At 40.9% G+C, this 120,699-nt stretch overlaps 8 protein-coding genes and 1 long non-coding RNA gene across 12 annotated transcripts in view; 7 read left to right on the forward strand and 2 right to left on the reverse strand.

Annotated features, from left to right (window-relative positions):
- The first annotated feature begins 7,413 nt into the window (after positions 1 to 7,413).
- p4hb (prolyl 4-hydroxylase, beta polypeptide) lies at positions 7,414 to 22,715 on the forward strand. The gene is made up of 11 exons (XM_040033416.1): positions 7,414 to 7,709; positions 10,192 to 10,398; positions 14,081 to 14,214; positions 14,390 to 14,527; positions 17,069 to 17,173; positions 17,277 to 17,402; positions 18,023 to 18,223; positions 18,493 to 18,613; positions 19,733 to 19,914; positions 21,189 to 21,302; positions 22,243 to 22,715. Exons 1-11 carry the CDS (start codon positions 7,571 to 7,573, stop codon positions 22,312 to 22,314), a joined length of 1,539 nt encoding a protein of 512 aa, XP_039889350.1. The 5' UTR covers positions 7,414 to 7,570; the 3' UTR covers positions 22,315 to 22,715.
- A 1,184-nt stretch (positions 22,716 to 23,899) lies between these two features.
- ppp1r27b (protein phosphatase 1, regulatory subunit 27b) lies at positions 23,900 to 27,688 on the forward strand. Its single transcript, XM_040033418.1, has 3 exons — positions 23,900 to 26,601; positions 26,704 to 26,854; positions 27,069 to 27,688. The coding sequence occupies exons 1-3, from the start codon at positions 26,376 to 26,378 to the stop codon at positions 27,190 to 27,192; spliced, it is 501 nt and encodes a 166-aa protein (XP_039889352.1). The 5' UTR covers positions 23,900 to 26,375; the 3' UTR covers positions 27,193 to 27,688.
- Positions 27,689 to 29,287: 1,599 nt separating this feature from the next.
- Positions 29,288 to 29,548, forward strand: LOC120734566. Its single transcript, XR_005696040.1, has 2 exons — positions 29,288 to 29,318; positions 29,394 to 29,548. It is a non-coding gene; the product is annotated as an uncharacterized LOC120734566 (long non-coding RNA).
- A 108-nt stretch (positions 29,549 to 29,656) lies between these two features.
- On the reverse strand, positions 29,657 to 33,567 carry LOC120734561 (excitatory amino acid transporter 3-like). The gene is made up of 6 exons (XM_040033417.1): positions 33,223 to 33,567; positions 32,082 to 32,198; positions 31,546 to 31,740; positions 31,325 to 31,459; positions 30,680 to 30,787; positions 29,657 to 29,883 (listed from the first exon to the last, which is right to left on the reverse strand). The coding sequence occupies exons 1-6, from the start codon at positions 33,282 to 33,284 to the stop codon at positions 29,853 to 29,855; spliced, it is 648 nt and encodes a 215-aa protein (XP_039889351.1). The 5' UTR covers positions 33,285 to 33,567; the 3' UTR covers positions 29,657 to 29,852.
- Positions 33,568 to 38,605: 5,038 nt separating this feature from the next.
- Positions 38,606 to 41,242, forward strand: LOC120734567 (THO complex subunit 4-like). Its single transcript, XM_040033419.1, has 6 exons — positions 38,606 to 38,916; positions 39,667 to 39,840; positions 39,921 to 40,068; positions 40,183 to 40,249; positions 40,531 to 40,714; positions 40,817 to 41,242. Exons 1-6 carry the CDS (start codon positions 38,719 to 38,721, stop codon positions 40,835 to 40,837), a joined length of 792 nt encoding a protein of 263 aa, XP_039889353.1. The 5' UTR covers positions 38,606 to 38,718; the 3' UTR covers positions 40,838 to 41,242.
- A 1,791-nt stretch (positions 41,243 to 43,033) lies between these two features.
- LOC120734569 (rho GDP-dissociation inhibitor 1-like) lies at positions 43,034 to 62,111 on the forward strand. The gene is made up of 6 exons (XM_040033423.1): positions 43,034 to 43,147; positions 51,271 to 51,459; positions 52,198 to 52,281; positions 57,460 to 57,536; positions 58,564 to 58,627; positions 60,229 to 62,111. The coding sequence occupies exons 2-6, from the start codon at positions 51,273 to 51,275 to the stop codon at positions 60,426 to 60,428; spliced, it is 612 nt and encodes a 203-aa protein (XP_039889357.1). The 5' UTR covers positions 43,034 to 43,147; positions 51,271 to 51,272; the 3' UTR covers positions 60,429 to 62,111.
- A 1,837-nt stretch (positions 62,112 to 63,948) lies between these two features.
- ppp1r12c (protein phosphatase 1, regulatory subunit 12C) lies at positions 63,949 to 78,978 on the reverse strand. 2 transcript variants are annotated; one of them, XM_040033421.1, is made up of 20 exons: positions 78,618 to 78,978; positions 76,708 to 76,882; positions 76,486 to 76,616; positions 76,033 to 76,151; positions 74,776 to 74,935; positions 74,490 to 74,634; positions 74,331 to 74,405; positions 74,172 to 74,245; positions 73,952 to 74,064; positions 73,794 to 73,858; positions 73,233 to 73,363; positions 73,067 to 73,154; positions 72,696 to 72,813; positions 70,305 to 70,423; positions 69,620 to 69,663; positions 68,149 to 68,185; positions 67,855 to 67,968; positions 67,488 to 67,538; positions 66,601 to 66,651; positions 63,949 to 65,214 (listed from the first exon to the last, which is right to left on the reverse strand). In XM_040033421.1, the coding sequence occupies exons 1-20, from the start codon at positions 78,806 to 78,808 to the stop codon at positions 65,128 to 65,130; spliced, it is 2,088 nt and encodes a 695-aa protein (XP_039889355.1). In that variant the 5' UTR covers positions 78,809 to 78,978; the 3' UTR covers positions 63,949 to 65,127. The 2 variants fall into 2 exon arrangements, with proteins under 2 accessions (XP_039889355.1, XP_039889356.1); XM_040033422.1 differs by having other exon boundaries at positions 67,864 to 67,968; positions 78,618 to 78,976.
- Positions 78,979 to 88,564: 9,586 nt separating this feature from the next.
- LOC120734570 (nicotinate-nucleotide pyrophosphorylase [carboxylating]-like) lies at positions 88,565 to 98,047 on the forward strand. Of its 2 annotated transcripts, none has more exons than XM_040033425.1 (5): positions 88,565 to 88,674; positions 93,002 to 93,258; positions 95,868 to 96,178; positions 97,606 to 97,737; positions 97,819 to 98,047. In XM_040033425.1, exons 2-5 carry the CDS (start codon positions 93,003 to 93,005, stop codon positions 98,044 to 98,046), a joined length of 927 nt encoding a protein of 308 aa, XP_039889359.1. In that variant the 5' UTR covers positions 88,565 to 88,674; position 93,002; the 3' UTR covers position 98,047. The 2 variants fall into 2 exon arrangements, with proteins under 2 accessions (XP_039889359.1, XP_039889358.1); XM_040033424.1 differs by lacking the exon at positions 88,565 to 88,674 and adding an exon at positions 89,726 to 89,823.
- Positions 98,048 to 100,822: 2,775 nt separating this feature from the next.
- Positions 100,823 to 120,699, forward strand: part of LOC120734572 (integrin alpha-L-like) — a 24,587-nt gene continuing 4,710 nt past the window's right edge. The window contains exons 1-22 of one of the 2 annotated variants that reach the window (XM_040033428.1): positions 100,823 to 101,054; positions 105,250 to 105,376; positions 106,287 to 106,369; positions 106,456 to 106,541; positions 106,628 to 106,742; positions 106,862 to 106,992; positions 107,106 to 107,248; positions 107,336 to 107,486; positions 107,658 to 107,793; positions 107,885 to 107,958; positions 108,844 to 108,961; positions 109,153 to 109,295; positions 110,196 to 110,342; positions 110,429 to 110,626; positions 115,449 to 115,579; positions 116,007 to 116,161; positions 116,249 to 116,415; positions 116,513 to 116,629; positions 117,034 to 117,104; positions 117,187 to 117,328; positions 120,324 to 120,419; positions 120,586 to 120,665. In XM_040033428.1, coding sequence (XP_039889362.1) covers positions 101,006 to 101,054; positions 105,250 to 105,376; positions 106,287 to 106,369; positions 106,456 to 106,541; positions 106,628 to 106,742; positions 106,862 to 106,992; positions 107,106 to 107,248; positions 107,336 to 107,486; positions 107,658 to 107,793; positions 107,885 to 107,958; positions 108,844 to 108,961; positions 109,153 to 109,295; positions 110,196 to 110,342; positions 110,429 to 110,626; positions 115,449 to 115,579; positions 116,007 to 116,161; positions 116,249 to 116,415; positions 116,513 to 116,629; positions 117,034 to 117,104; positions 117,187 to 117,328; positions 120,324 to 120,419; positions 120,586 to 120,665 — 2,660 coding nt within the window. In that variant the 5' untranslated portion in view covers positions 100,823 to 101,005. The remainder of the gene's footprint in view (positions 101,055 to 105,249; positions 105,377 to 106,286; positions 106,370 to 106,455; positions 106,542 to 106,627; positions 106,743 to 106,861; positions 106,993 to 107,105; positions 107,249 to 107,335; positions 107,487 to 107,657; positions 107,794 to 107,884; positions 107,959 to 108,843; positions 108,962 to 109,152; positions 109,296 to 110,195; positions 110,343 to 110,428; positions 110,627 to 115,448; positions 115,580 to 116,006; positions 116,162 to 116,248; positions 116,416 to 116,512; positions 116,630 to 117,033; positions 117,105 to 117,186; positions 117,329 to 120,323; positions 120,420 to 120,585; positions 120,666 to 120,699) is intronic. The other variant, XM_040033427.1, reaches the window with a different exon arrangement.

Genomic DNA, 120,699 nt, shown 5'->3' on the forward strand with positions numbered 1-120,699 from the left:
GTTGTTAGCAGTATTGCCACAATACCAGAAAGTAATGGACTGGTTCTTATATTGCACTGTTCTACTCTACTTAAGCTCTCAAAGTGCTTCCCACAACTTGCTTCATTCACCCACTCATTCCTAGAGGCCCTTTTTTCTATGCCAAAGTGTTTTCTCTCTAACCTTCCTACCTTAATGAATGCATCATCAAATTAAGGTTCATCTTGCCCAAGGACACTTTGGCATTGAGATTGGAGCCGACGAGCAAATCACAGAGCTCCCTATTAGTAGAAGGTTGCTCTACCTACCTGCTGAGCTACAGCCACACTAGTGACATTAGTAATATCAGTGATATACCAAACAAATCAAACTCCCCCGAATCAGCCATCTGAATCAGACCAACTGCAGCTGAGTGTTGGCATCCTCTGCTGTGCTCTGGCCCAGTAATGGTTCACATGGTTTTGGATCTGTGGGTCCAGGCAGTTAGTTGTGTTTAAAACCAACTGACTCTCACATGACTTGAGTTTGTTTAACCATCTGCTGTAACGCTGGAGTACTTCAGCACATTCTGGGGTGTCTTTCATACCTTTTTTTTAATGGCCAAGTAAACACACACACACTCAAACACACACATATTTGCTCTGCCACACAGTACCCCATAACCTTCATCTTATTACATGAATATTTGCTCCACTGTGTGCTTGTATCTAATGTTGAAGTGACCGTTGAATGTTTTAACCTTCGAAGACTTCTATCTTTTCTTTGCCAACCTTATAGTTACATGAAACCCACACTATTTATAAATATGCATGCAGACATGCGATTTTATTTGAATCTTCCATGAATTGCTGTGATTATCATATAAAGCAGACTATTCAGGGCCGTCTGGCCTGATCACATAAAAGTTAAACATATGATAAAGAAAAGTAAATTAAGTTTAGAGCGCTAACAGTCAGTGAGGGCAGTATTTGCCTTTAAAAAACTGACCTTGATAAAATAAACTGATTGCCCCTCCATGAAAGCTAGCTGCACACGAGGTGGAAACTAACAGTTATAGTCATGTGAGAGACATAATAAAGAAATCATGTACACCTGAGCAGGTCCTAAAAGTCAGGAAACATAGCATTTTACACCACGTCATCATTTATTTAGCAAAAGCTGAGCCAAAAAATAGAAGCAGTGTGTGAACATTTATGTCCTTACTGCTTCCATAGGAATCAAGAGGGAAAGCAGCAGCTGATAATCAAATACACTTGATTAAGTTATCAAAGCAGACGTTCTTGGTAGATTGGCGTCTGGACCTTTCTGCCAAAGAGGAATACCAGGAATCACCAGAATCAAGGTGCTGCAATGACCCGGTTAAAGTGCAGACATCACACTGACTGAAATGCTGTGCGTGAATGAATACCCACAAACTTCAATGAACTGAAACAAGAGTGGGACCAAATTCCTCCACGCTGATTATTTCAAATGGTGTTACAAGCTAAAGTATTGTACTTATATGTGAAACTTAGGAACTGATGGAGTGTTTTTTTTTTCCACATGACTGTAGATGTAAGAGTAACAGAAATATCAACAAACACTAACTCTCCAGAGTTGGAATGTAACCTTTATTTGTCAACTGATATTTTTATTAACAGAACCTCTGTATGGTTTCATTACATCGTGTAGTAAAGCTGTGAGGAAGTTCATCCTAACTTGGCATAAAGATGTTTTGGTGTCTCTGATGTGACAGATTTCAGGATGTGGCCAAACCAAGTGTGAACGTGACAAACTGTCACGCTGCTTCAGCCCGCCAGCTCGAGCTCAGGACACGTGTGGACTGAAGTTGAAGTTGAAAGCCGTTATCATCATTATACACAAATAAAAAAAATACACAATACCGGAGTGACACATACAGACAGTTTGAGCACCGACAATTTAAACACGGACATGAGTTCATGCTAAAGTCCAAGGAGCAGCGTAATGAGCAGTAGGGGTAGTAGTAGGCTACAGTGTGCCACAGAACCAGTTTCTCAAAACACTTACTGATGACAGGGGTTAGTGCAATTGAGTGGAAGTCATTGAGACTGGTTATGGGTGACTTTTTGGGGGATGGGGATGATTATGGCAGATTTCAAGCACGATGGGATAACGGCTTGTTCCAGAGACAGGTTGAAGACCTGTGCTGGCTGCGAGGCACATTCCTTGAGCACCTTCCCAGGTACTCCACCTGCAGCCTTCCTGGGGTTCACTGCACAGAGGTGTGCTCTGTGCAGTGACATCACATCCTGTGTCTCAAGAATAAGTGGGGAGTTATTAGAGGCTGGTGTGTGTTGGGGTGGTCACTGGGGTGGTGTGGCTGACTGCTGTGTTTGAGACTCAAAGCGGGCAAAAAAGCTGTTCAGCTGTTCAGTGATTGTATTTAGAATGAACAGGAAAGCCTCTTTTTCCTTATAGGAAACAAAATTTAAAGGTGAGAGGTTAGACACTGAAAAGCTTTGTGTATTCAGTATTTGTTTAACCAGTATCACTGCTTTAGCACACACTGAATCTTTTATCCTCCTGAAATATTGACCGGACAGTCCACTGTTTCCTGCAGTCACTTCCTCGTATACAAATACTGTGGGTTAACATAATCCATAAATTGTGGGTGTCACTTTATAATTGCGTGATAATTGAGATGCATGGATGAATGAAGAGGGTTATGGATGAATATGCTCAAACATTACTGCTCTAGTCAGAAAGGCTTGTTGCCAGGAAACTGAATCGAGTTTATTTATATAGCACCAAATCACAACAACAGTAACCTCAAAGTGCTTTATACTGTACAGGATTCTGGAGAAAACCTCAGGTATCAAATGAACCCCTATGAGTAACCATTTTGCGACAGAGGGAATGAAAAATTCACTTTTAATAGGAAGAAACTTCCAGCAGAGCCAGGCTCAGCGAGGGGCAGCCATCTGCAGTGACCAGTAAGGTGTAGAGAAATGTATCAACATCTGAGGAATCGAAAGAGGTGAGTGAAGAAGTGCTCAGTGCATCATGGGAAGTTCTGCAGAAACTAAGAGACAGTTCAGGGTCACCTGATTCAACACTAACATCAGCTTTAATAAAAAGGAAAGTTTAAAGCCTGATCCTAAAAGTAAAGAGTGCGTCTGTTTCCTGAATCCTGACTGGGAGCTGGTTCCCGAGTAGAGGGGCCTGATCCCTGAAGGCTCTGCCTCCCATTCTACTTTTAGAAACTAGAAAAACATGAGCGGTCACTAACAGAAGGGAACTAATCCCACGTTCATCGGTTATCAGATAGAGAGCTCTGAGGAAACTAAGAGGCGTTAACAGCGATTACGTAAGCATGTCAGAAAATAAAACTGCGAAAGTGACTTTTCTGAAAGCTCTGATAGAGCTGAATATTATGGCATAAAGAGGCTCCTCACATCAGCCAGTCTGGATAATGTTCTGACTTTTGCCTTGGTCATCATGAGTCATCTTATTATGTGTAGTCCTGTAAGTTGTTTCTAATGCAATTTTTATTTGACATGACTCTTTAACAGTAAAAAATGAAGCTATCAAGGTTTATTATAAGTCTTTTAGAATCTAATATTTTTGGATCTAGGTCCATATATAGACTATAGTCTGTCAGCTTATATCAGCTTGTGTTGTTTTGACTGTTTCCACACTGGAGGTGCAGTATCAGGTCATATCTGTTATCAAAAGTCAACCTGCCACCCTGTTTCGAAGGTTCCAGAGTGTGGCATGATTATTGCTCCTGCTTATATTACTGTGACTAAATGAGTGCAGAGTTGTTGTGCTGCTTCTACTTCTTTTTTTAGAAACGGTTTAGGACCAGTGGCATGTGTCAGTATCACTGAATCACCGTTAGAACCATTACATCTACTGTCAAACATACACTTCTGTTTAGTTAGAATTAAATTTATTTTTGCAGCAGTTTTAAAACTCTCACTCGAACGCAGCGATGGGGACAAGATTACTTATTTTAATCTCAAACTTCTGCCAAAGTTGATTATTAGGAACTTACTGCTGAGGCCCTGTCACAGAACAAATGTGGGAGTGTTCTTAATGTGAACATTTGAAAAATTCAGGGTGTTTATGGGGTTAAACACCAGTCTCTTTGTGTTTTTGAGTCCCCAGACATTAAATACTTCTGGATCACGTCTTTTTTCGACAACACTGATACTTCCTAATGAAATCCTTTACCGGTGGAAGCTATGAAGTTGTGAGTGGTTTACCAATTTACTCTTCTCTATCAGAGACCAGTCTGAGCTATGAAAGACCCTATAATTTAGATATAATGTTCCACATTGTTACATTTTATGTGCTTACTCACCACCAGATGTTCATTTATTCTGCATTTGAATGGGTTATGTATTTCAGTTTGGCCTCAAATAAGTACCAGCTTTGTATAAAATAAATGTGTGCCTGTAGCTACTGTGATAGATGATGTGACAGTTATGTCATTGCTTTAGCAATCTGGGAGTCTAACCAAGCGAGTGGTGACCTATAATAAGAAAACTACACATGCTGCCTGTTTGATTGTGTGCACATATTTATCTCTCCTAATCTTTAACTGTTTGCGTTATGGTTTTAGCAGAATTGGCTGCACCCTCTTTTTAAAATATTTTCTTAACCTCCACCAGTCGAACCTGCCCCGCTGTGTTTCCAAACATAAGCACTGACTACACCTGCTGAACTGCTTTTCTCGTTCCTCACTGATGATTTCATATATTATACTGCACAGACACCTGCAACATACAGTATATCCAAAAAACCCTGTGGTGCCATGAACAGATCTGTTTATATAAAATTTTCGAAGTGACCTGCAGATGAAGTTCGCTCTCTGCGATAAAAACATGCCACAGTGTCCTGCGTATATTCTTGAACTTTTTAACTTTCTCTTTGTCCTCAGCAGCATTTGTTCTTTGTGCCTCAAGCTGCAGTAACACAGTTTTTCAGTGGCTTTCTCAAGTAAAGGTCTAAATTCTGCCAGTTAACCAAGCATCGTCTCTTTGTTTAAAAAAGCACCAAGTTGAAATGATAGTTTAAAAATAATCCTATTAATGCCAATATTTAAAATATGGTTATTAATTACTGATACTAGCAAATTCAACACTGTTTCCAAAAAAGTTGGGACACTTTAAGTTTAAGCTTTGTGACATGGTGTGTTATCCTGCTGGAAGCAATCATCAGAAGATGAATACACTGTGGTGATGCAGCGATGGACATGGTGAGCAACAATACTCAGGGACAATGTTGAGTTTAAATGATACTCAGCCTTAACTATTGATACAAGGCAGAATGGATCCCTCCTTTTATGTTGTTTACATCAAACTCTGGCCCTACCATCCAAATCACGAGTCAGCAGATCAAGCAAAGTCTTTTCAGTCTGGCAATTTTGTTGAGCCCATGTGAATTTTAGCCTCAGTTTCTTGTTCTTAGCTAACATGAGTGGCAGCTGGTGTGGTCTACTGCTGCTGTAGCCCATCAAGGTTTGGTTGTAACCAGCGGTTATTGGTTTTAACTGTTGAAGTAACCGTCAGCTTGAAGCAGTCTGGCCATTATATTCTTTTACGAATCCCCAAAATGTCTGCTTGGAGTGCATAAAGATGAATGTCTGGAGCAGATGTTTCCTCCTAGTGAACTCATCTGTGCTGCTAAGACAAAAATCATGTAACTCCAATGTTGACTACCAACAGGGAGCACTTACAAAAACTTCAGGAAAAGGTTTGTAATGTCAATTTCACCAGTTTATTGTGGCAATTTCGTATAGATTCCCTGTTAACTTTTCTAACTGGCCATGATGTTCAGGCCCTCAGCCAGAACTGCACTGAAAACACACTTTATTCTGCGGTGGAAATCGTAGCAGTGTTTCAGGAATACTCATTTAAAATTACAAAATTAATACTTAAAAAAAAGTGAACACAAATTTCTACAATCTTTAGGCTTTTATTTTTATGTCATTTTCTTTTTTTTTTCTATTTTTTACCTACTTCCCCTTTTCAATGGTGCATGCTTTACCCTCTGAGCCAGTTTTGTTTTGTCACAATAATTATATTAATATTTTATTCTACAGTAGGTTGTTTTTAATGCTCATGTCAGCTCATCTATATATATAGTATATATATAGATGAGCTGACATATATATATATAGTAACAAGCTGGATAGTTTATCCAGCTTGTTACTAGCACACAGTTTAACAACCAGTATCTGTGACTGCGGGTGCATTAGTACACGTGGCACTAAATCTGCTGAACAATACATACAGGTTTTGCAACCACATATAATGGCATTCATCTAGATGACACCTTTTCAGGAAGACAATGCAAAACTTCATTCTGCACATATTCAATAAAAGAGAGTGTCTGGGTTCTAAACTGCATGCTTGCAACTATAGAGCAATAAATATGAATTAAGATGCACTGAAAAATGTGAAAACATTTGGCTTCGAATCTCCAGGAACTGATGTCCATCCGTTCCTGAACGCAGTGATGCAACACAGTGGCAAACATGCCTCATAACATATTTAAAATGTTTTGTTGGAATTTTTTTTTTAAAATAGCATGATTTTTGAAAAAAAGAACACTTCTCACTTTAAACATTGTCTTTCATCTGGTTTGACTCAACTAAAGGGCTTTTGATAATTTACAGATAATCACATTGCACTTTTCTTGACATTTTACAGTGTGTCCTGACTTCTTAGTAAAGAAGGTTGTAAAACATACACTAAAATTTTCTCAAATGACTGCTTTTCACAAGTAATGTTCTCATGTATGCCTGTATCTCACCATCGCAGCAGTTTTGGTTTTATTTGGTTTAAAATATGTGTATTGCAAAGATTTCTGTAGCACCATCCCACTAGATTTCCCTTTCACCAACTATTGACACAGCGTTCTGGGAATTATCCAGAGTACAGAAAGTTCCGTTTATTTGTTCAGTTCTGTTGTCAAACCAGGCTGCATGGAGGTGTTAATGTAAAAATCAGTGTGGCAGATAAGCGTTAGTCATTCAGACTTTGCTCTGTCCTCTTTGCAAATACCCAGTTTCCAACCCCCAGCTGGTTGCATCAGTTTACACTCATATTCACCCCACAGCCAAGAGCCGAAAAAAAGAAAAGGGATTCAGTGAATTCCGATGTTTCACTATACTGTATTTCACATATTGTACTCGTGGTTCGTGCGCTGTAATGTGCTCTAATAAAGTAAATCTATAAAATATGATTACATAGTTGAGTTTGTTTCCCTGTTTAAAAAGTGTGGGCAGTTAAAAGCTTCCCATCCAGTTTTCCTGCTCTCGGCGGACTGATGTGTGCAGGGAGCGCCTCTCTTTCACTTCCAGGTGCAGCCCGCTGCGATCCAGTCACAATTCAACACGAACTGCTTTCTGCCTCATAAAGGCGCATGCGCACTACGCCTGACCCTCCGGTTTCTGCGTGCACTGCCACGTTAGTAGCGGTAGACACAAAATACCAGCTACTCTCCCAACCTTAAACGAGGGGAAACGGACCTGAAACTAACACCTGTTCCTCCACCACAGCCGTAGCCGAGCTCGTCTGAACCTTTCGTCTATTTTAGGGAAGAAAACTCGACGGCGACGATGTTGAAGTTTCTGATTTTCTGCACACTGGCTGTGGCCATCAACGCTGAGATAGCCGAGGAAGAAGATGTCCTGGTGCTGAAGAAGAGTAACTTCGACGAGGCTCTCCAGGCTCACCCCAACATCCTGGTTGAGTTCTGTAAGTGGTTCTGACTGCTTTTAAAAGGTCTCCAGCTCAAGCTAAGCCTCCCGCTGCGGTCTCAGCTCGTGCAGAGCTAAGCTAGCCGAGTTAAGCCTGACATAATGTTAGCATTAAACTTTGACACTTGAGATAAGTTGCTGCTGGTTAGCTAACTCACCGACGTTGGGTTTGGTTTTGCGTTCATGCGTGATTATAATTCACCGAGCTACAGAGCTGCTGTAGTTATTCCTTTAATGAAACAGAGAGCCTTGATCATCGGGCTGTTTTCTCGCTGTGATGGTAAAAGTAGTCAAGCTAACACCGAAGTGTAACGGGACTCTGCCGCGGAGGCAAAACTTGGCTGTGACCCTCAGATTTATTTTCTGCAAACCTCAACCAGTTTGTAACATCTGTGCGAATATAGTATTTCCTTAAATTAGCTTTATCTCTGGTGAATTGTATAGAAATTGTGCAGTGCCGTACTTAAGATACATCTGTTGCTTTAAGAGCATTATTAAGGCCACAAAGGGGTTTTTTGCACGCCTCAAATTGGGCCTTTGGGGGTGTCTGAGGAAGTTGCTGTGCACAAAGCAAAAGGCAGTGAGTCTTCTCTGAAGTTAGAGAAGTCTGTGTTAGTTCTGAGTATTTAGCGTATCGTATAATCGGGGAAATATAGCGAGTTTTTTAATAAGGTGTTTTTTTATTATTACAAAATTTCCCCCTAATTTGAGTCGCCAAATTGTGAAATGCAGGGAAGCTGGGATGGTGGAGAGCAGATAAATGGGTCAAGATAGGTTTCGATCGGCTGTTGCGGTTTCATGCGGTAGCTTTCGTTTTTCTTGCACCTCCTGATAATTCATTTCCCGATTGAATTGGCTTATTAAACTGGTTAGTTTGGGCTTTGCAGGCCCGTCCCGCTTCACTTTTGTCTGATTGTTGACCTCTTTCACAAAGTGTGTGACAGCTGATTGGACTAGTCTGCTCTCGGGATGGGAGGGATGAAGGGCTTTGTTTGCCCACGTCCTCCTCAGCTGGGCGGGATCTCTGCGTGCATGGAGCTAGGTTGACGTGTACTTCACAAAAGTTCAACTGTATGTGTTTGTAATGACCCGAGTGGTACAAGGAAGTTTAGTTCTTTGTCAATACGTTTTAAAAAAATGAGGTCATTAGTTGACGTGGCCTTTCTGATAAGCAGGTTTATCGGTTCCAAGTGTATAAGTACACTTCGCGACTGAACGTGAAACAAGACGAGAGAGGCACACACAAGGTTTTGTTCTTCAGCAAAATTGTCTCTATAATCTAAGATTATCTGATCTTAGTCTTCAAGTTATTATTATTATTATTATTATTATTATTATTATTATTTTAATCCTGGAAACATTTAAATGTGCAACTTTAATATTGGAAAAGGTTTTTCTCTTGCAATACCCCCCCCCTCCACACACACACACACACACACCTCCCAGTTTCATAATTTTTTTTTTATTTTGGTAAATTAGTGATATTTCAATGGTGCCTTCTAATTGGGCATTCAAAGTATTTTTTACTATGAGCCACACTAAGTCAGGCACTCTCACACCGTCTTAACTCTGATTTCTGTATCTTGTCTAAGGATGTTTAATATACAGACTGAAGGAGTCAGGGATTGAACCACCAACCTACCCTCCTCATCTACATACAGATATATTATGGATCCTTAAGGGAATCATTAAAAGTACAAGCATCCTTTAAGAAAGCTGCTAATTTCACTTTAAGTTGCTTTAAAACATTCAGATATTTTCACTATAGAAAAACAGGACACTATATTGGCCATGTTTTTTTTTTTTTTTGTTTGTTTAAATTATGATAAACAGAATTGATTGTTTAGGAAAACCTCTTATTATCCCTTTGTGCCAAGCGAAGAGAGACTCAAATACTTTAATCCCACTCACACACCATCCTTGAGCAAAAATCAAATTGTACAAATTTGTGAAGCTGGATCCAAGAGATGAAATGGGGATGGAAATTCTGAACCACTTTGGAGTGTCCTATCAATCAGGATCGAATGCCTCCAGGCACTCGAGCACTTTCATCAGTGCTGCTGTCGTTTTCTGACAGCAACAATTTTGCAAAAAGGCATCAGGCTCATTGCAGTTGAGCTTTTGAAAATCCAAGTCCTATTTCAATAGACTTTCTACAGTCTCTACATAGTTTTCATCACAGAAGCACTGAGGCAAAAAATAAAACTAAGCTCCACAGAAAAGATCTGGCGTCAGTGAAATATTCTCTAAAGAACTGAACCTATAATCAGAACTGACAAATTAAATCAATCATCCCCAAGGACAGAAGGTGATGCGGAAATGGCCGATGGATAGTTTGGATGAATGTAGCTTTTTAATTTGCTGATTAATACAAATTCTCATGTGGTCTTTTGTTCTTTGTCACATTTTTGTTTTCCACCATTATGATCTGATATCATTCTCAGTAGCAATACAAACCTTTCTCTGTGTGGTTTCCTCAGATGCCCCATGGTGCGGTCACTGCAAGGCCCTGGCTCCAGAGTATGCCAAGGCTGCTGGCATGCTGAAGGCAGAGAGTTCAGACATCCGCCTGGCTAAAGTGGACGCCACAGAGGAAACCGAACTCGCCCAAGAGTACGGCGTCCGGGGATACCCCACCATCAAGTTCTTCAAGGGTGGAGACAAGGAATCTCCCAAAGAGTACTCAGGTGAGTGGGGATGGATGCGTTTCATTCATAAGTTTTAGTTTAAAAATTGGGGTGGACCATAGTTGTTCCTGGCTGCTGATTTCAAAGTAATTAAAATAGGAGTGAGGGGAGGGGGTGGAAGCATTTAAACGGTTAACACTGAGTTATTCACATACACACGCTGTCAAGCTACCGTTTCAGCTGGTCGTGGCACTCTTGACCTTTGTAACTTGGCATTTTGTGCCGCTGCTGCTGGATTAAAGACAGAGGTGATTGTGTCCATTTTTAAATTATATCTGTACTAAAGTTCAGAGATTCAGACTATACAAAGGGACATATTACCTTGGGGGTGACACGTGTCATTAAGGAGCATACTGCAGCGGCTACTCGCACTATAACAGCGAGCATAAATGATTATTAAAACGAGAAAGCATCTCGTTTCCTTCAACAGTGAGTCTGTACTCGATGACCGTCATGAATCTGCTTTGGTTATCAGTGTCTGTACTGCCTCTGTTCTAGCAGGATGACAAACATAAAGGAACAGAAGCTCCAGCATTGGGACTTTTTCAGAGGTCAAAGCCAATTAAGTTATAAGTGACTGTTTCTGGGGGTTTACAGGTATTCTTGTTTGTGGCCCCCATGCTAAATGTAGCCTATCCTTGTTTTCAGACGTGATAACATCAGAAGAACATTATTTCTAAAAGTCAAACCAAAACATAGACACAAGGAAGGCTCAGATCTTTTGTACAGGAGTAGAAATGTTGCATAAACAAGCTAATAAAAGCCAAAATTTGTTAAATAATTAGGAAGTTTCATTGCCGTGAACAGGTGTCGCATACACACACGAGCAGGATTCCTGCCAAATCAAAATACGCAAACGGCCTAATATAAAACAGAACGGTGGATTAAAACATTTCTGGAGTAGGATCACCAGAGCCCTCGTAGAAAGAAGTCTACATCCATGCTGTTTATAAAACAAGAATAATTTAAATGTAGTGAGTGCATTAACGTTTAGTCATCTAGTCAACTACTTGCATAGGTCCCCGTCAGCTCGGGGAAGGATGGACTTATGGAAAGATGACAAACTTCCACGTCAGCTTCCTGATCGAGTCTTATCAGTTACACAATTTCCTTCCTGATTCATCCATCACATGATCATTTTTCATATTTAAGCAGAAACATCAGCTTTGATTAACAGTAGCTGATTCATAAAGGATGGCAAGCTGCAGGAATCACAGGCCTTATTATCTGTACCAGCGGACTCTTAAAGTAAATTTTAATCATCCTGTGGTTAAACCAGATGGTCGTATCATAGTTTCATGTGGAGAGATTTATTATTTCAATTGTTTTTAGTTTTTCTGAAGTGTCAACAACCAGGAAAAAAACATAAATATATAATTTAACACTTTAATTAAATGTGAAGAAGATAAATTGGTATACACAAAACTGTATGAAGATTTGGTTCATTCCACAGACCCGTTTTACGTGCAGTATAATAGAAACAGCACAACACAAACTGATATCCTAAATGTTCATACTTTAGTTTAATTTCTGTCTCATGATGAAATTTATATGAACTACACACTTTGGGGAATAACTGATGAGAAATCTGAAGTTTATCCTTTGTTACACATCTACAGTACTTGTCTTTGTAGTATTGGGAGGAGACACCAATCCCCTGGGGGTTGCTTCAGGAAGGGCACCGGTGTAAAAATCTGTCAAACGTGCAGAGTTACCCGCTGTGACGATCTCCTGTGAATAAGGGAGCACCTGAAAGTAGCTTGCAGTGGTTTTAGAAACTGTTGACTTTCACTTTATTTATTTTTTAGCTTTAGCAAGAATCACATCTACACATCTACTTTTATAGTATTTATTTAGCATCATTCATCATGTTTCTCAGCTGGTGCTAAAATACTGAGCTGATGGTGCATTGCTGCTTTGACTTTTCTCCTTCAATGCTCTTTGATGAATTGGTCTTGCCTCTGAAATGATGCAATCTTAAGTAAGTTCTGTCTCAGCGTAGTGACTGACTATTATGTCATAAAAATGATGTTATTACAGGGTTAGGGGTTTAGATTAAATTGCTGAAGCCGGGCCCGAGTGACTCCTAAGTAATATGATCTGCACAGCAGCCTAAACATGAGCCAGCCAATCGGCTGCATTAGACGGGCAGTGGGCGGGCCTTGCTCCGCACGTTCCCCTCACGCTGCCTCTGGGACGTGGTCGAGGTATGTGCATTTCTTCACGTCTCCTCTGCTGGCCTGACTCAGTTTTCAGCTGGAGGAGAAGAGAGCAGGTTGGGAAGTGAAACGACTACTCTGCCTTAAAAAAAAAAAAAAAAAAGCCGCCTCCCGTCTCCCACGCACTGCCTGAAACCTCAGTGCTGCATAAAGACTACGTGCTGAATCGCCTCATCGTTTTCATAGTGAAACTGCTGTTGCATCACAGGTCCAGCCTCTTTTAAGTCCAGTTTAAGTAAAACCCACAGAAAGTAAACATGTTTTAACGGCCTCACAAATGTGGCGTACAGTTTTATATTTTTCAATCATTGTGTGGTGATTAAACTGCTGAGGTACTTGAATATGAAAGGGGAAACGACTGAGCCTGAGTTGAAGTTGTAAAGAGCAGTTAGGTTTCAGAAATTGCAGAAGTGCAAAAATTTTAACTGGCAAAGGCGCTTAAATGTTCACACACATAAAGTGAGTCGGTTGCCTCCGTGTGTTACGTGTGACCACAGGAAGTGCTGTGCAAATTCACTTCAATCTCACGCCCCCCAAAAAATTTCAAGGTCTGCCTGATCCATTGGTGCTTTTTAAATAGTTTTGTACTTAAAACTAATTGGTGCACTGAACTTTTAGGCATAGTGTTACTAAAGTTTTTGGGGATACAAAGAGGTGATTGTGAGAATAAACTCTTTAAAAATGTGATTGTCCCTGTTCAGCATGCAGATCGCACCTTTCTTAAAACTCCTGATGACGTGAGTGGTTTGCTGTAACGAAAACAAATTCAGGCCAAAAAGGACAAATTAAATAAAATATGCACGTGTTTTTATACACAGACTGTAGGGTATGTCCTCAGTACAAAAACATGCATGCATGCAATGTAAAGAATGAAGTTGGTATTTTGTTTGCCGGTATATTATTTTTATTTATAATCATGCTTGGTTGAGATGGTAGAGTGCCACGTAATCAGCTGATGCTAGTGTTCATTGTTGACAAGCTGCCTTCATAAAAACGTACAGGTGCGCTGCACAGACACAGATCCCAGGTAATTTGTGTCATGTAAGATTTATGAAAATGTAAATTTCTGAAACTTTACTGACGGGCCTTTTTTGTGTATTGTGAAGCTGGACGTTTATGGGAATTAATGGAGCCTTTAATGGCCAGTCGAGGAACTGGTGGTATTTAGCACTGGTGTTGGCTTCATTTTGTTTAAGACTGTTGCTGGTTAAAGTTAGACTGTTTGGGTAACGGTTTGGCTCTTACAAAACTGCTTTCAACAATATTCTAACAGCTCATCTAAATGTAATGAAATTTAGCAGTGCTCTGACTCATAGCTCGGGTTCAACTAGGTGGGCAAAGAAGAGGCAGGCATATAGATGTTTTTCAAATTAATATTCATGTACCCATTTTCCCCCCCCCTCAAGATCAGCTATTTCTATTGAAATCCAAACTAAAGAGCCTGAATTACTGTTTTGTTTCAGCTGGCAGGCAGGCAGATGACATCGTCAACTGGCTGAAGAAGCGCACAGGGCCTGCCGTCGCCACCCTGAATGAGGTCACCGACGCAGAGTCTCTGATCGCTGATAATGAGGTGGCAGTCATCGGATTCTTCAAGGTGCGATTCGGATCTCTATAACTGAAATGTGTTTACGGTATCATCTCTAAAAGCAGAAGATTAGTCCTAATTCCTGCCTTTCCTTTAAAAATATACATATATTGTCGTGTTGCAATCAAAGCAGAGGTTGAAGCCACTGCAAGTTTCAGTCAGAGGATTGCTGTTTGTCTTTTAGGATGCAGAGTCTGCTGGTGCCCAGGCCTATGAAAAAGCAGCTCAGGCCATAGATGACATTCCCTTCGCCAAGACCTCCAGCGATGCCGTTTTCTCCAAGTTTGAAGTGTCCAAGGACAGCGTTGTCCTCTTCAAGAAGGTGACTCTCAAATATTCTCTTGCGTCTGTTTGTACACAAACATGTGGACAAACTGTGTTCACAGGACATCAGGAAGACATAGTTCTCTTACTGACTTCATCTAAAGCTGTTACTCAGTCTGAGGTGTAATCGGAATACATTGTAAATATGTTGTTTGTGCCTGTGAAACACACTTCCATGTGTGAGTATTTACAGTGGAGCTGCAGAAGACGCCACAGCTGTGTCTCTGATCCACACCTCTGTAATTTGATGCTGTTGAACCCACAGTATCCGCTCTCCGGTGCTAAACTTGGCTCGTTTGAGCTACTTGAACGTATAAGACGTGCACTTTGCTCGCCCTCACTGGCGTGCATGTTGTTAGGTTACTGTCTGTCCTCCAAGCAGCTCCCGTTGGCTAAAGGCAGAGGATGAATGCATGTAATTTGAATGCCTTCCTATAAGCCTGTATAGGTAATAAAACTCATTATAATTTACACAAGAGGTCATTAACTACAGCCATCTCATGTGCAGTTGGTCAGAGATCAGTTTGTTATCTGCAGTACAGTCAGCCTGTTGATTCATCAGATTGAGTCAAAGTCCAGAGGATCTTTCAGAAGTGGTGCGTTGGCAACCATGTAACACGAGGAACCTACGGAAATGAAAACCGCTGAAAATTTACAATATCAATTACAATGCAAATATCAGTTACGAAAAGTCTGTGGATGTTTTATTGGCAGAGTGTGTTCACATGATGTCAATGTTAACCTCAAAATACGTCGGTTACATAAGAAATTCAAAAGAGCTCAAATTTAAAGAACATGTAAAAACAATGGCAGATTACTTGATTTAAAAAATGGGTTTGAAAACATTTTCACTAAAATAAAAACAAACTAGAGTTTAGAAAAAACTGAAACAGTAATATGTACCTAAAGCTAAAATACTGTAGTTCATATCATTTTAGTTTTAGTGGTTGTCAGTTTGGTAAAATGTGCCAGCACCTCCTGCTTGGTCACTTTGTTGAACGTGTTTATTCAGATGTTTGGTGTCTACATGAGTTTTTCCCCTGAGCAATGATCAACCGTGAAACTCAAGAAACCGAAACATTTTCACACAGCAAAATCTGAACAATGAGCAAATCCTGGAAACTCGACTCAAATTTAAAAGCTGCTGTGATGCCTTGCGGTTGCTGCCATGTTAGTTTTTTTGGAGCCAAAGGCGGCTGAAATGACAAACAGCTGACACTAGGAAGCTCTGTTAGATAGCTGCATCTGTAAATTGTGATGGTACAACACACGTGCACAGATGCCTGCTAACAAGTGCCGAATGTAACAGAGAAGAAGTAAAGCATAAACTTAAACTGCTGCAGCACAGCAAACAATGTTAACACAAACAAGGTGCCGAGATCCGGTTTGATGACAGAATAATCGAGTTGAGGTCGAGCAGGCAGCTTAACCACACCGGTTAATCGTAGTGATCGCACCCAAAACTTTAAACCGCATCAAGGGTGATTATTTTTAAGAAGTGTACCACTCTGTGTTTTTTTTTTTTGTTTTTTTTTGTTTTTTTTAATGGCATAAAGGGGGGGGGGATTTGGCTGGTGTCGAACATTTTGCCCTGCGAGTGCTGCCAGTTTGTCAGTATTTAGAGCCACCTCTAAAAAAAAATATGAACACTCGGAGAAAAGTGTTACTAATTGACTAGAACGCTTCAGTTTTAATGTTGTTGGAAACATTATCTGAAGCTTCAGGTTTCTAAACCAATGGCATGTTGAGTTTTTCATAGCTTTATGCTGTCAGCAGAGACAGGAAAGCTTTAAGCTTTATCTCTTGATAGATGGAAAGTAATCTTGCAAACACAATAACTGTATTTTCAAACCTAACCTTAAACTGTGACACTGCACGTGTGTGTCCACGCACTGCAGGACAGCTACTGGCCTATTTCTGACATCGGTGTGTATTTAATAAATTAATAACAGACAGCTCTGTCCTTGTGTTTGATAGTTGGGCAGGTGATCTGTAATTAAAAAAAACTATTTCGTGCAGTCCTTGTTGCTGCAGCATGAAGCAACTTCGCAGCATAAGTGTTCGGCCCTTAGGGTGTTGGGTGATCTGGCACATGTACAAGTGCTTAGTCCTCCTCGTGCCATTTTCTGGCCTCTGAAACCTGTTGGTAACTTCATACTGGCACAAACATCGCTGACATGTGTGCAGCTCTTAAGCAAACGCTCCCAAAGCAGGGGCTCAGTTTTAATAAACAGCTGGGAGTCTTTCACTTGTTTATTTGACCGAGGATTTTGGAGCTTAAGTTTCAGTGCCATTCAGGCTGGCAGTATGCAACAGGCCAAATTTCCTCTCTGCTATTGTGCCAGTAAGAGCTGCCTGGCACAGCTGCACCACTGCTATTCTTAACAACCGATAAAAGTCTCTTCGGTCTGCTGGGGGTTACCGGGCGACTTTAAAGTGCTCCGTCTGGGAAATCTATGTCCGGTGTTCACAGGCAGACTAGATGTGACACCAGGTGGGTAATATTTGCAACTATAATGTTTCTATGTTTCCTTTGCAGTTTGATGAGGGACGCAATACCTTCGATGGTGAGCTGACCAAAGAAGCGCTTCTGTCCTTTGTCAAGGCCAACCAGCTGCCCCTGGTCATTGAGTTCACCGAGCAGGTAATCGATGGGGCTGCTCACAGCGTTTAGATCCCTTTTTCTCACACCATAATGCTGTGCGCACTCCAGATGTTTTCCTCACGTGTCAAACTGTTTTCTCCAGACTGCCCCTAAAATCTTCGGCGGAGACATCAAGTCCCACATCCTCATGTTCCTGCCCAAAGCTGCCTCAGACTTCCAGGACAAAATGGACCAGTTTAAGAAGGCCGCAGAGGGATTCAAGGGTCAGGTACGGCAAAGCTGTCACTGTAAAGTGCAAAATTGTACCATCAAGAGAGCAGTGTGGTTTTTCTTTTGGGATTGAGATGCGGGGTTTTCCAGAAAGTCTGCAGTTATTGCCCATAAAGGACATTATAGGTGTTTACAAATGTCAATAGGTGGCTGGCTATATTAGCCAACCTAGAGGTTAGAGGTTATCTCTAATCACGTGGACAAGCAATTTTGAGAGTTGGTACACATCACTCAATCGGAAGAGTGGGTATTCTCCATCATGCTAGAAAATGAGGTGCAGCACTCAGTGTCCAGCAGAAGGGAGCCAGCCATCAGTGACCTGCAATGAAGGAACGTGTTATTTGGGTGTTTTTTTTTAATATGGAGACCTCAAGGAAAACGCTTTATTGAAAATGTATTTTTAGCCAAGCAGACACATGTGTTGTTGGTAAAGATGGTGAAAAACGTTTCTTTTTGAAGGTGTTTTTTGTTTTTTCTCCAGTAAACATCCAAAGTTGGCAAACATTTAATCACACTTCTTAAACTTTGCTCTTTGTACCTGTATACACCCTGACGCACGCATCAGGAGGGCTATTTTGAGTAAAATCATTCACTGACTCCGCCCTCTCTTCTGTCCAGATCCTGTTCATCTTCATCGACAGTGACATTGACGACAACCAGCGAATCCTGGAGTTCTTCGGCCTGAAGAAAGAAGAGTGCCCTGCCATCCGCCTCATCACTCTGGAGGACGAGATGACCAAGTACAAGCCAGAGAGCGACGCCATCACTGCAGAAAGCATCACGGAGTTCTGCAAACTGTTCACTGAGGGCAAACTCAAGGTGAGGGACACCGCTATACATAGACTTTATTCTGGCCACAAGAAATGTTAATTTTGGACTTTATAGTCTCCATAAATCACATAGTGAAGGCGATTGCACGACCACATCCAGAGTGCAAACATCTTTTTGGAATCTTACAAGCAATTACAGCCTTAATCCGCTTAATGCCATAAAGTATCTGTGTGATCCTTGCCTGTAGGAATGTGCTTTAAATACTCTCTCCAAACCACAGTTCGCTTTTTAAAGAAGTGATTGTCTGTTTCTCACAGCCCCACCTCATGAGCCAGGACATCCCTAAAGACTGGGACAAAAACCCTGTCAAGGTTTTGGTCGGCAAAAACTTTGAGGAGGTCGCCTTCAATCCCTTGAAGAACGTCTTTGTGGAATTCTGTAAGAGCTTTCCCTTCTTTCTGCATTTCAACCTTTTTATTTTATGGTGCAGCGTGTTTATCTCCCATATCCTTAAATCAGAAGTGGGGCAAGCAGGTCGGGGGGGGTTCACCTGTTGGGGCGATGGGGTATTTTTGCAGTCACTCTCTTGGGTGCGAGATTTGGCAAAGCCCCTTGTCTGAAACTCAAATCGTCTTGCTTTGCCCAAGCTAAGCCAGATACCTGCTCATTCTCAAGGCTCACTCATGCACGCTCTCTGCAAATTAAGTTGCTACCAGACACTTGATGCTGAAAAGCTCTGGTTAAATTTAGCTGTAGGATTGTTTGTTAGTGATCCTTGTCCAGATTTGCACTATTTTTGGAGCATTTTTTCCATATCTGGTTTATGTTGAGGTATGAACATCAGGAAAGGCCCCATATTCCCTGACAGGTGATGCGTTTTCTAGCCAGCCAAAGGATAGAGCCAGGTCATGAAGCCGAGGCTGCACATGGCATGCACACTCTGTGGTTACTTGTTTCTAGCTTTATACTGTAAAGCGTTTCAAACTGAATTTTACTCACTGAGATAAAAAGAAAAACATTCCATGCATATTGAGTAAAAAGTTTCTTTCTGCAGTATAGAATTACATTTTGAGGTTTCAAATAAATGCTAAACAAATAAGTGCAAACATGTCTGCTAGTGTCTGAGCAGTTTACACCTTTTAACAAAATTAAACCTCCCTTGACTCTTTGGTGAAAGGCCTTAAAATCAGTCCACAGGCTGGTAGAGGTAACCTCAGGGCCTTTTCTGCTCCCAGTGAACAACACTAGCTAAAGTTAGCTTAGATATTGAATCCACTATTGACGGGCTTCCAGCACATAGCTGCAGACACGCAAACCCAACTCAAACACAACCTGCGGTGGCTTCAGAAAGGATTTTGTCAGCTGCTACTTTATATCCACCGTAGCTGGTAAGCATCAGTGTGCTGATGCTGTTTACTCCATCCTGGGGTGTCATTTTTAACCCATTTTGTAAAAGTTACATTGTTTTCCCCGAGCTGATGGCTGTTACTGTTTTTATCAAAAATTATTCACCATTAAAATTCTGGTTTTCTTTTAATAATCTTTGTGGTGATTTAGATGCACCATGGTGTGGACACTGCAAACAGCTGGCTCCAATCTGGGAGAAGCTGGGAGAGAAGTACAAGGACAGCGCCGACACTATTGTAGCCAAAATGGACTCCACAGCCAATGAGATTGAGGCTGTCAAAGTCCACAGTTTCCCCACTTTGAAGTTCTTCCCTGCAGGAGAAGAGCACAAGGTGAGTGCTGACGGCTTTAACAGACTGTATGTAAAAGATGGAGATGGCTGACGTGGACGTTCTGAGTTTAGAGAAGGAAATGAAACCTGGCCTTCCTTGATCTGTGACCTCAGTAAAACTGGTCAGGACAGCTACTGGCCTATTTGTCGGTCAATAGTTTCAGAGTACAGAACAATGTTGAATTTGGATTTGTTCACATTTGGGTTATTTAAAAAAAAAAAAAAAAAAAAAGGCCAGGAGGCGGGATTACTGCATCTCCACATCTTCATGTCTCGTCTGTCCAGTAGATCCAAACACCACTTTTTAATAGGTCACTGTAAAAGTTATTTTGTTTTTCACAGAAAATGAGCCAAAGCTGATGAATCCAAGTTAAAAACAAATAACTACTAATACTGATACTTTTTAATAAACATTAGAAAATGATTCCCACGGGCCCGAACGCCACACCAGTTTTAATAACGGTTGGCATGTTACGACTGAAACTCCCTTGTCTGATCACTGAGCCGGAGAGAAGCCATTTCCACCCTCACACTAATCTTATTTATGTCTTTGCTGAGTTCTTGGAATCTGAAATCATTGCTATTGGGGTCACCTCAGTGCTATTACTGCCTCCTGATTTAGCAGCGTTAACCTTGTGCAGAAACATGAGCCCACTCCTGAAAGTTTCTGCAGCATTTTGTTGGTGTGCGGTTCTGGAGCATTCCTGCTCGATGGCTTCACTCACTTTAAGATGGCCTGCACATGCCTTGCGCTTTATTGGCCAGGCATGCTCGTGCCACTTTCTCTCAGGAATCTTAAACGAATGCTATATACCAGGGTCACCCCATAATAAGTCCGCAGATTAGCCTGTGACACTGATTAGTGGAAGCATGCAGAGGAGTCTGGAGGTGGCTGCAATGACAGACATGATTATGTCTGATTTAAAATGCTAAAATTAAATTTGCTGGTTTTCTAAAAGTTGACCGTCTGTCTTCTTTACTTTTGTCCTGCATATAGAGCAGCTTTGGACATTATAAAATAATAAAGCAAATCTACTCAGTGTTTGCAATTAAATGCTTTGTGTGCATTTCTCAGAAACAAATATGGAAAAGTTTTTAACTTTGAACAGATTTATATCAAATTTATGTTTTCAGTGCACAAGATTTTATTTCCAATTTTATTTGTAGTGTTTTCCAAAAGGAAATAAGTCTTTTGGATGAGGATTAGTATGCACATCAGTCAGAGGAGACTCTTCCTTTCTTGGTTTTCTTTCTGAAATGACGTCTCATCTGCAGGTGATCGACTACAACGGGGAGAGAACACTTGAGGGCTTCACCAAGTTCCTGGAGAGTGGCGGCAAAGAAGGCGGTGCCCCCGCAGGAGATGATGACGATGACCTGGAACCTGAGGTGAGATCCTCTGAACCGAGGTGCTCTGAAGTGCACAGACGGCACTCTTGCAGTCACCGTTGAACCTCATCGATTAGATGCTCGCCGGTATCGCATTTGAGCTTTCACGGATGTAGATGTCCAAATAATCTGATGTCTGGGTGCAGGTTTGAGGCAAAGCTGTTTTCTTGCCCAGATGTAAGCAGCTGATCAAAATGTATGTTTAAATTTTCTGGATAAAAGCCAGAATTACAACATCTATGGATTCAAATACTTGAAGAAAATAAAGACTTTGGTGAAGTTTCTGAAACTCGATGTATGCAGAGATACTCTACCGTACTTCCCTGTGTCACTCTGGCGTGCACGTTAGCATGGGAGACTTTCTCCTGACACCTTCCCACTCCACTGTTGCCACCACGCCCCCCCCCCCCCCTTCACACAAGTCTAATTGCAGCCCAGTCCTCTAATGCCTCCTGCAGCTGTTGTCGCTGTTCACTGGGCTTCGCCTGGAGACCTGAGCCTCCAGGAAAAAAGCAGCACGTGCAGCGTAGCAGTCACCATTAGCATCTTCACATATCCCACACCTCTCCTCACCACACCTGTCCTCAGAATAGACAGAAGAAATGCCCTGTAAAGCAGAGATGTCATCAAAATGGCGAGCTGTGTGTCTGATGGTGTTGACTCAAGGTCTTGTTTAGTGATGAAGGGATTCAGGGTGACATCGGGGGTTATTTTCGGTAGTTTGTCGCAGCCGCAGCAGGATTTGTTGAGTTGTCTCAATAAGCAAAGTCTTACTTTAACTCTGACTGTATCAGTAGATATCAGCATTTTTCAATTAAAGCGTTCCTTTAATGTCATTGAGTGGTTTATGTTGACAGTTTATATTTAACCTATAAACCCTCTGTGGTACAGAGTAAATTGGACTTTGTTGAATCTCTAACCCTTGTTCTCTGCTCTGCAGGACTTGGAAGACGTGGAGGACGACTCCGATAGTGAGGACGGCACTGACGACGACGGACACGATGAGTTGTAAACGTCGGCAGAAACGGAGAGAGAGGAGAGTCCCGCCCTAACCCTCCCAAACAGTCACCATCACCACCTTCACTTCTTTGTGGACCTTCCCTGTCCTGTGAACATTCATTATTCCCCTTTAACTGCCTCTCAGTCAGTCAGTAAGCTGGCCTGATAACAGCCTGCCAGCTAGTCAGTCCACCACTGGTATGGCAGGGCTTTTTTTTTTTTTCTTCTTTCTTTTTTTAACCTCCCCCCCCTTGCCTGTCACATCTGCAACCTCTGGCTCAGACTGGTCTTGTCCCACCTGGCGGGACCCTGTGGAACAGTGCACCATTTCCTGTGGGAGACCTCAATGCCTTGTCTGCAAAGCTCCACATCAGCTGTCTGCCTTGTATATTTTGAACCAAATGTAAGAAAGAAAAAAAAAAAAAATGGCATTGAGATCCAAGTTTTCAAAATGTTTGTTTTTCCACACGCCCCCCTCCTTTTAAAGAGTCGTTGCTGTTCATTTGTTCAGTGTGGGTATCAGCAAATCGAGCGTTGTAACCTATGTTTGTATGTAAGGGGGGGCGGGCTGCTGCCAGTGTTCTTCTCCCTCTGATAGGACCACAGGTTTGTGTGACGGTTTTGTAAGGACTGATCTCTCAGGGGAAAAGGGGCCATCCTGTAGATGTTTTCACTAAAATAACCCCCATGGTGTAGCACAAAGAGCCCCCCATCTGTAGCCGAGACCAATTATTTTCTTTCTTTCAGTGGGGGGGGGGGTCTGTCATTTCTTCATTCCCAAATCTTTCGGTTCTGTCTCCTCGTTTCAGCGCGGCTACTGACTCTATTCTGAAAGGAACAAAGTTAACTTTTTGGGGAAATCGTATTTTATTTAATTGCTCTCACTTTGAGTTTTTTTTTTTTTTTTATTATTATTTAGGACTTGTCATCTTTTCTTTTTTTTAAATAATGTACCATTGTGCCCAGCTGTTGCCAGTTTGGCCCGGTTGGGGCAGAGTTGGCCCGTGTGGACGCTCTCAGACCTGGTGGGTGGGAGTATGGGGGATTCTGATGGGTTGCACTGCATTCATGCCTAATCAGAGATTCATGTGTTTACTACAGCAAACAGAGATTGGTTAAGTTTACTGGTCGGGTCGGTCTGAGAGACGTGTCTGATATCTGAAGCGGGGAGGGAACAGTTGGAACAGCCCCACCCCCTCACCCATACTGTACCTCCTGCATCCCTTTTGGCTCTACGCAGCCCCCTTACTTTGCCTCAGTGTGTTTGTGTGTGTGTGTGTGTGTGTGCGCGTGTGTGCGTGAGTGTGGGGCAGGGAGGGGAAGCTTGAGTAGAGCGAGGTGATGTCAGCTGAACAGCGATGGTGGTGTGGGAGGGGGAATCCTAACGAAGCATTCCATCATATCCAAATTAATGTGGAAAACGTGAAATGGTGGCCAATAAATAAATTTAAAAAAAGTGTAAAAATGAAATGCCTCATGCTTTTGTTTTGTTTTTTCCCTTATTTATTTATTTTTTTTGTGTATTTTATTTGTTACTGAAACTACACACTACTGATTTATTTCAAACATGATCTAAATGAGAGCTACTCCCCCAACTGTATACGGTACATAATGTTCAATCCGGAAAAAAGTAGTCAAAAGTAAATGATTATAAATTTAAGCCCATATGGAGTATTCAAAATCAAAATGGGATTTATTAAAAATGAAATGAAGCAAAAATAAAGACCTGGAAGACAGAAGGATCTATAATAAATGTAGTTATATTAATAAGTGCAGAAAATGACCAAAAATTCCTTTTTGTTGAATCTATAGGTTACAACTGTAGATTTAGCTTTTACAGATTTGTGTTTTCAGTCTTTTATGTCACAGGTTTAAAACATGAATTATTAAAGGAGGCAGAGTCCTGATAAAGCCACAGTCTCAAAGCCAACACTCAAAAATGTCAGTGTCCTCAAAGACTAAAACTATAACACTTTTTCAACCTCTTATAGTAGTATAAATGTACCTTCTTTTTTTTGTTTTGTTTTTTGTTTTTTTCTCTGTTTCAGGTATTACTGAAGTAACTTTGGACCAAACTGGGATGCTGGAATCTCATCAATAGCACAGACAGACGTGTAGTTCATTGAAATGCTGTAATAAATAAAAACTACCCTACATATATTGTTTATGGTATTTAAAGTTGAAATTAAATCCCAGCAAAGTCGAAATGCATCGTGTGCGCACGTCTTCAGCTGTTGTGTGTTCACAGATCAGCTGAACATGCAGTACAGCCTCACAGGGCTGCTAATGTGCCCGTTGACTGGTGTTTGTGCCGCTTTCCGGCACGTAGCCAGCATACTGGAGGTCAGCAGTGGGGTCAACAGTCCAAGCCCTTTGCCCCTCCCAGTGCAGCCTTTCAGTCAGCAAACTGAGGCCTGCGAAACTGGAGCGAGGAGTTTCTCAGTCCTAAAATGTGGCTCGGTTAATTATTCTCCAGAGGCTGGGTTGTCTTCTGGTTTGTCTTATTCCACCGTGAAGGTCTCAAAGCTCCATACTAAGTGGTTAAACAAATAACTAGTCAATAAAAAAAAACCCCAGTGTGTGATTTTTCCCTCCTCGGTGAGAGCCGCAGACCTGTTCATCGATGTTCAGTTTCTAAACTTTTTAAATGACTGATTAAACTATACTGTGGACACAGGATGGTGCATGTTTAGCTGATGTAAAGTCCCCAGCATGAATTTTTGTGGTTAAAAATGATCAGGCACGCAGTCACTCAGAGTCTCATTCTCACCATCTGATGATGAATCACTGAATCCTGTAACACGCCCATGAGTCAGTCAGAGAGCGAGGGCCAGACAGGAAAAAAGGCTCACATCAGACTTTTCTTTATTGCAGAAAGCCTTTTTTTAATTCTGCTTTATTTCTCCATGCATTCACTTTTCATCCACGCCATCATTTATTCAAGTCACAGGGGAGGCTGTCTAAGCAGAGATGCTTACATCATCTTATTTATTATTACTTACTTTGCCCATATTAGCTTCTCTTCATTGGCTTCTTGTTAAAACCAGAACTTAAAATCTTTCTCTTCGCATGCAAGGTCTTAAATAATCAGTGTATCACCTTCAGTTTTCAGGCTGTACTTTTAAGATTTGGCTTAAAACTTTCCTTTTTCACCAAGCTTGTAGTTAAGGCTGTATCAGGTGACCATCCCTTAGTTGTTCTACAATAGGTAAAGGCTGCTGGGGCTTTCCCATAATGCACCGAGTGTTTCCCTGTCACTCTACATGATACCAGGAGCCGCCACAGGCTCAATACCAAACTTGATGAGAAATTTTTTTTTTAAAACAAATTTAAAAGAGGCGGAGTCAGAGGACTTCACAAATGTGTTTACATTTTTCATCTGGAGATTATCATTGAACAAAACTTCAAGGCAATTCATCCATCTGTATTTTAGCATCGCACAGCTCGAAAGACAAAAACGGCTTAAAGTGAAATGAAGAAAATCTTCACATTTAAGGAGTCTGAGGAAGACGGTGCTGCCTTACTGATAAAGAGGATGATGCAAACCCCAGTAATCTGGAAGTTACCCATCCTGTGTTACACATAATGATGACCATGATGACAGTCGTCCTTTCTTGACTGTTTGTGTCAGGCAGTTACTGGTCAACAGCCTCCACATGCCAGCAAGCTTACCCCTCTGTGACCCCCCCACCAACACCGCCTGGTGTTTACTAGAAGCCTCCATCTTCTCCCACCCCCTCCCAGCTGGCAAGATGTCACCGCTATCTTTAAGTGAACAGCATCTGGGCATGTGGGGGTGACAGCAGCGGTAAGGGTTACTGGCTGTAATGTCTGGAGACGTGAAGCTTGTGACAGGCCAGTGGGAAGGCCTGCCAGAGGGACTACTCATCTTCCAAATCTCGCCACTGGATCTGTGAGGTGTTGCATCCTAAAATAGCCCGACAGAGTATAAAAAGACCCACGGGGAGGCCGGGCCTTCAGAGGAACTCTTCACTAGAAAGCAAGAGAGCCACACTGAGAACAGACCGACTGATCTTTTTCTAGTTGCTGCATTTGAAAACTTCTGCAGAGACCATGATGAAATACTATCACTGCCCTGCATCCCAGACCTTGGGAATCAAACCTTGCATCCAGGACATCCCAATCACCTGCAGAGGCGCTGCTTCTCTGAAGCCAATCCGAAGTGTCCACTTCCCCAATGACATCCTTTTCCAGGACTATGTGCGACAGGGCGAGCTAGAAAGGATTGGACGCTTCATCCGAGCCCAGAGAGTGACGCTCGACACCATTTACCACTCCGGTGAGAGCCACGCGAATGAAAGGCTCAGTTACACTAGTAGAAATGTTTCTTCTCAGACTTTATTCAGTGCGCTAACTGTGTCCTGCTTTCCTCTCTGAGCAGGCATGGCTGCAATCCACGAGGCCGTCCTGTCTGGGAACCTGGAGTGTGTGAAGCTCCTGGTCCAGTATGGAGCAGATATCCACCAGAGAGACGAGGAGGGATGGACCCCTCTGCACATGGCCTGCAGTGATGGCTTCCCAGACATCGCACGGTGAGCCTCGAGACTTTCTCCTTTATAGTTAAAAAGTTTAGCTTAAGGGAAGATTGTGTGCAATGCAAATCCAAGGAAGCCACACGAATCGCAGTGAGCCAGCTGGAGGAGGCTGACATCATGTTTACAGTGGCTCCACAGATGTAGAAGGTCACCTCCCTGACACTGAAGCATGGTGATCTTTTTCACTGACGACGGTTTATCTTTCTTTCAGCTTTCTTCTCTCCCTGGGTGCCGACCCCGAGCTGGAGAACGACTGCGGGGAGAAGCCGGCTGATCTCATCGATGAGGACAACAAGGAGCTGCTGGAGCTTTTCGGGCTAGCTGCCAACGACTGAGACTCCCTGAAGCAGCCTTTAAACCCTGAAAATCGTCTGCTCTGCAGGAATGGTTAGGCAAAGCCACGTCGGTCCAGGATCCTGACTCTGTGAGGTGCCTCAACTTTGATCCAGGACTGCGGAGGACTGGTGGAAGGAGCGCTGACAGAGCTGGTCTGGATGCCCTCTGAGTGGAGTCGATGTTCGCTGGAAGGAGGACTCCACCTAAAACTCCAGCAGCACAGATTTGTTGTTTCCTGTCAGGGCTTCAGATCTTTTTTTTTTAAATGCTGTGAACGAAATGAATCTTTGGATTTTGTTTGGTAGGAACTTTACGACTTCTGCCTGTTGAAAGCTTTGAACTAACAAAACCAAACAGGCTGCAGTGTGTGCAGTGTGCAGCTTATCAAGTTGGTTACTTGTGCCTTTTGATTATTGTGAGTTAAATGTTCTCTTTATAGTCTTTTGTATGACTTTTTATACTTATTTTTTAAATAAAGTTTATCAGTTTGTCTGACTTTGCCGTCATTTCCCTGCTTAACGTGAAAAAACCTCTGTCTCATGTTTCACATGAAGATATGTCAATGCTGCATTTGCATCTTTAAAATGACATCAAACTAATCGATCACAGAGGAAAACCGCAAAAAGCCATCATAGCCTCTTGTGCCAAAAACTGCAGTACCTCCAGTGACCACTTGAGGCTGGCTCCAGTCCATCCCATTTTAAAGCGTCGAGATGAGCATTTTGCTTCCCCACGTTGGTATGAATATTAAAAATATAAGGTTAATTCATAATAAATCAAAATGAATGACTGAGCCCACAAAACTTATCTCAGCACTGTTTACAGAGGTCAGAGGTGAAGGATCATTTGCATAGGAAACTTATGGCCAACTATGGAAGCACATCCTGGGAGCGTTTCAGCCACAGCAGCCTCAGGTCAGCTAACTGGTGGGACAAAATGAAAAAGGTATTCTGGACGTATGCCCTCAACACTGCCACTTTTAATGAGGACTTACTGTAGATCTATTTCTTACAGTCAGTATGTTGGTCCTAAATTTGACCCAAGTGACTGGCACTGACCTGAAAATATTGTGTTTCCTCAGTGAGCGCAGTGTCTTCAGTGTATCTGCTCTATTTTAGTGTCCGTTTTGTTTTGGGTTTCAGTCTCTTGTGGCTACTCTACCCTGACTTTGCACTTCCTGTGAGATGCCCTGAGAGGATAGAGAAATAATGCATGTGCTTAGCTTTCCCCGTGTTGAGGGAACCGGTAATTGTTCTGTTGAAATCTTTGTGTCTCTGCAGCCTGAAGATTAAGATTTTTTTTAACTTGTTCAAATTTTTGGCCATAATCTTTTGACTTTTCTTTTTTTCTCATTCCGTTTATTGAGCACAGGTGAGTTGAGGGACACCACTAATACTTCAACTAGTTTTTGTTTTTTCACCTTTTTGGTTTGTGGTAAGGCATAATAGCTGCTTTGACATAATAATAACTTTATTTGTAAAGCACTTTTCAAAACCCAAGTGCTTTATAGTTAGAATAAAAGCCGAATACAGAGATGTATGTGGAAACATGCAGACACATAAACAAACAGCTTATCATCCATAAAGTCAGATATTCACTCCAACTATGGCCAAAATAAATAGGAAAAGATTAAGGGATATATTAATATGAGTCACCGAACTGCTAAATATTTCAAAATATGGACGAGAAAGACCAGTGTGGGCCTAATATTACAGCATTGTTTTTGTGTTCTCTCCAGTTTCTGCTGTCCAGTATCAGCCTCCCTCTCTGCCAGTGATTGTTTTCTAACACGTGTATGATGTTCGTAATGCATAAACACAAAATTCAACATAATTTCAGACTGCATTTGGATTTTTAGAGACGTTTGCACCAGCAGACGTGCAGCAACATGAAAATGAGGCCAAAAGTGATTATATGAATTTTATTCTAATCCAAATAATAACTAGATTTACTCCATTGTTGTAAAGGCTCACCTTTTAGCACATTCACTTCACCAGATGCACCTTGTTTCTTTTCGTCACCTTTGATTGGGTGTGGTGCTTGGCCTTAATTGCACTCACCTGTCACTCGTTATATAAGGACTGCACTCACCTACTCTTCACTCCCACATGGGGCGGCAGCTGAGGTGAGTTTCTCTTTGAGGCTCCTGAGTTCATGTATCATTTTGAGTTACTTAAATCATACTTTATGTCCTTTTTAGAGAGAGCAGTCCATGTGTGTCTTTCTTTCCTTTACCCGTTATACAATAAAACGACAAAACCTGCAAATGATGACTGCTTATTCTCATTCTAATCCGATGAGCCCATGATGATGACTACTGAAACCCTGAACCTTCCTTCCTCCAAAACACCATCAATCGAAATTAAATACATTTCAATAACTTTCAACAGCTTGTTACATAAATTTAATAGAAGTGTATATACAGGTGAGAATATTTAACAAGACTCATCTATTCCATTTTTACACCGATCAAAGGGCTTTTGTACCACATCCACTGCTCCACTGTACTCATCACTAAATCATTAAAACTGGGTCTCAGGATGACGGGTTGGGGTCGAGCTGCTCCGCTGCATCACTGAACTCGGAGAATGGATTTTCCGGTGGGATATATAGGGACTCGTTATCGGAGTCCCTGTCGCTGAGGTGGACCTGGATCTGGTCAGGGGCAGCATCTGCAGCTGAAATCCATCCTAACAAAGACAAGTAAGATGTTGTCCTTTAAGATCTACAACAAACTGAACATTTTCCATCTCACAAACATGTGACAAAGTCTGTATAAAGATGGATGTATCTGCTGCAACATCGCCCACTGGTCAAGGAAGTTTTGTTACCAAGTCGAGGCATTTTCTGTTTTGAGCCCCAGTGTGATGAGAGAGGGGGGAAAACGCACGGTGAAATCATCGCTTTTAGGATGACCAAAAATGACAAAATAAACCAAGTTTTGTTCAGTATGGCCTGAAATTAGCAACTGAGTCTAAACTTAATATGTGGCGTGTTTATTGAGTTCACAGAAGGAGCTAAAGGCCATTTTTTTCAGGCTTTTACTGGCCTGGAAGTTAATTGTGGCCACAGATATCACTCCTGGTTCAAGGCACTCAGCATCGGGGTCTGAACAGGGAAGCTAGCATGTATGTCCGTCTTTTATATTGTTTATAAATGTGTCTCAAGGTGGTTTTATTTGTGATGAACAGTTTTCATTTAAACTTTAAAATCTGAGATCTTTCCTATTGCTCTTTATATCCTCTGACTCTGTTTTTGCATTGGGGGTTTTCATTCAGAATTCCATCTTCTAAAGAGAATCACTCGGGGATCTCCAGTTCTAGTTTATTAGCTCTCAAAGCTGCAGAACTCCTGACTACAACTAATACAGTTCAGCCTTCAGAAAAGGCTAAATTATCATATCGTAACAACAACAAATCCTAAATGGGCCTTAAGGACCTCTGAGAAAATCTTATGGTTAAAAAGAAAAGAAGTCATCATAGTTACTGTATCATTTCCTGTCTGTGCTCCTCCAGTTCTTTTTTGGACACTTCATAGATGATCGACACACCAATGCAGTCTGAAAAGACGTTGGCGACGGTGTTGCATCGATCTCTGAAAGGCAAAGAATGACCACAGAACGCAGTCAGTCAGCAAATCGTTCTTTCTGAACTCTGATAATGAGTTTCAACCCTCAAACACATGAACAGCTAAACATAGCACATCAATACAAATATGAACAGTCATCATAGTGGTGATGATGTGGGTTTGTTTTGCAGCCACAGGCCTTCAGCAGCTTTCAGTCATTGAGCCGACCATGAACTCTTCTGTATATCAAACTATTCTAGAGTCAAATGTGAGGCCATCTGCCGACAGCTAAAACCGGGCTGAAAAAGAGCTGTGCATAAATGAATGCCTGAAAACCTGAATGAACTGAAGCGGCATTGTTGAAAAGAGTGGGCTGAAATTCCTCCACAGTGACATGCAAGATGATAAAGCCCCACAAAACAGTCACTTCGAGTTACTGCAGGACTTCAGGAATTTGCTGAGATCTTTGGAACTTTACACAAACACAGCAAACAGTTTTTAAGATGTGAAAATGCAGCAGTAGTAATGTGTCAGACATTAAAATGAACAGAAAGCAAAACTTACAGGAGCCATTCTACAGCCACCAGAATAGAGGCATCCTGAGCAGGCAGGCCGACCGCTGTCAGAACAAACAGAGTGGTCACTGCTCCTGTAGCTGGGATCCCTCCTGCGCCGATGCTGGTGGCTGCTGCCGTCACACTGCACACCAAAGCAAAGCATACAGACTCTTCAGAGTCTGCATGATGCATTTTTAAAGGCCTGAAACAACAGAAATACTGACGTACGCAATGGTAAATAACTGGCTCAAGTTCAGATTGATGCGGTTGAGCTGGGCGATGAAAACGACTGCGACCACTTCGTAAAGGACGCTTCCGTTCATGTTGGTGCTGGTGCAGATGGGCAGCATGAAGCGAGGGACTTTTCTGTTGATCCTCAGTTTCTCCTCACAGCACAAAAACATCAGGGGCAATGCAGCAGAGCTATGAGAGGCAGCACATCATTTGTTAGTGCTTGAACAGTTATGGAATTATAAAACATTTACTCGGTCAGCTGTGGGGCCTGTGCTAAAACCTTTTCTTTATCTGGCTTCACTTAAACCAACATATTTTACAAAGAAGTCAGACTATATCAGAAATTAATAATAGAAACTGGCTGCAACACAAGTAGCAGTATTGAGAAAATGGAAAAATGTGTCATAAATAAAGCCTAACAGAAGCCAGGAAGGAAAAAGTGAACCACCTTCATAAGCCTGTAAATCCAGGATTACATCTGAACTTACCCTCTGATTACAACAGAACACCGCCCTCAGTGTGTGTCTTACCTGGATGAGATCAGCATTGCAGTGACTAAAGTGACCGCTCTCATGACAAGGAGGGGGTTACGCCTCACAAACAAGAAAAAGATCATTGGCAGAATCACCAGGCCATGGATCAGAAGCCTGAAAAAACAGTATATACACAGCCAACTGTGATTATACCAAATACAGTTTCTCACTGCCTAAAACAATGAGACTCAACTGAAGGATTTATATATCTCCATTGTTCCAAATCCCCCCCAAAGAAGACTTTTTTTTTTTAGATAACAGACCTATCTGGTAGTTAGTCACTTCTGACAGAAACCCTTCATTTTTGTTTTTTAGCCTTCAGTGTGCTAATTTTTCCATCCCACAACTTTGTAAAAGATTTGGATAAAAATGAAAGTTACTCTGAATGAATCATCAGTGTAAACCCTGTCTGTTAGATTTTCAAACGAACAATGAGTATTTTTATTTACACTTGCAATTTAAAAAAGAAATAATGCTGTTTTGGTATAAACTAGCACATTTGGTTTTTATTTTGTATTTCTTTTTTATTCTTTCTGTTTTATTGTAATATTTAATTTTAGTAAATAAATTGCAGGAGCAACCTTTTCTAATGTTCCCATGTAAACGTTATTTGAATTATTTCAACAGCAAGGAGGTATCAGCAGCTTTCAACTGTCAACAGTGGAAACGGTGAAAACACCTGCGATGGCTCCATTAGCCCACTAGATGTAGCTGTTTAACCTGGTGGGATTTTCACCTGCAACAAATATGCCAAAAAGAGAGAGTTCTGATCATCTGTGACCAGCTAAACATTTTAATAACAGCTGCTATCAACATAAAAGAAAAAGAAGGAAATAAAGAAACCACTGGCGCATGCGCAATTAATATTGACGTTATTTTAATTCACATTTACCCTGATTAAAATTCAGTAATTAAGCCTGTGGACTTGCCTCATACTGTTTGACTTGCATCAGAAGTAAATTAACCCTGTAAGTTTATTTATAAAACACTTCCACAGACATTTAGTCACGGAGCGCTGTGCAGCTAAACAATAACCTGGAATAATCACAATAAAGTGAAATTAAAATACATTTAACAGCAGCACAAAACCATACCGCTCAGAACAAAGTAACTGGTGGGTTAACCAGTTATCACTTACCACCAGCAACCCCCAACACACTTAGGAACAAAAACGTGTTGACCAGGACAAAGTTCCAGCATTTGAGCAGCCTTTGCCTCCAGATCGCAGCATCGGCAGCGGCAGCAGTGTTTTCCTCCTCACGACTGTTAGTCGCCATTTTTCTGCCGCACAGTTAGCTAAAAAAATTAGACAAAGCGACATTCGCTGGCTACTAATCAGGCATTTATAAAATAATTTATAATTAGATATTTATGAACAAAGTTAAGAAACCATTTCGATAAATAAATAATGAATATAATGAACATAAAATGATCGCAAGCCTCAGAAATCTGACTTTTACCGACTTTTCACAGGTATTCTAGGATGGAAGTCACGTGACCACCAGGCGAAACTCCTTGGCGCGCTGATTCCAACTTTTGATTGTTTGTTTGTTTGTGATCGTTTTTATTTATTTATTTATTTTGTCTTTGGAGAAGTTTGTCTATTTATTTATTTATTCTGTGAGAAAATTTGGTCAGTGTGAGGAATAGGAAAAAATACAAATAAAAATGTACTAATGAAAAGAAAGGACGAGGGCACAGAAGTTATTACAAACTGAATTCAAAAGAGGAGATGAAGGCTCGCTGGCTTTCTCATTTGCTCATTCTTGGACTGTTTAAAAGTCAAGTTTCATTTCATTGTTCAGCTGGTGAACATTGGGTTTCCTGCCAGAACATTTGCATTGATAAGAATGAGAATAACTTTCTTGATCCCAAAGGGAAACTTGAGTGTCTGACATAACTCATGTCCTATTTGTATGAGAATTTAAAAGCCTGATGGCTGTGGGTGCGAATGATCATCCAGTACTGATGTTTTTCTGTTCCTGTACCACCCGCAGTGTGTCCAATCTGCCAGCTTCCTTCACTGCTTTGCCCAGCCTCCTTGCATCCATGTTTCTGATGCTGTCTTCCCAGCAGGCTGCAGCATAGAAAATCACACTTGCAGTTACAGACTGACAGAACATCTCCAGCAATTTACTGCAGATGCCGGGAGATCTTAGTTTCCTTAACAAATAGAGGCGACTCTGCCCTTTTATGTTTAGTTTGTATCTAGGGTTTTAGAGAGGTTCATACTGAGGTAGTTTTTGTGATGACCTGTAAAACTTAAAACAGTGCAATCAATGACATAATTCCCTGATTAGTCAACTCGCAGAAAATTTTAACTTTTTTTTTGCAAAAAAGTGCAACACAAGGTTCAGGTTCACAAAGTTGAATGTATACTTACTTTCCTTTTATTTGGGGACTGTTTCTTAAAAATATACAAATTGCAGGTGTCATTTTTTTCATTTCTACTTAACATTTCCAGCACAGAACTGTTGTAATTGAATTTTTCTCATGTGGTTTACTGTGTTGCTTTTGTTTTAGTTTTGTGTTCTTTTCATGACTTTAACTTTGAAAACTCAAAGAACTGCGAGCTCATTTTCATTAAAGTGAGCTGTCTTCTGATCTGAGCAAACATTCCCTGCTACGTCCAGCTGTCTGCCAGCTTTTTCTGGCTCAGAAATTTTCCTTTTTTTTTCCTTTTTTAATTTTTTTATTTTATTTTAATCTGTCAGTCATAGTGGTCATTTTTGTGTGCCTGATATTTCTAATAGTAACACTAATTTAAATTAGCCCCATATATTTTCATTACAAAGCTGTTATCGAGGGTGTTGTTTTAATTTTTCTTGTTTTTAATACTGCCAAAAAGCAGTTGATGCAAATCACTTTAAACTGCAATGTAAAAATTCAAATGTCAGACAGATTTGGGCTCAGAGAGGGGAGGCCATCTGCTTCAGCTAGTGAAGGTACAGCTATTAGTTTTGTATCATAAATACTAAGATAATAAATTTTATTAGTTTACTGGTTTCCATGCTTTCACTTCAATACTGTGATTTCCTCGACTCATCAAACCTTATTTTATTCATGGTCCAGTTTGGTCGGGTTTTACCGAAGCTCTAACAAACTGATGCTGCTATTTAATTTGACCAAAGCTAAAAATAAGTCAATACAGTTTATTTATAAACCATATTTTTGTTCAAGAATATACTTATTAATTTCCAACATGAAACAAAGTAGAAGAAAGAAACTTAACAATATCTGTTTTTTGAATCCAGCAGTGGATAAATTGCAAACAGATAAAGAGCAGAGAGGTGTGGGATAAGAGATAAGAGATGGGTCCGTGGACAGGTTTGTGAAACTCAAAAGGACAGCGATGATCTGATTGTAACGTCAGTGACTCCACACTAAAAGGTCAACGACTGAAGATATATAATTGTTGCTTGAGAGAGTTGAGTGAGAGGATCTGAATGGATTTTATTGTTATTCTTCAACTGTTAGTAGGTGTGGCTGCTAAGTTAATGGACCGCTGATGTGGTAGTTTATATTTCTAATCAACAGATTAATTAGATTAGTGCAGATACAAGATCAAAGGTAAGAAATGTGGCGTGATAGAAAGCGGGCTAACATCTTGTAACTTCTATTTACAGGTTCCTCATTTGATTTGGTCTTTATTCAAAACATTTTTGTAATGAAAGTACGTTTATGGAAATAGCTGATTATACAGCAAAAACACAAACAGATGTCAATGTCATGTCCCCGGGGGCCAAACCTGACCTTTTGAAAGATTTGGCTTACCTGTTTGTAGCTGTGGTAGTTTCTTTATATCACGTTCATTGTCAGTTTTATTGCTACGAGTTCCTTTAACAGCTTGCAATCGAAAAGAAAGTCTTTTTCTTCTTCCTGCTCCTTTTCACACATGGTTGTAGTGCTTTATTGATAGAAAGTGTGATTGGTTTGTTTGATCTGTTGTACCAAGTGTGAAATAAATAAATAAATGAAATGAAAAGAAAGTCTTTAAGTATTTTGCCAGAACTCTCAAAGAGTATTCCTCACTGACACTGAGAGCTAACAGGACTAGTTTTCTAAGGTTAACTGGTTGACATGATGTATTGAAGAGAAGAATCATCAGACACTTTTATGTTCCACAGAGCCGTAAACTCAAATCTAAACAGCGTAAAATCAAATAATTGGCCTGGTGATGATCTCACCGTATACATTTTGCTTGGAAACTGTCATTAACCTCATAACTAATGTTTCCTTTTTGCTGCATGTGGCAGTTATACACATCAAATTCAAATCAATTCAATGTGGTTAAAATCAGATTTATGAACATTATGATAGCTTATACCCAAGGTAAAGTATCTCTGAGAAAACCCAAGAAATCAGATTATCCCCTATGAACAAGTTAACTCTATGCTTTTGAGTGGATTAATTTGCAGTTTATTTGTTCAGCTGGGTGAAACTGCTAGGTAAATACAATTAGCATTAAAGAAACTAAAATTTAGTCCCCTATAGTATTCTCTTTTTAATTCCAATAATCCACAAGGTTTTTAAGACATAACCTGTAGTAATCATTTCAATTTTAATGAACAACACGTATCTTTTTGAGCTCCAGGCTTTCTCCAGAACTCCAAACATTAAAATCCTCAAAGGAATCAATAACCTTCTACCAGTTTGAATGAATTATTAGGGGTTTATTGTAGCTGCATTTGCTTTTCTTTGTAATAGTTTTTGTCATGTCCCACCAATGTCTGAGTGTGTTTGTAGTGACCTTTGTACTGACATGTTGACCTGCAGGAATCTTTGCTGTTTTCTTCAGTCATGAAATAAAAACACTTTAGAAAGGTTTCTGCCTGCGGGATAAAAAGGCTGTACAGTCCCACAAAAAGAAGGATCACCTGATCACTCTACGTAGGTCCACAATCAATATCATTTCATCATTTTAAAACTTACAGTAAATCAAACATGTTTTCTACATCAGTGTCAGAAAATATAACAAACTTTTCATTAAATTAATAAATCACTGGAATATCACATCTAATCCAACAAACTAATCCACTTATTGGTTTGTTGGATTGATTAAATTCATCATTTTTAAATACACTTGTTGCTGAATATTAGATTTTGTAGAAGCACCAGTGGTGTGAAACATGTAAACAGTCAGGAGGATGCAGGAAAAGGTGTGGGCCTGTAGGTGGGTTTCAGACACATAAACGGTTAGGCTCTCAGTGTAATGCGAATTATTCTGCAAATTAAAGCCACCAACTGAAATCCTCAGGCAATGTTTGAAAGCAGTTCAGTAACAGCTCTGGGTGGTCATTGTTGTTTTTTCTATGACCGTTGACAGTGCTGCTTACAGGTTACAGCTTACCGAAACTATGTTGCCAAACTTTGTTCCTTATCTGTGGTATCAAAGTACTACTAAACTACTTCAGCAGTAACAGTGAAAATGCAGCTAGTACACAATCTCAGATTTTATTTGCATGTATAAAATTGGTGCTTTTTGTGTTTGGAAAATGTCAAACTATTAAATTGCATGAGAAAAAAAATCATAATTTACATCAGAGCGGATCTTCTAATATAACATATTTCTAATTTTCAAAAGTTTGATTCCTTTTTTTTCTGCTGTGTATAATCCCGGTAAGAAGAAGAACTTCTTATTCATTTGTGTTCTTCTGTCATATTAACGCTACCTCTTTTTATTACTATTGTTGTTTCTTTTAAAATGTTGACTTGAATTTAACTTTTCATAAACATTCACAAAGCGATATTTCAGTTAAAACAAATCTATCACTTACATATAACAGTTTAATGAAGAATACTGTATAAGAATGAGTCAAAACAGTTTGTCTAAATATTTCTGATTCTGGCTTCTCTACACTGGCTCCCTATATTTTTTTAGAATCACTTTAAACATTTTACTGATTGCTTTTAAAGAACTTTTGTGTCTGGAGCTAGAAAGCAGAAATGTTGACCCAATATGTCTCAGATGCCAACACAAGGCCTTTGAAGTCCATCATCATGGTAATAAAAACTTTTGCCATCAACCAAACCATAAAAAGTTAGGGCTTGTGGAGTCAGGGACCTCCTTGAAATCTTCTCCTAAATCAAAAATTTGTTTTAAAAAAATCTTTTGATGGCCACAAGCTTTGAGCTGCTTTATTTACGATATTCCCTGCCAAATATTACTTTTTAATTATTTGTAGTTTTCATGGTCAGAAATTGAACGTTTGTCTTTTGTAGGTTTTATTCTCAGTGCTTGAGGCAACTGTTGGTGCGATTTGGTGCTATGTAAAAAAAATGTAAATAAAATTGAACCGAATTCTCTGTTTAAATCTGTCCTGCTTATATCAAGCAAAACGGTTTTTGATACTTCATTGTGTTTTGGAAATGTAAAAATATTATATATCACACTTATCCTTTAAATATAGAAAATGCTACATATTCATTTACATATTAATCGTTTACTATTAAAGTTCAATAAAGTGTCTTTTTTTTTTCAAAAGGCGGAGCTTCTGCGTCAGCGAAGCTTCCCTCTGACGTCATTTCCGTCAATTTCAACATCGTGCCGCCGGTAGCTTATAAACAGCCTCCTCTGCACGCTTTGTCGGTAGTCTTTGTCTGTCTTCTTTGTCGGTGAAGTTTGAACAGCGCCATGGGTGATAAGATGGACATGTCTCTGGACGACATTATCAAGATGAGCAAGAAAGGAGGCGGAGGCGGAGGTGGAGGCCGCGGGAGAGGAACGTTCGCCCGGGCTGGAGGCTCAGGTCGAGGCGGCGGGCCGTCGAGGCCGGCGCGGGGCCGACAGAGCAACTTCAACCGAAACAACAGATCCACGCCGTACACGAGGGTATGGAAGAAAAGCGGTTGAAATTGTGAAAATAGTTAAAATATTGGAAATGTATTTTAAAATGCGTCATTAAAGGTGTAATTACGTGATTACGGACTTCCGGAAACTAGCATGGTTCAGTTAACAGTAACAGGAGAAGCTAGGAGCTGAACCAGCATGGACTCTGAGGGACTTTTCTGTGCCTGTTTTCTTGTATTTCTTCGGCTGCTGTGATTGATATGGATGTTTTACCCTCGCTGCAGTGGGGGTTTTTTTTTTTTTTGTTTTTTTTTTTGCTGTTGTTGTTTTTTGTTTTTGGCTTTGTCAGCATTTTATAGCCTGCTCGCGCAAAAAGAGCCGAAATCCTGTCTACCAAACTATTTTTTTTTTTGCCTCCTGACAAAACTGCTTCAAAGTGGGGCCCTTGCTTCATTTTTTTGGCCGCATAATTAACATGGGGCTTTTTCCAACCTGTGGAAACTCGCTGCCTTACTGTCACCACCTCTGTGGAAAGAAGAGTGTTTTCAGGCACTGAAGAAAGACTCTCATCCCTTTTGAATGGACTCCTCCTGTGAAGACCTGGATGATGCCTCTAGCCTGATTCCCGTGATGTTTATAGGGAGTAATGACCGTAAACTGGTTATTAGATTACATTTTTCAATAGCCTTCAGACATTCAATATTCAAGTGCTTTAAGCCATCATAGTAGCACTCTGAGTTTCCTAGAACAAAACACAAACTAAGCCTGTATTTAATTTTTTTGTCTCCACAGCCCAGAGAGTTGCCCGATAAATGGCAGCACGATATGTTTGAGGAGCATGTTGGTGGACGTGCTGGAAACAGTGGTGGAAACGGCGGCGGAAACAGTGGTGGAAATGGCGGAGGAAACGGCAGCAAGCTGCTGATTTCCAATCTGGACTTTGGTGTCTCTGATTCTGATATCAGGGTAATTATCTAAGCTCAGATCTATTTTGCTCACTTCAGATGCTGAGGAATGGCACTGATTTTCCAGATTTTACTTTTTAGGAGCTGTTTGCTGAGTTCGGAGCATTGAAGAAGGCATCTATACACTATGATCGGTCTGGTCGCAGTAAAGGAACTGCAGACGTCCACTTTGTAAATAAGGCAGATGCACTGAAAGCCATGAAGCACTATAACGGCGTACCGCTTGATGGTGAGGATTTGTTCCCATGCTTGTTCTCTTGTTTAGGCGTGTGCACATGGGTGTTGTTAATGGTAACTAACTAAATTTATACTTCTGTTATTTTTATTTATTTTTTCCCGCCAGGCCGCCCTATGAAAATCCAACAAGCCACTTCAGAATTCGACACAGAGAACAGACAGAATACACAAGGGTATGTTTTTTTTTGTTTTTAAAAAAAAGGATCCGGGGTTGTAAATCAAGGTTGATGGGTTAATGTGATGACATAGGCATTGAAAATGGGTTATGATGTTACGCAGTAAAAAAATAAATAAATCAATTTATGTATTACACGGATTTTGAGATTTGATAAGTGATTTATTGCAAAATCGACAACAAATTCCATTAATTTTCTTCCATTTATCTGGGTGGGGGGAGCTTGTTCGGCTTTTACAGGTTCTCTGGAGTAACCCTCTTTCTTTTTATCGTTTGCAGCTCAAACAAAGGTTTTGATCGGACTAGGCTCGGTCAGCCCAGGGTTGAAAGGCGGCGAGGAGGTGGTGGTGGTGGAGGCGGCGGCGGCGGTGGAGGTTTCAGAGGCCGCGGGAGGGGAGGAGGAAACAGACCCCAGCTTTCTGCAGAGGAACTTGATGCCCAGTTGGATGCCTATAATGCTGAGGTATGTAATCAGGCTGCATAAAATCAGTTTCATTAATTATTTGGATAATACTGTGAACACTATTTTCTAATCGGTTTCTTCTTCTTTTTTTCTTCATCTTAGTGTAAGATGGACACCAGTTAAAAGGACTCTGCTGGGATGACGCTCCCATTCCTTTTATCATTTTTTTTATTTTGGCTAATCAGATGTGATGGATCAGACCCTTGTGTTTTAAAGACATTTTGTATGGACCATTTTTTTTGTTTTGGGTGTTATTTTCAAATTTTCTCTTTTTATAACCATAAAACCATGTTATCAGGATTCAGGAACTGTTGTTGCCTTAAACCTGTAATGAGAATCTTTGTTCTCTTTTTTTTTTTTTTGTACAAACATGGTTGAATGACAGACTTCTGAATGTAAATTTAAAAACAAAAAAAGTTGCATTTTAATGTACACTGGTTCTGTCACTCAGTACTGTATATTTGACACATGGACACGTTCAAAGGATTTTGTACATAAATTCATGATATTGAGTCATCTTTAGAAAAACGTCTCTCGTCTTCTTGGACTCCTCACAGTGGTGCCAAATGTTGACTGGCCATGCTCAGGCCAACTACTGAAACCATGTTAAACTAAAGCCTTTGTCTTTGTAATGGTGCATTCTCAAAGCACCACACAATGAATTACCTGAGAAGTCTCTACCATTGGTACTCTTCCTCATACAAGATCAACATCTTGATCTTGCTGCTTGTACCTCTTCATATTGTCTTTGCTCCGTCTTCTTGGTGGTGTCTCTCATATGTTCAGTATCTGAATTGACATTAGGGCTGCAGCAACCGATTATCTTAGAAATTGAGTAATCTTGGTTATTTAATCAAGTAATTGGATAGGAAATACTTTTCTCTAATGAGCAATACTAAATATACAAGGGGGGGGGGTGCAGGTTTTTCAAAATGAACTCCTTGCAATGCTTTAATGAAAACGTTTGTCAAGAAGGACAACTAAACCCTTTGTATTAATGTGCAAATAAATTAAATTTAAACCAAAAACACAAGTAAAAAATGCATAAATAACTTAAGGTACATTCAGAAGGTCAAAGCCAATAAAATATGATGTGTATGAAGTTTACCTTTACTTCCCAGTAAAGCTTTTATTGCTGATTACAGAGCTGCTGTTTTGGACACTAGAAACACGTTTTCTCTCGCTCCACCTGAGCTCAGCTGCTCTTCGCAGCGTGTGTGCAAACTGCACCAGTGTCATCCTCACTGCTGCTGTTGTGTTATCAGTGTGTGTGGGGTTAACATTGTCAAACATTTTCTTCAAACACTGCTCCTAAGTACCATTTCAGGTCTGTTTTTAAATCACAAATGTTTCACATTTCCATAGCAACAGTGGTATGAGCTGTGCTTTAAACAGCATCGAAACAAAGAATTTGTATTAATAATTTTTTATAATCGAGTTATTCGAATTACTCGATAATTCGTAGCTCTAACTGATAACTTTCAGCATCACACAGTGAAACTAATGTAGTCATGTTTTATCTTATAATTTTATAAAAATGTAAACAAATTTCAAGACAAGACTTGTATTTCTTCATGTCTAGACTACTGCAAAAGCCTTTTTACTTCCTGCACTCATTTTTGCATTTGAACACTGGCTTCCAGAATGTTATAGAATTGATGTAACTGATAATTAGTTTTAAGGCCATTGGCTTTACAACTTCTGCATCTTTCAACTGCAGCTGTGCGATAATGATCCACACGGGGATGCCGGTCCCTGCCTCACTGAAGACTTAAGGCAACAGTGTTTGCAGTCAGTGCCCCGAGGCACTGGTCCTAGGTTATTAATAAATAATAATGGCTTTTATTTTTGGCTATTAGCAAATAGACCAGGAAAGGGCCAGAATAAAACAAAGAAACAGAAAACAACTAATTGAATTAGATGGAAAGAACACATAAATTGGTAATAAAAAAGATTTAGGTTGAAGTTATGGCTCATTACACCCGTGCCACATATTATATATGATTAACAAAAATTATCAGAAGGTGTAGGTTTTGTAAGAATTTGCCTCTGCACACACAAAAGATTTTAAATCAGACAAACAAACATGTACTTCAAGGAGTTTTACAAGTAAGTATTAGAAGCAATCAGTGTTTTTTTAATACACAAGTCAGTTTTAAATATGTCCCGTTATCCTCTGTACCTTTTATCACAGTACAAAGTGTGACAGCAGAGCGAAACTATCCCACTGAACCCAAAACTAAACACAAGCTTTTAAGCGCGTCACCTACGTAGGGCGTGCGCGCCGCGGACCCGCTCCCGGGAACGTGACGCGCGGGACGGCGCACGGGGCGGCGCCGTCCCCTTGTTCGCCATACTTGCAGGAGAGCCCAGAGAGCAACGAACGCACTTACTGCAAAGGCTCCTGAAAACACTACTGCGTTTAATTTAAAGGTAAGCGTCTCCAGCTTCGAGGACAGCTTCTAACGCCCTCTCTAGAGCAACCATAACCGGCGCGCGTCCGTGAAGCCGCTCCGTTGTCGCGCCCGCTCCCGTCAGCTGATGATAACTTGTCATGCTAATGTTAGCTGCAGGCTCCGGTTAGCTCGGCTGAATTGTTCCCAGCGGTTAACGAGCTAGCCACTTGTCTCGCTCCTCAGTCCCACCCTGTGTGAGAGGAGGGGGTCGGCGGCAGGAAAAGTTGAGCCACATTGTTCAGTATTAATGATTTAATCGTTCAGGCTAATGAACCAGTGGCGTGAGTAAACTGATGTGCTGTCAAAAGGAGGTTAGTTACCCGGCTAATAATGACAGATATATTTACTATTTTATCACCATGGCAGCTGCGGTTCATCTGGGGTTTTTCGCGGATAATACATAATTGAGGAAAATTTGCAAAGATCCGTGATATTATCTTTAAAATAAACATGCGTTCATTAAATTTCATTGAAAGAGCTGTTTTGTTTTTAATTTAATTTAATGCAGGAAAAATAAATATAGGAAACTCTGAAAGTCTTTGTGTTTATATGCCTGCCTAAGGCAAATAATAACACACTTTGACAAACGAACTATTAATTCTGTGTGTTAGTTAGAGATCAATACGTTAAAAAAAAGCCCCACAAAAAGAAAAGTTACACTTTGTTTTTAATATATGTTGTTGTTACTCTGTTCATCTGGGATTAGATTTATCTAGATTACAAACGACAAAATGACAGTCAGACCTTCCAAGAACTAGTTTATGAACAAAAATGTATACAATTTAGAGATTACATGATATATTAGAGTATTATTATTATTTCTTATTATTTTATAAGTGAGCCTTTTATATAGGTTTATATAGGTTCATTCTTCTGTCAGGTGTGTATAGAGTGTGAAATGATTTGATGATGAACCTAAATAATAAATAATCATCTGTTAGCCTCTATTACACTTTAACAAAACTTAAATTCTTTGCACATGGAGTTACTCATTAACAGGCTGCCCGTTATGAAGGTCAGATAGATGTAATGGCACTTTGGCGCCGGTTTGTTGACTTTTTACTTGTTGGCGTTAACGTTTTCACAGCAGAGAAATAAACTCACGCCCCCACAGCGAAAGTCTTTCTCTTTTTTAAAGAAGCAAACACAGCTACTCCCTTGGAGCATCTCATTCCCCCTCTTTGCTGTTCTTGAATGGAGCTGGAGTCCCTTTCAGCTGTTAACAAACTGTTGGCTTGTGTATGGCGTGCATCATGGCTGGATTGAACATGAGTGTACCGCTATTTCAGTGATGTCGAATTGATACAGGAGCTCAGATCTTCTCAGATCATACAAAAGGAAATGCTGCAACATTTGGAAATTATAAGACTTTCTGGAGATCTGGAGACTTTCAGTTTGCATATTCACCTGACTGTGATATGAGAAACTGTTTTGGTGACACGGTATAACTTTGATTTATTAAGTTAGCATAACCAGGAGGAAGCCAGTGATGTGTGAAATAGTTTTGGTGACACTACTTTGGTTGAAAGAGGGCGCCATTTTTGTTTTTACTGTTTCATTTATACGTTGTTAACGACTAACTTAATGTTTTATAAAGCTCAGTTTGATTTAATTTCTTTCTAACTGTACCAAATTTAATAATTCCCTGCTAAGCACGTCTGAAGAGCCAACTATGTCGCTCTTTACTGAATTTTTGCACTAAAGAGACTTAAAACAGTCAAACAGCTAAGGTAGCAGTTAGTTTGTTTAACCCTTACCTGGTTTTTCTGCGCTGAGATTGGACCAATGACAGATGTGCTGAAATAGCATGCAGTTTTTATGCATTCTATGCGTAGACTGTTTCATAGACAGTCTGGCAGCTTGTGCAATATTAGATAAACATGGAAAACACGATTGTGGATGGTCCTAAAATATGGGAGAAACTGGGAAAAGCAGGAATGTTGACAGATTTGGTAAGGTGTGTCAATGCAGGTCCCCATAATCATTCTCTCCTCAGTGCTACTATTGGTCCACTAACGTAACATATTTAACTACTCAAAAAGCCCAGTGGATGAGAAAAGAAAGAAATTCAATAAATGCAAAAGACGAATAACAAGATATAATTTAATATATTTTATAATTTCTCTTTGGCAAATAAATTACACATGACTAATACAAGGAGGTGAGTCTGTATTTCCAACCCTACAAAAGCTGTAAAGAAAGGAGTTGTCAGAAGATATTTATTTTATAATAAATGGTTATATAGTAGCAGCTATGAAGCCCGGTTCACATATATTTGCTCATTGTCTCCAGGTTGTTGGTTGCATTGGTGGACATAGCAGACTCTGGTTGCTTAGGTAACCCACTAATGTATTTACCACCCAGTGATAAATCAATCAGTGGTATAATTCACTCACATTGGTAGTCGCTTAAGATGATCACCTCAAAGCTGAGAAGAGTTTGGCTCACTTATTTTCGACTGCTCCTACAAGACATTTTATATTCCCAGTTCTTGTGTAGGTCAGGCTCAGATTTTTTTTATATGTTAGTATTTGAGGAAAATTTTCCAGATTTATTGATTAATGCAAACCACTTGATTACAAAAAATCCTCAATGTAACTTCTTTGCTTCAGTGCTTTGTAAGCATTTCATCCACGTTTGTGACTAAAATAGACATGAAATAGTGACGTGGAGTATTAGAAGATTTAAGCCAGGTAGTTCCTACATTTCTCAGCAAAAAGACGGAAAACACAACAGCAGCTGTGGAGATGATGCTGTCACAGTTTAACGTGGAGCCACAGTCTGTCTACAGACACGTGGTGAAAAGCGGGGAGGTGGCGTTGTTACCGAGAAAGTGAACTCAGTCGCAGTGAAAAAAAAAAAACATGTTTGTCTCGTCCAAAACTATTAAAACCTTTCTGATAAACAGCTGGTGTGAGTCCTTCGTCTATCCACATCAACAACCAGCGCAAACATGACATAAAGCAAACTTTCAGCTCCTCGCATAGGCCACCGTTTTCCTTACACAGAGAAAAATCCATGTTAAAGCTAGAGAAGTTAGAATAAAAGCCTATTTATGCAGATTAACTGTTAACTCAATTAAACTGGCAGCAGCCCAGGGTGTACTAGACTAGATTTATTTCAAGGCTTTTGTAACATTGTTTTTCAGATTTAGATGAATATAAAACATAAATAATGTCATACACATTAAATTCAATTTTATTTATAGTTAAAAAACAAAAACGAATAAAAGTTTTTTTTTATTTTTTTATCTTGCAGGTCAGTAAAAGCATGCATGGGGTCCGCAAAACTTTAAGCACTGACGTGGGGCTGTTAGTTTGGATAGTAAATTATTATTAAGTAAGCCGTCGGCAGGTTCTGAACATGTTGTAACATCATGATGATTCTTTAAAAAGCAATTACAGACGGCATTAAACAGACAGACACACACGCACGCACACGGTCGCTGACTAACATGCACAAAAATGCACAACAAACATTAACCTTGACCATCGTTGATCCCTGACATCATCGTCCATGTGCAAAACATTGTTGTTTGCAGGGTATTGTTGTCTCCCTGCCGTGCGGGCGGCCAGTACGGACACCTAAGATTGGAATGCGATAACTCGAGAATGAGGCGACCTCGGAGCTTCAAATTATTACTATAGGAATTATCTATCTGCATATCTCAGGGAACTCAACCTGAAGGTCAGAGGTCAAGTTATCTGAAAATCTTGTGAATGCGATAACCTAAGAACAAGGCAACAAAGGGGTAGCACCAGTCGCCGTAATTTAAATTATCTTGCTGCTCAAAATTACAGCAGGCAGAAACCTCCATGTCTCTATTAAATTCTGTATTTGTTATTAATGTTTGCATGAGGCCGGCAGGGGTAACAGTCTGGATTGGCTGTTGCCCTGCAGGTTGTTGTTCTTAGTTTTTGATACAAAAATAGATGAACCCAAAAGAACCCAACACCAAACAGAGGATGTAAACGTTAGTGACACACTGCACTGATGAGGCTTCAGGCTCCCGCATGCTTCCTCTGTTTGTGAAATTGAAGTTTCTTTAAGCTTCCCGTCCTGTTTGCGAGCCTGCTGAAGGCTGTGTGGGGCGAGTCTGTCAAACTGGGTTCTAGTCCACTCATGAAATGTCCTAATGTTAATATTTGGCATGACAGCACAAGGGGAGTCTTCTTAATATCACTTTTATTAACTTCTTACATCATGTCCTGTGAGAGCACGTGAACTGTTGAAAGTGAAAACACACGAGGATACTTTATGTTTTTTTTTTTTTACAATTCATAAAACATGGGATTTTTTTCAGCTTTCCTCAAATAAAAGCACAAATATTATTATACTAATTTATTTAAATCTAAAATACATTTATGAGCTTACCAGAAATTAAATTTTTAACCTTTTTATTGAATGTTTGCTCAAATGGAAAAGCTTGTGACAGGAGAACCGTAGTGCTTAAACGCATGCACGATAGTTCATTTGAAAGGTAACTTCTACTATCTGAAAATGTGACTGTTCCATATTTCAGACCTGTGCTAATCCCGTGAGGTATTGACGTTACAGGTGTCCTTACTCCTCATGAAAACATCTTCAGTTGTCCAAATTTAATCATATGAGGTTAAATATAAATATTTTATTTCCTCACTTTGTGGAGAAAAAGCGGCTGAGCAGGCAGTGGGACATTTGTGCTTTTATTAGTAACAATACAAAGTGAATATCCTAAAATTTATTCACTTGAGTTGTGTGGTTGACAGCTCACTCAAAGTGCAACTCAAGGTCAAAATCAGTGATGGCCAATTTATTTTAGGTGGGACACATACAGCCCAGTATGAGCTAAAGTGGACAGTTGTAGATTGTTTCCCTTTCTCTACAATGGTGAATGGACTGGTACTCATATAGCATCTTTCTGCTTAATTTGTGCACTCAAATCACACACACACATTCATACACCTTCTGACCTTCCGATGGATGCATCGGGGTCAACTCGAGGTTTGGTATCAGATGGACTGGAGGAAATCAATCCACTGACCTTCTGATTAAACAGAGCCTCAGTGTCACGAAGTTTAAGTACACATTTACTGAACCAACCATCAGTTATAAAAGTGAGCTGAAGAAAAATAACACATCAGTTTTCCACATTATGAAAAAAACTGCTGACTGCCCATCAGCACGGCTCTTTAGGGTCACACTTTGCGTAAAACTGTGTCAGAATGATCACTTTCTGTGCTGCCCGATTGACCAAACTTTGGAGAATAAAGTAAATGGAGCTTGTCTACTAATAAATTATTATATGGTCTCACAGGATAAGATAGCAGTGTATAAAGGGATTAAATTAGCCTTTTGTGGGACAAAACAATCTAAAAGCTACCAGTAAAAGACTGATGTACTTGTACGGTGCTCAGTGGGAAAAATATTTAGCTTTAAGAAATTTCGTAACAGGGAGACCATGCAAACCAAAAATATAAATAAAAAACTAAGAGTTAATGCCAGGAGTTTCACTCCTCGTCGAGTAACCGTGATCTAAATTTGACCGCAGTTAAATCTGCAATTTAGTTATGCAAAACATGAACTCAAATGAAGATTGCATTTAAAAAAACAAAGTTTTTTTTATCATTGTACATGGCTCTAATAATGCATTTTATTTTTATTGAGTGGAAGGTATATCTGAAGTCGCAAGAGAAACTTGACCAAAGTAAAAGTTTGGTGTTTAAAGGCTCTGCTTGATTAAGGAGAATTTGTGCAACCAGCAGCTAATAATCACATTTTGAAGGAGTTCTTGAAGTCTTACTTTAGTCACACAATTTTGGTTCCTTCAGGTGCAAGAGATTGTGCATATATAATGGTGCGTTTGTAAGGAATAGAAAAGCGGAAAATTGAAGCAGGATTTTGGCTCCTGCTCAGGCATGTTTATGGCTGCGGCTCCTCGCATAGTTCACGTCTGTGCTGCTTATAGACATTTCTATGATGCCTGCTAGTTTAGGCAGTTCATAAGAGAAGAGAGAGGTATGCAGACAAACTCAAACTTACGATTTGTATCACAAAAATCACTAATCACTAAAATTATTTGGGACATTTGCATTATCCACAGTTCTTTTCAAACTTCCAGTCTTTTAGTTACAGCCACAGTTTACACAGTGTTGCATCTGAGGCTGGAGACTCGAAGCATTTAATCCATCTGTTGCTGCTGAAATGTAAACGAATGTCATGGAGGTATTAAACACTGCTGGCTGAGCACTGCTGGGTGGAGATGGAGGTACAATTAGTTCACAGCTACGTTTGCTGTATTGTTGAACTAACTGAAGCAGATCACAGTGATGTTGACTTAGCAGTTAATTTTTTTACCAGTTGTGAAAAATGTCCAGCCTAGTTAAATATCACCTAATGAATAAGAACGGATTATAAAAAAATCAAGAGTATAGTGACTAAAACGATCATGGTGCAGCAGATCTTTCTAGCGTGCATGTTGACATTATTTCACTAACTTTTATAGTCAGAGGAAACACATCGGCTCTGTTTTGGTCCTTTTCCTGTACAGCAGTGAGCTTTCGCCCCTCCCTGAAAGCTCGGACTCGCTCGTGTTCAGCTTTGACCAAGATGATGGAAAAACCTGGTCTGCCTAGAAGGAGAAAAACTAACAAGTTTCCATAGGCGAACATGTTCTAGAAGAAAGACAAACGAGTACACCTGCCAGCATCCCTCACCCAAACTCTTTAACTGTTTGCTATCACTGAGTTTGTGGCTGTTGCTGCAGGGCTTCTGAGGTGGGCAGGTCCAATATCTACCACAAACATCCTGCAGTACAGGCTGCAGGCTGGCAGGGACCAGCAGTTTCCCGTAAGAGTACTCCCCATGTCATAACCTTGTACGTCCTCCACCACAGCTGTGTACCCCTTTTATTTCTTACATTTATCTATTTATTAAATAAAACATTTTATTGAAATTGTACATAAATCCTAAGAAAATCCCCTGTAAAATATTCTAAGTTCAGTAAATACATCTTGTTTCTTAAAATCTCCTCCTGTGTCTCCGAAACACCTCTCGAAGTTGGAGTTGTCCAGGAGGCGTCCTGTTCAGATGCCCAGACCACCTCAAATGGCTCCATTCATGCGCTTGACATTCTTTTAAACGTCTAGTCTAGGCATGGATGTTTTTTGTCATAATGGAGCAGCCCTGTGAAGCAGTGGAGTCACTGCATCTGAGCAAAGAGAGTTTACGTCCTGAATTCTCTCTGCTGGTTTTTCCACATTACAGAGAGTTCGTTGTGTGCAGAGCTGTCCTTTAGGTTTTTTTTAAAAATGCTCCTGTAATTATTTACAACATCAAAGTGGCTGCTCTTAAGTGATTAAAGATACACAACCAGGACTAAAGTGTAATTGTAAGCGATGTATGCTAGAGTGGCAGTGGTGCATTCAGTCCCTGTGTTTTTTTTTCTGTTTTGCTGTGGGTGGGAGGGGGGCTTTAATGTGAGCTTTAAGACTCTCGGTCCAAGCACAGCTCTTCCTGCTTTTGTTACACTGTGCGTTTGAGCAGTGGAAAGTTTTTGGGCATTAGCCTCCTTAAAACGGGAACACAGTTAGTTTCTGTGCAAATGAAACACAAACCCATTGTCTCTGCATCAGGTTAACTCGATCATCTTGCTTTCCTGACATAAATGAGATGGCTTCCTTATTTGGAGGTTTATGAGGACAAAACAAATGTTATTCCTTGTTCTTGTTATCCTTGAAACTCTTCCCTGATAACATCGCTGAGAAAAACAAATATACACGACTGCGGTGTACACTGCTGTGAAGCTGTTGCTTGGATGAATGTAATAGAGGTGAAAAAGACCAGACTCATGTCATCCATGCCAGGGGAACACAGTTGTTTTCATCTGACCTAAATGACTGCATCATGGGATGCTTGACGCCTCGTTCATGACTCCCCTCTCATTATTACTACTTCAAAGAAGTGAGATTAGATGCTACACACAGCAGAGTTTGTCTTTTTGTTTACAACAAAACACTTGCCTCCCCAAGAGACAAGTGTTAGTAAGAATATAGGACGTCTGCCCACCTGCTTTCTTTCCATGCTCGCTATACCGTCACTCACATTTTTTTCCCCCTCCAGACATGGCTGACGATGACGTGACTACGGAGCAGCTAGCAGCTATCGCCGCTGAAAATGAAGAGCCAGAGCCAGTGAACTACAAACCTCCAGCCCAGAAGTCAGTGAAGGAGATCCATGAGCTGGATAAGGATGACGAAAGCCTACGCAAATATAAGGAAGCCCTGCTTGGCTCTGGGATCTCTGAGGCTGGTAATACACTGTGTGTGTCTGAGTGTGTGTGTAACGGTTCTGCAAAACCACAGTTCAAATTGTATCTCGGTTTTTCTTTAGAAGTGATTAATTAAAAACAGAAAAATATGTTTATTTGATTTAATGATAAACATTAAAGTCCATTACTCTGATGTGTTTCTTGTTCACCGCTTCAACAATACAGAAGAGGTCCCTGTAGGTATCACAGTGCAGGAAGGTGGTGCTGTGTTACAATAAAGCAGATGTTTTTGTTGTTTTTGGTTTGTCATTGAACTGTTACATCCTGTTTGATGCATTGTGCATTTTATTAAAAAACACAGGACTAAGCTGGAGTTGTATGTCTTTATAGTAACCTGTGGCCTAGTGTTGTCTGTCAAACACTGATGATCAGTACGCTTCCTGCTGTGAGGAGAAAGTTTGAATTGTTGACTGAGAACAAACTGAAGAGTAATTAATGCAGAATCTGTCCCAACTACAGCAGCCTGTCCTGATTTCAGCTCCCCTGAGTTCAAACACTTCAAACACGTAGCTGATTTTTACATCACATGCAGACCTGCTATAAATGTCTGGGTTTAGCAGACTGCATGTGAAAACGACGTTAAAGTGTCTTTAAGGATAAATAAAAGTTATGAATATAAACTATGGAGCAGCCAGCAGTAATCTGGGTAGTATGAGACACATGTTTAGCATGTTTGCTACGTCTGTACTGAATCACCTGTTTCTTTGGTCTTGTCTCAGATCCCAATGTTCCCAACGTCCAGGTGATCCGGATGAGTTTGGTCTGTGATAGTGCTCCTGAGCCGCTGGTCCTGGACCTCTGTGGTGAGTCTGTGTTCAGGCAGAAATCAAGTAGAAGTTTCTGATTGAACCCCAACATTCAGTGTTTGATAACTAATGGCGCCATATTGGAGCTGTTGATCCTTCCTACGGGTTTCCGTAGACCTGGGGTCGGCCGCATGTGGCTCTTTAGTCCTTATAGTGCGGCTCCGCGTGGTTTGGGAAAATAAATTAGAAGTATTTAGCTGAAGTATATTTTCTTTATGTTAGTTTTTTTAACTTGTAGTTCTAAATTGGAAGATTATTGTACTATTGAAATATAAAAATAAAATTATATTCTATTATTTTTTTCATCGCTCAATATAAGAGTCACACTCGCGGAAGCCGGTGTACCCGCCGACACGCCGTGCATTTATCGAGACTTTCAACCCCAGGTAGGCCAGTTATGGCTCTTTGGATCCACATTATGTGAGCAGCTGTTCTCCACCATGAACTATGTTAAAGACAAACACCACTCGCGCCTCACAGATGACAGCTTACAGTCCTGCGTAAAGATGAAGTGACTTCGTACAGCCCCGATTTGCAGGCGCTGTGCGCAGAGGTTCAGGAACAGAAGTCTCATTGTAAACATATCACGGCAGACCCGACGATGTTTGCATCAACATGCTTTTCAGCATCTCTTTATTGACCACTTTTCACACACGGTTGCTGTACGCATACAGCCGGCTGTAGCTTTGCAGCTCACAGCCCGACACATACCAACACATTAGCATAGATACCACAGACGTTAAGGCGGCGAGGCGAGGCAGCGGCGCTGCAGACCACGCCCCGCCACACACATTAACCAGGTAAAATACATATTTAGGCAGAATTTTGCAAATATCTATTTTTCATTTTTTAGCAGCATCGTGCTTTTTTTCCCAATTTTTTTTTTTAAAATTCAGGTCAAGGCTCCAAAAGCCCAAAGGCGATATATATATATATATATCACAACAGTTTTTGTTTGCTACATGGATCATTTTAGTTTCCTTTCCTTTTGTTATATTTCTTTAAGAGTTCAAAATGTGTTAATTACATAAATAAAATGTAATTTTCTCTGTAGCACTTCATGGATTTCATAAGCGGCACACCTTAGTTGTTCACACAAAGCATAAAGGTAAAAAACAATATATACAGTGTTAACTTCATTTTAGATGTCAAAAAGTATTTGCGGCTCTCAGTGTTTTCTTTTGTGTGGAAACCGGGTCCAAATGGCTCTTTGAGTGTTAAAGGTTGCTGACCGCTGCCGTAGGGGAACCTGGGGAAGGATTATTAATAAGTGGCCCGCAGTTATGTTTGTTTCCGGGTTTGTCTCTTTTGGTCCGCTGCTTTAGGTTTTCAGTTGTTTGCTATTTCCCAGCTGCCTGGGCACCTTCTTCATACCCATGTGCATGTGCAGGGATCGTGGTTGGCACTGTGGAAAAAAACATTTGTGCGTGACTCAAGGAGTACCTGGATAACTCTGTGTCCCGCCAACATCCTCACCTCAGTTATTTTTCCAATTTTATTTTGTTTAAAGTTAGAGGAATCTGCTGCTGAGTTCAGTATGTGCAAGATATTTTCAAGTTTCTTGAGTAGCCGCACCAAAATAATTGTAAATATGAGAGGATATAATTGAGCATCCTCGAGTTCATTCAGAGTGATGAGCTCACCTGTGAAGCAAACTGCTGAGACAAACGTCCAACAGTCCCCGTTTCGCATGTTGCCCCTTGGGAAAATTAATTTCCCGGCTCCCATCTATAAAATAATTGAAATGCCTTTTTTCTCTCATGGGCCAGTAAATCTCCTTCAGTGGTGGTGGTGGGGGACTCGAGACTCGAGGCCACGCTGCCAAAGTCAACAACGTGTTGTTCCATCACATTTTCACACCGTTATTTTCTTTCAAATCATTTTCATCCTGTTTCAAAGCTCTCAGACGTGCTTGTCCTGCACCCCCAGTACAGACTCTGCCTATTATAATTCCATCCAGCAGCACTTACTCTGTGAAGGTCTGAATCTGCTACTAATAAGATTTAGCGACACATCCCAGAAGCAGAGAGAAATGGACAAACTACAGCGACTGGATTTAGTTTTTTAATTCGTGGCACTAATTTAAAAGTTAATGTCAAATATTCCAGAGTTTTATAATCTTGTAGGTCTGAACTGCATCTTCTCGCTCCTCTGGAGCAGCTTTGGGCCCAGCTGGCCTAGATTTGGATCAGTCCAGGACATTTTGTCCTGTTCCTCGTTGCAGCTTTTACTGCTTTCTCAGATAAAGTTGTGACTGTCCACACGGTAAATAAAGGCACAACAGTCCAGTTTGGCTGATTGTGACTTTTTCAAAAATCCTGCCATTAATTCCAGTTTAAAGTCACAGATAGCCCTCAGCTATGCTCGTGTGTTTGTCCTTAAAGCTGAATATTGTCAGGCTTAAGAAACACTCAGGAGACGTTAAAATGAATTGTCCCCATTGTGTTTGTATTTGGAGATAAAACATGTTTTGCTTTTCAATAAAAAGTCCCTGAAACTAATATCTTTAAGATGTTTCATGGCACAGTCATTTCTCCTGTTATGCAAGGAACCAAAACGTTTAATAAGGTTGATGATAAAACGCGCCCTCACAGTTTCGGGTTCAAATGACTTACAAACTGGCCCAAAATATAAGACTCTTACTTCTGTGATCACAGAGACTGTGGTAAAAAGAAGCTTGCAGGAGGAAGAAGGAAAAGCAGAAGAAGCAAAGATTAGTGTAAGTTGTCTGTTTTTGTACTTCAGGAGCAGGAAATAAAACTGGAACACTAACTTTCTGAACTTTAAAATATTTCTTAGTTTCTGCAGAGGTTTGAGTCTCTTTGGGCTCACTTCCTTCTTTGTTGTTGGTTTCTTGTGAAGCTTGGGTTTAAGAGGGCTCAAAGGAAGAGGAGGACACACTCTACTCAGCAAGAACATACTGGAAACAGCTCAGTTTAAAAGCCTTTTTAGAGGCCTGGGAACAACAGGGCAGCAACGGTCAGCACGGCAGTCAGCTCCCACGGGACTGCCAGAGGATTTTAGTGTCCCGAGGAGGGACAGAAGGGAGGGGTGTAAATGTGTTAAGGCAAAAAACTGAAACTGTTATAATCTGGATTATTTAAGAGTGTAATTAAAAAACAAACAAGAAATTACTGAACTTTCCAAAAAACATTTTGCAGAGGTTTTCCTTTAAATTCAGATATAATTAAATTAGTGGTTTACAGATTAGTGGGTGATTTTAAGGGGTACCAATCAGAAGGTCAGTTATTAAGTTGCCAGTTGACGTAGTGTCCTTGAGCACGATACTGAGCCTCATATGCGTTTTTGCGTGACAGGCTTGTAGTTTAGAAGTATGACAACTAATAACTTTACTTTCTCTAGACCAAAAGCTTTCCTTGTCCAAAAATGTCTCCTGTGTCGCCTCTTTTCTTAATCACTTATGTTCTGCACATTTTTAATCTTAGCTTTGTTTTCTGTACTAGAGTAACAGAGTGCATACAGGAAAAAAGCATGTTTGTTAAGACATTAGGACACTTCCATCTAGAGAAGTGATCCAGTGGAACTTGTGCTTTTAACAAGACTGTCTGTTAGTAGTAGATGGTGTTTTCGCCATGAACTGTTCGCCAGTGTTGCTCTGCTAAGGGAGGCAATAAAGGAAGCACCGAAGCAGCTTTCCTCAGTATTTGGATCATTTGAAGAGCTCCCATCGTGGTTTCCATGTAAATGCTTTCGGGTCATGTCACTCCGTGGGGAACATTGCTAACAACATCTGACCAGTCAGCTGCTGGGTCTGTGCTTTCAGGAAGGGGTAGATAACAAAAGAAGGTGCTGCTGTAAAGGTAAAAGGTGCACATCGTTTAAAACAGAAGACAAGATGCTTTGGTGACGTTTTCATCCCGTTTTGGTGAAACAGCCTGACGTCTCTAATTAAAAGCAGTTTTAAATTGTTTATGGTCGATTAACCTCCAAGTTTGATCCACTCGTTTTTATTTCTTTTTAATATAAACCGATACAGTCACAGTCAGCAGCTCGGTACTAAAATCTAAGGTCATACACTGTTTTAGTTGCAGCTTGCCAGAATGTAAAGTAGATGTAAAATAAAAGCTTAGAGGCTAAAGTGTGAGCTCACTGTATGGAGCAGTGTGCGAGTGCTCAGAATAGAAGCAGCTCAGTTTGTACTCGTGAGCTTCACCTCACGATCGTGATCTAAAAGAGACGATCTGCATTATAATTAACACCTCGTTATCTCAGAGTAATGTTTGAGGTCTACAGAGTGAGACGATGTTAGTGGATGGTTCCAGGAGCTACGATAACATATGTTCAGTGAATCTTTAAGATTGAAACATGAGGGTAAAGACGTGTGTGACTCTCACAGCGTAACAAGTACTTTGGTGGTAACTGTGCGCTCAGTACAGCTGTGAAATATCAACATTGTATCAGTTAATAAAAACTCAGTATTTTAGATAATTGTGTAATTTTACCTTTTTGATTTTATATGATTTATTGATGTTTACACCTTCATGCATTTGTGTTTTTAATTTATTTTTAAATTCATTTTTGCCAAAAGAGACAATGACAAACAAAAGTCACTGTGAAGTGAAATCAGATGTCCTAACAGCTCTGTGCCCTGCAGACTGTCTAGCTCTCGCTTTTTACCAGCTTTCCTGTGCAAATGTTTTACTCAATAATTTATTTGTGAGAAATCATATATTCAGCTGCCTCTCCAGTAAGTCTCATCTTGGACTGCAGCTGATGACGGTGGTATTGTTCTCCTCTGCTGCCTTTGTGAGCTCAGCATAGCGCCACCTGCTGCAGGTTTGTGTTTGAGTGGCTGTCAAGCTCACGACGGATCTCCACAGCAGGAGGGAGGGCTGCTGTCGACAGCTACAGTCCAAGATGTTCAAGTTCCCCCATCTGCATGACCTGTGGGTCGCTCTTGGGGAAGCAGCTTAATGAAATCCAAGACCATAATAATAGTAACAGCAGCCTGGCCAAAGAGCCAGGACACGACACAGGAAGGGTCGCGGCTAAGCAGGTTAGCGAAGTTAGCGAAGACTGATCAGCGTGAGAGTGAGAGGGTTGCATGAATGAATGAATGAATGGCACTAGTCCTTATAACAGATGAAATTAAAAAATGCTGAAGTGAAGGTTTGGACCTTATATTGATTTGTCTGTGTTTGTTGTTGCTCACAGGAGACCTGGAAGCCTTTAAGAAGCAGGCCTTTGTCCTGAAGGAGGGAGTAGAATACAGAATAAAGATCAGCTTTAAGGTGAGAGCTGCTGGTCCGTTTAAGAAATGAGTGCATCTGTCCTTGTTTTCTGCAGACCATGTTAAAGTACAGCTGTTCCACTGATAGTGATGTTTTCAAATCTGTGAAGTTTGGGTCACTGGACAGGACTCGACAGCCATCCTCTAAGGCACATTTTACTGAAATATTGTTGGCACAGGAGCTCAGTGTTGGCAGATTGCTGCTCAGTGAGGCTTTGATTTTAAAAACATTTATTTCCTGCCATTAACTATAGGAAATATTGCTCACTTCCTCTGAATCCACTGAGTGTAATGTAGGCACAGACGATGTACATAGCAACAAAAAAACAAAGAGACACACATTGTTATTTATCTGGAACCACATCACAATTACAAAGCAGGTTTTAGAGCCACAAAGAGCCATCTGTAGCCACTCAATAACAAAAAATACAAAATCTCAAAAGTAATTGGTGTCAGGTCATCTGCGCTCTCATTAAAACATTAGTTGGTAGCAGGAGAATTGTAGTAGATGCTCACAGGATGACAAGAGGCTTTTTATCAGCTTAAAAACAGTTTTCAGCTAAAAGCATGTTGGAAATCATCTTTTTGGTGCAGAAATGGTATTTTATGCCTGTCAGACTGTGTTATCCTTGTCATTTTTATAGTTTCATAGAAGAAATGGGACCAAATTCTGTTTCTGTGAGAGGCAGCCAACAACGAGTTGATGTTATATTTATACACAATGTTGGTTCACCCTCTAGTTAGGTGCATTTTTAGGCTTGAATTATTCACAGTTCAGGGTTAATTAGTTTAACAGGAAACAAAACATTTCTATAGAAAAAGGTCCACAGACTGAAAATGAGTGAAAAAGCAGCCAATGTCCAAAAACCACTTTCTTCAAGAACTTTTGATCAAGTCAGAAGAAAGTCTGGCTCCTTGGAAGCAAAGTTTAAAGAAATGAGGGCCAGCTCAAGACTTTTGCACAATGCCATAGACTTGTTGATCTGTCTTACTGTCACATGTCTGATGCAATGTCTTTGTGTCCTCAGGTGAACAGGGAGATCGTGTCGGGGCTGAAGTATGTGCAGCAGACGTTCAGGAAAGGAATGAAGAGTGAGTGAAAAACGTCTCTACAAACACAGTTCCTCTGAAGATCAGCGTTACTGGTTGGATGCAGCTCCTGCATGTAAAGCTGATCATGTGCTAACAGCCAAACAGCAGCCTACAACAACCAGAGGCTCATTAGCTGTGCTGCTAATCAGTCTTTTTATATACAAGCATGCACAGCTTTTACTTTGCTAAATGAGCTATTAATGCCAGTTTGGGGCTGATTATTGAGCCAGCCGCTGATGTTGAATCAGTGTTTTTCCTGGATCAAAAAGGCTCCTTTGGAGCGAGCTGAAATGAGCCTGTGTAACAGATAATTGCTGGGAGTTTTACTTTGGCTCTTTGTTTAAAAAAAATCTTGTCTCTCCTTGGCGCGTTAGCTACAGTTACAGCACATTTGTTTACGTTCAAACACGTACAGGCCTCAGTCTCACAGTCACCCCTCACACAACTTAAATGTTTCTCTTCATCAGTAAATTTAAAAGTTTTTTCCTTACGATGAAAGAGATAAAAGAGTGCTTAAGCACACAGAGGGGATACTGAGTCACAGAGTAATGGGTAATACTGAGTAACCACAGATGTAACAGCAGCTCCGAATTAAGGCGAGTGAAAGTTGATAAGACGTCTCATGTCACAACAACACTGTTACAGGCTGAACAAACAGTGAAGCAACAATCCTGAGACCTCCTGTGATCCAGAGCTTCTTCAGGGCCTGAAGCTTTATAAGTTATCGAAAACAGCCTCTCACAAAATGCTACTTTTTTAAGTATTATTTGAACATTTTTGCCTTTATTGGATGGTGGAGCAGTGAAGACAGACAGGAAAGTGAGGAGAGGAGAGACACAGCTGCTGGGACTGCTGCACTCGCCTGCTTACCTACTGAGCTGAAGCGGCTAACTCGGGCTCTTTTTAAAGCCTATGTTTGTGTTTGGATTGTGTTTACAATTGGATTTTTATTTTAATAACAATTTAAGGGAATCACAGAATGACTCAAAGGCAGTGCCGTTACACTGTTGTGAATCTGTTTCACCTTTTTTGGTGCAAATTGAAGTGACAACAGGTTCACAGGAGAGGCAACAAGAGCAGAGCACTCCCCAAAATAAGAGTGAGCTGCTCCCTGCAGCCCATTCAGTTTCAGTCTAGCTCCTCCAGGATGGCACATCCACATGAAGGAACGGGAGTGCTCCTGTTTCTGACACACGAGGATCTCGCTGGTTGTTGTTTTGCAGAGCTCTAGCAGTGCTGCTCTTACTCCCTCATACAGACGAGCGTTCCTGCTGCTGGGTTGACGTCCAGCTCTCCTCTCTTAATATCTCCATCTCCTGCTGTGCAGTGCAACCTCGTGACAGCCCATCACAGTGATCTTATTTTACAGGATTAAGTTGTATAAATTATAGAAGTTATAGAAAACTTTTATAATTATATATCCATGTATATTTAAAAATTTAAGTCCTGTGAAGCTGTTATTTTAATTTTTTTTGCTGTAACTGACTCCTCGCAGCCACCTGCAGTGTCTTCATGGCCCACACGTTGGTAATTACCAGCCTGTTCACAATCTGAGCTGAGCGCGATGTAAAGATCTAACGTTTCCTCTCGTTTGTTGACAGTTGACAAGTCAGACTACATGGTGGGCAGCTATGGGCCGCGTGGTGCTGAATACGACTTCCTGACTACGGTGGAGGAGGCGCCCAAGGGCCTGCTGGCCCGTGGCAACTACGTCATCAAATCCAAGTTCACCGACGACGACAAGCACGACCACCTGTCCTGGGAGTGGAACCTGAACATCAAGAAAGACTGGAAAGACTAAAAGAGGCCTTTGTGTTTGGAGCTGGGGGTGTAGGGGGGGCCGCAAGGGATTCCCTCAGCCCCTCCCCTCCTCCTCCATCTTCCTCCTCATCCTCCTCCCATCCCTGCCACGTCCACCGCCATTTCTGCCTTCTTTGTTTTTGTCGTGCATTTCATGCTCTCATGCCTTATCTCACGCCTCGCTGTCTTAACGCCCCACCCGCCCCGCTCTGTCAGCACCAGTAGCAGCAGCAGTAGCAGCAACCTAACCCCCCCCCCCCCGTCTGTCCGTCCATCAACACCTTCCTGCTCAACATTTCATTGGTTGCGCACGAGCCCACCTCTGTCCATGCACTCACGCGCCCCACCGAGCTGTGCCAAGTAGCACCTTACTCCTGCGCCCTCCTCTGCTTCCTGTTTTTGCCCCCAGTTTTTCACTGCTTCAAGAGATTAAGTCCTGCCCTCCACCTCCCCCGAAAAGGTGTCTTCCTCTCTCAGTATAAGTACATGTGGAAAAGCAACTGTACAATCAACTTTTGTTTGCCTTTTTTATATAATGGTATCAATGGTTGTGTAATGTGATTGTATTCACACCACAGTTAATCAGCTGTTCTTAGCACCACCCCCCAGCATCCACCTCCCCGTCTGCCCGCTTGCCAACCGCTCCACGCTCGTTTTGCTCACCTACTCGCTCGCTGTCTTTTGATATGATTACCAGTACCTGCCTTGAAAGAAAAACAAAACGAAACACATTCAGTCAGAGCTGCTCGACGCCGCCTCTTTCTTTTCTAAATGTACTTGCACGCTCCCTGTCAGATGGGAGGCGTGGCCAAAGTGAACAAGGGAGTGGAAAGTATAAAAAGTAGCTGCCTTACGTATCGATTAATGTTTCTTTAGCATGCCTTGTGTGCACGAGCAGCGCTCGCGATCAAGTAGTCTGAATACGAAGGGCTCGCTCTCGCTGCCAACGAATAACCACCTGTAGCCCTGTTGTAGTGGAGACTGTTTATACAGGTTACTGAATGGCAGCTCTGCACACGCCCACTGCCCCCTCCACGCTAAACGCTTCCTGTAATCGGAGGGAACTGAATGTTAACAATTGGAGAAATTTTAATCTGGCACTCTCGCTTCTTTTAGCCAAGAGGCCTTAGCACCAACTACGATCACGTGGAGAAAAACGGTAAAAACATTTTTAGATTTTTCTTCCCCCCCCCACTTTGCCTTAATGTTTGCCCCCTCCCCGCCGCTCTCGTTCGTTCAGATCGCTTCATAGGTTGCAGTCAGGAGATCCCAGGTGTGGAGGAGGCTGAGCCAGGCGCCGTCTGCTGCTGCCGCCACTGCCGGAGACCTCGGCGGCGTCTGGTCTCACCCGCAGACAGAGGAAAACTGACATGAACAGTCAGGTGACACTACCAGAGAAAACACATGCTCGCTATTTAAATGAAGAATGAAGGTTTTAAAAACACGACTGACCCAGTGACATTAAATATGAAGCAAACTCGTACTGTACCGAAACACATGGATGTAAAGCTTCTGTTTGTTCCTTCCTCATCCTCTTCTTCTGATGATAATTATGAATTCCTGCTCCATACATTCCTTCACATTGTACAGTTTCTATGAAAACGCTGGCATGCTGGTGGGGTTGTATATTCTATCATCATTTGTGGTTGCTCTTCTCGGTCAATAAAGATTTTGCTCAACCTGGCCTCTGACGTTCTGGTGTTTTGCAAATAAAGCTTTTTGCTGTATTACACTGTGAATAAATTCCACTCAGGCTATGAAAGTGATGACTTTTCACAGCCTGAGTGGAGCTGCAGGTAAGGCAAAGTAGCTCTGAAATACTGCTGGTAGAGCCCGGCTGACATTTCTTTCATACTGGTGCCATTTGGTCATTTCAAAACAAATTTATTTTACTAAAATTATTTATCTGTAGTCCTTACAAAGTGATGCTGATTACTTGTGTATGCACTGTCTGCCCGGATCAGCTGGGTTTGTAAGCGTTTCAAAGTTGCAGAGCGCCCTCTGGTGGACAAACTGTTTGGTGAATGGTGTTTCTCCTGCCTCTTCGGTTTTGATTTGTTGGTCATTATAAATGCTGACACAGATATATTAGTAAATAGCTAATATCAGCCGATACATGGCCCCCACTGATAGAGCAGACTAATTATTGCATTTATTTATGTCCACCAGGGTCGGGGAGGGGGGTGGCGGGTGTATCTGTGGCTACACAAACACTTATGGGACTATAAATGTGTCAGATTGACCATGTCTACAAGTCAGCACTGCTAAATTATGTAATCATCTCAGATTAATCTAAACAATCTGATTTCTTTTTGCACAAATGGAACAAAGCAGTCTTACATATTTTTTAAATATGTGCACTGAAGAACATATCCTGGTCAAAAAAGCCTCCAAGGTCCCTCAAAGTGATACTGCAGGCCAAGGTAATGCCATCAGAGTAAGAATCTGGTTATTTCTAGGGCCGAGGACAATAGCCTCAGTTTTATCTGATTTTAGAAGCAGAAAATTTGAGGTCATCCGGGTCTTTATGTCTGCAAGAAATTCCTGCAGGTTCAGGTGTTCGGTTTCATTTACTCCTGCTCATCCTGAGCACCCTCTGCTGGACACTAAATGAACTGCAACCAACGGGCCCTCTATCGCCCTCTGGTGGACAAACGGTGTAAGGACATTTCCATATCAAATAACAGATCCTCGTATTCTCGGGACTTCTTGTCGAGATTAAAAGGGGACTCTGCAGCTGTGGAACAAAAATGTCGATATTTTATTTTTATTATTATTTTTTCCATCCAATTTTAGTCTAAAGTGCTCAAATCAAAGGCAACTGGACTTCTTTTAGGTTCTTGAAGACATTTCACCTCTCATCTGATGGAGTGCCCATCCATTTAACCTCTAGTGAGGTTGTAACCTTTGAGCTGATGCTGACACGCCTGAACACGTCAGGACATGTTCATGAGTCTCTGCCCCGCCCTACAATCAGGTGAGTTCTGGTCACGCAGGCAGGTGGTGGTTAAAACGCTTAGGAATGGATCTCTCTGCTTTTATAGGCCGCTGTCAGTTGGTGGTGTAGGCCTCCACCTCTGCTCTGCTGTTTTGAACCCACCTCCAAGGTAGAGCCCCCACCCGGGACCCCTCATCAGCATTTAAACACTGAAGAAGCCTTTCAGATGAGTGATGAAGCATCTTCAAGCACTTACAGATCGAAAGGGAAACGGTCCCATTTTTAACTTTGTAGGTTAAAAACACGTCCCCGAAAGTCTCAGGAATTTCACTGCGTCTTTTAAGTTCAGGCATGAAGTGAGCTGCCTCCTGAACTTCTGTTGTGGTATAATTACACTCACAAGGTCTAATTATCGTTTGAAAACAGGCGCCATGGAGGGGGTGTCTCCTGTAAATCCTTAACTGAGCAATCAGGATGCTTTAGCAGAATTCTAATGATTTATGGGCAAAATCAGATCCACTGGACCCGAGAGCCGTTTAAGAGTTTTGAAATATTATTAAGAAGTTGAGAGTGAAAACTTAAATAAAATGTGGGCCTCGATGTTTTATTCACATGTAATGTGGGATTGCTCTTTATCAACAAAAAACAAAACAACAGATACTTCAACATTTATGCCCATACTGTATTTTATACTCAACAGTGTACACTGCCAAAGCAAAATAGAAATATTACTTACAAATGCATATCGAAAGGCACGGCATCAAAATACAATATAACATGCATTTGTTGTGGTTGGTTTTATCTTTAAAATTGAAGTAAACATTCAAAAAACTGACCCATCCGGCCTTCCTGTTGGACAACGGCCGTCTGTCACATGGTGAATACTTAGCTGGGGGTGGGGGTTGGGCTTTCACAAGCATCCAGTCAAAAATGGCAAAATAGAACTACGAGTAAAGAACAGTTAAGTTGGAGCATGCGTCCTCCGCCTCCTGAAATACCTGTGTAACAAATATTTTCTGTAAACGTCCCTCTGAACACGAGCTGTGCCTGACGTCCATGATTAGCACCCAAAACTCTCCTGAAGCTGCGACTACACCTTTACATCATGTCCTCAGGACGGCCGGCCCCTGAACATAAATGTTTAACATACATCCAGAGGAGCCGGGAGATGTGCGAATTTGGTCCATCTTCTACAGCAGCCAGCTAAAAACAGAAAGCATCGGCCCAAGACTCGTCCTGAGAAACAACACTGACCGCTTGAGGTTTCCCCCCCAAAAGGACATTAAAAAACAACCGGGGCTGGTTTTTGGCACGTTGACGTTATTTGTGACCACCCCGCACACCTGACTGGCGCTTATGCAAATCTTTCACCCCGTCTAAAAACACACTGAGCTCTCACTGTGCATGGCTTTAAGTCTCTTAATACAAAGTTTCACCAGAGCGAAGCACATTAAAATATTTAATTTCTTTTTTTTAAAAATACAACAATAAAAACTTATTTAAAAAAAAAATGTGGGAGTGGGAAGCAGGGACATCCTGTCCGTCCACAGGAGGTGAAGTTCAGCTTGGTTTACAGTAGATCTGCCAAAACATAAAAGGCCCAAACACAGACAATAACCCTGAAAATGACGTTACTCCAGTTACTGTTGAAAGTTGTGCAGTGTGTGTCTCTTCCTCGTTTGTGTCGTCCGTGCTGGACAAAAAAAAATACATCCTGTAATACTTGTTACGTCCATGGAGGTGAATATTTTCTGTCACAGGTTCATCTCGAGAGTTTGCTAATGACTCGAATCAGAGCGGCGTTCTCATCCTTGAGCCTCTGGTTGTCAGCTCGGAGGTCCCCGAGAACCTGCAGACACATCAGGAGACATCGCTTTAGCCTCAACGCTAAAGAGACAAAACACAGCTGGCCTGATGCACTTCCAATCTACAGGGCACTTCACACGTCTACTGCAGAGATTTACAGCTACTGTAAACAGATTTTTGTAGCCCGTCTTAAACCTCCTTTCATTCTTTAATAAAGACTCAGCGAATCATTAGTTTCATTAAGCGGCAATAAGTTGTTAGGTTACCTTTTCCTATCCTTCTAAGCTCCTTCTTTCCCTATTGATTTATCCAGCTGGACATCTGGGCTCCTGGATTGTTTACGTGACCTTAGAAAAATCTGAATCTGTAATCTGAACCACCACAGCCGTGTCACAGTTCAGGACACGAGGGTCCTCGCGGGTCACATGAGTTCAGTCGTTACGGGAAACTGTGGCGCTCTGCAGAATTTGCTGAGACTGCACAAACACAAGCTTCGACCTCTGTGCTGAAAACGTACGTGCCGAGGTCACAACACGCTCACAATAGCCAGCGTTACATCAGGAATAATCACGTTTGCAGCCTGCAATAAAAAAGGCTTCGGTCTTTACGGATAGGTTCCCTCTTCCCACGACTGTGAAGCAGAGATTTAAAAAGAATATTTCACCCATCAGGTGTGCTGAAACGGGGAGCTGTAGCCGTCTGCTAGGCTTCACCCTCGCCAGCTGGAGTCACCGAACTGAACTTCTCAGACTCGTTTGCGTCTTTTGGAGCATTTTTAATGGGATTATCTAACAAATCACATGTTTGCTGACTGACATCTAGAGTTTTATCAGTGTGCTACTCAGCACTAATTAGCAGGTATCCACGTCTGCCTGTTTCACACACGTGAATGCAGCCCGCCAGCTCCGCCCTGCCACCCAAAACAGGGCGGCTACTTCCATCTTCTGATGTAGGTCATTGTAAGAAACGTTTTAGTGGCGACTCCTTCATCCTGCAGAAACGTGTGGGTTATCTGACATCACATCTGCATTACAAACTGGTCTCACCAGATCTTACAGAGCACAAGAATTCAGCTCCCACCTGCCTACATTACTGACTACACAAGCACGCGTGCCACTCAGCAATGCAGCAATTCATTGAGCTTTTCATTTACTATCCAGTGAACGCCATTTCTCAGAGGCTCACGCCAAACTTCATACAGCCGCACAAACACATCTCAGTCTCAATAAACTGATGTATCGAAGGATTAAAAGCTTCTAGCTTTCTAGAAGCTTCTGAGGTCACGGCGTATGGCAGAATAACTGAGCGTGTCACTGCTCACACAGCTCACTGCTTTCGTTTCGATTAGTGTGTCGCAGCCCTAAAGTGGTTCCTATTCTGCTCTCGTTTGTTATCAGTCGGCTTTCAGCTCTGAAGTGAACATCTGTACCTTCAGCTCGTCTTCCAGTTCCCCTGCTTTCCTCTGAAGTTTCAGCTTCTCCTGTGAACAAGAACAGCGGCACATCAAACTGGCTGAAGCAGCCGGAGCAAATGTGTGTGAAACCGAGGTTTCAACCGGGGTTTCACGCACTGCAGAGCCTGCAGAGCTGTTAATGTGCCCCCACACTCTGACCTCATATTTGATCACAACTTCCAAGATTGCTATGAACACAGAAAATACTCAGCCCCCACAGTTTCAACAGGAAATAAAGGCTTAGTTTCATTAGCGTCCCCGTCAGTCACAAATAAGTCTCAAACAACACCCTTTAGGAGGGGACAGAAACTGAAAGGTCTCACACTTCAGATGCTTCGGTATCTGAGAACTCAGGAAATGTTCATGTTGACAGAGAGATAAACAGAAAAGGCCGCCAGCATGGAGAGAAGTGAGTGAGTGAGTGGAGAATCTTTCCTGAAGACTCCTTAAAGATATTTTGTAGATGTATCTACAGGTGTCTTGGGTGGCTCGAGACTTTTGCACAGCATTTGTATGTGGCGAGCCTGCATATCTAGACTGACAACATCTAGGAGGCGGATGTGATGTGCCAAGACATGCAGCTTGATGATTTTGATCCCTGTTGAAAGCTCAAAGCTCTTCTAAAACATTCTGTAAGCACAGACTGGAGGCGCTCTTCCCATTTTGTACCTTTTGTGTTTTATTATGCTTTGTTACTGCACCATGTCCATTTTTGTTACGCTCGATTTAACGAATTTATTTTTTTAAGCTTCTGATGGTGTGAATTCTTGAAAAAGATTTTAATCTCAGGGGATTTTCCCAGCTAAAAAAACAAAACAAAAACCCAACACCAGCCAACCGCAAACAAGCAAAAAACAACTTACATATCTCTCCAGCTCCAGCAGGGCCGGCCGGTCTGTGCTGCTCTCCTGACTCTGCCACACACAGAAATGATGATTTTATTCAGGTGCACGGATGTAATGTGAGAGCTGATGACAAACTAACAAAATAAAATATTGCTCTTTTAGCTCGATGTTTTACTCTTGGGCTCTAGAATAGCTTTGCATGATTCGCAGCTCAAATAATCTTCATCTTATATTCTGGATGTTCCTGTCATTTAGAGCATCGGCGTCTCGCTGTGACCTTGAAGCCTAGTTCTGGTTTCCTCTGCTTACTTTGGCTGACACGATGTCAAAGAGCACGTCCCTGTTTTTAAATAACACCTCACACGCTGCTTAAATGTCAGCAAACCTGCCCAACCTGTCGGAGTCTCTCCAGCTCCACTTTGTTTTGGCTGAGCTGCAGCTCCATCTCCTGCAGCTTCTCCTTCAGAGACACATTCTCCTGCAGCGTCTTGAAGTACAGCTGGAGGGAAACACAATACATTAGATTTGCAAGAAAATAAAAGTGTGTGTTTGTTTCAGGTGACCAGGTGGAAACAGTTGGTTGAGGTTTCAATCTGTGGTCCTGGATTTAGTGAGCTACATTTCAGTTTCAGCCTTGAGGCTGGTTTTCTGGCGTGTGTGGTGAAGGTCGGGTACGTACCGGTCTATAATCAGATGCATCTGACAGCTGACTCCCACTGCAGAGACACATAAGAGAGATTCCTCCATGATATCAAAACACACCACAAATCGTATGGACCTTGTTCTCTGAATGCAGGAACACAATCGAGTAAATCAGAGGAGAAACCAAAGAAAGAAAGAGGCAAGTCTTAGATGGTCTGGACTCGTGGATGTAGAGGCAAAGATGGCGCTGCGAAGCAAGAGAAGCAAACCAAAGAGAAGATTCGTGGAAGCGAAGGAGGACAGAGGAGAAGCCAAGTGAACGGACCAGATGATCACTCCAAAAGGGAGCCGCCGAACGAAGGAGGAACGAAGTTTTGCGACACTGCTGCACTCATGATTTGTGCCTTTCAGTGAATTTGTCTGTTTTTAAATGGTTAATAAACAGTGCTGGGTACGTGACGTGATCGTTTCTCAGGACAAGCCAGACGAGGTTTAAAGACCGCTCCCCTAACAACAGGTTCTATGGCATGTCTGAAATCACTAAAATATGAAGAAAAGCAAACCCCCACAAATAAACAAGCAATAAAAGAAATTATTTTCCATCTGCTTTTCTACTAAGGCGTGCGTCGGTAACCTTCCCTATCAAAAGAGCCATTTTTGCTCCTCCTACCAAACAACGGGAGGAAAAAAGCAGCGCGCACGGTGACGGGCGACCAATCATCAAAAAGGGAAAAGAAGCAGAACCAGCACAAAAAGTCAGGGGAATAAAATGACAAAAGCAGGAAAATGACAGCTTTGTGTAAAATTTCTAAGATCTGACCTCAATATTTATACGCTCTAATCATTTACTCATATTCAGAGCAAGATGCAGATCAACAAGATTGTAAGAACAACAAAAAAAAGGGTAAAGAAAAGGATGCACATGCACTTCAAATATTAATCTGCTAATTTTAGCGTTCGTTAAAGAGGCAGCGGTGAGGACTTTATTTCAGGTAAAGCTCACTTGACAATCCTGCTGGCTGTGTCACATCACAGTGGCGTAATTTCTTTTATCTCATTTATAATTATTTAGGCGCAGCATCGAGGAACGTGTCACACCGGGCGAATTATTCCCTCCGCCTGAAACAGGCGCCGCTGTAAAACTAATGAGTCTAGAAAAGATCGTATTCTCTCTGCCTAATCCTCCTCCTAAATGACATCCATCATTTAATCTTGTTCACACTGAACAAATCTGCTCCTGGACGGGTGTGAACGCGTTGTTTGGAGAACCAAAACATTTCAGGATCTCACCGAATCATCAACAATTCAAACCAGCAGAAATGCCAGTTCACAGTCAGAGAAGACCGCTCATTACATCTGAAATGCAGACATTTATTTCAGACATCAGGATCAGAAGCGGGAAAAAAATATAGAGATGCATGAAATAAATGTACAGAAAACAAATTATTTCATTCGCACGTGTGTGAAATAAAAGAAATGCATGACACACAAGAATGAATGAGACTCACAGGGTTGTACTGTTTTCATGATCTGGATGAACGGTGTCCTCGTTCTGCAAAACAAGATATTCACAGTTAAGACTTCAACAACCGACTCAAATATCCATCTTGTTTCATATAAATGAGATTCGAATGCAAACATTCACACATTACAGCAGCAGGATGTTTATTTCTTTTATTAAAAACAGTCGGCTTCCCCGAAGCTGCTGTTTCTGACACAACAGGAAGTAGCCCAGATGTGCTCATGACTCGAGGCAGTTGCCTCATTCGCTCACTGCTCTAAACCCTTATCAGCTCGCCTGGTCGTCGCATTCATCTTGAGCTACCGAGCTGCAGGTTTTCGATGCGCTAATACACGATCTATCGCTATCACACAGTCTCCTCTATTTAAGCGTCTCTGAGCTTTTGTGCTGGAATATCTTGTCTTCAAGACACTCAGGATGGGGCGCACAGTGCCAGGTTATAAAAGTCAACAGGTGGCCGGCCGAAGCGCCACAAAGACCGTGGCGCACACCTGACGATGTGACGTCAAACTCACATGATGTCTACAGTACAGGATCTAAAATGGCTTTGCTCACTGTTTGTTTATGTCTTGAGTTACACAATGACTCATAAGGTTGCCCTCTCACCAACTTCAGTGCTGTGGAAAACAGGAAGGAAGGTTGGGAAATTACTTCATCTGCACCGCTCTCACCTCTTCTCCCGGCTGAACGACGCCGGTGGAGCGTCTTTCCCTCCTCACTCTCCGCCTGTCCTTTGCTTGCAGACGCTTGTCTCCCTCCGGCTCCTCCTGCTTCACCTGTGGGTCTGTGTCTGAAACACAAGGAGGTCAACAGAAAACGCTCGTGAGGCGTGTGGAGTTCAGGCAGAGGCATCGTAGCGATGCATAAACGTAGATTCGTTTCCAAATGAAACTTGGCGCCATAGCCGCCTTATCTTTGCCTCCTGGCTTCATCTCAGATCACTGCACGTCGAGGCTTGTGAGGAATGAGTTCAGACAACACAAACTGCTGGTTTGGGCTTTGAACTGAATGTTCTTGCAACTTAACTTTAAAAACTGATTTTGTTTCATCATATCAGATGGTGAACTGCACCAATACCCCCCCAAAAAACACGGGTGGAGCGTGCTGAGTGATGAAAGTACGATAAATGGGTCAGATGGTTTCTACCGCAGCTCAATGAGTTTGAGTATGCAGTAGCCGCCCTATCTACCCATAGAAACACAGCACAAGCAGCACTATCCTTCGCAGTATGTGAGAAACCATCATTTCCTTTAAGACGCTGCCCTTAAGAGCACTCCACCCAAAAGCTGCCTCATGTGTCACTTATATTGTGGGAGTCTTACTGTAAACAGAGGCGATGTAAGACTTCCAGCCACACAAACAGCAAACGCGTATGGTGGGTTTCGCCATGCTCAGGTAGTTTCCAAGTATTTCACTTTGAGTTTTTTTAAGGAGCCTTTAAATATTTTAAAGATATTTTAACCAATAAATCAGGACTCAGCGGTGGGACCGCTGAGTCTGGCTGATTTTCCCTGTAACTCGTGTTCGGTGCACCTCTGTGCTGCTTGTTGTCCTAAATGAACCGCTCCCTGGAAACCCTGTAACATATGGTACAAGCTACACCCTCCCACAGGCTCCAACCTGACCCACTGGATGGCCTTTGAAAAATGTGAAAATTGAAAATGATGACACAAATGTTAGACTAACTGTATTTTTGCCATTACTTTTATTAACTATTGTTACTATTAAATTAAACTGAGAAGCTCCTGCTGTTTCGTTGTTGTTTGTCTTTCCAGTGAATGGGTCCGTGGGTACAAACAAACAAACGTTTTCTGTTAGTTAAAACTATTTTTTTGTGTTGGTTTTATTGTAAACAGGATAGAGTCTGAGTGTTGAGACTTTTTCCTGCAACCTTTAGCACACAGTGCCCACGCTGATGCGCTTCTTTTATTTCCTGCAACACCATTTCTTTATAATGTGTATAAACTGAAATGCATTTTTGCAAATCGCATTTATTTTTCTTAAGCAATTAAATGTGTAACTAAACCCGTTAACACTAAAAGACGACGACACAAGTTGCAGATGTTTGTATGCAGTAGCTTTACTGATATGACCTACTTAAGCTCAAACTAGGGTCATACGTAGCCTGCGGTCTAAAATTAGTTTTACACCCCTAACCGAACAGTCGTAGCTGGACTTCTGACCTGATTTTCAGTTTTTCTCAGACTCATATTCATCTTTGACTACAGACTGCATATTAAAGATGGACACAGCCACCGTGATGTCACAGTTGTGAAGTCGCGAGCCTGGTATTTTGAATCTGGGTGTGATCATGGTGACATATATCTGACTGTGCCGTACATGCAGGTGCAGAGAACAGACATCCTACTCCAGAATCCGAGCTATCGGTTGCTTCACCTGCATAACACGCATACCTGAATGTTTAAACAATCCCGGGGAGGGACGCCGGCAGGAAAGCAGCAGTTAGAAAAAGACTAATGCTGAAAAGTCAGCAAGATTCTTACATTTGAAATGACAAGTTAACAGCTGTTCTTACACTTTGGGTATTAAATATTCATATGATGATTCTACGTTTAAGTTTTAAAAGTCAACTGATCTGACAGATTAGATGCAATGACTGTATCTGCTGAAAAAGAGGAAGCGAAAGCACTGCCAGAAATATTCAGACAGGACGAGCAGACACAAGTCGGACTCACTGAGAAACTTGTGACTGACCCAATAAAGTCGTCTATGTTAAAGTTTACAGAAGTCAAGTGATAAATGGTTTCATGTTCCCATACGCTTTCATACAACGTGGCTTCTTTTTACAACCAAATGAGGCGCCCCCTGTTGGCGATTCATAAAAACACAGGATTAAGTCACGTCCCCTTTCAGGCTGTATACACACCAGCTGGAAGATAATTCTGACATTGCTGATCGCAGATGTGCGGCGCTTCTTTGGTTTAATTCCTTTTTAAACTTTGGTGCTACACAGACACACAACAATAACTTTTATAGTGAAAATTATGAAATTCTTCTGAATTTATCCAGTTTTTGGGTTCTTAGCTGTCTGCGTCACTCACCTCTTTCTGCAGTCGTGATGGTGACGAGGGGGCTGACCGGCTGGATGGTTCGAGGTAAAGAATCGCCAGATTTAGCCACACACTTCTCAGCTTCTTTGAGGTCCGTTAGAGTCACACCCTGCATGCACAGAGCACAAACAAAACCGCCAAGAGGAATTAAAAACATTGCAGTACACTGCTGCTAACTCAGCACTGGTGCAGCAGCATGCTGCTCTTAAAATCATCCTAGTAAATTATTCACTCTTCCCCAAACTGTGTTCAAATGTTTAATTATCACGGGCGTCTGCACGCTTTTTATACGGACTGTTAACAAAAAAAAATAACAACAAAAAACTGAATAGCATGTACTGAATCTGGATAAGAAGCATTACCTGTGTGGGGCGGCGAGTCTGCCGCAACAGCTTAGAGCGAGCTTTCCTCTGAGACTCGGACTCTTCGTCTCTCGCTGGGGCCTGGAATCTAAACACACAAACGACTTCCCTCATCAGACACTTTTCAAAGCATTTTCACTGTTAGTAAAGCGTTTGTTTCTCTTACTTGCGCCTGTCAGCGTTGGGAGCGTTGGGACTATCTGCGGCAGCGTCCTTCGTCTGAGGGGTGGGTTGTACTCGGGCAGTGCGGCTCGCCTTGTCCTGCTCCTTCTCCTCCTCTTGTTTATCTGTTGGTGTCTGGATCACATAGGAGAGAAGAAAAAAGAACAACGGATTATATGTCACCATTTCAGAATCAGATTTATGACCAGAGTGAAAAAATAAAAAATGCTAATATCAGCATGTGTTGAAATGTATTCTTTGTTTTTTTACTTGGCATGCTTATCCTTCATTGGGGGGGGGGGGGGGGGGGGGGGGGACCAGCCTCAGGTATGAATCAGAGAAACTGCATTCTTTTGCACTCCAGCCTTGCATGCTGCTGCTTGCTCAGCACAAGCTTCAGCTTTGAATAAGTAGTTTCAATAAACTAGTTTTTGGCTCATTTAAAAGCAGTAGCACAACTCTTTACTGCAACATGTTTTATCATATCTGATCACATGCGCTACACACCACTACCTAACACCTGCTGAAAATGAAACATCCTGTAAGATAAACTCAGATTTTTTACCTTGTCGGCCGCAGTGACAGCAGACGTCGCACTCTCTGTATCGGGACTGGAGACAGTTGAGCTTTCTGCACAAAAACAGGAATCGGCATCATTCACTACAATCAGCACACTGATGCTGATTTACAGAGCATGCAGTACTCATGACCAGGGAGGTTTACCGGGGCTGCTCTCTTTCTCCTCGCTCAGGTCCAAGCCTCCTGAAATGCCCCGCTCCTTAGACTGGTCTTGTAAAGTCATCTTTTCTCTGCTGCTCATCCTGCACACAGAGCTCCTGCAGGTACAATAAGGGAGACACAAGTCACGTGGCAACTTGTAACTTTTGCTTTGAAACGAAAGAATTTTTATTTAATTCTGGATAAGAAACAGATGATTATTAACCTCCGCCGCTTGTTTTGTGCATTCGTAGCGTTGGACCCCGGTTGCCTGTCCAATACTGACCTCTCATTAAGCCACTATGAAAGAAAAAGAGAGGCACAATCAAGAAACCCAAACTACTAGATTACATAAATGCACAATATGAGGTAAAGACAAACTTACATTGGCTTGTTTTTGAGATAATTCCTCCAGGAGCTCTGAAACGCTTTCATCAGCAACATCAAATGGGGTCTGACCCTAAAAGTATTCAAGCAAACTGTTAAAGAGGCTGACTAGATGAATTCGATGCAGGAAGATAAGTTTTCTTTATCCGGGACTCACCCCTTTGCTGCGAGCTTCCATATTGCACAGCTGTTCAGCCAGGATGCGACAGGCCTCCCCCTGACCCCAGTGAGCTGCAGCATGGAGGGGTGTCCAGCCATCAAAGTCCACAGCTGACACATCCAGCCCGCACTGACAGAGTATCCTGGAACAGCAAAGGAAGATATAAAGTCAAACTACTGAATAGAAGAAGAGCACAGTCCAGACGAACACCTGCCCTCACTTAAAATCTGATTTTTAAGCTTAATGTCAAAGATCTACAACACAATAAGACAGAAATGTTTACTTCAGGGCCTCGAGGTAGCCTTTGGCTGCAGCCACGTGCAGCGGGGTGGCTCCAGTCTTTGGGTGTCGCACGTCAGCAGGCAGGCCCTCAGTCAGCCACGTGCGGGCGTCTGCCATGATTTGTTCCTCCTCCCGACGTTTAGCTGACTCCACGTCCACACCTGAACAAACACACGATGTCAAATTAACGCGTTTCCTGTTTTTTTTATGAATTTCTGTCTAAAGATTGGAGGACTTGTCATCCTAGCGTCTTAGCTCTAAAGCTAAATCCTCAAGTGTCCAGCCTATAACTTTGAAATTAAGTCCCATTACCATCCAGGATGAACGCCATCCGCATACACGCATCACACATGAACAAAAAAGACAACCACCGAGAAACAAAGTTTCCAGTTTTTTCACATTTTAGCCAGCACCACTAACAGAAACATGTATGGGCCATAACTGGGCCAAGTCAAGTTTGAATGCAGTTGCAGCTGTTAAAGTTCCATTGATGAGAAATAAGTTGATTAAAGTTTCAGACACACAAACATACAAGTCACCCTCCAATAAAAAGCACAAATCATAACCATTCAACTTTCTCCTTTAAAAGCTGCCACTTTGTACTGTGAAACTCAGCTTCCAGCACTCCTGCTACATGCGGAGCTCTCCCAGGAAAGAAACATCACTGGATCTCCTCCGCTTTGCTGAATAAAAACATTTTAACTTTAGCTTCACTTTGCGGAGCCGAATTTGGTGACTGGGGAAGATGGAGCGTGATGAAAATCATGCTCAGCACTGCACTTCAGATCTTTTGTGGGAAATGTTCTCCCTCTGAGAGTTTCAGAAGAGCTAATGCTGTAAGTGTGATAGTAGTGGATGAATTAATAATGTCAGGAGAGCTTAATTGATGAAAATGCTTCTGGTTGCGCTCCTGACCTGATGCACTGACTTATTTTTTCTGAAGACCCCTGTTTGGTCACTGGATTGTAGCTGCAGAAACAACATCTGTGACCAGCAACATTCCTTAACATGAAGACGAGGTCATCTCCAGCCCGTTGATGGAGATGACCTTAGTTGTCAACATGGTGCTACTCAGTACATAAACTGTCACAAAATGTATGCAGCACATGCCACGCAAAATCCTGATCACAAAGCTCACTAATGGCACCTGCTGCATGCACATGACCGTGTCTCACACCGTTTGGATGCAAAAGGAACAGCTCCAGAACTTTGATTGCACAAAGAAACGCCTTCCAACTACACACAGAAAAAGACTTACCGTGTCTCCGAGTGTAACTCTGAAGTAGGGACTCAGTGGTTTCATCCAGAGCAATGTCCGCAGGAACATCACCATCACAGTTCACAGCAGTGAGAGAAGCACCTTCCTGCAGGAGGAACCTGACAAAACAAACATGGAGGTAGAGACGATTCATTTAACCTCAGAAGGCCAACACAATGACCTTTAAACAGGCGACTTCTGGTCATGTTATCGGTGTTTGTGGCGCATGCACATTGGAACAAAACACTTAGTCACTGAAATGACACTGAAATGATAAAATGAAAAAAAGTTTTCTTTCTCTAAATGTGAGCTGTGTGTGTGCTGGCACAGCCCACTCATGCTTCATCCGCCAAACATGATAACAATGTTTGTATTGTTGACTGCAGAAAGACTGGCACTGAAGCTACACACACACACAGAAGCAAAGCTGCTGTGTTCTGCTATTGTACACACTCCGTGATGTCAGCGTGGCCGCAGGAGGCAGCAACATGTAGCGCCGTCCATCCCTCATTGTCAACCTGGTTCACACTGGCACCCAGCTCCAAAAGGAAGGTCACCATTTCTATGCTGCCGTCTATGCAGGCCTGTGTCAGAGGAGAAAAAAAAAAAATTACGAAACTGCACAATTTTTTTATTCACGAGCCAATAAAACCTCAGGGGGAGAAACTGCTTCACCTGGTGTAGAGCAGTGATCCCGTCTGCATTGGAGCAGTTAATAATTGCTGCTGTATCCTCGTCATTCCTTCTTTTAGTCTGTTTGGCCTCCTCCAAAATCACCTTGGCCTCCTCCGTGTCTCCGCTGGCACAGGCTGCGAGAAACTCAGCAGCAATATCAAATTTCACCTTTTTCCTGAAAACAGAGGAGACAGGCAGCTGCATGAATTCACTGTTCAGCTCTTATACACACCATACAGACCAAACTCACAATGAAATACACGCTGTAAGGGAAACTATGATCGTTTCAAGTAAACCGAAATGTGTAGGTGCAAACTGAAAAATGAAAGTTTTGATGTAGAACTGAATGAATGTAACTGAACACTGCAACAAAAGAGACTTCAACAACTGAGCTAGGTGGTGTAAACACAGTGCACTGATCAACAGAAGGACACCACCTCTGTGAAACAAAATGTAGTGGGTGTTGATTGTACCAAGCTTTCTCATCAGGCCAAAATAAACTGTAAACTGTGCTGCTACTGTTATGGATTTGTGACTGGCTATATAAGCCATACGCAGCAACTTAAAACTGATGGCTTGTTGGGCCGATGCAGCTGGGAGTTTTTGATTTTTTACAATTTTACGATCTACAAGAACTAAAAGAGTTGATTGAATGACAAGGTATGTCATAATAAATGTGAGGAAGGGGCGAATATAGTGAAATTCTCACAGTGACGCATCTATAAAAATTTACAACCAAACCCAACTGAATACAAGTCAGTTGTATACTTTCAGGACCCGCGCAAACCCCGACAGACCCTACAACTTATCCCTCACATCCTTGTAAGACTAACAGAGAAATACCCACTGAAAAACTTCCACAAGATTTCTTGGGGACTATTTTCAGGTGCGGATGAATAAAGTTATTGTCTGTATAGGCTTTTAGTCATCCAGATCAGGGTCATCTAAGGAGCTTGGAAAGAAAAGCGACTGGACTTCTTAAAGTTTCTTGAGAACGTTTCATCTCTCATCCGACAAGTGTCTTCAGTTCTACAACACACAGCTGTAGGTCAAAACTGTGACACCTGACGGAGAGAAATAATCCTTTCTGATCTTGCATCACCGCTAAATCATTAATGGGAAACGCTGCAACTTGGGATGTGTTTTGTCTTACTACTTTATTTAATCTACGGTCTCTGGTATGTATTGCGGTATATCACAGATCTAATGTTTTATCAGAAACATTGTAACTAAACATCCTCCCCGCCAAATTTTTGATCCTTTTTCTCCAGGATCTTTTGACAATGGCAACACATTTGTATTATATCAGCCTCAATTTGTTAAACAAATGTGCCTTCAATAAACTGGCAAAGGCCTTTTTGTGTCTGTCATCATAAATACTGACCTTTGTTTCCATCGTCAATATTCATAATGTTGCATCATCTCAGACGGACAACTAGGCAACAACTACTCAAATACTATGATTAGCATTAGGCTCTTTAACTTGAAACTGGCTCATTAAAGGTCGTCTGGATAAAAACAACCACTGCAAATCGTATAAAAGTTATAGCAGGCTGGAAAACAACGAAAGGAATTATGATATATGCGCTTTAAAATAGGAGATTTTAGACCATCTCAGACCAGCAGTGGTGGGACTGATGGAAATAAAAACCTTCACCTAAGACACTTGGCTAGCTAGCTACCGCTCACAGCAAATTCCGGCCTCTGAAAGTATGCATGGCAACAAATAAACATTAAAATGTTAAATAAAGGACTGTAGAGCGGGACGTGTTTTCTGCTGTGGTGTGATTCTATTATTTAGCCCATCTACAGCCCAAACCCCCGCACAGCATTCCTCCCTCAGCCTATCGTCAGATGTTGGAGCTAAGCTAACAGGCTGTTAGCCGGTTTGACAGGAGATGTTTCCTGACCGTCGCCTCTCGTCTCCTCCCCCGGATAGCGGCTGGTCCTTCGGCGGGTCGTCGAGCTCGGCCTCGGGCTCCCCTCCTCCGTTCCCGGCATCGCCCCGCCGCCTCAGCCTGGGCACATCTGAGGCTCTGTCGGTGGAGGAGCCGGCCCAGCGCTTCAGCTGCTCCCGCCGCTTGGTCCTCGCGTCTCCCATTTATGCGTCCGCGGAGGACCGTGTTTTTAAAAATAAAACACACACAGAGGCAGCAGCGGCGGACACTCCCTCCATGTGTATGCTTTCACTTCCTGGTTCTCTAGCTCCGGGCTCCGTTCTGTGTAGTAGAATGAGCCTTGGCTCGTGCCCGCGGGCACAAGGAACGCGCAGAGCTGTGCAGGCCTGCCCCCGTGACGTCACCACCGCTGGTTTCGTTTGCAGCAGGCCCTGGAAAGGAAATACAGAAATAGTTTAATGCTTGGGTACTGTGCAAAGCTGCTGCTGCACTTCCTGACATTGTGCTTTCTCATAGTCCGTTTTAGCCTAATGCTTACTTAATAGTGAGAGGACAAATACTAGAAGCGCTAGAAACACTATGCACGTCACAATTCACACCATCTCAGTTCTATTTAAAAAGCACCAGTTTGTAAAAAGCCACCTCAAAACACTCTTTCCAGCAATGTTAGGACCCAATCAGCCATCCCCTATGAGCAAGCACTCTGTGATGATCGGAAGGAAAAAGTCTCTTTTAACAGGAAGAGACCTTTCGTATAACCAGGCTCAAAAAGGAGTTCATAGAGACAAAAACACAAGAACAAAATACAGAAATTACATACAAACACAGAGGAAGTAAAAAGAGGTGAGTGGAGAAGAAATAGAAATCTTGACTAGCCCCCCCCAACTATGAGCTTTATGTAAAGATTTAAGCCTGATTTTAAATTAGAGAGGCCCTGAATTCAAACTGGGACCACAGTAGAGGGGTCTGATAGCTGAAGGCTCTGCATTTTACGCTCTCTACTTTTAGAAACTCTAGAAACCAGAAGTAAGCCTACACTTTGAAAAGTGAAGGCAAGGCAAGGCAAGTTTATTTATATAGCACAATTCAACAACAAGGTGATTCAAAGTGCTTTACAGAGACATTAAAAAACAAAAACAAATAAAAAGCATGATTTAAAATTGATTAAAAAACAGTAGATAAAATCAGAACAGTACATAAAATCAGTAGTTAAAATGTAAGTTTTGAAATTTAAACTTAAAAGTGTGGATTTGGTGTTTTATTCAAATACAGCTGAGAACAGGTGAGTCTTCGCCTGGATTTAAATAAACTGAGTGTTTCAGCTGATCTGAGGCTTTCTGGGGATTTTGTTCCAGATATAAGGAGCATAAAAGCTGAATGCAGCTTCTCCGTGTCTGGTTCTGACTCTGGGAACTGATAAAAAACCGGATCCAGATGACCTGAGGGATCTGGAAGGTTCATACTGGGTCAGGAGGTCACTGATGTATTTTGGTCCTAAACCATTCAGAGCTTTATAGACCAGCATCAGAACTTTAAAGTCTATCCTCTGACGGACAGGCAGCCAGTGTAAAGACCTCAGAGCTGGACTGATGTGGTCCACTTTTTTGGTCTTAGTGAGGACTCGAGCAGCAGAGTTCTGAATGAGCTGTAGTTGTCTGACTGATTTTTTAGGTAGACCTGTAAAGATGCTGTTACAGTAATCAAGCCTACTAAAGATGAATGCATGGACTAGTTTTTCCAGGTCCTGTTGAGACATCTGATCTTTTATCCTTGATATATTCTTGAGGTGATAGTAAGCTGACTTTGTTATTGTCTTAATGTGTTTTTCTAAGTTTAGGTCTGCATCCGTCACTACACCCAAATTTCTCGCCTGGTTTGTGGTTTTTAGATGTATAGATTGAAGTTCTCTGGTGACCTGTAATCGTTTTTCTTTGGCGCCAAAGACTATTACCTCAGTTTTGTTTTTGTTTAGCTGGAGAAAATTGTGGCACAACCAGTCATTAATTTCCTCAATGCATTTACCAAGAGCCTGTACAGGGCCTCGGTCTCCTGGTGACATTGTGATATATATTTGTGTGTCATCTGCATAGCTGTGATAGTTTATTTTGTTGTTCTTTATAATCTGTGCCAGTGGGAGCATGTAAATGTTAAACAGAAGAGGTTCCAAGATGGAACCTTGGGGAACTCCACATGTGATACTTGTCTGCTCAGATGTGAAGTTACCTATTGATACAACGTATTTCCTGTTTTCTAAGTATGTTTTGAACCAGTTTAGTACAGTTCCTGAAAGACCTGCCCAGTTCTCCAGTCGTTTGAGTAATATGTTGTGGTCAACTGTATCAAATGCTGCACTGAGATCCAGTAAAACTAAGACTGACATTTTTCCACTGTCTGTATTCAGACATATGTCATTGAACACTTTGGTCAGAGCGGTTTCAGTGCTGTGATTCTGTCTAAAACCTGACTGGAAGGCATCATAGCAATTATTCTGTGTTAAGAAGTAATTGAGCTGTTGAGAAACTGCTTTTTCAATGATCTTACTTAAAAATGGGAGATTTGAGATCTGCCTGTAGTTGTTCATTTGTGTCTTGTCAAGATTGTCCTTTTTCAGTATAGGTTTTATTACAGCAGTTTTTAGTGGTTCTGGAAACACGCCTGATATTAAAGAAAAGTTGACGATCTGTAACAGGTCTGACTCCAAAGTCTTTGAGACCTTTTTGAAAAAACTTGTTGGCAGGACATCTAAACAGCAGGAGGAGTTCAGTTGACCTAAGATGTCCTCCAGGTCTTTGCTGTTAATAGGGTGAAACTGTTTCATGATGTTTAAACAGTTTTTCGGTGGACACAGTACATATTCTGGATCTGCTGATGATGTACCAATTGCTTGTCTAATCTTTTGGATTTTTTCTGTGAAGAATTTGGCAAAGTCATTGCAGGCCATGGTTGAATGAAGTTCAGCTGCCACTGGCACAGGAGGGTTTGTTAGCCTGTCAACTGTAGAAACTAAGACCCGAGCATTATGGCTGTTTTTGGTGATGATGTGAGAGAAGTAGGACCTTCTTGCACTCCTCAGTTGTAAATTATAATTGTGAAGTTTCTCTTTATAGATGTCATAATGAACCTGGAGGTTTGTTTTTCTCCATCTGCGCTCAGCTTTCCTGCACTCTCTTTTTTCATTTTTCACTAGTGTGGAGTTTCTCCATGGAGACGTCTTCCTTCCAGAGATAACCTTCATCTTAATGGGAGCAATAGTGTCCATTACATTTAACATTTTAGCATTGAAAGCTATTGACGAGCTCATTGACTGAACCTCTGGACAGGCCAGGTGTTAAGGGGAAGACCTGGTTAAAGAGCTCACTACTGTATTCAGTTATCCACCGTTTTGTGATCACTGTTGTTGATATATTTGTGTGGGCTGAGATTTTACTTTCAAAGAAAACACAGTAATGATCAGACAGGCCCACATCAGACACAATAACCTTTGAAATGCTCAGGCCCTTGGAGATCAGTAGGTCACTATTATGTGTGGCCTCTGTTACATGCTGAGTCAGCCCAAAGTTGCCCAGAGTGTTACTCAGGTCTTTAGTCCCTTTGTCCTGAGGGTTGTCCACATGGATGTTAAAATCCCCAAGGGAAGGTCGTGGTCCCTGGTCCTGGTCGTTAGTGTTGTTGAGAGAGTTGGAGGCGAATAGGGACCCCTCTTCCTGCCTCTGATGTCTCTCCTTTCTGAAGCTCTTCCGGGGTGGGGGCAGATGAGGCCCCCCCTCAAGGTTTCTGCTGGGCTTTGTCTGTTCTTGGAGTACTGTTTGTTCCTCTTTATGAGATAACTCCTCGTTTATCTCAGCCTTGGCACCAAGCACAGATGGATGACATATGGAATAAAACAAGTTGGAGGTGAACAGTTTCACCCCTGACTTGTTAAAATTAAATCCATTTGCTTTAAACAGATGCCTGCGTTCCCAAAAAAATATTAAAATTGTTGATAAAATGCACTGAGTGGTCAGCACATGCTGATATAAGCCATTTATTCAGTGCAAACAACCTGCTGAATCTCTCGTCTCCTCCTCTGACCGGCGGTACAGGTCCACTAATGAATACAGCTGCATTCAGAGAGTTTACAGTATTTAATAATCCAGTAAAGTCCCGTTTCAGAACATCCGACTGTTGTTTGGACACATCGTTTGACCCTGTATGCAGAACAATGTTTGTCATGGTTGGATATTCATCTGCAATTTGAAGAATTCTCTCCTTCAGGTTGTTGACCATATCCTTAGGAAAGCAGAGGACTTTAGTGTTCTTACCGCACATCCTTTGTACATCCTTTACGGCGGAGTCACCCACAATCAGAGTTTCAGGCCTAGCCTTTAGCTTTCCCTGTTGGCCTTTCACTTTTCAACAGATTTTCAGACCTTACTTCGCTACTTTTAGATGGATGGTTGTCCGATATAGATCCAGGGTCCTTTGATAGTGGAGCAAATTTGTTCTGCAGTTTGACATTCAGTTGTTTTGGAGGTTTGTTGTTAACCTTCCTATTCACGGTTGTCCAGTCCTGTTTCCTCCCGTATACAGGGGTAGAAGAGCTTCTCTGTCTCGTAGGAAGTGAAGGCCAGTCGGTTTCAGAGATTTCAGCTCGCTGTGCCCTGCCTGTGATACGTCCTCCCCCTTCCAGGAGACATGATTTATGTCTTGGTTTTGCATCAAGACAGTCCAAGGGGGGGATTATCACTTGAGGATTTATTATAATGCACAGAGTCTACTTTCTTGGTCATGTTATCTGTGCTCCTTAGCTGTGTACTAGCTTGCTCATTGCCATTGTTTTGAATCAAAGGCAAGGTTGTTTCATTTCCACACAGCCCATTTACCTCCACGTTTACTTCTAAGCGATGAATTTTTGTCTCCAGTACTGCAATCTTCTGCAGGAGGCTGTGGTAGTCATCTGTGGAGAGGGAAGGCGTCTTGTTGCTAGTTAGCCTAGCGGTTAGCACCTTTCCAGGCTATTGAGGCTGTTCGGTGCCCAGACGCTGTAATCAGGCTTCAGCTGTGTGTAGGCCACAGACACACGGAGCGCTGAAGTTAAGGTAACTATAAAAATGTTGCTGTTTCTGTTAAGAACATTTTAGTCCTAATGATCTATAAGTGTCCAGAAGCTATCGCAGGTAAGCTCATACGGAAAAAAGGGAAAAAATCAGCATAAAAATCAATAAAAATAAAATAAAAAATAAATATCAATAAAAGAAGCACAGCAAATCAATAAAAGAAGCAAAGCATTTAAAGAGCAAAGAGAGGAAGCGTCCACACTCACAAAAGGGGAGGAGTTACTGCACAAAAGGGGGAGGAGTTATGACCAACAGAGCCCTGTTAGATCTTTAAGATATGATGTGGTCTGATCATTCATGGCTTTCTGGTGTATTCAGGCAGTAGAGTCCACAGTGTTCAGGCAAGGTATCATTTGCTGTCAGTACAGGTGTTCCACAAGTATCGCTTCTCACTTTTATTTACCATATAAACACTTTTATCACTGCCACCCTAAACTCTGATGATACGGTTTCATATATCACTAGCTCTTCCCTTGATCTGGCCTTTTTTTAACCAAATAGATCATACACACATTTAAAACAAGCACAATAAAAGAGACAACAGTGCAACGGTTGTGAAAGGAAAAAGATGAAAAAATCCAAAAAGAATAGAATAAGTATATTACAACATGGTCTTAGGTTCTAAGCATGATGAAAGATACACTTAATTGTTGTTAAGGTGACATAGTTGAGGTAAATTGTGCAATCCTATGCCCCCCAACATTCCCCAAAATGTTGCATGGAGTGCTCTTTTGACCGCATGTTGTCTGTTCACAGCAAAATCTTCCAAATGCAAGAACCACACGTCAAATCAAGTCCAGGCCTTTTATCTTATGCCACGAGACCTCCGACGTGTTGATATGAAAACGACTATGCACATTTGGAGGTACTAAATTGTTATGGAATCAGCTGTTCCAGGTCAAATCATGGAGAGTTGATTGGAGTAGGTACTAATGGAAAAGGGTCTATAGAGTCCCAAACATAAGCAACAGGGTAGGATTCTCTTGCAAAGAGAAATGAAACCAACAAAACCAAGGCCACTACAGCCTCCTAAAGCTTTACTAGCAATATAAGACAACTCTCACCCCTCCATACCCCCTGCTCCCCCCCACCACTGGTCCTGCAACTGACGAAGGAAAAAAAAAACAAAACATAAAATAAAAGTGGTGCAGATATGTGCATGTATGTGTACATGTTGTGTGCAGGCAGGAGTGGTGGTAAGGAGGACCCAATGTGAGGGAAACACAGCTGGGACAACTAAGGGCTGACGAGACAAGGGAAGCAAAACCGGATACATTAACATGAGACACGGACTTTCAAAGTAAAACAGGAAACATAACACAGAAATGCTGACTTGACAAGGGGCGACGGCTGACAGGGGAGAGCGACTATAGAACACAGAGACATAAACACTAAGACAGAGAACTCTAACAAAGAAACCAAAAGACTAGAAATGATAAAGAATATCAAATTCAAAGTTCAATAATAATGAAAACTCAAAACTCCGTGTTGATGACCCAGGTCTCCTAACAGTACAGGTTACAGAAGTGCAGCACGTTGACTTGAGCAAATACTCAAAACTGCCACTGAACAAAAAGTATGGAAGTGTGACGCTTATGTATTGAAAAAAAGAGACTGAAGAATGGAAAAGTTGGAAAAGTCAAGGGGAGCAACTGTCTCCGGTCACATCCCGACCAAACTGGATGAGATGTGATAGGAGGCCATTTTTAATCTTCAGTCTGCTTTTGATACCTTTCATCAAAGATAAGTTTGTCTATTGTTTCATTGACTGTTTCACAGAGCGCTGTGTTTCATCACAGCTGATTCTTTCCTAATTCATCACATTATCTTATGTAATAATCAAAAAATGCTCAGTTTCTGTTACATTTAAACATAGTAGTTACAATATCTGGTTACAGGAGATTAGCCATTTGCCATTTGTCTGTCTGAAAGATAGACAAATATATATTCTGAATATATTCTGAAAGATTAGGTTTTTTCAATCTGAAAGACACATGCAATGTATTTCCATGCGTAAGAATGTGAGTAATAGTCTTTAACAAGGAAACTCATGATGCTGGGTTTCAGTTTTGCAACTTCCTGTTTTATTTTTGTAATTCTTAATGAAATTACACTGTGGTAACCTTCACCTTCCTTTTGGATTAATCACTTACACTGAGTAATCCCACCTGTGTTGTCTCTCATACCTGTTTCCAATAAGAGATCAGCCTCTTAATGAGAGAACAACCTTCAGCTTTTTTGATCTGTGGCCTTAATAAACACTTTTCTAAGTGTTTGTAAGAGCCTTTCACGGAGTCAGTCACTAGTTTTAGGCCATATTGAATAAAGATAAAGTCCATTTTGTAAACTCTCACTCTAAGAGTCAGAAAAGACATTTAAACTGAATGTATGTACCATGGTCACATATACACACACCAGTGTTGTTAACCACTATTCACGAGTTTATGCAGAAAGTTCACAGCCATGGATGTGAAAATGACAAAAGACAAAGATGTGGGGTCAAATTTTCTTTCTTCTTCTTCTTCTTCTTTTTTTGTAAATAACATACACAAATCTTTACAATGATAAAAGACGTTGTAGATTCTCAATCCAGTCAGGGACCACAGAATTGTGCAAGCCCTGTAAGAGGAAATTCAGAAACAGTTCAATGCTTTGTCTAACAACTGCACTTCTAGGGAGTAACAGCTACACAATTGTGAGGTTAAAAATGGCTCTATGATTAGAAGACACTTGGGAGATTTCTGGGAAAACAGCAGGTCTCCTTGTCCCGGTCTTTACAAACACTTCAGCAAAAAAAATTTTTTTTTACCTCCATCTAATCAAAACTGCAAATCTGAGAGTGAATAAGAGCCTTGTAAGAACCACTCTCTGGTGTTGATGATAATAAAAATCTGTTAAGTTACAAAGTTCTTTCCAAGGCACGGAATAGAAAGATCATAAAATTAGGAATAAGAACAAACAATACAGTTTAACATGCAAGCTTGGAAACAATTTTTTAAAAAAGCGTAAAAAGAAATAAAGCAGATTAGTAAAATAAACCAAATCTTTCCCTTTTAGTTTACAGCTCCCTCAGAAATACATAAAACATCTCTGGCCAAGGTCATCAAGCTTTAAGGGAGGATCTTATGCACCCGAGGGGTCAAAATCTGATTTGTTTTATTAAAATGATGACAGAGGTCAGTAATTTGCACCAGAGGTACACTTCAACTGTGAGAGACAAAATGTGAAAAAAAAATACATGAATTCACATGGTAGGATTTGTAAAGAAGGGAAGAGTGAATCTACAATAGGCAAGCAGCTTGGTGTGAAAAAATCAACTGTGGGAGCAATCATCAGAAAATGGAAGACATACAAGACCACTGATAATCTCCCTCGATCTGGGGCTCCACGCAAGATCTCATCCCGTGGGGTCAAAATGATCATGAGAACGGTGAGCAAAGATCCCAGAACCACACGGGGGGACCTGGTGAATGACCTGCAGAGAGCTGGGACCAAAGTAACAAAGGTCACCATCAGTAACACACTACAACGGCAGGGAATCAAATCCCGCAGTGCCAGACGTGTTCCGCTGCTGAAGCCAGTGCATGTCCAGGCCCGTCTGAAGTTTGCCAGAGAGCACATGGATGATACAGCAGAGGATTGGGAGAATGTCATGTGGTCAGATGAAACCAAAGTAGAACTTTTTGGTATAAACTCAACTCGTCGTGTTTGGAGGACGAAGAATACTGAGTTGCATCCCAAGAACACCATACCTACTGTGAAGCACGGGGGTGGAAACATCATGCTATGGGGCTGTTTTTCTGCCAAGGGGACAGGACGACTGATCCGTGTTAAGGACAGAATGAATGGGGCCATGTATCGTGAGATTTTGAGCCAAAACCTCCTTCCATCAGTGAGAACTTTGAAGATGAAACGAGGCTGGGTCTTCCAACATGACAATGATCCAAAACATACCGCCCGGGCAACAAAGGAGTGGCTCCGTAAGAAGCATTTGAAAGTCCTGGAGTGGCCTAGCCAGTCTCCAGACCTCAACCCCATAGAAAATCTGTGGCGGGAGTTGAAAGTCCGTGTTGCTCGGCGACAGCCCCAAAACATCACTGCTCTCGAGAAGATCTGCACGGAGGAATGGGCCAAAATACCAGCTACTGTGTGTGCAAACCTGGTAAAGACCTATAGTAAACGTTTGACCTCTGTTATTGCCAACAAAGGTTATGTTACAAAGTATTGAGCTGTATTTTTGTTATTGACCAAATACTTATTTTCCACCCTGATTTACGAATAAATTCTTTACAAATCCTACCATGTGGATTCATGGTTTTTTTTTTTCACATTCTGTCTCTCACAGTTGAAGTGTACCTCTGGTGCAAATTACTGACCTCTGTCATCATTTTAGGTGGGGGAACTTGCACAATCGGTGGCTGACTAAATACTTTTTTGCCCCACTGTATAAATTCTTCATCTTGTTAAAGTCTTCTTGAGATTTAAAATGTCTTTTTAAAACAGACCACTTCTAATCATAAACCATCACAAATGTAGCTTCACAGATGACAAACATGTCAACATAACTTTAAGAGCAGTCACAAGACCAAAAGGACTACAAACCCAATTCCAAAAAAGTTGTATAATGTGTACGTGATAAATCTAAATAGAAAAAATGCAATTGTTTAGCCAGGCTGGCATAGAGTCAGAGCCTTGTTGAGGCAAGCACTCATTTAACCTTAACTAGCAATGACTCCATGAATAACCTTTACCCTTTACAAGTGGTCCACATTGCTAAGTGGCTCTTTCCACTGATTGCTTTTATTTTTATACATCTCTGTTTGGGCCGGTTCCTGCAGACGCACACCTGCATGTCGAAAGAGCATAATGAGGTTTTTGCTCTCACAGCATTTTAAAAATGTTCATTCTGTTGAAACTCTGCATTAGTATCCAGCTCTGACAATTTCACTTCCTTCTTTTTCCAGGAAAACAAGGTGTGGTATAGTTAAACCTTTTCTCTTTTTTAGTCAATTTTGGCTTGAAGCATGCAGATTTAAAGGAACCAGTCCAAGCAGAGATAAAACAGATTCCAAGTTTTACCTTGGAAACCAGTTCTTTAATGTGTGAATGACAAATTCTGATTAATACAGCGTGTGCCATGTTCCCGCACTGGTTGGCCTCATTTTCTTACGGTCTCTGAGTCTAGGAAGGAGCCCCGGGGTTCCCACTCCTTGGCCCTGTGTCTCTTCAGAGTGGTAATCAGTCCCTAGTGGGTTTCCTGTGCTGTTCTAAGCGCTCTAGTTGAGTGTTCTTGTCTCTCTGGTTTCTGGTGTTTCATGAGTTTCTGAAAAGAAGTTCAGGCCTCAGAATCTTTTATCTGTCCCTGTTGAGCTAGTCATTTCCTGTTGAACCCTCCAGTGGGTGACTCGCGTGCCTGCCCATCCTCCTATTACCCTCATCTACCACCCCAAAGCAAACCAGTGACTCTGTATAATCATCCTTCCCACACATCTCCAGGTGAGGAACCTCGCTCACCTTGCATGACTCGCCTTGTGGATTCTTTAATAGTCTCACCTGGTCTAACCAAACTCTGCTCTCTCCCGGTGAGATCTCCCTCCATCCTGTCCAATCTCCCAGCTGTCCTCGCTGACATCCCCTCCTGTGCTTGTTTTCCTTGAGTTAAAGAAACTGTTGAACCGTATCACTGGAAAGGGGCTCAAACTAACTTCTCTTTGGCTCTTAAAAACCACAAAAACCAAAAACATGTTCTGTTCAATGTTATTGAAATGCTAGAATTACTAGAAGTCGAATAATGCTTAATCTATTTTAATCACAATAGGACCAGGTGACTCATTCACTGAATCTCTAACCTGTAATATTTAATTAACACACTAAAAAGTCTCGGCGTGTTTTTCGGATGTATTGGCTGAAAACTTTGAATTTATCGCAGGTCATTTTTACAAATAAGCAGCCTGACCTCAGCAACCTTTAAATCAGACGTGGTCAAAAGGATCATTGTGAAAGCCTGCGGTGTTAACTCTTGTAAACATTCCAACATGGACTTGGGGTCAAATTCCACGTTAACATTTTTCCAGTGGCTCTCTGTGCTCAGCACTTCTACTTTGGCTAATAGAGAAGGAGACGTAAGTAAATATTTTATTTACTTTTATCGCACTGTTCCAATCATAAAACAGACTTTGAATACGCAGTGATTGTAATTATCGTTCCGCTCAACATGTTTTTGTGAAAGTTAGATTGAAGGAATGATAATGTTAAAAAAAAAAACATGTTTTGAAGCATTTAAATGTGAATTAAAACTGTACATTTAGTGTTTTAATAAAATCTGGTTAATAAGGACGTTTTACTTTTGATCATTACGGTTTTAATTAATGTTTTAAATTAACATTTTACTGTTTTATTGGATTGAGTTACACTTTAGAATCCATTTTAGTACTTGTACTGTTTTATTATTTAGCATTTCTTATTTTAATGTTGTCTTATTGTATCCCTGCTTTGTTTTTTTTTTCTGGAGATTCCTATTTAAATTTGTTTAAATGAAAAACTTTATATCATTCTTTGTATGACAAAATTTGTCACGGCTGGGGCAGCAGTCGTGTGGTGTTGTGAGGAAAAAAATGCAGGTACTGGCTGCGAGTGAGCATTTGTTTATAGTGATGGCAAAGTACAAAAACAGGAAATAAGGAACAGGCAGCAACTAAAACCTAGACTGGAAAAAACTAATGAACAAACCTGAAAACATAAGGACACGGAGAATAGAGAGCAGAGCGCTGCAGAGGTTTACCAAATTACACAGACAAGCCAACAACAAACATAGACAGGCACACACTATAAATACACACATGGTAACACACCAGAGGGGAACACAGCTGAACCTAATTAGACACGACGAGACACAGACCTTCAAAGTAAAACAGGAAATTCACAAACTGTTAAACACAAACTCGGGGACACAAACAGAGCACAGGGGGGGAGAACACATTTAGGAATAATAAAACACTAAAAATACAAGAACTAAACGCTAAGAACTAATACAAAATCAGGAGAAACTAGAAAATAATAACAATAAACTCAAAACGCTGGGTCAGCGACCCAGAACTGTGACAAAATTAACAAAAACATTTCCATAGAAGTTTTATTTCTTCTCTTTGTATATATTTTCTGTTTACTTGTAAACCCATCTGTTAGTGAGAGCCACTACAGTCACAATAAGAGGATATTCTCACCTGCAGTAATTCATATTTAGCAGTTCAGCTCTGTTCAGGGACCTAAATCATTAATGCTATCATCTGATGTAAGTTTAGGATGTGGCAGTAAGATCATCTGATCTCCCAGAATTCAGTTTAAACTTGAATCCATGCCTTCCTTAAACTAATATTTGTTTGATTAATGCGTCCTCTGGCTTCAAATCAACTTGATAAAACTTTTTTTGTAATCGTGGGTGCAGCTTTCATCTTGTTTCAAACGTCCGTGAGACTCATTGGTTCTGAACTTTGACCTGACTTTTTCTTTGTCTTTTTTTTTTAGTTTTAGTTTTGAATCCTGAACCAAGATTACAAAAGATTACAAGATTACACAACACAACACCCAGTGATGAAACAGCACTTCTTGTTTTTCACTGCCATGCCTCAGCCAGAGATATATGTTAAAATCATATGAATGTCTGAGTGTCTTTTGAATGACAAAATTGTTCACGTGCACAGGAATCAGGCAAATGCACATGTCCTGAATCAATTTACTTGTGTTTATATAGTGCCAATCTCCAGATTCCAGATGCTTTATTTTGAAAGGCTGCGAACACTACTCAGTGATAGTGGGGAGGAAGAACGGCCCACTATTTAACAGGACAAAACTGTCAGAAAAACCACCCGTTTTTCATCTGTAGACAATCAGATTGAACGTGTAGAAGTGGATTAAACTAACAGCATGAGTAATACAGTCATCACACAGGGATCTTTTGCTGTAGATTTCACCATATCTCTCTTCCCCTCACTCCTTCCCCCTCCTCTGCCCTTTGTTCTGAACTCTTTCAGAGCAAATTACCTCACTGAGCTGAAGACTAAGATTGTCCCGCCTCCCCCGAGAAAAACACATTTCCTCTTCTCCACTTCTAGAATTAGTGTCTCAATTTCACATCATAAATAGCACTCAAATGAAGTTGTTACTTTAATTATATACCTATGTCCACCCGAAAGCAAAAATGTGACGATGGTAGAGAGAAAGAACTCCCATATAACAGGAAGAGGCCAACACCAGGGAGGGGCAGCCATGTGCTGCATACAAAGAGAGAAGGACGCAAACTTCAGGAGCGTGAATGCAAAAGTTAATGACATTTAGTGAAAGTGTACAAATCCATGACGAGTATAAAGAGGGTAATAGAGGAAAATGCGCACTGCACCATGGGAAGTCTTACAGTAGTCTGAGCCTATATCAGGATAATAACACTGAGCCCAAACTCGACCTCTGTCAAAAAGTAAAGATTTAAGGCCGATTTAAATCCTGTCCTGAATCAAAACTGAGAGCTGGTTCCACAGGAGGAGGGCCCGAGGAAGAAGCACAGTGTGAGAGTGAAGCACTCTACTGTCATATGAAGTATTTAAGCTATGATGTGGCCTGATTGTAGAACTTTGTGTGAAAGATGAAGCATTTTAATTAAGTTCTGAATTTAATAGACATCCAGTGAAAAGGAAGCTAATATCAGACAAATACAATCTCTCCACAGTGAAACTCACTGTGGACTTTCAGGGTTGAGTTAAAGTTTTAGGGTTAGAGCAGAAATAACAAATAATATTTGCTTGTTTTTTTAAGCATCACCTGTTTCCTGATTAATTTTTTGTGTGTGCAAATTAAAGAAGGCAGAATTCCACAATGGCTGAGATAAAAACTCACACAGCTTTACAAAAAAGATGTAAATGATGTTTATGAAAATGTACGCCTGTGTATATACACACAGTGTCAGTCATTGATCTTCACTTTTGTATGTGCCACTAGATTTCTGTTCCTTGAGGTTTTCACAGGCACTATTCTCTTTTTAAGTGTTTTTGATGGCAATATAAAGATTAATATCCACTATTTGTGATTTTCTATAATTCCTTCACTACCATTCTTTACTAGAAAGAAAAAGGAACAAGATTTAGATTGTCTCCATGCTCAGAATTGACTCAAATCATTCATTCATATTGTCATTAAAGGACAAGAAAGCACTTTGACTTTTTGACTTATGATCAGCTTTCATTTCTCATTTTCATGTCAACTTTCCCAGCAACTGAAGTTTCTCATCACTTTCTTTTCTCTCATTTGTAGTATGTCTCCACCATGCCAACACCCGGCTGTGCACTCAGTCCCACACCACACCCTGACCCGGCTGGCACGGGAGTGGCTGGCAGAGGACACGCCAAACTTTGATCCTGGAGGAGTGTGTGTGGGCTCACGGGAAGTGGAAGCAAGGTTGCTGTGTAAAACTCCACACAGCATCCTAGCTGGGTGTCCATTCTTCACAGCAGTGTTCACTGAAGTGGGCTGCACAGTGGACTGGATCTACCAGGAAGGAACTGAGATCGGTAGGCATTGCATACTTCCTTCCATAGCAGTAAAATACAACAAGAAAAGTTCTGTGAATTTGTGTTTGTGACCTTTGCAGTAGCAAAGAACAACACATGAGTCAGATCGCAGATAATGAATGGAAATGTATTATGTATTCTATGGGCCTTCAGAAGCCAGTTTAACATCTAACAGAAAAGGTGTGAAACCACATAAAGTTAACTTGCTGCCGCCTCTATTGCCCCACTTGTTACTTTTAGAGACTTTCTGTCCCCTGAAGCTCTGATGATTCAATGGTTGAAGGTCTGAGGGAGAAAAAAACCCCCTGATAATGAGAAAGTCCCAGGAAACTTAAAGTTGACGTAGGTGTAGAAGACATGACTATTTACTGTCATGGGTGGGTGTGAAACATTCAGCACTATCGAGTGTGTTTGAGTTTTTTGGAGGGTTCTTTTTCTGCTCATTCCCAGCTCCATATATATTTTTTACTGGACACCAGAGTAGCTTTGCATGATTCACAGTTCAAAATAATCCTTATTTGTTTTACACTGGGTCTTGGTGTGGCCTCTCAGCTCATCCAGTCTGAAACAAGCTATTTAACCCATCCCCGCTTAAGACAACTTTCCTCTGATTGGCTGATGTTTAAACAGAAAGTTTGAACAGCAGGTGGGTGATGTTTCTGTGCTCATCTCCAGCCGTTTGATTGAAACACTGATATTAGATCATTACTCTCTTTGACTTCGAAAAGAACAAAGAGTTAAAAAAGATAGCTAAGGTTGAGTGAACAGTCACCAGCCTTCAGCTCACACAGACTAATTGTTCATACTCTGACATAATCATCATCTGAAAGTTTGGCCATGTTTAATATGAACAACAGTAAATATATAACAGAAAATAATTAAACTGAATAGGATAGAATAATAGTTTAATTATCCCACAAGAGGAAATTTGGAAATTTGATTGTAACACATATACAAACAGAACAGAAACACACACAATTTTTACATATTTACATCATGGAGAATAGTTACCAAAACAGAGTTCTGTACAGTTTTTATAATTGGAGTACAGATAAATGGCAAACCCAGGTTGTAGAGTGCAAACAGAGCAGGATACTGAAAGATGTTTAAATAGTTAAGAATATTTAGAATAATTACAAAAGTACAGATTGTGTAATTGTACCTGTGCATTTAAAAGTAGACATACAACTTCCAATAAGTTAGTATATATAAACTGAGAAAAGTAGTGTGCAAGTTATAACAGTAGTAGTTGTTCAGTTGATTAGTCAAGTTACAGCACAGATGTAAACATCTGTTTGTTGGGAGCAGTTTTGATTGTACAGTCTGACAGCTGCAGGGAGGAAGGACCTGCAGAAACGCTCCTTCATGCATCGAGGATGCAGCAGTCTGGCACTGAAGCAGCTCTGCAGTTCAGCAACATCTACGTGCACGGGGTGGGAGACTCTGTCCATCAGAGATGTTATTTTGGCCAGAGTCCTTCTGTCTCCCACCACCTGCACTGGGTCCAGGGTGCATCCCAGAACAGAGCTGGTCTTCCTGATGAGTTTATCCAACCTCTTCCTCTCAGCTGCCGATAAACTGCTGCTCCAACATACAACACTGTAAAATATGACAGATGCCACCACAGAGTCATAGAAGGTCTTTAGAAGCGCTCCCTGGACTAGAAATGGCCTCAGCCGCCTCAGCAGGTGGAGTCTGCTCCGACCCTTGCTTTAAACAGCATCAGTGTTGTGGCTACAGTCCAGTCTATTATTCAGGTGAACTCCCAGGTACCTATAAGAGTCCACTTCCTCAATGTCCACTCCCTGGATGTTGACTGGCGTCAGTGTGATGGGTCTGCATCTCCAGAAGTCCACCACCAGCTCCTTGGCCCCCTAACTAACAGCCCCCCTTTAAATTAATTCTAAAGCCTCAAAAACTTTCAACAAGAGACAGCAGGGCTTCATGAAACGTCTAAAAACTGTATAAAAAAGATAAATGGAGCCACCATGAAATCACCCAGTGGTTTGTGGGATTCCAATCTGAACCCTCAAGTTTGGTTTCTGGGTTTTCTTTATCTTTATTTTACTCTATTTGCTAATACAACTTACAAAAACAAAAAACAAACAAACCAAAAAAATCACGTTTTCATGTTTTCAAAGAATGCATACATCCAAAACCTGCGCCTATGTTTTTATATGCTTAATATTTTCTCAGTTTACTACATTTAATGTATCTGTTGAGAGGACTACATATAATGCAACTGTAGTTCCCAGTTACAGTAATCAATTCTTAATCAGAGCTGTATCACATACACACTAAAATGTGGGCATACAGTATACCTGAAGCAAAATCCCAAAATATTTCCAAGTAACTACAGAACTATCTTTGGTAGGAAAACAACAATGGAGCCAAAAGGCAAAACACAACACTAAAAGAAGATTAATAGCATAACGACATATCTGCTGAAAGTATAGGAACAGGAAATGACATCAACCACTCAACAGGGAACGAATAAAAGTTTTTTTTCCATAAAGTGAAAATTCAGTTTTCTTCTTGTAAATTACTCTCAAAGTAAATTACAGACTTTTATTCAGATCCGTTTTTATATTACCTGCTTTTATCCACAGGTGAAGATGCTGTCACCCTGACGGCTGTGGTGAGGGGCCCGGCAAACTCCCTCCTCCTCGGGGAACGACCGGCTCTTAACTGCCTGGCACGGGCGTCGGGCATTGCCACCCGCTGCTCTCAGCTCCAGGCTATTGCAAAGGCACACGGCTGGCACGGGGAGGTGGCTGGCACGCGTAAGACTACTCCGGGCTTTCGTCTGGTGGAGAAATATGCCATGTTGGTTGGCGGCGTGTCCATGCACAGACAAGATTTGAGTGGGATGGTGATGTTAAAGGACAATCATGTGTGGGCATCGGGAAGTATCACAGAGGTGGGCATCAAAGATCAGTACATAAAATGTAAGTAATCTAAACTCCAGCATAAAGTTCAGCAGACTGAAAGTAATGTCTTTGATAACGTTGGATCCTGAATTTTGAAGACCTGATTCAAAAGCCTCAAAAACTATCAACAAGAGACAGCAGGGCTTCATGAAACGTCTATAGGCTGTATATAAAAGAGCCACCATGATATCACCCAGTGGTTTCTGGGACCTGAAGATTCAGGTTTGTTTGGGGTTATCTTTATTTTTCTCTATTTGTTTATAAAATTGACAAAAATAAGAAAATTTAAAAAATAATAATCATGTTTTCAGTTTCAGACCATAAAACCAGGAAAGTATTATCTGAGGTGATAAAATGATTATTTCTTAATAGACTTCTATACCGTCTGATTTATTTTTGCAACCAGAGTTCCTGCCCCTGTCAGCTTTAGAAAGAATGCATCCATCCAAAAGCTACTCCTATAGTTTTGAAAAGGTTTTGAGAATCAATATTTTCAATACTGCTGCACTGTTTCTAATGAAATATTTTGATTTTCTGTGCCCTCCTTGCTCCCCTTCCTCACATTCTTTGCCTGTCTTCACTGTAAGTATACAATGAAGGCAAAAACACCCCATAGATTTGTTTTGTAAATTTACAGTTACCTCAGGGAACTTTATATCAACAACAAACCTCAGACAGCCTGCACATTCAAAACCAAAAGCTTGAGGTAACGGTTTTGACTGTCAAAGGGGCATGTTTCTGTTTGCAACATCCAAACAGAAGCAGGATTACATGTAGACATGTTTTCTTTTGTTTTTGATGCCGTCTGTCATGTGTTGGCAGAGAGGGGACTCAATGCAGGAGACTGAAGCAGGCAAAAATACATGAGAAGGAAGGGTTTGTTTGTTTTTTTTTGTTGTTACCGAAATTCAACAATAAATAAACCCTGAAAGAGGAAGCAAAACAAGAATACATCACAAGAAGTGTGAGTAATAACAGAAGCAGAAGACTGAGGAAAAATGACGAAAGCAGCGACTGGCAGTATCAGTCTGCATACCTGTGTTTGCATTTGGTTTCTAAGGTGATATTTGAGAGGATGCTACGTCTAGGCAAAAAAAATATTCCTGAGTTGAATTTTTAGATTAATCTATGTAAAACTCTGTTCAGTTTTTATGGGATTTTAAGCCTTAACATAATTTTTTAACATAGTTTTACAAAAGTTGTGAAATTATTTTATTTTAAAACACTGGGATTCACAAGAGGTCATGAGATTACTGAAAGCAGTCATCCTCTTTGCACAGGAAAGCAAAGAGGAAGCTTGTCTGTTTTACTTTCCTTTATCTAGATTCTGTAGCTCAGGCCTCACAGCTCTCATCAGGTCAGCTGTGCTCACTAAAAAGCAGACAAACACAAACGCACAACCCCGTTTGCTCCCCAGGCGGTGAAAGCTGCCCGCTCGGTGTGCGGCTTCAGCAGTAAGATTGAGGTGGAGTGTCGCTCAGCAGAGGAGGGCAGGGAGGCAGCCAGAGCGGGAGCAGACGTCATCATGCTGGACAACTTTCAACCTCAGGTGGCGAATATTATAGAAACACAGACCCAGGGTGATTGTTGTTTTTGTTCCATGGTTACACTTCTCCCCTTTCACCTGCAGGAGCTCCGAGTCACAGCTCAGGCACTGAAGGAGGAGTTCTCTGCTCTTCTGATAGAAGCCAGTGGAGGAGTCACGCCAGAAAACGTAGCTCTGTATCTCTCCTCACATGTGGACATCGTTTCTCTGGGCTGCATAACGCAGGGCTGCCCAGTGGTGGACTTTTCACTCAAGGTTCAAAAGCCTGATGCTCGATTAAACAGGATGTTTAATCAACCGCAAATTGATTGATAAAAAAATCCCCAATAAAACATTTCTAATAATATGCCAGACTGTGGAAAATGTGATTGTTGTGTTAACACATTAATACTTTCCAAGAAAGACTGCATTTAAAGTCGTCTGCGTTTGAGGCATCTTGTTTGCTTACTCTTTATTTCTCTGTGGTAAGGATCAGCGTTGAGCCTAAAATTATGTTGCACTCTGCACAGTGTTGTAGGCCAAAGGAAAAGTCTTTCAGATCTCAAATACAATACGTCTGATTTTTTTTTTTTTTTTTTTTTTTTTTAATATTTCCTGTATTGCATTAATGCAATACAGGAAATATTACAGCCCAACTGTTACATTCATTACCCCAAATTTCTCAGAGAACCAAAGAGCAACAGAACTTTGTTAAAGTCCAGAATATTATATCCCTAACAGTAGAAACAGTAGAAACAGTAGAAGCCGAAGGAACTGCGCCGTGAATGCAGGATAAAGATGAATGAAACTGTTTGAAGTTAAGAAGCAGTAAGATGGATTCTCCTTGCACGCTTAATAGTGCTGAGTGGGAGAAGTAAAGACAAGAGTCTCCTAAATGCCAGGCAGTAGACCAGACCACCGAGAGACAAGTTTCAAATTCAAATTCAAATTTTATTTGTCACACACACAACCACACACAGTATGACATGAGGTGAAATGCTTGTAGCTGTGCAATGCAATGCCCGACCATTAAATGACAGTGGTTTTACAGTATTTACAATTTACAGGTTATTACAAAATTTACAGATTTAACTTAGAAATTTACAGTAAAAAAATGTGCAAATAGCAGAAAGAGATTATAAATTATAGGAAGTGTGCATGAAGAAAAACCAGAGTGCGTGTGGTGATGTGATGTGTGTGGGAGAGTCCAGTCCTACACCTGGTTCAGGGCCCGAATAGCCTGCTGTTCCCAAACCAGGTGGAGATGTTTCCCGTCAGGACGCTCTCGATGGTGCAGGAGTAAAAGTAAAAGTCCTTGAGCACCTTCAGTGGCAGATGGAAGTCTCTAAGTCTTCTGAGGAAGAAGAGACGCTGACGGGCTTTCTTAACCAGGGTGTTGATGTGACAGCACCATGACAGGTCCTGAGTGATGTGGACACCCAGGTATCGGAAACTGTCCACTCTCTCCACTGGCGTGCCACTGATGATGAGGGGTTTGTAATTCCTCGCCTGCTTTGTAGTGAAGTCCACGATCAGCTCATTAGTCTTGCTGATGTTTAGGAGGAGGTTATTCTCCTGGCACCAGGTCTCCAGGTTCCTAATCTCCTCCAGGTAGGCCGTCTCGATGTTGTCGGAGATCAGGCCCACAACTAAAGTGTCGTCAGCAAACTTGACAATGGAGGTGGTGTCTGATGTGGCTACACAGTCATAAGTGTACAGTGAGTACAGCAGGGGGCTTAAAACACAGCCCTGAGGCACTCCAGTGCTGAGTGAGATGGAGGGGGAGACTTGTTTTCCCACCCTCACTGATTGAGGTCTGTCTGTGAGGAAGTTGAGGATCCACTGACACAGTGATGAGCGGAGTCCTAGATCTGTCAACTTGGTGAAGAGCTTAGAGGGAATTATTGTGTTGAATGCTGAGCTGTAGTCCACGAACAGCATCCTAACATAATTCCCTCTGCCAGTGTCCAGGTGACTCAGGGATGTGTGGAGCAGGTGAGATATGGCATCGTCTGTGGAACGATTAGTCCGGTAAGCAAGCTGAAATGAGTCGATGGTGGCAGGAAGTGAAGAAGTGAAGAAGTGAAGAAGAAGTTTGTTTTGCATCTCGTCATCAGCACAAGAGCGTTTGGATGCTATTATAATACTTACTATCATATGATTATATTAAGATGCACTCAGAAGGACCAATTAAATTTCAAGCTTGTAGCTGGTGGCGACTCCTCTATTTAAAAAAAAAAAAAATCTTTATTATATAGATGCATGTTGGAAAATGAACCCTCTTTATTTATAATCTGTGACCCCTTTAAAGTCTTTGCTGATCAGTTTAAAGTGTTTAAAATTGTATTTTATACAGGATGGAGTTATTTGTTTTTATTCAAAGTCTCTGCTGTGTCAAAACAGCGGTAATTCAAAGTGAGCTCTATGGGCGGGTCAGCCTGCACCACACGAGCGTGTCGTGTCCCTGTTTCTCAGCCAGATCGCCTCTCATGACTCAAACTCCATGTGATGAGAACAATTTATGTTTACTAGTTTTATATATATTAAAAACAACCTGAAAGCTTACTTGTAAACAAATATTTTATACTATGGAACAGTTTATGCAGCTTTTACTTTCAAGTTTCAAAGAGAACAGCAGGCTGTTCTTACAAGTTTTTCCACAAGTTCCTCATTTTTATCTAAACACCACCCACCACGATTTTAAAACCTTCTTCTTATGCATTTATGGTGCTGTAGCTGTAAACAACAATCACTGTGTGGACGTGGAAAGCTTTCACACACTTCATTTACTATATTTAAAAAATATATATTTTAAACCTGAAAAACAAAAAGCAGAAATCCAATAAAATAAAAATGTTAAGAAGTCCTTGAAGGAAATCACTGTGCTGACTCCTGTTCTGTTTAGTTTCTTTTGTTGACTCAGTAGACTGAATAACCGCAAACCGGTTGTAGCTGTTTTGTTCAAAAGACTCGGCTGGAGCTCTTCTGAAAACATTTAGATCTAATTTATGAGGGGTCCGGGGTCCTAGCTCATCAATCAAGAGCTATTTCTACTTTTTTCCATCTTTTTTCCCTTCAATAAAATTCTCACATTTCTTTTTAAAGAAGTGAAAAGTGAAGGATTTAAGGAATTGCCGAAAAAAGAGGAAGCAGGAAGCGAAGATAAACATTTTGTTGAGCGCAATGTCGTGAGAAATTTGTCTCTACCACCTGTTACGGAAACGCCCTTCACAGGAAGTATTGCACAGCCACATACTTGAAGAAACTTCAGCAGCAGTGTTAGACCTGAAAGATGCACTGGCGACAGCACATCTATTTCCTCACCTTCGTGGTGATTGTTGGTAAGTTTCAAAATGATTGAATTTATTGTCATTTCTGAGATAGAGTTCATCTGCGGACAGGCGTGGCTGCTTTGTATATTTTCATTATATTATTTTTAGAAGTCTAAATTTCTTATTTTGATGAAAGAAAAATGTTCTGGTGTTGAAAAAAACTGAAACTAATCAGGAAATCCTCACAGGAAGAGTGTTTAGAACAGGAGCATGCTAGACACACTTTGAATTATTTATGCAGCTTCATGTGGATTTACAACTTAACAATAAAGATTTAATTGAGTTTCCGGTTTCACTGGTTGAGTTATGTTTGCTTCAGTTGTGTTGAGCTGTAGAAAAGCTCATCCAAACCATCCGCCCAACCAGAGGGCTGAATACAGTAGATTCAGTGCATGAGGGCTGCACGTGTTTTAATGTTACATTGACGGACTGTTCAAAGACCCTTCAGCTGCATTATGTTCGCCGTTTTACTGCTGTTTGGTGCTGAGCAGATCCAGGTGTGTACAGCTGTTCAAGGTTCTGTGTCTTTAAAGCCAAAACAAGGAGCTGAAAGGTGCAAAGAGATGTATATATTTTTCAAATGAGTCATCACAGTTTGAGAATTTGATTAATTCCTCTTTCATTTTTTATATTATTGTTTTTTTTTTTTAATTTCACTTCAGTTTTGCTAGTTTCCAGATGTGTTTCCTCATTTCATTTTAGTTAGTATGGTTTAAAAATGTTTAGTTTGACCCTGCGACAGATCTGGGTGTAGCTGAGACAGGCGTCAGCACGGCAACCTGTAAACCTGAAATGCTTTCTCATGCTTTTTGTTTTGAGACATTTAATAGGAATAAATAGGAAATAAATACGAAAGAAAACCAAGTGAAAATTAGCCAAAAATGTAGTGAATTAATATGATTTTATTTACCCGTAATAATACAGTGACATGAAATCACAAAATTAAAGCGATGGAGCAAAAAATAAAATAAATTAATTAAAAAAAAGCAGCACTGTGTAGGCCAGGGGTGGGCAATCTCAGTCCACGAGGGCCGGTGTCCCTGCAGGTTTTAGATGGCTAAATTAGCTCCTCAACATGTCCTGAAGTTCTCCAGAGGCCTGGTAACGAACTAATCATGTGATTCAGGTGTGTTGACCCAAGGTGAGACCTAAAACCTGCAGGGACACCGGCCCTCGTGGACTGAGATCGCCCACCCCTGCTGTAGGCCCTACCTCGCAAAGTGCACGGACTCACACCCAGTTTAACCCCCCTCCCCCATCAGTTTTCTGACACTGTTATCTTTGACACGTTTGAAAACTTACCAAAACAAAACTAGATACATTTCCTGTGCACTTTTTTTAAATCTTATTTTTTAAGTAGTTACACAATGTTGCTTCAGTTATCTTGTTTTTCTACTTTCTATAATTTCAATATCTATTTCAGCTCAACATTTGGTTTTATTTACTATACTAACCTTTCTGCATCTTTTTGTTCATGTAAATAATTTTCATGCTTCGTGGTTAATTAATTTGCTACTCATCTACAGAAATGAAAAAATAGACAAAAGAAAAGAAAACTTGTGACTAGGATTGGGAATTGATAAGAAATTTGTGATCTGGATTCCATTATCAATATGATATGACTCATTGATTGTCCCTGGGTTGTCATTGGCTCAGTTTTGAGAGTTGCTAAGCAGCAATAAAGAAGTTACAGTCATGCATCCATGCTGTGGTTCAAATGTTTGTGCGTGTTTGTGAGGTAGTTCCTGTCTTTGTTGTGATCAGTGTTGGGCTTATTACTCATAAAATGAATTATTACACAGAATACTTTTTTTTTTCAAAGTAATGCAACATGTTACTTAATTACTCCCAGGAAAAAGTAATTTGCTATACTACTCGTTACATTACGTTCATGTTACTCTGTAAAATACCTGAAACACTGTCTCATAATCACTATTTAACAGTATAAACTTGAGGCTACAGCCACACACACCAACACAAAATCCCTAATGACGACACACGGTTCTAAGATCTTTTTTTCTTAGTAGAACAAAACTAACCACAGAAAGAAAACATGAAAACCAGCACAAAAGAATCGCCATGGTGATTCTGCTTTAGAAACAGGAACAGGTAGAAAGGGAGGCTGCGGCCTGACTGCTTGTTACCTGTTGAAGTTCAGGGTCTGGTTGTCTGATCCCAGAGTGAAAGACCCCAGCTTTCACTCTGGGGTCTTGGTTAGCTTAGCTGTTTTTTCTTGTATTTGGAGCAGCATAATACGGTTGGTTCTGTCCTCGACACAGTTTTCCACATTACCGTTTATCTCGTCCAGTTGTGCAATAAAAATAATATAGATGCTAATTTCCACATTCTAGACAGCGTCACTATTTTCTTCCTCTGACAGCTGAAGTGAAATCAGCTGCCGATAAGTGGGACCACAGGCAGGCAGACTAGTCCCATTCCTTCCCGGTAGTCCCATTCCTTGGACAAGTCCAAGAAATGGGACTACTGGGAACCAGTTTTCTGCAAAAGCCTACCCCGACTTGTGACACTGATGTGCTACGCTTCTAATTTTGCCTCAGTTATACAACTATTTTTATCTTGTGTTGCTGAATGTGGTCAAGTTATGAATGGGTTTCCCAGTTGATTGGGCGTATTTTTGCAGCTTGTCAAAGTGCCTATTATTTCTTTTACATTTGCCTCTGCTTGTATTTGCTAAGCAGCACATCCTGTCTTTACTTGCACTGACACACATCTGCACAGTCGAGCACCTGAATGACGGTTTCACTCCAAGATTTGAAATAAGGTTAACAACGGTGGCAGAAAGCTGAATGAGGTTTTTTTCTGCCGTGATCTCAAAGGGGGAAGCCCACGAGGTGTATAAAGTCTTTAATGTTGCCATGGTGAGCTGTGCAAAGTATAAATTGCCTGAAGTGTGTCACTATCATTTCTTACGTCTGCAGACTTCTAATACAATTAAGAAGTGAGCTCATCAGACATCTTAATTTCACCTCTATTTCACCACATCAGTTTCCTGTCAAAGTTCTTGTGGTTTGAGTTGCATTGTGGGTAAATGCCAGGTTTTGACAAGGGAGGAGCTTCTGTGAAATGACAAAGATGGTATCTCTCATCCTCCTTCTGAACTGTGTCTTATAAGTACTAACTCTTCTCCATGCAGTTTCTGTGCTCATTTTGAAACTGGTTCCCAACATTTTTAATTAAAAAAAAAAACCCAACCCTGGTACCAGTGCCAAAAATAGAAGATACTATTTTGTGGATAAGATAAGAAGCAGGAGAAGAAGGGCGACTGCACTTAATTCACCAGTGCTTGGCCGAGATTTTCTCTGCGTGTCAGCTGTGATGTTGACGATGAAGCCTCGAGCAGGGCGTTTTTCAAATTGTTCATGTTTTAAAACTGGATGATACCAGAAAGGGAGAGACTGAGTGGGTGTGACTGTGAAAGTGCAGCAGTGAACTCACCCTCGTTCTTCTTCTTTTGGACTTTTAGAATTGACCACATGTTTTATTCTATATAACCCAAAAGGAACTAATGAGCTTGTAAACCTATTAGGACAGTGTTTACTGTCATCTCACCTGTGGCTGTTATTAAAAAGAATGTGAGCTTCAAGTGGTGTCACCTTGGCTTCATTTTTCCAACCTAGAATTTCTGTCCTTTTATATTTTTATACTTCTCTCTCTGACTGAAACTGTTTAAATGGCCAGCAGGAAGTGACTCCTCTAAACTGCACCCATGAGTCTGCTTCCAACCGCCCTCATCTTCCTTGATACCAACTTTAATACTTTCCTGATGAGTCGTTATTCTTCAATCATTTTGTGAAACTTGTGTTCCCAATTAGGGTCCAGAAACCCATTCAGAAAGTGAAGTACACAATAATACCCATGCATTCACTTCTTTTCCAGCTAGATCCATACTACATGATGTTATCCTGGTATCTCTCCCTCAATTGTCACTAAAGTAAAAAAAACAAAAAAACAAAACCTTAAATGGACAAAACGCTGACTCTCTGATCTCTAACCTACTAATGAACACATGCTGTTGGGTAGTTTTTTGGGGCGTATCCCTACCAACTAAGTGCAACTTCAGGATTTATCTCTGATGTTTAATATATATTATTAAAACTTCAGTTATTTGTATTCTTCTTAAATGCAGATATTTTATATTTTAAAGTTGGTGGAACTTTTGATCATATTTTTCTCCTTTTCTCAGCTTCAACCATCCCTGCCTGTTTGGCTTTTAACATCAAAATGACAGAGCCTAAGAAACACGAGGGCAAACCAGGTGATTTCTATGGATACAAGGTGCTACAGTACAAGTCTGGTGATGGTAACAAAAGGTATGTTTGCTGAAATTAAAATGAATATGTGAGATTATTCCAGTTTAGCATTCGTAAGCCTCTTGTGATGGGTTGTGGTTTTGACTTGAGCTTTGAATACTGCTGTGACTAATCTAACGCGCTGCTTAAAACAGCAAATGCGTCTTTTTCTAGTTAAAACTCTGTTGCTGTATTTCAAACCCAAATGTTCAGAGTAATTAGAGAAATGAAAAGTTTCAATTTCTGGGACATTTCTTTCAGTATTTTATTTACCGTCATTTTAGAAAAGCTAAGCCGCGACATGAAGAGCAGCCGGTTATTTACTACGGCTGTGGTAACGCTGTGGGGCGGTCGTGGTTCAAGAGTTGGGAGTTCGCCTTGTAATCGGAAGGTTGCCGGTTCGAGTTTAACATGTAACGCTGCTAGAAGTGTTCAGAGTGATTCTCTGCTTGCTAACAAAAATCTTTCAGGTGAATTTCAGTCATGCTGATGCACTTTCAAAGTGTGTATTCACTCACCAGAAGCTTCATGCAAGACAAGATTATCGACTAATTATTGCATTTAAAAATCAGCAGCTGCAGAGTTAAATAAAAAAAAAAAAAAAAAATAGGAACACTTGTAGCTGCTTTCATTTTACTGAAAACAGTCAAATTAACCGAAAATGTTTAAGGTGGCTTAAGGAGCACAGTAACACACATAGCATGCCATCAAAATATTAAAGTTGATGGTGTTAACTGAAAATCAAAGCTGGGGTGTCGCACTCATTTAATTCAAGGGACACACAGAACCCAGTTTGATCCAAGTGATCTGGAAAAGTAAATGCACAACAAAGCTACAACATTTTTTTTCTATGTTTCAAAAAATTTGTATACGGTAGATCTGCCAGGACTTTGAACTTTTCCTGTTTAATTAGTGTCATCATTTTCCACAGGATAGTCGTCACTGCACCTCTCAGGCTAAATGGATCTGGAGGAATTTACCAACCTCACCAAAACAAGTGGTTCAACCCTTCTGGTATCAACAGAATATTACACAATTTATAACTTACAACTAAATACATTACTGTAAAAGTTTGTGTATTTTATAATAAAATGCTTCAGTTGCAGAGGACCTGCAGTCAAACACAACAGCAGTCAAACATCTTGGCTTGTCGATCGCTGCTGATTCCTCCGGCTCCAGATTCACTGTGAGTAAATCACTCTCTCTCCTCATCACTGTGAGCAAAACAAATTAATATGCAGAGCTTTATTTAACTTTTATGCTCTGATTTAGGTTTGCAGTCCAAGTTTGGTGCATGAATGCTATGAGAACTCCTATCTGAACAGTATTTGTTATGAGCTCTCGGATCAACTCCAGAAAATCTCCTCTTTCAAACCCGCGTTTCAAAGTAAAGTGTGTTTTGAAAAGGCATTCCTTAATGTTCATATGATGACTAAATAATTTTATTTTTTCATAAATTTTCTGGTATTGGGATACAGACATATTTTTATTTTATTATTTTCCCAGATTGCACCAAAAAGACAGTGGACCTCGTCTTTCTGTTCGATGGATCAGCGAGTATGACTGAAGCTGAATTCAACAAGAATAAAGATTTTATTGTGGAGATAATGGACAGCCTGAAGAACACATCGATCAAGGTCACTGCACTACTGCAACATTTAAGCATTCACAGCTTTTATTTTTTATGATACTGTATATATAAGATATACTGTTTGGTGTCGTATCTAAATAATTTATGTTGGTTTTTCAGTTTGCAGCAGTTCAGTTCTCTTCAACAGTCCACAAAGTGTTTGACTTCAACGACTATGCAGCTGGACGTGCTCTCGATAAACTTATGAAAGACAAACATTTAAAAAGTCTCACCAACACACACAGAGCCCTCGAATTCATTTTGTAAGTTTTATTTAGTGTTAATGTGTTCATGTTTACAGCTTGGTTTATTTTGAGTGTGACAAAATCTGTTTTCTACTTTTGTTTCAGTGATCAAATCTTTGACAACAAAGCTGCAGGCGCCTCTCCTGATGCAACTAAAGTTCTTGTTCTAATCACAGACGGAGATCCCTCTGATACAGACAGAAATGGGATAATTAAAAAATATGATGAGAAAAATATAATTCGTCTTGTTATTGGGGTAATGTCATATATCATGTCTCCTCTTTCTTCTGTTTAGTGGCTCCTTTTGATGTATTTAGTTTTTACTGTTGTGGGTCAGAACAAGTCTAATGTGTAGAACTGATCTTTTTCTTATGCTGATGTCAGACTTGGAACTCCTTCATGTTTTAAAGCTGTGTTCTGGTTTCAGATCAAGGATGCAAAGCTGGATAAATTTAGGGCCATCGCTTCAGAACCAAAAGACAAAAATGCCTTCAAAATTGAGAATTATGATGGACTCACAGGAGTACTGGAGAATTTACAGAAAAAGATCTTTGCTGTGGAAGGTGGCGTCTAATTTCTTTCCCCAATTAAAAAGGATATGTTATCTTCCACATGTGCAGCTGTAACGTGTACTCCCTGATGATCCATATTTAGGTTCCAAAGGGGCTCGAGCAGGAAACCTGACTGATGAAATGTCTCAGAGTGGATTCAGCGCTGTTTTCAACAAGGTGAGCAAAATTTATCTGAGCACCTTAAACTCATCTGAGGATCAGAGTAAAGGCTTAGAAACCACACAACATGAGCTGAAGCTGAATTGTTTAAAGGCTTACAACTTAATTTCTGCTGCTGAATAACTGAAAAAATGAGTCCAGCTGCATCAGGTCAGATGGCACAGTTGATCTTATACATTCTTTTCTAATCATACCTGAGATTTCTGTCCTCTTTCTGTGGTCGCAAATTTTGAAGCCATCCTGATAACCTTCTCCCACCAACGATGTGGAGATCCAACCTCTTTAGATACAATTAAAATCAAGACACTCAAAAAGATGCTCTGGAAAAGAGTAGAATTCTTGGAACAGAGTTTAATACACTGAATCATATGAACAGCAGGAAAAATACATACAGACATTTAGCAAGAAAATAATAAAAATTATTAAATCTTACACAGCAAGTGGCACATAACTACATAGGTTACATGCTTCAGTGTAGGTTCAAAGTGTGTGTGTGTGTGTGTGTGTGTGTGTGTGTGTGTGTGTGTGTGTGTGTGTGTGTGTGTGTGTGTGTGTGTGTGTGTGTGTGTGTGTTTATATCGTATGATATTTTATCGTGATGTGTTCAGGATCTCTGTTACAATGTTACTGTTTTGGTTGTGCTGGATGAAAGATGTTGAGTGTGTATTAGCGAAGGTTAGTTACCAGAGCTGGAGAATGAGTTATTCAGGCGAACTCTCAACAGCATTAACTGCCCTGTTACTGTAAAACCTTAATAAACCATGGTGAAGCAAAATGCCTTGTGCTTAAGACTCTACATGAAAGTTAAAATATGGATGTTCAGTGCACATAGATATCATACAAAAATTCACCACATTTCCACTTGTGCGTTCCTGTTTTTAGGATACACTGATTCTGGGTTCAGTGGGAACAAACAGCTGGCGTGGTTCTCTCCAAGAACGTCGAGGAGAAATGGAAAAACAAATTCAGGATCAAGAAATGGAGATGGACTCCTACATGGGTAAACTTTATTTACACATTATCTGTTGTTTCCTTCTTTAAAATAAGATTTCGTTATTTAGCTCAACACTTGAACAAATGAACTTTGGAAGCTTCCAGTCTAAATAATTTTTAATATCTTCCAAGTACCACAAATACACACATTAGTTTTTCAAATAAAAACATGTTGTGTGTTATATTTGCCTCTTGCAGGATATTCTGTCTCTGTTGGAGAGAGGGATGGGGTTTCTTTGTATTTCACGGGTGCACCCCGGTTTCAGCACACAGGACAGGTCGTACTTTTCATACAAAACAGCAACAACTGGATCACAGCACAAAGAATAACTGGAGACCAGGTCAGTACCTTTTAATTGTTTTTCTTCATATGACTCCGTTTGACTTTGGAAGTAATTCTATGTCTCCATGTCATTGTTGATACCTGATTGTAGTGTTGCCTTGAAATAAATGCAAATATTCTTGATCAAATCTACTGTTATTTCTATTTTAAATCACTTCTATGTGTAGATCAGTGATTCACATTAACAATTATAGAAAGGTGCTCTATATTATAAAGTAAAGACAGTGAAATAACACTGCAGACGATCAGCATGATCAAACACTTGATTGAACTCTAGTAACAGGAACAGACGTCTAGCAGACTGGTTGAGATAAAATAAGACAGAAAATAAGAGCATGGAGATAAACCACAAATGTCAAACATGACAAAACACAAGCTAAAGGAGAGAGAAGACAGAAGTCACCAAGTTGCAGTAATGATGTCGTACAGGGATTGAAAAGATGGGAGTGGAAGAAACATGAAGTGCATCATCAGCTGCACCAGTAGTCTGAGTCTAAAATGATGATAGCGTTCAATGTTTGCAACTTTCCAGACTTGTGCAAAGGCAAATAAACTCTGTGGCTACACAGAGGAAACCAAAGAACTTCCTTACACTGGCACCTTGTTTGATTTAATAAAAACAGTTCAAAAAGAAAACTTGTTCAAAGCACCGTAAAGGATTAAACTTACTTTGCAGGCGTACATGTCGGTTTCTGGAACTGTTTTTAGGGATTCTTGTTTTTGTCATCATAATTATTTTATTTTGTGAAATCATATTTTCTGTGCAGCAATGTTGTGTTCTGTGTACATGAAGCATTTCCCCTGCATTGATCATTTTTAATCAAATTTTTTGATATTATTAAATGATATAAATTTATAACTAAATTAAACTGAACTAATGATATAACTAACTTGTCAGATCGGTTCCTACTTCGGTGCCGAGCTGTGTTCGGTGGATATTAACTCAGACGGTGACACTGATTTCCTGCTGGTGGGAGCGCCAACGTTTTACCAGCTTCAGGAGAAGAAAGAAGGTCAGATCTACATCTACACTCTGACTGATGAGGTGAGCCACCACTTTGTGATATTACAGTGTGACATTCAATGCTTTCATGATCAAACTCAATGAACTAATCTCCTCTTTTCTCATAGCTGCAACTGAAAAGTGAACTGATTGTGATGGGACCATCCATGGGTAGATTTGGCACCACCATATCCAGCCTCGCAGACCTGAATGGAGATGAACTCCGAGACGTTGCTGTCGGAGCTCCGCTTGAGGATGATAACAGAGGTGCTGTGTATATCTACCTTGGAGACAGACATAGAGGGATACGCAGCACTTTCAGCCAGGTGAGAGACGGACATGGAAACCACAGTAACCATAAACAGCAATGGGTTTGGAACAAGTGAAATATTTTTCAGTAATTTTGAATTTACTTTTAAAAACATTTTTCTGTCTCAGTCTTAAACCTACATAAGTTACATTCAGCAACAGCATCGTAGGAACTTATACAACTTATAAAACCTCATGCGTGTATAAATGGACATAGAAGGACATAGCCACTGTGACATCACTATAATTTAAGCTGAGAAAAGTCAAAATATCAAAGTAACATGAGAAACTTTTTAAGTTTCTCAATCTTTGACTTTACTAAATCAACATATTTAGCTGACTTTTCTTGTTCATCCAATAACAATATTCCTCTGAACTTAAAAATAAATGTTAAACTAAAAGAAAGTGAAATTCTTGTTTTTGCTATTAACAACGTTTGACAGCTTATTTCCTGTTTGTCTTTTTTTTTTTTTGGCCACAAGATTGGACAAATGGGAGCATCACTTAAAGAAAGATATCTGCTGTTTACATTTTTTTTTTTAAAAAAAGGGGGAAAACAGAGGACCAGATCAGAAATGTTCTTGCTAACCTGACAGGAATGTTGTAATTAGTAGGGGTGCAACAATACTCATCGATATTGAACCGTTCGTACAGTGCTTTCGGTTCGTACGCATATGTATCGAACAATACCAAATACATTTTTAATTTATTTTATCAACTTTCCTTCTGATGATGCTGTCTGTGTTGAGCGCTCAGTGGATCTGCGCTCGACAGTGCAGCCTAGGCGGAGTAGTCGAACGCAGATTCACTGAGCGCAGGGCAAGCTAGCGAGACAGAAGTTAAGCTCTCCTTGCAACATGGCAAATTGAACCTCCCCCACCCTCATTCAGATCTGGCGTTTGGAACTATTTTGGTTTTCATGTGACATATGACCCTGAAGGTAAGCGCATCATGGACTAAAGTAAAACAGTATGTTGGATGTTCCACGCAATGCTCAATTACATGGGTGGGAGCTAGTGTGTTAGCGCAGTTAGCTCGTTAACGTGTTGGCCGTCCAGCCCCATGCACGGGCGATCTGCGGTAGCTCGTTAATGGAGATTTGCCGTGTTGTGGCGTTAACATCATTTCAACGAGATTTACGCTGACAGCACTAGTGGGAACACAACGAATATGACTGCACATTTACGCTGACATCATCCTAGTGCAAAGACAAGTGGAAGCAGACAAAAACAACAAACACGCATGCTACAAACTTTACCCGAGTCATTTAGACAGCCGTTAGCACATGATTCTCCTTATGGGGACCTGATATGTTTAATATGCTGCTGAGAATATAGCCCAGAAGAAGCGTATAGTATAGCTTTTATTTTGGAAAGAGCCATTTCTCTGTAATAAACTCTCTTTTCCAAAGATGAGTGATTCCTCAATCAGATACAGGGCTCGCAAAATCGCCTGCCCAACATCCAGGGGCTAGCGATTTTTCCAGTCGGGCTACCAAAATCTATCTCTGCCCTGCCCGTCGGCCTATCGTAGGAAGGAAAAATATATGTCAATGCTTTTGCATTCATTCGGAAATGTAGCTGGGTAATTATGTCATTGGCATCGGTGAGCCACTGTCAATATGTGACATATTGAAATCGCGCTTGAATTTGCGCTTGTTTTTTGCTTTCACTTTGCAATCGCGCGAACTGTGTATAGAGAGCGATTGGTGAGTGATGATAATTTGCGCACCAATTCCTTTGACATCGCCTTATCAATCGTTAGCTTACTATGCAAACATGACAAGTGAAATCTCCCGCAGCAAGCTTAAACATGTGAGAGGTTGATCGCGCAGAGAATCGCTGAGCATATATATTGTAGCGGGTCAGGGCTGTTCGGGGTTCTGTTTGTACAGTTATGTTTTGTTTATGTTGCCATAGTGACGGGTGACGCCCTCTCGCTGCGACGGTGTGTCCTTCCGGGGTCAGAGGGCGCCCTGTGTGTTGTTGTTGTTGTTGTTGCTGTGCTGTTGCCACGCTGAGCAGTTAGCTAGCGTGGCAACAGCACTGCCGCGCTAGCTGACAAATCAGTGTTCTTCTGCAGATGTCAATAAACGGCTGTGCTCCCTGGCTAGCTCACGGGAAGCAAGACCAAACGATACCTCCGTCTCCTCCTTGTCTGAGCTCGCCACATTGGTGTCAGAAGTGGGATGATGGTGGCACCCCATGTTCTGACCCGAGTGACTTTTCCCCCGCCGGTCGTGACCGGCCGGTGCGCCAAAAGAAGGCACCTGGACATTTGCAGGACTTTGTGTGGGGTAATGGGGTCGTCGGGGACGACTGACCCCTTAGGTGGGGGCTATGTAGCGGGTCAGGGCTGTTCGGGGTTCTGTTTGTACAGTTATGTTTTGTTTATGTTGCCATAGTGACGGGTGACGCCCTCTCGCTGCGACGGTGTGTCCTTCCGCGGTCAGAGAGCGCTCTGTGTGTTGTTGTTGTTGCTGTGCTGTTGCCGCGCTGAGCAGTTAGCTAGCGACAGTGTTCTTCTGCAGATGTCAATAAACGGCTATGCTCCCTGGCTAGCTCACGGGAAGCAAGACCAAACGACACCTCCGTCTCCTCCTTGTCTGAGCTCGCCACAATATTTTAGTTCTGCTGAGCCAAATAAGACAGGTCAGGGTGAAGAAGTGACAGCCAAAGAAAAGCTTACCACAAAACGGAAAAGTTATGACAAATCAGACTATAAGGCAAAAAGAAAGTGCAGCTTTATGGTTTCATGGACAAAAGAATTTCTGTGGCTGCAATATGATGAGCTAAATAACCAGGGCTGCACATAAGTGGTCCGCAGGTGCGCATTCGCTGTCAAAATAAAAAAAAAAACAGGCACAAGATAAGAAGTTGCATTCATTTCATTGTTTACTAACTAACAACAACAACAACAAACTTTATTTATATAGCACATTTAAAACCAGTGGTGTACAAAAAATGCTTAACATACAAGAGGGGGAGATGAAGTAACAGGGGAGGATCAAGGCTGTGGCAAAGTACCAACATGCTAGCATGTTAGATGGCATTTAAAACACAGAAGCAAAAGAAATCCATATAAAAGCATAAAAGAACAATATGTGTAAAGGATAAAACAGTCAAAAATTTTAAAAATGATTAAAAGTAGTTAAGAATGGACTGAAGATAGAAATAAGCATTAAACTAACTAACAACCAGTCATTAACTGGTAGAAAAGGTGAGGCTAAATAAGTGGGTTTTTAACCGCAGTTTGAAGGATTGAATGGAATCAGACTCGCGGATAGCAATGGGGAGGTTATACAGGTGCAGCCAAGGCAAACGCTTGGTCACCCCTAGTCTTCAGCCAGGGTCTCAGCTGTACCAAGAGTTCCTGGGAAGATGATCTTAGTACTCTAGTAGGGGTGTATAATCTAAGTAGCTCAATGAGGTAGCTTGGAGCTATATTGTTAATAATTCGGAAGGTAAGCAGCAGGATTTTGAATCAATGCAGATCAGCAAGGACAGGGGTGATAGAGACACGCCACCCACTACCAGTAAGGAGACGAGCCGCATTCTGAATTTGCAGTCTATGGAGAAGAGTCGAGTTAAGACCAAAGTGAAGGGAGCTGCAATAATCCAACCTAGATGTCACGAAGGTGTGGATAAGCTTTTCCAGGTCCCTATGCGGGACATAATGTCTGACTTTGCTAATAAGACGCAATTGATAGAAGCAAGATTTGACAACAGCAGACGCTTGTTTGTCAAATTTTAAAGAGCTATCCAAAAACACACCCAGGCCATTAACAGTGTCGGTGAGGAAACTATCAAAGGAACCGAAGGCATCACGGAGTTGGCCACGGGGAATACTACTGTCAAACACGAGAGATAAGCGAGCCAATCTTTGACTTTGCGCAAGCACTCACGAAAACCGTGCAAAGACATAGCAGGATCATCAGTTAATTCGAAATAGATCTGTATGTCGTCAGCATAACAATTATGTGCAATGTTGTACTTCACAAAGATGCCTAAGGGGAGCATATACAGTGAGAAGAGCAGGGGGCCGAGGACAGATCCTTGAGGCACGCCGCACGAGAGAGGTGCAGCAGAGGAGAGATAAGGGCCAAAATTGATCGAGAAAGAGCTATTAGAAAGATATGACTTAAACCAATCTGGGGCGGCACCTCTAATGCCAACTGTGTGTTCAAGGCTCGCTAATAGGATGTTATGATCTACCATATCAAAGGCCGAGGATGGATCCAGTAGGACCAGGACTGAAGAGCGTCCAGAGTCAGCAATCAGAAGGAGATCATTGAGCAAGGCTGTTTCAGGAAAGAGAATGAGGCAGCTCAGTCTCTTTCCTTTGACAAGAGTTTCTACCAATCCTACTATTAATGATACTAACTAATCATGTGAACATATTCCAGCTGATAAAATCCTGAAAATACAAGCCAAGGGCTTCAATTAACCTTCACATGAAACATCAGAATAGGAAACAAACAACTTGAGCTCATAGATTTTGACTTTGGAATGATTGCTGATATTTGTGAAACTGTTGATCTCCGGAATTTAAAAAAACAAAACAAGCAAAACACAAAAACAGCCAACTGTCTGTGAGTGGAAAAGGCTTAGATAAAGGGCATCGAGGCGACTGTTGTTGTGATTTGGTGCTGTATAAATACAATTAAATTAGAATAGAGAGGATGGAGGAGAATGGGCAAAATGTCATGTGAAATCTACATCACAAAGAGTAGCATTTCTTATAAGACTTTTGTTACATTTTAATGTAAATACACTGTTTTTCTCTGCCATACAAATATGTGTGAAAACACTTTTTCAGTATTGAAATCTCTTATTTCAGAGAATCACAGGAGACAAAATAACACCTGGGATAAGATTCTTTGGACAGGCCATCGATGGGGGCGTCGGCATCAAAGAGGACGGCCTCCCAGATATTGTGATCGGATCACAGGGCGCTGCTGTTGTCTTAAGGTAGGGTTAGTGTGCTTAATGTTAGGGTTACAGCTCCCTTTGCACAACTCTTGTGCTTTGAGTTTTAATTTGGGGGAAAAGCACAAAGTTTAAGTTGTTGTTGTTGCCGCAAATTGCTCCATAATTCGTAGATGCAGTTTTTTGCAAATTGGTGAATTTCTGCCCATCATTACCTGTGAGAAACTCGACCACTTTCTCATTTTAAACATTTGATATTTTTTATGTTCTGTTGTGAATAAAATATGGATTTATGGATGCATTCTGTTGTTACATTTTATAAAGTGTCCCAAATTTTTCAGATTTGGTTTTGTATATAAAATAAAGAACTAATGTTGCTATACTGTATTATGTCCTGATATATAAAACCTTAGTATTGAAAGAGGGCATCATTACTACTTTCTTATTACTGTTCTTAAATGTCTTTCAGCTCCAAGCCCGTCTTTAATGTGATGGCTCACCTATCTTTCCACCCTAAGGAGATAAGCACAGAGAAACTTGACTGTCAGGGTGCAGAAGGAAATTTACTTATGGTTACCTTAACAGCCTGTTTTGAAATGGTAGAAGCAACAAAGAGAAAACAAGGTAGGAGCCTCATTCAGTAAACCATTTAACAGCTGCTGACTGCACCCTGTGAATGCATTATTGTAATCCTGCTCTGCGGGTTTACAGGGGATGTGAGCTCTGGACTGAACATCACATACATGCTCGCCGTGGACCCAATGAGACAAAAACATCGAGGTTTCTTCACTCAAACTGATACGAAAACCAGGAGTCTTACCTCCACCTATGAGCTGAAAGATGAAATGACTTGCTTAAACTTCTCCATCTACATGCACGTATGAAGCTGAATTCATAATATTTACACATATTCTCAATCTGATCAAAAGCAAACCTCGTGTTTATTGCTCCTCTCTTGTTGCTTTTGCTTTACAGAAATGTGTGATCGACACATTGTCACCGATCAGCATCAAATTAAACTTTTCTCAAGCTGACAGTGAGACTGCTGACATCACCCTGAACATGGACAGCAAAAAGCAGTCTGCTGTTGAGGTACGTTCTACATACAACATCAATATTCACAATATTGACAAAGCTGCATCTACACATCCACTATTTTGAGTGTTAAATGAACACTTTGACAGTGTTGTCAGTAGCCTAGTCAGGTTTAAAGATTAACAACGACTAACACTGAGCATTTTCAAACACTGGAAAATAACCTAAAATGTTAGGGATATTCCAGTGTTAGAAAATCAGTAATGCTTAGTGTTAGGCTCCTGTTAAAATATAACACTGTCAGTGTTCATTTAATACTGGAAAGAGTGAACCTATATAGAAACTCTCTAGTGTCAATTTAACACTGTACAATGTTTACCACATTCACCACCTCAGTTTAGTGTGTTAGGAAGGAAATCTTTTTTCTGGCATCAATTAAACACAAGTTTTATTTTTCGCAGGTTCCTTTTGAGAAACAATGTAGAAAAAATGACACTTGTATCGCTGAACTGGATGTCAAATTCAAATTCGAGTATGTATATCTACAAACACGACTCAGATATAATACGATTAACGTCATATGTTTAATATTAGGTGTTGTTTGTCTCTCTCAGGACTCCGACATTATTGGTGACAGAAAATAACTACTTCAATGTGACTATACATTTGAAAAATGATGGTGATGACTCGTACAACACCAGCCTTATAATGTTCTATCCTCCAGGCCTCTCCTTCTCTAGGATGACTCTTATAAAGGTAACTATAAAGATACATTACAATACAATACAGTTTTATTTAAATAGCACATTTAAAAACCCAAAGGCACACCAAAGAGCTTCACAATGATACAAAGAATCAACATAAATCAATTAACAAAGTACAGATTAGGCACTAGCACTAGCACAGACAGAAAGGAGGCACTAATAGACCAGAAGAGTTAAGTAAAATGTCAATTCAGAAGGAAGGTCAGTTCATGGATACAAAATCTGAACTAAAAAGTTAAAAAAAAACAGCAGTGAAATTATAAGTTTATTGAAAGGGCATTAACTGGTCGGGAAAGTCAGGTTAAATAAGTAAGCTTTCAATCTTGATTTGAAGGACTGGATAGAGTCTGGGTCTGTAGAGTCTACAATTAAACACATTCACTTACCGAAAATCATCTGCTGTGGTAAATGGGTGCAAGGCTTTGACCACAAACTTAGTCACTGCTCGGTGACATTCGTCTATCCTGGCCTGAAAGGAGACGCTACCGGTAGACTGCAGCGAGAGCTGCCAGCATCTGAGCCAGACTCTGTCTCTCTCATCATGGTCACCTAAATGCACAGTAATGGCAGGTTTGTAATAAGGCAGATCGCGCTAACATAATATGCACTGTTAGTTGATTATTTACCTGCTGCATTAACGGGAGAGGACGTGCAAACGTTACCGCTGCTGCTGGGCTGAGATTCACGAGTCGAGCGGAATTAAAAACACGACATTCATTTAAGGTCATCACGTGTTTTGTGAGCAAATGCTTTTGCATATTCGTAGTGTTTCCTCCCTTAAATGAAATATCTACTTTGCAAGTATTGCAAGTTGCCCTGTTGTCATCCGTTCTCGTAAAGTATGACCAAACTTTTGAGCGTTTAAGCCGCTTAGGCGCCGTATTTCCTGCCAGGTAAATGACGTTCCGCAACGTGGTGACGTCATTCGGGGCGACTGGAATCGATAAGGGAATCGTTTGCAAAAATGGCAAACAATTCCAAGGAATTGAAACAGTGGGAACCGGTTCTCATCAAGAACCGGTTTTCGATACCCATCCCTATTGGAGACCACAGTAAAGAGAATTGCAACAGTCTAACCCGGAGGTCACAAAAGCATGGATACGTTTTTCGAGGTTCCTGTGTGGTATATAATGCTTAGCTTTAGAAATCTAGCGAAATTGAAAGAAGCCAGATTTAAATACAGATAGAGGAGATATCCAAATAGACACCCGGGAGAGAGTGAGAGTTAGCAAGAGGCAACAAGCTGGTCTCGAGGAATATGGCTATTGAACACCATAATTTCATTTTTTTTTCTCATTTGAAATGAGGGAATTATCCGACAGCCAATCTTTGACCTCTCTCAGGCAAGCCAACAAGGAGTGCAGTGACAAGGACAGATCATCAGTCAGTTGACAATAAATTTGAATGTTGTTAGTGTAGCAATGATGAGAACTACTGTATTTTTCAGAAACACAGTATTTCTGAAATGCCACTTTTCAGAAAAACCTATGGTCACGAGCTGTGGGTAGTGAGTGATAGAACGAGATTGAGGATACAAGCGGTGGAAATGAATATTAAACTGTAAAATTATGTCTCAAAATGGATTACCACTCATCGCATACAAGACCTTGCATATGATGAAGAGGAGTTTAAATTCTACATTTAACAGAGAGCCGTATGGGAGAAATATGCTCTGTCTTTCTAGTCCTTTCAGTAATCTCACTGCAGTATTTTTGGATTAACTGAAGGCTTTTCACAAAGCTTATAGGACAACCTGGTTATACACAATAGAGTTTACAGGTTGCAGGGAACACGACTTTATGTGCATTTCTGTGCTGGGTTGCACAAAATCTGATAAGTTGCCTTAACTTCCTTCCTGTGGTTGTCCAGTAATGCATTTCCTCTTCTTTCTGCTTATGTCTTAAAATCCTAAAACTCACAATCTTAACCAATGTTTTTGCTGCGAAAAGGGAAATTAAATGAAAGGTTACTCATATCTGTTGGGTCTAATTACAAATGAATGAAAACCATAAGAATAAAATAATACTTTGGTGGAAAACTGCTTTTTTTTTTTAAAATGAAAAAAGCAGATAACCTTACTGGAGCCACTCAATGCATACATCTATACAAACCCATTTTAAGAGGATCAGTTGTTCCCTTCATTGATGGTGCATGTTCAGCTCAGTGAAGTGATCACTGAGCTGATCCTCGTATAGTGACCACTGTGTAATAAAATGCAGGAGAAACTAAATGCATGCAATCTATTTTCATTTGCACATCAAAACAGAGCTCAGCATCAACAAGGTTATGAGCAGACGGTTTTTGGAGACATGTTGGCAAGTTTACTGTGTTTTACTGATGAATACATTATTTTTGTCATCACGGACTTCTAGAACATTTTGAGATTGGCAGTATTTGATATCGCTTACGGACATGAACAGATTGCGACAGGTTGAATATAATGTCTTTTTTATAAGTATTTTTTAAGCATATTATACTCATTTAGTTCTTAGAAATGCAAAGTCAGTCCACCGTGAAGCATAGCACGATATTTCTTCTCACCTGCTCTTGTCAGGTTAAAGTGATGTTCAGTTGCATCCTTCCCCCGTCTGTGAATTTAGGACAACATCAAAGCAAGTGTTTCAAAATTTTAAGATTTTAGTTCATTACGGCACAGTGTTTTACACATGCTGCTCTTCAGATCATTAACAAGCTGCTCCGGTGTGTGTATGTATATATATATGTGTGTGTGTGTATATGTGTATGTGTATATATATATATATATATATGTGTATGTATATATGTATATATGTGTATATATATATATATATATATATATATATATATATATATATATATATATATATATATATATATATATATATATATATATATATATATATATATATATATATATATATATATCTCAAAGGAAATGTCACAGTAGGTGTAAAAACTTTTATTTTAGAGTCTCAGCTCATACCAACCATTTTCTTTTCTTAAAACAGTCATCAAGACTAACAACGCACAACTGCCGGGATCAAGAAGAACGCAACAAAACCATATGTGGTGTGAGCCAGCCTGTGTATCGCAGTAGATCCTACGTGAGTCATAAAACATCCAGATACCATCCTAATAGACAGAAGTGAAGTTTCACAAATGACCAAGTCTCTGAAACTTCAGTCTTAGCTTCCAGCTTCTCCTCCTTACATGTTTTCTCTTCATCTGTGAATCAGGCCTAACATCTTTTTCATTTCTTCCCACAAAAAGGCAATGTTTCAATCTTCCTTCCATGTCATGCATAATTATGAGTGGAATGACAGGATGTCCATGATAATTGAAGCAAAAAGGTACAACAATCTACTGCATAAACATTTCTCTAAA

The sequence above is a fragment of the Simochromis diagramma genome, unplaced genomic scaffold (genome assembly GCF_900408965.1).
Source record: "Simochromis diagramma unplaced genomic scaffold, fSimDia1.1 OVJJ01000571.1, whole genome shotgun sequence".
NCBI classification, from domain to species: Eukaryota; Metazoa; Chordata; class Actinopteri; order Cichliformes; family Cichlidae; genus Simochromis; species Simochromis diagramma.

Coding starts and splice junctions, on each gene's coding strand:
- LOC120734570 (XM_040033425.1), top strand. CDS start 93,003: ATGTCTCCACCATGCCAACACCCGGCTGTGCACTCAGTCCCACACCAC. Junction 96,179..97,605: donor CATCGGGAAGTATCACAGAG/GTGGGCATCAAA, acceptor TTTGCTCCCCAG/GCGGTGAAAGCTGCCCGCTC. Junction 97,738..97,818: donor TGGACAACTTTCAACCTCAG/GTGGCGAATATT, acceptor TTTCACCTGCAG/GAGCTCCGAGTCACAGCTCA.
- LOC120734567 (XM_040033419.1), top strand. CDS start 38,719: ATGGGTGATAAGATGGACATGTCTCTGGACGACATTATCAAGATGAGC. Junction 40,250..40,530: donor AACAGACAGAATACACAAGG/GTATGTTTTTTT, acceptor TATCGTTTGCAG/CTCAAACAAAGGTTTTGATC. Junction 40,715..40,816: donor TGGATGCCTATAATGCTGAG/GTATGTAATCAG, acceptor TCTTCATCTTAG/TGTAAGATGGACACCAGTTA.
- ppp1r27b (XM_040033418.1), top strand. CDS start 26,376: ATGATGAAATACTATCACTGCCCTGCATCCCAGACCTTGGGAATCAAA. Junction 26,602..26,703: donor CGACACCATTTACCACTCCG/GTGAGAGCCACG, acceptor CTCTCTGAGCAG/GCATGGCTGCAATCCACGAG. Junction 26,855..27,068: donor GGCTTCCCAGACATCGCACG/GTGAGCCTCGAG, acceptor TCTTTCTTTCAG/CTTTCTTCTCTCCCTGGGTG.
- ppp1r12c (XM_040033421.1), bottom strand. CDS start 78,808: ATGGGAGACGCGAGGACCAAGCGGCGGGAGCAGCTGAAGCGCTGGGCC. Junction 74,635..74,775: donor GGCTACCTCGAGGCCCTGAA/GTAAACATTTCT, acceptor TTGCTGTTCCAG/GATACTCTGTCAGTGCGGGC. Junction 74,065..74,171: donor GCACAAAACAAGCGGCGGAG/GTTAATAATCAT, acceptor TTGTACCTGCAG/GAGCTCTGTGTGCAGGATGA.
- LOC120734561 (XM_040033417.1), bottom strand. CDS start 33,284: ATGCTGGAACTTTGTCCTGGTCAACACGTTTTTGTTCCTAAGTGTGTT. Junction 32,199..33,222: donor TGTGTTGGGGGTTGCTGGTG/GTAAGTGATAAC, acceptor CTGTTTTTTCAG/GCTTCTGATCCATGGCCTGG. Junction 30,788..31,324: donor GTGGCTGTAGAATGGCTCCT/GTAAGTTTTGCT, acceptor TTTGCCTTTCAG/AGATCGATGCAACACCGTCG.
- LOC120734569 (XM_040033423.1), top strand. CDS start 51,273: ATGGCTGACGATGACGTGACTACGGAGCAGCTAGCAGCTATCGCCGCT. Junction 57,537..58,563: donor GAATAAAGATCAGCTTTAAG/GTGAGAGCTGCT, acceptor TTGTGTCCTCAG/GTGAACAGGGAGATCGTGTC. Junction 58,628..60,228: donor GTTCAGGAAAGGAATGAAGA/GTGAGTGAAAAA, acceptor GTTTGTTGACAG/TTGACAAGTCAGACTACATG.
- p4hb (XM_040033416.1), top strand. CDS start 7,571: ATGTTGAAGTTTCTGATTTTCTGCACACTGGCTGTGGCCATCAACGCT. Junction 10,399..14,080: donor ATCTCCCAAAGAGTACTCAG/GTGAGTGGGGAT, acceptor GTTTTGTTTCAG/CTGGCAGGCAGGCAGATGAC. Junction 17,403..18,022: donor CAGAGGGATTCAAGGGTCAG/GTACGGCAAAGC, acceptor TCTTCTGTCCAG/ATCCTGTTCATCTTCATCGA.